Here is a 105,994-nt window from a genome sequence, read left to right on the forward strand (position 1 = left end):
TTAAATTAATAATTAAGGCATATAAATAAATTGAAAGTGAGGGAGTATCAAATATAAAGCTCGACATTTTTCAAATCTTTTGTTTTACGATATATCTGCTTATGATGTGCATCCCTATTTATTTGTCATTGGAAAGTCAAACAAAAAGGTTTTTAAAAAAAAAAAAAAAACTGAGAGAAAAGAAAAAATAAGGTAAATATTTGAGTCTTTCTTTTGCTCCATACGTTACCTTTTCAAAAGGGGAAATAACCAAAACTTAAACAAAAACCAATCGCTTGTGTTATTGTTGCCGCAAAACCTAGTCCAAATTATTGGGAGCTTTATACTAGCACCTTTTATATATTCTCAAACAAATTAAATATTACCTTCTGCCACAACTAAGTTATACATGGAGGAGAAAAAGGTATTTGCTATAAGACCAAAAAATAGACCAAAGGTTGTTGCTACTGGTAATTCACATATTCCCCACGAGATTCTGTTTGATATTCTCATGAGGGTTCCATCAGCCAAGTCTTTATTGCGATTTAGGTGCGTTTCTAAATCCTTTTGCTCATTAATATCAGAACCCTCATTTATTGAAGCGCATCAAAAACGTTCTGTGAATCATTTACTTGTCAATTTGCCAGGCCATGACACTCATAATGCCTTTATTAATTTAGACAAGAAAGAAACATATAAATACAACCAATTAGCTTTTTCTATGTTCCAATACTTGAGCTAGCCATGTTTTCTTAAACTTAACTATCTTGAATCTATCAATGGCCTAATTTGCCTGTGGAACGACAATGAGGATTTTGCTATTTGCAATCCTTTCACAAAGCAAGCAACATGTTTTTCTCCCAAAACTCATGACCAAAAAAGTTGACTTGACTTGTTGCTCCTTGGGTTTTGATCCCACCACCAAGAAACACAAAGTTGTGCTGGCACAACGGGTTTCTGATAGAACCCCACACTGGAATATTTTCACTCTCGGGATGGACAAGTCATGGAGAGAAATTCACTGTTATGCTCGATTCTTCCCTATGATTAACAATTGTGTTCATATCGACGGGTTCATTTATTGCGTAAACTTTTATGACTTTTTTGTACATGATAATCACATAGCTGCATTCAATGTTGGACAAGAAAATTTTAGAATGATCTCGTTTCCTCGCGGGGTAAAATTGTCCCTTTCACTTTTTCACCAACAATAGTGGAGATAAAAGGTGAAGTTGCACTTCTAGATCACAAGAGTTTTAAACGCGATGGCAAGATATTTGTGTATATTTTAAGTAATAGTTCGTGTGAAACTGATGGAACCGAATGGGTGAAGAAGCAAACATTTGAGCTACCATCAGAATTCAAGCAAAATGTAAAGACAGTTTTTCACTATCGATTTACTTCCACTACGAAAGGAGAGATTGTATTGGTTCCATCCTTCAAGATCAATTCAAGTTGTTTGGAGTATATGTACTCATTCTTGTTCTTCTATGACACTAGAAGGAAGGAATGGATAAAATTTGAGTTACGTGGAGTTGGTCAACAAAACTTCGGAGAGATGCAGAATAGCGTCTGGCGTAATCTCGTGGAGACTATTTGGTCCTTGAAATAATCTTGATTTAGTTTATTGGTTTGATCGGATTTGATAGGATTTAATTTTGTTGCTAGATTTGGGCAACATCTTATTGATTGTGTAAGAGTCAGCACAACTCCCCTGTGTTATATTTTTAATAATATCGCTCTCTCCTTTGCCTTCTCCAATTATACAGAGATTTATGCATTGTTCTATACGGGATAGAATGTGAAATAAATAATACATATATTAATAATGATACGTGGACATGAGTATGTAAAAACTAAAATTCCCTTATAAACCTTGTTTTCCGCATAACAATCCTTTTGTTATTTATTCTCCGCATAACCATCTCTGTTCGGTAGCAATTAATTGAAAGACCCTATACTAGTATCTAAAGACGAAAATTCCCTTACAAACCTTATTCTCCGCGTAACAATCCTTGTATTATTTATTCTCCACATAATCAGTGTTCGATAGCCATTAATTGAGTTGAGCTACTAGTTGAATCAATTTGTCAGATTTTCATTTAGCCGGCCACAATTTTAAATTTTCAATATGATCCATTTTAACAAATGCAAGGCTAGCTACGTAAATGAAATGTTAAAATGTTTACAATAGTTAAATCCTCAAGATCTGTGAGATTATAGAGGTCACTCTTTACACTTATGTTGGTGAAATATAGCTGCTCTCAAGTTCAAAAAAGGAGAAAGATCACAATAAATTGATAGTTAGCGACATAATGTCTGTCATATTATTCCGAGGCCTCATTTATTTTTATTAAGATTAGAACGTCTGAATCTGAATATATATATGAATACTAAGATGTGGATTATGAATATTCAGATATGTGTTCAGGTTTAGATGTCTAAGTCTGAATACACCTCCTATTTGTTTTTCAACATCTGAATTTATAAAATGGATATTTCTTTAAAAAGTAAAAAAAAAAATTAATAAAATAATAAATTATTCCAATGCTATATCAACATAATATTTTTTTTAAAAAAATTATATGACGGGTTGGTAGTGGTGATAGCAAGTGATGGTGATTGTGGATGTCGATTGGGGTTTGTTGGCTAATGATGTTGTTGTGGGTAGTAGCTAGTTGTGATGGTGGTTGGTTGTAGTGGTTGATGGTGATAGTTGGTGGTGGCGACTGATAGTTATGGTGGATGATAGTGATAGCTAATGGTGGCGGTGAATGATGACGGTGATTGGCGATATATATAGGTGGTGGATGTTAGTGACCATCGGTATTGATTGTGGTTGGTGTGCTAATGGTGGCTAGTGGTGGTGGCGGTTGATTGCAGCGATTTCGATCGTGGTTGTGACTAAGGATAATGATTGTGGCTAGTGATAGTTAATAATGAGAGACAACGGCGACAGCAATGAATCTATAGAATTGGTCAGCTGCTATCACAATGGTGATAGCAGTGAATCTATAGAATCGGTCAACCGCTAGCTTTGTACAAAAAATAAAATTAATAGACATTTTAATAAGATTTTGTTACAGATCTTAGTCGTTACATGAAAAAACGAACATACTTTATGATTGAAATTTGAATAATTAAGATCCGGACCTAAAAACCAAACATATTTAATAATTAAAATCCGAATAATTAAGATTAAAACCTTCATTAACTTCGAATGTAATTATAATAGTCGATCTGAATAGAGTATAATGAATAAAGAGAGTTCATGTTGGTTTGCTTCAGTTTCTTTGGGCTTGAAGTGTACTAGTTGTTTGATTAATCGATTTAAAAATGCACAACATAAAGACGATACACGGCACAACATGCATTTCACTTTCTCTAGGTTTTGACACCTAACGAAAAAAAGAAAGTGATGATATGCCTTATTAAAAGAAGTTCAGGGTTAAGTTATGTACACCGAAAATCTATGTACTTTTGAAATCCCCAGCTAAAATTAGCCTTTTATAACAAGAAACTTATTTTCTCTAACCTGATAGTAATATACAAATAGCATGGGAAAATATGGTGGAAACTTACTTGTTATAACCAATTAATTACATTAGTAATATCTACGCCATCTGTATACATGCATAACCTAATAGTAAATTAAAAGATGATCGAAATAAAAATTAAATTTGACCACATTTATTTATTACGTACGCAACTAGTGCTATTTAATACTTAAATCCGTGTCAATTTAACTGTCGTTTTAGTTCTTTTTCATGTCCATTAAGAAAAATAAAAAATATAAAGTTTAGTTTACTAAGTTACTCCTATTTAATAAAGGTTGACTGATTTTTCCTCTTAAATATTGTGCATATTTCTTTAATGTTAAGGGGTAGTTGAAACAATTGTCAATTTTAATCTTGAATTCTTAAGTGACAACTATTTATTTTTTGAGTTAAAACGACAATTAAAATAGAACGGAGGGGATATTCAACTCAAAACTCATAAATTTCTCCTCTTTATATTTCATCACAACCCACATCATCTCTTTTTACATTGAACTCATGACCAGGTGTTGGATTCATCTTCTAAGTAAAGAAGGGGGAAGGGGACATTGAACAAAAAAACCTCCACGAAAAATTAGGCAAGGTCACTGTACGGTTAGGAGTCCGTTGCTAGTTGAAGTTATGAAGATATTAGTATTATAGGAATTAGTTACGCATAAATTAATCATGCATGAATTGTTTCCTTAGATGTTTCGTTAGTTGTATTAAAAATTAATATAAATTATATAATTTTTTTTAAAAAAAAAAAAAAAATTTCTATTATATATAAGTGCAAAACAGCATTAACAAATTGTACAAGAGCATTTCATGTTGTACTCATCTACTTCTTATTATATATAAGTGTCAAAGTAGCATTAACAAATTGTACATAGAGCATTCGATGTTGTACCCATCTATTTCTATTATATCTAAGTGCCAAAGGAGGACCAACATAGCATTAATAAATTGTACATAGAGCATTCCATGTTGTACCGATCTATTTATATAAAATTTCTATTATATATAAGTGTCAAAGGAGGACCACCAAAGGAGGACCAACGAGCATCAACTTGTACATAGAGCATTCCATGTTGTACTCTCTATTATATATAAGTACCAAAAGGAGGACCAAAATTAACAAATTTTACGTTCCATGTTGTACCTATCGCATTATATTCTATCCATTATATATATTTCTATTATATGTAAGAATAACAACTTGTACATAGAGCATTCCATGTTGTACCCATCTATTTATATAAAATTTCTATTATATATAAGTGCCAAAGGAGGACCAACAGAGTATTAACAAATTGTACATAGAGCATTCCATGTTGTACCCATTTATTTATATAAAATTTCTATTATATATAAGTGCCAAAGGAGGACCAACATAGCATTAACAAATTGTACATAGAGCATTCCATGTTGTACCCATCTATTTCTGTTATATTCTATTATATATGTTTCTATTATATATAAGTGCCTAATTAAGGAGGTACAAACAGTTATTTGAGTTGTACAATAAATTTGGCTTATTTTTCTATTATATATAAGTGTGGAAGAGGGACCAACACAGCATTGACTGCTTGTACCAAAAGTTTTATAAATTGTACACCTAATGAATGCTTGTACCAAAAGCTATATAACTTGTACACTTTAATCAACTTTTTTTATCAACATATGTCATAGTACTTAATATTTATTCCTTTCTCATGTATAAACGTATGCACTTCAATTTTAATTTTTTATTTCCTCCGTGCACTTTTACTTGTTCACTTTTGACTTTTCACGTTCTTCTTTGATATTTATTCTCTTCTCATGTATAGATGTATGCAGTTCAAGTTTAATTCTCCTACACAAATTTATTTCCTCCGTGCCCTTTAACTTGTTCACTTTTGACCTTTCACGTTCTTTAAGAATTAATAAATCTCATGTGGACATATGTCATAGTACTGAATATTTATTCTCTTCTCATGTATACACGTATGCACTTTAATTTTAATTATCAGACACATATTTATTTCCTCCGTGCACTTTTACTTGTTCACTTTTGATTTTTCACATTCTTCTTGGATTGTCATATACATGTATGCGGCTTCATTTTAATTCTCAGACCATATTTATTTCCTCCGTGCACTCTTACTTGTTCACTTTTGACTTTTCACGTTCTTTAATAAATGAAGTACTCCCTCCGTCCCATATTACTTGACCACATTACTTGACTTTTCACGTTCTTTAAGAAGTAATAAATAAAGCACTCCCTTCGTCCCATATTACTTGGCCACATTACTAAAAATATATGTCTATTTTCCTATTCTATATTTTTCTTATCTTATATATAAACGTCCGGCGGACGAACACAACGGCATTATAAGTTGTACAAAAAGCAATGAAATTGTACTCTAAACCGGACAGTAATACGTGTGTACATTTGAAGTTGAACATTTATCTTCTCTCTTGTGTGTTTACTTTTTTAAGTAGGTATCTTAATTATCCTTTCATTTTCTTCATTTGGCATATACTCCCTCTTGTCTCAATTTAAGTGTCCACGAGTTTAAAAATAAAGATAGACTTTTGAATCTTGTGATTCTAAATTAAAAATGTGTATAATATAATAAATATCCTTTGAATCTTGTGATTATAAACTGGACATGTAGGATATATATATAAAAAAAAAATAACCAAAATAAGACTAATTTTAACAACAATTGAGAAATTAAGGGGAAAAATAAGAGGAAAGAAAAAAATATGGAGACTATTCAAATGCATAATACAAACCATAAAAATTAACTAAATTGAGTAACTAAATTAATCGTGTTTGGCCCTTATATAGGCGAGTTTGTTAGTTTCAAGAGAAATATATTTCAGTTTATTGACGTTGTCCGTAATAGATTGAGAAGAGGAAGAGCCTAACCGTGACCAGTATCAACATCTCCATTATTGCTCTCTATAGGGTAAATTTTTTTGTCATTTCTGCATTTTTATCCACGTATTATGAATTTCTGTATTAGTTATTTCATCCTTTATTCCACATAAAATAATATATAAATTAACTCATAGTGTATATAAAGGCGTATTCAGGATTTAATTCTATAATTTCAACATTTAGGATTCTTAGCACCAACTCATTTTATTTTAAATTTATGGCTTCATATCACTATTATTTGTTGTATTTATACTTAATTTTTACACAAATTTATACTCCGCATCGAGAGTTTTCGATCATAATCTTTGGATCCGCCCACCATATGCATATTTGATTTATGTGGGATTATAAAATAATACCAAACATTATACTTGGTGTAAGCTACCAAGCACAGTATTTGTTGTGCTAGTTTTAATACATAAATAACTCACTATGCGGGTAGCAGGTTGTAGGTATCTCATTGTACTTAATCAAAGTTCGTTTAAATTGGCTCGTACACCACGATTATATATAAAAAAACACAAGAAATTTATATATTCAAATGCATAAAATGTTACTCCAGCCCTTATACTAATTACAAGAGTTATAATTATAACCGTTAAGTCCGCGACGTACATATATAGAGGTTTTAAGCCTCTTCAAGCTTTTACAAACAAGAAAGAAAACCACATCCTGTCCATCTCTTTTCTTATTTCAAGAACCCCCCATTGATCATCTTTCCTTCATTTATTTCTTCAAAATTAATCTTCATTTTGGTTCTAACTGGAGGCTACTAGTTTAGCGAAGTTTTATGATTTGTTAGTGGAAGAGAAATGTCCCATATGTAAAGAGACTTTCATAATGCACAAATTTCCTCAGATTGACGTGGACAATTCCTTAATCTTTTATAAGGGATGCTACACCAACCCAGCACATGTCTAATGCTCTCTTACTTACTATGAATTTATTGACCAAAATACTCAAAGAACATGTATCAACTGCTGTGGCGTTCTACATGAAATTGATGGGGTTCTTATGAACTCTATGTTTCTCAATCACATGTGATATATAAAACACAAGAAGGCTCGAATGGAACATAAACTTGTTTAGTTGTATTTTTTTCACAGTCTAGGAGCTTCACAACGTTCTCTCAAGGGTGGCTCAATAAATTTAATGTCCTAAAGACAATTTTTAATAAGAGGCTACATTCTATTTCTCATACATGTTGTTTAGAGTAGTAAATCCTTAAAAGGCATAAAGTCTAATATTGCTATTATTTATATTAATGTGGATTAATTGAAGTTAATAAGATGTTAACCATGTGTTTGCAATACAGTTTGTTAGATGTTGTTGTATAAAATTTTATTTACTTATATGAAGATGTGAATAGTTTAATTCAAAATTTTAAAATATTTCTTCTATAAAAAATAAGCAATTCTTTCTTTCCCTTTTTTATAAATATTATTTATTTTTGCAATAATCCATAATATTATCTAAGCTAAACTAAAATCATAAAATTCAATTAATTAAAAAATTTGGGGCCTCAAATTTTTGGGGCCATAAAGCAAAAACTTCACTAGCCTCCTCCCTCAGCCACCCTGATCGTCTTTAATTAGTAGTAATTTGGAAGTTATATGACAATTTCTTATAGTCGAATGCCAAATGTATCGGGCTAAACCTAGTAAAGCAACCAGCCATGCGTTATATATGCATTAATACAAGAGAACAAGTGTTTAGCTAGAGACACAAATCCTAGCTAAAGTGACAAATTCCCTAGCTAACATCAATTTAGCTAGGAGCGGGCCTAGGAAACGTCCGTAGCTGAGAAGCTCTTAGCTAAATTTTAGCTAGAAGAATTTGTTTTCCGTACCTAATTTAGCTAGGATATCTCTGCTAGGCACTACTCCTAGCAAAACATTTGCGACGGCTTGTGCTAGCTAAATTCCTAGCAAAGTTTGTTTGGTCAATGTTGACTTTACAAAACTTAGCTTGGAGTGGCCCTAGCTAAATGACTAGCAAACAGCAAGGAATATTATGTCATGGTCATTCTATAGCTAATTTGATAAATATCCTAGCGTTTATTTATGTTTGGATTGTGATATTTTCCTAGCTAGGTATAATTTCTAGCTTGCATATGATGAATACATATAACTTGATATAAGATGAAATAAATAATTGAATACATTCAAATGACCAAATGATCTTGCATAATCATTTCAAAGAATATCATTAATACTTGAATAATGAAGTATACGTCTAGTGGTAAAATAAAATGTCTTAAATCTAAAATTCAATATATAACACAAACTCAATTATTCTACGGTTATGTTTGGGGAGAACTACAGAGATAGCGGTTTTGGATAGAAACCAAGCCCCGATCAATTGATCGAAGGTATTCTCTTGTAGTGATCGAAATGAAATGCATAGAAAGACTTTCATTTATTAGCTCAACAACAAAGCCAACAAAATAATATAAAGAGTAACACATGATTGTCACCCAAATAGCAAAATATTTAAAACTCAATGCCAATTCCTGGATTAATTATTGCAAGAAGACTATAATTTTCAAAATCGCCACCTCCAGGTTTGGACAGAGTAGTAAATATTAATATGCCTTTGAAAGGTGTTCAGAAGTTGGATATTATATAATAACAAAAAAAAAGTACTGTAATTGTTAGTAGTAAATATCAATATGCCTTTGAAAGGTGTTCAGAAGTTGGATATTATATAATAACAAAAAAAGTACTGTAATTGTTAGTAATATGATATACAAAAATAGAGGCGGACTCAGGATTTTAAGACGGCGGGGGCATCATTATCTTAACATAAATGTCAATAAAAAATTTAATGATGACTGAGGGATAATAGTATAATACTATGTCGGACGGTCATTAATAGTGTAGCAGTGGCAAAAATACAAGTATATAGGTCAAATAAAGGTAATAAATAAAATTTAATAGAGTGAAGCAAATGAAAGAGATAGCTCAGGGACTAAGGCTGTGCAACATTGGTGACAGTGCAGTTTCGAATGCGGCGAGCTCATTTAATGCTTATTGTTTTCCTAAAAATAGGCTAAAAAAATAATTATTAAAAGTGGCATTCGGGTTCAATCAGGGGTGACATGTAAAGGAAGCAACAGTTGGAACCAACGTACTCTACAGAAACTTTCGTTTGCTAGAGTGCATAATTAAATATATATTATTTTCTCAAAATATATACACATATATATATACATATTTTTTTCCGAGGGGTAGGAGTGCACCACCCTTCCATGCGGGTCCGCACACAAACAAAGTTTCCGTACTTTCTTATACTTGTTGAGAAGACGTGGGCGCCGGTGAGTGATATCTGCATTATTGAACTTTTGCATCCAAATCAAAAACAGTGAACTTTACGTAGTTACCCAACAAAAGACTATATAAAATAAATAGTTTTGGCATGTATTCCATATAAGATATATCTTCAATTGTGCTGAAGCCTAATCTAGGCAAATTCTACACATGTTATCACAATCCCAAAAAAAAAAAAAAAGTTATACACATAATTTTTCTTTGAGGGTGTTCAAAAGTTAATATATGAACATAAATACGGAAAATTTACATATATTTGTTTTTCGGGAACACCCTCTTATATCCCCCTCGGTTGTCACAATCCCAAGTTCATGACACATGTTGTTTGCTTCGGTCTAGGCCCATACAAATTTGTCTTTCGGGTGCTATATCGAGCTCAAAAGCTTACATACCATGTGAACTTGAGTTGTATGCTTTATAAAGCTCTTAACTTTCTTCTCCTATTCAGATGTGAGATTCGTCTAAAATGTCATGTGTACCTCATATTCAGAAGTCTATCAGTCCTGCTTGAACCGTCCTCATCAACCAACCCTCTGTCAGGGGCATCACCAATCTTAAAAGAAGTATCCATATGCATTATTGTTTATTCAATCAATTTATTATCCGATAGATGGACTTTACAAACCAATAAAGGTGAAACACTCCTTAACTTTTGAGGGGTCAATTGTCGCTTAAGGTCCATTAAAGATGAAAACGCTCTTTTTCAAGATTTTTTTATATTAAGAACTCGGATTCAAGATCTCTGATTAAAGGTGGAGGAATCTTATCCGTTCATCACAGCCTTGGGTGACTTTCTTTCTAACAGTGTTAAATGAAGAAATTTTAATGTTAAATATGTTGGGGTGGAAGTAATATAATAGGGAAATGTGGGTTCAATCGCCCCCCCCCCCCCGGGCCGCACCACCAACCCAACCCTCCCGAAAAAAAATAAAAAATAGTGAGAGAATAAATTCGTACACAAGCAAGCAATATCATGGGATTAAAGAAACTCACACTCTCTTTTTTTCTGACAATATATATCTGCAACGTCTAACGCTGGAATATTGAAGGCAAAGGGATCGACAGTAATTAATTAGAGAAAAATGTGGTGGCTATACAATTATATTCAATCTCAGAGTTTTAAATTTATGTGACTGACAGTGACAGCTTCCTTAACAAATGCATACAAGTAGCTTCCATATTTCCTTATTTATATCGGGCTGAATATATACAGGGAGTCCAGGACACCTCAACTGGCAAAAGTTTTCATTTAGACACCTAAATTAGAGATGATACCTATTAAATACCGAACTTGACTTAATTATATCTATTAAACACAATTTGTACATTCTCATAATCAACTTAAGTGTATTTTGCCAACCGCTTCCAACGTAGAAAAATAAACGAATGGGAATTTTAATTATTTTAGAAAAGAAAACCTCTCATTAAAAGTTCTCTCCTTTTTATTAATTCTTATATTTTATACCAAATTGTGCTGTTTTTTAACTGTTAATTTGAGTGCTAGCTCCCAAGTCCACTCCTCATAAGAGCGCATTTTAGACCTTAGCGTAAGACGTTGAACTTTTTTGTATTACTAATTAAGAGTAGCTGATAAACCCAAATTATTATTAAGAGCTCGTTTGAGTTAGCTAATTGAAAGTAAATAATAAATATTAAGTGATGAAGATATTTTAGGTGATGAAGTTGAATTTATAAATAAGCAGTTATGTATTTGGATAGAAATGTTTGAAATTGATAATAAGTAATCAGTTTGTTTAGTATAACCATATAGACAAACACTCTTTCCATTAAAATAATTAAAATGTCCTTAAAACTATTTACAGAAATTATAAATTAAAATTATTTTTACATCAAAAAAGACAAATGACGAATAACGAAAATAAAATGGAGAGAATTAGCAATTCTGATTTGGAGAGGATGTTTTGAGGATTATAAACGATATTCAGATAAAATCATAAAAAACAATTATTAAACCAAAAGTATTTATAAGTTGGGGTGATCAGATTCTCAAGCCTTAACAAATGAAAGCAATTACAGATCCAAACACGGCTTTAGAGAAGCAAATGAAGCTGCTGATTTGCTAGGCAATTGGGGGTCTTTATTAAACGAAGACTTCTCCTTTCTTCATAAATGCTACTTACTGCTTTATCACTAACCACTTTCGGGATTAGAACTAGAGGGAATAATTTTGAAGTAGATTTTTTTGATACAGGGTATATACACTAACCTTTGTTTTCTGTTTATTACCTCTTACATCTACTATAGGATTGCAATGTTGTAATTGTGACAAGTTATGCACAGGAATTAGTTATGCAGATATTAATTATACAAGAATTGTGATGCAAGGATTATTTTTTGTTAGGTGTTTTGTTTTGTGACATTAAATTGGTGTATGGAATATAATTTGTTTGGTTTTAAATTGCATAAAACTTTCTTCACAATTATGCCCTGGGCATTCGTAATAACATTGCGCTCTCTCTCTCTCTCTCTATCTGAAGTTCTTCTAATCCAAAGCATTGAATAAGTGAAAATTTCGTTGGATGCTCAAAAGTAATGAAATCATCTACCATGGCCGGCTGAAATTGACTCAAGAAAAATTGCCTATTCTACAACAGGAACAAAAGCTTTTCTTGTGATGCTTGTTCGCTGATGTAAGCTATAATTTGATGGTTTTTGGTCAGAGGAAAATGACGAGTTCAAGAACTGATTGTTAGTTCTTCATTTTATCTCAGATAGTGGAATATATTTGAAGGGTTAGAGAAGAAGAATAATGGGCAAAGAAGAATAATGGGCATTATTGTCCTTTCAAGTATTTTATACATGTATAACTAGTATGGTTTTGTTATTCCACTCTAAACTAGGGACAAAGTTATACTGGAATTGTGGTATAAATCAATACATTTTAACTAATACGGAGTTGAAAAAAATTATCAAACATGAGATAAAATTATACCAGATTTTATATATAGATTATTTTTCTTAGACCTTATACCAGACGATGTAAATGCCCTACTCAAACAGTCAAGCTATTTACCAGGATAGGATAGAAGTGTTGTGCTAATCCCATATGCTAGAAAAAATCATGTCAAGTAAGGTGGAAAAGGGCCAAAAAAAAAAAATTGGGGTCATTTCAGTAATTTAGAAGTATATCCTGGTAGTCATATCTGTCACAGATGGAAAAAAACTACTACTGCAGACCTCAAGCAGACAAATCCATAAAGGCAATGATGAGAGAGAACAAAACAATGGAATTCTTTAAGGTTTCTTTTCTTTTTTTTATTTTGAAAAAAAAAAAAATCAGAAGCAGCACAAAGAGAGACAAGGCACCAAAGAAGTCTTAGTATCACCAGCACTTTGCTTTGGTATTTTCACTATGACCAAAAGGTTCTTGTACCACAAGCAATGCACATAAGCATATTCAATTGAGAGAATTTCCATATTCCTACAAGAAAAAAAAAGTAACAAAAACCCAAAAGAATACAGAGACTCTGATGAGTGATGATAACATATAGAATTCATCCTTCTCTTCTACTATACTCTACTCCTACCCCTACACTAGTTGGTCCCTCCCCCCCCAACTAATTTTTCAGATTGCTTGTGAAAGTTTCAAAGCAATGTATGTTACAAGTTAACAACTACTAAACTACTACCCCAAAACAAGAGAAGCTACAATGGGACTAAACTAGATCATTACTTTTTATAAAAAATAAGCAAACTCCATTTAACAAAAACTACTAAAAGACATGAAAAAGATTGAAAATTTACTAAAGGGCAAATTTTTTAACCTCTCATGCAACTTCCTGTTCTTGTTGAAATTCCACTGCTGAAAAATCTGGTTGGCTAAAATCATTGTCTTCAAGTGGTGCTGGCATGTTAAGATCTATGAACCCATTTGGTAAATTAGCTGAATTTGAGTACTCCATTAAACTATCACCACCAAGTTTTGTTGATGAAGAAGAACCTGTAGTTGATGAACTCATAATAACAAAATGTGATCTTTTGTGCCCACCTAATGCTTGACCTGACTGAAAAAACTTCCCACAAAATGGACATTCATGCAATTTTTTATCCACAATATTCTTCACACTAACAAATTTTTTCTTTGATGATTTTTCTTGTAACTCTTCCTCATAGTTTTTGTTCTTGTGAATGGTTTTATGACTACCTAAACCTTGAGAAGTTTTGAACATTTTGTAACAAATCCCACATTGGTAGCATTTCTTCCCATTTTGATTTGACTTTCTCCAAACATCTCTTGAAAGCATCATTAAACACAAAGCAATATCTTCTTCACTAGAACTATCTGAAAACAAACTCAATGACCCAACTTTTTCTTCATTATTTTCAAACATTTTTCTACTTCTTTTAGATCTTCTTGATTGGTTTTTTTCCCACTCAGTTTCACTTTCACTATCCAAAAACTCAGGATCTATTATTCTGAAGCTTTTTTTAGGATTTTCTCTCAACCCATAGTAAAAATCTTTCTGTTCCAATATTTGCTCTTCTTGTTCTTGATTTTCCGATGAACAGAGTGACAGAGTTGACTTGCTCCGGTCGCCGGAATCTTGATTTAACTGTGGAGTCTTAGGTGGAAGTGGGAGAGGTATTAAATGAGACCTCATGTGACCACCTAAAGCTTTTCCACTCAAGAATTTCTTTGAACATAGCTTGCATTTATGCTTCTCCATACTCATAGAACATTCAACAACAACAACCACAAAAAAACAGATTAGATCAAAGATTAGTTACTAATCAACATGAAGATATATAGATACATATGTGTGTATGTATAGGTTTCTCTCTCTCTCTAGGACAGAGTTGAGGAAGAGTAGAGTGGGAATGGGAACTTATTAAGGCTATAAGAGGAGCAGGTGACAAGCATTCTGCAACCAAATAGGGATAGTTTGATTCCAAAACTGCTCGAATAAAATTATCTGATTTAGAATTTACTTATTTCTCCCCGTTTCAATTTATGTGATATTTTTTATTTTTTTGTATTTAAATTATGTATATTTTGACTAATACTTTAAAAAAAAATCATATTGACGAGAAATGAAATGTAACTTTTTGTATAATTTTTAAATATCTAAATTTTAATTTTAAAATATTGAATTGATTCAATCCAATCCAATCCAACTTAACTTCAATATTAGCCAAATTAACTCTCGAAAACAAAAAATACCATAAAATTTGAAATAGAAGAAATACTCCAATGGTTGTGATGTGGTACTGATCAGTAAATAAGAAATTTCAGGTTCGAACCATAAGAATGAAACCTTTAATAGAGAACGTTTTATTTTTAAAGTAAGACTTTCCAATGAGAATAGATATTATAACCTATTTGGCTAAGAATCGGTGAATACCAAGAGTGCTCATTTTCTTTTAAAATGTGCTTTTTGGAGTGTTGGCGTATTTGACCAAGTGATTTTGAATAGCAACCAAAATTGTTTTAGTTGAAAAAAGTTATTTTTCTTCTAATATTAACAAAAGTATTTTTTAATTAATTAATCAAACAAATTTGTAATATTTAAAAGTACTTAATCAAAAAACATTCTAACATAAAATATTTTTCATAATAAGCAGATTTTAGAAATTTAATCAAATAAGTTATTCGTCGAGCGAGGCGCAAGTGAAAAATAAGAAAGAATTTATTTATATAATTTTAGATAGTTTTTCATCTTTATTTTAATAATAGAGGTAAATGACACTGCTAATTTGTGATTTGAATATTTTCATGGGACGGCAAAATGGAGTAATTTAATACTCCAATTTTGAGCAAAGCATGATCATAAGTGGATAAAGAAGGACAACTAACATGCACATGCTGCCTTCTCAGTAGAAACCTTTCCCTTTTATTTTCATTAATTATTACTACTTTTTATCTTTATGTTTTTCAGAATGTTGTACGAATCATAAGATATTTGTTGCTTTTTCATTTTTGTTAGGCTTATATCTTTTTTGTACTTGAAATTGTTAATTACTGGCATATTACTATTAGTTTGTTAGTAACTACAAATGATTAATGTCTAACTACAAATGATTAATGTCTTTGTTTTAACCTTTTTCCAAAGATTTTGTTGCAAAATTTGGATCTTTCTCACTTTTGCCTTTTCCTACTTCCTGAGAAAAGGGAACATGATCACCCGTTTCAGATCTAATTTTTGTCAAATTAATTCTAGAAATTATTTTTTCTTTTCATATTTATATATGGCTCTGAACGTATGTGTATAGACGTATCACACATAGTGCAAGTTGAAGACAAATGTTCCAAAGAAAAAAATCAATTAATCAAAAGATTATATATAATCTAACCGTGATAGAATAAAATATTAGTAACTATTTTGTCTAGTTAAATATTTTCTATTCCCTGATACTATGTAAAATTATTTTAAGGCATACTATTCACCACAAGATTGGGAGTTAATCTTGCAAATCGTAAGTATTATAACACGAATTTCGAGAACTTTGTTTGGTCATAATAGAAATAAATACATTGTGGATATGGCTGGCTTATGCCATACTAGAAGTCAAATAAACAGTTGGGGTTTGTTGTAACCAAATCAGAAGTCACTGATAATCCTCTTCTTCTCTGTTCCACCTTGCTTTATTTTCGTGTAGAGCAAAAATTCAAATTCAATAACAACAAACCCAGTGTAATCCCAACAAATTTGGTCTGGAGAGGGTAGAATGTATACAAACTTTATTTCTACTTTTGTGAGGAGAAAAAAATAAATCAAATATAAAACTGAAAATCACTCTTAACTAAAGGTTTGGATTCGAGTTCAGCGTATAGAATTTTTTTAAAAGTAGTGTTTCCCTCTTTAATGAATTTTATGCAAAAATACATTTTAATTGAGATATACGAATACCGAACACCAAACACAAAACAAGAAAATATATGAAACTAACAAAAGAAAGGTTGTTGTGTTCTCTGCTTCCTGATGACTAATTTCATATATGATTACTCGATTTTCATTGTACAAATATCACTGTATTATGGTTTATAACATAAAATACTAGATAGCTTTTTTTATAATAAGAAAGTCACATAATTTTATTTAAGTATCATAAAAAAAAAAAAAACAGATTTATTCCCTCTTAGTGATTTATAACTGTGATATTTATGCAAGGTGTAGTTCCTTTTTGGTTACAACAAATATAATTTACTGAATTAGTGAAATTACATCTATATCGCCAAAAAGAGCTGCTCTAGCTTTAGTGCGCGCTCGGAACTTGAAAATAAAATATTCAAAACAAAAGAACTAGGTGCAAAAACATAAATGGTGGTATAATCCTCTGAACTGAAAGAAAGAACTTAGATGTCTGCTGGTTTCCCATAGTATTAGACTATTAGTAGATGGAGAATTTGAACTACCTAAGTTTATTGTCCGTGATACAAATTAATGTGTTCTAATCCTTGAGTTTTATTTATCGTGCATCACAGAATCACATGGTTGATTTTGCTTTATCACAATATTCTACAAATAATCCTTTTTTTTTTTTTCTCTTTCCACATGCAAATGTTTCTCAAAAGATTAATGTGACGGCCAATTTACTTTTACCACAAGGTATTGCATTTGCTCCTCTTCATTTTCGTCAAGTTCAATCTTAGATTAGGGACACATGACATGGATTAGAATTAATAACTAAGATTTAATTGACCAAAATAAAGACCTAATCATGATTTACATAATTAATAACTTATCCATAAATATATTATAATATTATCTCTCTCTTACTATTTTAATTTTCCTACACAACAAAAATATTTTACTGTTAGGAAAATTAAAATAGAAAGAGAGAGAAAGTACTTTAATATATTTATGAATAAGTTATTAACTATGTAAATGATGGTTAGGGGGTTATTTTAGTCAATTAAATCTTAGCAAATAATTGTAACCCATGCCATGTACCGCTAATCTAAGGCAGAACTTGAGAAAAATGGAGAGACGAAAAATGAAGAGCCCCATCCCATTTTTTCAGTTGCCGTAGGGGAGATCCATATATAATGGAAGGGGAAAAAAGGTTTAAGGCACCAATTTACGGGTGAGTTGTTGTTATTGTTATTATTATTATTATTATTATTATTATTATTATTATTATTATTGTTGTTGTTGTTGTTGTTGTTGAATTTTCAATGACTTATTAGCTTCCAACCATTGCTACGAGTTGGAAATTTTAACTCCACCATCCTATTGCACCTTCAAACGACCATAAGTAGTCATTGCATATAAGGAGGAATGGATTCACATAAATTTAGTAATTTTTGTTCAAATTTTTATTTGTATTAAATATTTATTAAATATTAGTTAATATTTAATTGTAAGTATTCAGTAATTAAAAAAGCAAAAGAGAAACAAAAGTACATAAAACAAGAAAGAATAAAAGACATGAGATCACTATGAAAAAATGTGGCGGATGCGGCTGCTCCTCCGTTAATTAGAGGTCTCGAGTTTAAGTTCTGAGTATGAAATAATTTTTGGTAGGTTACGCTTCCCTAAATGTGCCCTATGTGGTGCGAATTCAAATGAATCGTCTTGTACGAAATTTTAAATCCGAATAGAAAATAAAGAAGACATAAGAGCAAATAACAACAAACGTTGCGATGCCATTACGTTTAGCCACGCCGACTGTCACGAAAAAACGTTAAAATCACATAGGTGGTGCTTTTGCTGCATGCCATTTGGCATCTGACTCTGCCTACAGACATCCATTTTATTATATATACATATAAAATAGGAACTTTGTTTACTTACGTAATATTTCTTCCGTTTTAATTTATGTGAGCATATTTAATCGGCACGGAATTTAAAATAAACAAGAAGAACTTGTGATGTAAAATAAGATACATATTTTATGTGGCTATAAATCATTACATAAAGATAAATTGTTTCAACTATGAAAAGAAGACATTCTTTTTAACACGGACCTAAAAAAAAAATAGATTCACATTAATTGAAATTGAGGGAGTATAAATTTTCAGCAAACGGATTTTAATTGATATTCTTTGAACAAGAGACAACGATGAAATCAGTCACAAGCCAATTAATATATTTAAATCAACATTAATAAATGCTTTGAGTAAATAAAGATAACTTTAGCTCCACTACTGATAATAAGTGGTACAAAAGTGTATATATATAAGTTGGTTGTTAATTTTCCAAAACATATTCATGATGGATGTAACTTAGAACCATTGATTATTCTGTGTCATGATAGTAATGTCTTTCCGAGAATTATAGTGGTGTTAAAGTTCATCCAAATCCTCAAACTAGTTTTCTATTTTTAATTTTTTTTAATTTTTTTTTGTTTTTGTTTTGAACACTGTCTATACTAGTTGGTCTACCGTGAGTATTGTGAAATACCAAACTTTACTAATTGAACTTCTAAGTTAACTACTATTAAAATATTTGAATGTTACATTTTAATTGAAATACTGATATTCGCAAGCAATATTTTACTTCCCCGAATCTTATTCTAGGTAAAATTCACGTTCAAACATAAGTTTCTTTGGATTCAATATTTCAAATTTTAACTTATTGTGAGATTCTTTCATGACTATAGTACGCTGTAGCGGTGTACATGGATCGGATTGATTTGAATTTTTCAAATACCAAACCAAACTAATTGCGTCGGGTTTTTAAATTTATAAACCAAACCAAACCAATTAAATTCGTGTTTTTCAACTTCGGGTTTTCTCGGGTTATTCCGTTTTTTCGAGTTTTTCGGGCTTTTTTTCAAAAAAGTCTTCATACAAAGCATATGACTTTTACTTCAAATATTTCTTTAGTTCTAGTAAGATACAACTACAAAACTAAGGTGTTTCTTAAGAAAATAACACAAAATGTGAGATGGGTGATGACTTCGTATTAAAATATTCAACAAAAAAGATAATAAAATCGATTAAAATAAGTATTACTAATTAATAAGCCATAAAGAAAATGACTTTAATCTAAATACTAAGTTATGCTAAAATAAGTACGGCTAATAAGTATTAATTACATGACAAAGAAAATATATTAAGTATGTATTTTTACACTCTAAACTAATTATGCAAAACTACAGAATAGATATCCAACATTATTGTCATTCCTAGTGTTAGAATTGAATTTCTTTTGTTAGCATTAGTGTTGAGTTGGTTTTGATTTGGACTTTATTTGAGTTACCAACATCTATGGAATATAAAACTTATTGGCATTTAAAATTCTAAGTTCAAGTTTAAAATAATATTATAAAAGACAAAAAACTATGAAAAAATTTAAGCAATATTTACAAATTACATTACAAATAAATAATTTTATGTATATAATATTTTTAAAATCCAATACACGTAATGTCGCAAGGTTCAATATTTTACTAAAATCAAACCAAACCAATTATGGTCGGTTTTTTTTTTTTCAACACCAAACACGTCAAACCAAACCATTCTTTGGATTTTTTTCTCGAATTTTAACTTTGTCGATTTCTTTCATGACTATAGTACGCTGAATGATTAGATCTGCAAAGTCAATCTTAGTAGGACAAGTTCATAGAAGCCCGCCTCAATTAAACAATTTTAATTATCGTAACCATTAAATGAGGATATCAAATTAATGGATATATTCGTTTGTGTGCAAGTGGCTCGTTAGAGTTGATGATTTCTTATATAATCAAGATTTGATCCTAATTAAAAGAATCTATGTATTCGTGCAAGTGTCTTAGACTTGGCTAGTCTTACGGTCACCCCACAATGTACATCAAAAATAACCGAGTCAAAAATTTTACTCCCTCCGTCACAAAATAGTACTCCCTCCGTTTCATTTTAAGTGTATTAATTTGATTAGGCATGAAGTTTAAGAAATAAATAGAGATTTTTGAATCTTGTGGTCCTAAATTGAAGATGTGTGTAATGTACTAAAATGTCATTTGAATCTTGTGGTTATAAATTTATCATGTAGGATGTTTGAATTGTCAAATTACTAAATACAGAAAGAGACACTCTTTTTGGGACAGACCGAAAAAGAAAGTAAGACACTTAAATTGGGACGGATGGAGTGTCACGTTTCGCTTCTTGATGGTCAATTTGACTAATCTTCAAAGCTAAATCGGATTAATTAATTCAATATTTTAAGATTAAAAATATAGATATTTAAAAAATATTCAAAAAGTACTATAAGTTGCAATTCTTCTCATATCAATATGATGAAAAAAAAATCTTAAAATGTTAGTTAAATTCATATAATTTGATTTTCGGAAGCAAACAAGTATTTGAGATGGATGGAGTACAATTACCCTTGCAATACTGATCGTGCCAATATGTATAACTTAATTCAACAATTTAATCTTAAGAGTCACAAATTAAAGTGCAAATCTAGGCACTTGATTGTGGTTAGGTGAATCAGTTCATAAATATACGTGTCTTGTATATATTGACTTGGATATGAACATCAAATGCACTTCAAGTTTGGTGGAGAAAAGGCCATAAATAGTCCTTATCTGTTTGTCTTTATACACTTAACCTTTAACTATTCAAAAACTTATCAAATTTGGTCTCCGTCTATTTTTTATATAAACAAACATAAACCCATAAACCTCCGTGAGATTAATGTTAAACCATTCCTCAAACTCCGTCTCTCTCTCTCTCTCCCGCTTCTTTTCCCTCATTCATTCTTTAACCTCAACTTTTTTCCTCAAGTTCTCTCTCGCTTTTCGTAACCGAAGAAAAACCGACGGAGTCCATCGGTTTTGTAAAAAAAAAAAAAAAAAAAAAAAAAATTAAAAAAACCGATGGACTCCCGTCGGGTATTTTTTTTTTTGAAAATTAAAGAATGAAATGTAGGAACTTGGAATAGAACCCGGGTATGTTCCTTGGCATTAAAAGGCTTTACCACTACAATTCTTTGTTCATATACTTACATTGATTTAATTTATCATTTATAAAAAAATTTAAAAAAAAAAAAAAAAGCGACGGATTTATTTTAGAAAATAATTATATTTTTTCTCGTTTTTAAAAATAACTATTTTTGCCAGTAGTGTTTGAGAAGAATTTTTTAAGTTTGTCTTTTTGAATTTCGGAGACTCGAGAATGACACCGATTGCCAAAATGCTCTTTTTTTTTTTTTTTTTTTTAACAAGAGGAACTCGAGGAAAAAGAAGGAGAGAGAGAGAGACGACTTTAACATAAATCTCACGGAGGTTTATGCGTTTGTATAAAAAATAGACGGAGATCAAATTTGATAAGTTTTGAATAGTTAAGGGACTAAAACCGTAAGGTGTGACCGACTATTTATGGCCTTTTCTCAAGTTTGGTGTTTGTCTTTATGGAACTCCGTCCGTCACTCTTTATGTGGCACGATTTATCAAAATATAAAGTTTAAGAAACAAGGAATATTTTTTTATTTAAAATAAATCTTAAATATTTGTGCGACATTGAATTATTTCATTTAAAGTAAAATGATATTTTGAAGTTAAATTATTTTTAAATATAGATTTTTTTTTTTTAACAAACTAAACCTGTCAAATGGGCCGGTTGAACCGCTTGTAATCGGTGACCGTTGGCAAAACCGGATTCCCTATTCCAGGTTGACGGGCACCCATTTGAGAACGGCCGGTCACGGGTTGGCAAAATTGGAACCGTTGGACGATCAACCGCCCGAATAGGTTGGACAACCGATAACTAATTTTTTTTTTTTTTTTTAAATCAACAAAAATAGTTGTTACTGGGTTATTAGAAAGTTATAAATCTATATATTTATAAATATACAATCTTGAATTTTATAATACTCATGAGTTATTAGTAAATATAAAATTTAAGTTATAATACATATAACTTAAACATATATACCTACAATATACTTATAATATACATATACTTAAGTTATAAAATAGAAAGTTATATACTTAGAAAAAAAAAACAATCTTGAATTTTATAATACTCATAAGTTGTTATAAATATATAAACTTAAGTTATAATATGTATATACACACACACACACACACTTAAATATATAATATATATATAATATACTTAAGTTAAAAATATGCTTGAAAATAAAAAGTATACAATCTATATTACATATACTACGCTTATAATATACAATCTTGAGTTTCTTAATACTTATAACCATAGGTATATATATATATATATATATATATATATATATATATATAATTTATTACAAATCCGGATTTAAGTAAAAAATTTTAAAAAAAAATTACACTGTGGAGCAACAGTTTAATAATAATAATAAAAATAATAATAATAATATAGCCGTTGAACCAACTAACCGATTTTTTGAAATCAAACCGGGCCAGTTACGGATTATAAAAACCCAACCGCTAACCGGACCCGATTAACCGATAACCGTTGGCCATAGACGATTTTTTACATGGCAATCGGCCGGTTGGGCAAACCGGTGCCGGTTCTGGGCCGGTTCAACCCGTTTGACACCTCTATTTAAACAGACTAAAAAATAAGTGTGTCATTTGGGATCTGTCGACTCTTCAGCAAAGCCTCGGGTTCAAATTTTAGGTACAAAAGTCTTTTTAATAATAATGTTTTTTTTTTCCTTTAATAGACTTACACAGCGTGACTTAGGATTAATCGATGGTGGAATACGGATATAAGAGAGTAGTATTTGATATTTTGTCTGTATGCAAGTTTCAATGCAAAAGCAATGCGTCTTTCACCTTTTTCAGAGCAGAGGGGCAGTGCAGTAATAGTACTAAAGACACTATTCATTTATTCAGTTCAAATTCGGCTGTTTATGCTTTCTTGTTTTCTTTTCTTTTAGGTAGAAAGAGGCTGATATCGTTGCAGATGCTGTACCACTGCTTTTTTTTTTTTTTTTTACTAACCTCTCCAGTCTGCATTATATCCTACTCTCTCATGTACTCCCATCATTTTTAAGTTAAAAAAAAAAAAGGTTAATATATATTTTACTACACTAATTTGAATGAAAAATATTGTCCATCATAATGTAAGTTCTCATTTCTGCAATTAAGATCTCCCAGTCTTGGAAGTACATGACACGCATCACCACCACCAGGGGCGGAACCACCTTAGGTACGCGGTGTCACTCGACACTGCTTGGTCGGTAAATTTTACTAGTACTACTATATATGATACACAAAAACAAAATATAATACCTACGTATAACGAATTGACTCTACCAGACAATATATACTTCTTCGTCTAACTGGTCAAACACATTAATAGGTTGAGGGTTCGAGGTCCTGCTTGAAGTTGTATGTTTTAAATTTTTGAGCCTTATTAATTGAATTAGGGAAAAGGGTTGAAAATACCCCCCTCAACTATGGGAAATAGAGCAAAATTGCCCTTATTTTAACTTTGGTCTCAAATATACCCTTATCATTGATGAATTGGTTCAGATTTGCCCCTCAACTATGAGAAATAGAACAAATTTGCCCCTGTTTGAATTTAGTCCCAAATTACATATCATAAATAGACTAGCTCATGTATTTGCTATATTTCCCATAGTTAAAATAAGGGCAATTTTGCTCTATTTCCCATAAGGGCTATTATGATCACTAAATGACCAGTCAACAGAAGGAAAATTTGATTGTGTTAGGTGTGGTGTGTGTCCATCAACCACCTATATAAAAGGACTGATTGTTAACTTAAATAGTATTGTAGAGTTTGGTATTTAAATTTGGGACCTTACACTAAACAAGTTGATGAAAGTATTATTTAAATGTTAGAGCAGAAAATTCAACTTGAGGTTATAGTTTCATCAACCTTTAGACTGAGCTCTTCTTTTTCTTTTCTTTTTTTGACTGAGCTCTTCAAGTTTCTACTTTTGCGCTATTCTCAATAAGTATAATTGCACCAAACCACCATCCCCACCTGTCACCATTGCACCCCTACCAAACCCCCCCCCCCCCCCCCCCCAAACAAAAAAAAAAAAAAAAAAAAAAAGAATCAAAATTTATTTCCACCATCATTTAGAAGGGGAAAAAACATACTGAGCCAGTTAGCCGCTCATATTATCTAAGTTTCAGTCAGTTAGCCTAAAATACTCTGTTTACCACAATACCAACAACAACAACAATAACAATCCAGTGTAATTACACAAATGGAATTTTGAAAGAATAGAATGTACCCAAATTTTATCCCTACATTTGTGTGATAGAGAGATTTTTTCCATAGACTCTTGGCTCAAAAGAAGTGTAATAAAAAATCATGCAACAAAGACGTTCCCCAACCGAATCAACATACAGATTTTCTATAAAAATCATGCTTATACAATAACTTCATAGATGATCAGGAATTTTTTGTATGACTTCAATGGATTCAAATTCGTTTTCTTGATTTCTTGGCTTCCACTTTTTCATCCTCTTTTTTCATTTTGTCATTGAAAGCATTTTTAACAGAAGCTTCCTCGCGGTCTCTTGTAGCATCTAGTAGAACACCACGTGACTGTGAGCGGGTTTTTCTACCAGCCGTAGTATTTCCGCCAGGGATGATAAAATTAGTTCATGAAAATATGACCCGTCTAATCAGCAAATGTGTCCCAAGTTTGGGCGAATTGTTGACCCTCACAATGATTAGTTCAGCTCATTTTAGCCCAACTATTTCAGCTCATTTAAATATTGGGATGATATATAGTCCAAATTAACCTATGAAAAATTCTATCAAATTATTTTTGTTTGATATGTTTTATACATAGTCATAATGAAGAAAAAGAAGTGTTATTAGGTATTTGCAAATTATAAAAGAATAAACAAAAAAATTAAAGCTTAGTAAAAATCGGACAATCCATTTTAGCCTAACTCATTTCAGCCCAAATTCAATCCAACTTTTGAGTGAAAATAGATATTTTATGTAAGCCAACTCCGATCCCCATAAGCATTTTTTTCGTGCGGAATGCCCTTCAAAGGCACTGGTCTTTAATTTTACCCTTCGCTAAAAACGCCTTGGTTCCGGGTTCGAACCCCTGCTCAGTCAAAAAAAAATTAAAAAAATCGCAAGGTAGAGTTTGAATTCGCAAGGCATAAGTTGGATTTCAAAATCTAAGGCAAAAAAATTTTTTATTTAGTTGAAATTTTGCAAACCTCTGCTTTAAGGCTTAACTTTTGCTTGAATAGGCCTAATTTTGCTACAACCTCTGCCTTGCGTTTTTTTTTTTTTTTTTGACTGAGCCTGGATTCAAACCCAAAAACTCGGGATATGAAGCGAAGGACAAAAATTAAAGACCACCAGTTTGAGAGAAAAAAATTAAAGACCAGTGCCTTTAAAAGGCAATCGTGCAAATGACCCACCTGTAAAAGGGCTTGGATTTCAGAATGAGGGGCTGACTGAGCGTCAATACGAGTGGCAAAGCCTTCAACCCCATGTCCTGTATGGTCGCGTATTAATCCACCTGCACCTTCTTCCTTTGTGATTGAGTTGTAAGCTCCATCCGTATTCAATTTATACCAGTTTGCCGGAGGTTTAACCTCTGTATTTATGCGAGTACTCCTAGCATTAATGCTTTTGTTGGCCCTATGTGCATAAACTCTAGCGCTTGATTGCTGATTTTGGTGTCCTTAAAGGAACAACCTAAATTAAGTCATACAACTTGTCTTAGAATTATAACAAGAGTTTCATACAACCTGTATTACAAATCTAATTAGTTTAGTTCGTGGATATTATATTAATTTCTGCATTAAATTTTCGCAATTTGACTATACTTTCTTTTCAGATCTCTGAAACTCTGCCTTGAAAGATGGAATTTAGCTACATCCCTTTCTTTATTATATGCTTATTTCATATATGCTATCTTTAAAATGAAGACAAGCTTAAAAGTCAAAATTACTTTAACTTTCAATTTTATAATTTATTAGAAAATTTATTTCACCACCATATCATTACAATGTTTTAAACAGTAATCGTCAGTCTCTCTATATACCCTTTATTTTATACAACATAAATTGCGATCTAAATATTACTAGTTTTTAAGAATTTGTGAGGCATAACGATCACCTTTCAGTTCACGGGGATCGATACACGTATAACGTATCTGTCAAGAAAATAGAAGGTAAACAAAAACAAAAACATACTATTAAAGTAATCAGTAAATTATAAATACCAGAGTTATTTAATGAAATGAGCCCATATGAGTTAATGATAGGGCAAGTGGAGTTACTTTCCGTTTTTTAATTGCTTTGGGTGGAAAAGGTAACGTATGGAAAATTAAAAAATTTAACCTCTAATGAGAATTAAAGCTTTTTTCTCAAACAAGTGCTTTACGTAATCCTCACTTTTTTCTCCTTCGGAAATATTTGCTTCTTTAATTTTCTATTTTATCCTTTTATCTTTGACTATCCAAAGATAAACCAAATATAACAGTATCATCATTAAACTCTTTGTAACAAACAAAATCCTAGAGTTGACAAGAATTTTAAAAGAAAATCCAATCACAACAATAGTCTAAATTGAGGTTATTCCAAGGAGCGAATAGTCTCCACAAGATTACGCCAAACGCTATTCCGCACCTCTCGGAGATTTCGTTGACCAATTCCACATAACTTAGATTTTGTCCATTCCTCCTTTCTAGTATCATAGAAGAACACGAACGAGTACATAAACTCCATCCAACTCCAATTGGTCTTGAAGGATGGAATCAATACAATCTCTCCGTTATGTGTGGTGGTAAATCGACAGTGCATAAATGTCTCTTTTATATTGTAGAACTCTGATGGTAGTTCAATTGTTTGCATCTTCACCCATGTTGTTTCACATGAGCCATTACTAATTAAAACATACACAATAATCTTGCCATCGTCGCGAAAGCTCTTGTGATCTAAAAGTGCAACTTCTTCCTTTATCTCCACTATAGTTGGTGGCATAAGTCCATCGCTTAATTTCACCCGGCAAGGAAACGAGGTCATGCTAAAATTTTCTTCTCCAACATTGAAAGCAACTAAGAATTCATAAAAGTCTGCAGAATAAATGACCCCGTTGATATGAACCCAATTGTTCTTTATAGGAAAAACTTTGGCATAAAAGTGAATCTCTCTCCACGACGTGTCCATCCCAAGAGTGAAGATACTCCAGCGCGGAGTTCCACCAAAAGTGGCCAGTTCTTCTCCCCTGAGAACTTTATGTTTTTTGATCGTGGGATCAAAACCCAAGTAGCAACAAGTTAATCTCCGGTGAACTTTTTCAATTGGTCTAGGAAGAAAAACATGTTGTCTTGTGAAAGGATTGCAAATAGCAACATCTTTATTCTCATTCCATAGGCAAACTAGGCCATTGAGAGATTCCATACGGTCAAGTTGAAGAAAACATGGCTCATTCAAGTACTGGAATGAGGAAAAAGCTAGTTGGACTTTTTTATGTTCTAAGTCACAACTAATAAAAGTCCTACGGGAGTAATATGGGAAACTGACAAGTAGATGATCTGATGAACCTTTTTGAAGATGTGCTTCAACGAATGAGGGTTGTGATATAAGAGAGCAAAACGATTTAGAAACGCACCTAAATCGCAATAGAGACTTGGCTGATGGAACCCTTGTGAGAATATCAAACATAATTTCCTGGGGAATATGTGAAGAATTACCAGTGGCAACAACCTTGTTCCCCTCCATGTATACTTGGTTGTGGCAGAAGACAATAATTAATTGTTTGAGAAAAGAGAGAACCCAGAATATATTATTTACATATGAAAAGTGCTAGTATAAAGGTCACCTTTTGAGCTCCGACTAGGGTTTTCGGCAACCGTAATATACTAGGGTTTTGTGTTCTTTTTTATGTTATTTTCCCCCTTTTTCCTTTTTTGATTTCTTTAACTTCAGAAAATAAATTTCCCTTATAAATAACTGAATTTAAGGAAATTATATAATTAAAGTGTTCCTTTTATAGCAAAAAAAATATTTTTGATCTATCTAATTTGTTTTTTCTTTTCTTTAAGTAAGGTGTCTTTAGTTTGGGGTGCCAAAATAATGTAACCCATCATTATGTAACCCGTACAATCTCTCTCGCCTACTGCTGCTGCTGCATTGAAAGATTACATTTTTTTGCGCGGAGTGCCCTTCTTTTGGGGTGGTCTTTAAATTTTGTCCCTCATATTTGAAATGTTTAAATTTTGCCCTTCGGCTAACACTCATAGGTCCCGAGTTCGAACCCGCGCGATCGAAATTTTAAAAAAAAATCGCAAGGCGATTTAAATTTCGCTATCCGCCAACGTACACTTGTTAAGGAATTACACATTTTATCACGGACCGGCATACTCGTACCTTATGGGCGGACTTGGCATAAGTATGCGTTAGATCAACTTTGATAATTCCTTCACAAAGTTATGCGGTGGGGGCATACTTTTAATGGGCAAACTTTTATGGGACCGGCATAACTTTGTGAAGGAATTATCAAAGTTATGCGGACCGGCATACTTATCTAAGTCGCCCATAAGGCATAAGTATGCGGATCACCGCATAACTTTGGTAATTCCTTCACAAAGTTATGCGGTGGGGGCATACTTTTAATGGGCAAACTTTTATGCGGATCCGGCATAAACTTTTGAATGAATTATCAAAGTTATCTGGGACCGGCATACTTATGCCAAGTCTGCCTAAGGCATAAGTATGCGGGTCGGCATAACTTTTTGGTAATTCCTTCACAGTGTATCTTATTGGGGGCATAGCGAAATTTAAACTTGCCTTGCGAATTTTTTTTAAAATTTTGATTGCGCGTGGGTTCGAACACGAACTATGGGTTTATGCGAAGGGCAAAATTTAAAGATTTCAAATATGAGGGCAAAATTTAAAGACCACCCCAACGAAGCATCTACTGCAAATTGCCGAAAGATTATGTACTCGAGAAAAAGCCCTAGTCAGCTACAACACAGACGAGTTATGGATGTCATTAGAAAATTGGCTGATGCTAGATCTTCCCCAGATGCTCACATGGTTGTTGCTTTCGTTAGCGGTGCATCCATTGCTTATTTTGTCAATCGTTGGTGGTTGACACCATATGTGGAAGAGTACAAGAAGACTCTTAAAGAAACCGAGGAGAGTGCTAAAACTCTTAAAGAAACCGAGGAGAGTGCTGCTAGGACTGCTGCACTTAGGAAGTCCAAGTGATTATTCGAATTCTAATTTTCTCGAGAGTTCTTTGAAGCAATGTATTATTTCTTGTACGAATCTATCTGTTTGTATTTGAACTCATGACACATTCCAGCTTATGTATAGCTGGAAATTAAAATTATTAATGGGTGGATGAACAATTTAAGAATTAATTCGGAATTAGAGTGTGTCTTTATCTTTGCTTAGGAAAAAAAAAATATAACATGTACAACCCGCTCAAACTAAAATGGGTTGGTTATGACTCATTAATTTACACATTTTGACCTAATCCATATATATTGTCCAAATAAATTTGAAAGTTTGGACAAGTTAGGTTATGATTCGTTTATTGATTTTGACTTATTTTGACTCGTCTAATTTAACACGACACTCCTGTTTAACATATTTGAATATCTTCAAGAAGTAATGTTGAAGTGTTCGGTGGGCCATTGATTTTAGACGAGTGTACAATGAAGCTTACAAAAATATAACATACTTTAAAGTTTCGACAAGTAGATTACGTTTTCTCTAAGATATAGTACGTACAATGATATTAAAGGTATCTCAAAGTCAAATTAATTGCAAATTAAAAAGAATTGTTTGAAGCTCCAAATTGATCTAAACTTATAAAGCTCCAAATTGCTGAAGTTCCTAAAAATAAAAATAATAAATCGTATAGATATGATCATTTAAATCATGAACGTGTCATAGTGCGTGATTAATTAAATCATGGAAAGCTAGAATAAACAAGAAGTTCTTCTTCATCTAATAATTCGAGCTTTCGATATGGACTATGAAGCAATAACTGATAATAGTGTTGTGTGACTAAATTAATACACAAGTTATACTCCATATTTTCCTAATAAATCAGCGGGTTATTAACCTGCTCAAAGGTACTTGGTCTGAAATTAATTAGAATTAAAGAAAAATTAAGCTGAGTGTTTATTTGGAGATCTAATTTGTCAATTTTGACCCAACTATCCACTCCTTATACTAATTATCCGTCCGCCTATTTAGAGCCTGTTTGGATGGGCTTATGCCTATAAAATTTGTTTGACTTATAAGCTAAAAAAATAAGTTGGGGTAGTCTAACTTATTTTTTTTGGCTTATAAAAATTTGTTTTCAACATATAAAGGATTTCTTTTAGATAAGTTAAGTCAAATGGGCCCAATTATTTTTTTGAGCTTATTTTAAGCACAAAATGACTTTAAGTTTGGCTTGACCAAACACTCAAAAAATTATAAGCAACTTATAAGCAACTTATAAGCCAATCCAAACGGGCTCTTAATTTGCAAGATGCTCTGCTTTTTGAATCTCTGTCTCCCATGGCTTCGCCATCTCTTTCTACATTTTTCCTAAGCTCCCCAACTCAACTAACATTTTTCCCTTCTCCCCATATTCCTCTTTCTCCGCTCCTTGAGTCTTGGATCTTAAGTTCCTTTTGGGGTTTCTTTCTTGTCTTCTACTTTTTCTCTTCCATCCCTAAAATGTCAACATCAATTTATATATTCTTGTTCTTTGAATTTCTCAAAAAAAGAACCTTAAAATTGATTGAGTGAGTATTTCAGTCAAAGGATATTGTTGGGTTGTCTCAATTTTTATGTGTGAATCTTCAAAAAAGGCAGAAATTAGGGTTTCTTTCATCTGGTCCATTCTATATTTTTTTAATCAATTCTTTTGGATATAAGTATTTGGTCTTTGTGTTTGTACATTTTTGTTAAAGCAAATGCTTTGGAACTTTCCCTCCTTAAGTGATTTCGGTATCTCTTCCTCTACAAGAGCATCGCACTTGGTCTGCCTTCGATTGTAGAATAATTCTATCAGAAGAACGAAGAGAAAAAAAGAGAAACTTTTGAATTGTTATAAATTTCTGCAATGTCGTTGTTTCCACATCAAAGGCCATTAGGCGTTTAGTTGCACATCAAAACGTGTTCAAACAATAGTTGGGGATTGATAAGACCAGTTAGAGATTAGGAAATCATGTTCAAGTTCAATGCTTGAGTATAAGAATGTATATGTAATACATATATATAGATGTAATGTATAATAGTGTATAATGATGTATACATAACGTTACAAAGGAAGTTAAGCAACTTACATATAGCTATACAGAACATATACATTATCTATACATTGCAATTTAGTTGGTTTCATGTGTTTATGAAAAACATATGCATATATACAAAGTATATGTAATGTATATATAAAGCTATATAGAACAAATACTTTATCTATACGCTGATGAACAGTGGGCTACATCAGCTGCAAACTAGATGCGTGGACCGTATATATGGGTTATTTCCCCTAGAATTAATGGGTTAAATAGTAGGTCATAGCCCAATCCACTCAACTTTTACTAAGTTCTAATTTCTTTGTTTGTTTTCTTTTCTTATTATATATATATATATATATATATATATATATATATATATATCATACCAAAAAGGAGGTCTTTTTTCAAAATATCTTGATAAGAGTTTCTCATGAATTAACCCGACTTTTCGATGAAGAAATTGCACGATTTGCCCTTCAAATAGGCTTGTCTTGAATTTGGTCCTTTAAATGGGTTGGTCTTTAATTTTTGCCTTTCAAAATCGAACTTATGCATAGCGGGGCACAAGTTCCCTTAGGGCGTAGATATAACTTGTGGATATTATGTTATGATGCAAAAATATAAGAGATAATTACACCCTATGTTAATTAGGGCAACAATGCTACCAAAATTGACCCATTTTTTTAAATCTTACAAAAATGACCCACTCCTCCCCCTCTCTCCACCCACTCCCTCTCTCTCCACCCACTCCCTCTTTCTCCCTATCTCTTCTTCCACCACACAAATTACTATCGTTTTAAGCTCTTAGTACTAATTAACGTAAATTCAAATTCCAATATTAAAATGGACGAGCCAGTGCAGAGCATTGAAGAGCTAATCTACATTTCTCTCTTACTGCATTCAACTATTAAGTCGATCACTATTCTTTCAATATTATGTGGGCATCGTACAATAATTATAATTCACAACATCAAAGTTTATAATTAGAGATACAATTTATTTCAATAATTACTTTCTAATGAAATACACAAATATTAGCAACAATACTTGGAGTAATTCATTTTTTTAAATACAAGCCAAGTACATGACAAAGCTCAATTTTGACATTTATATAGTTTAAACTTCGAAGTTGTCTTTAATTTGATTCAAGGAGTTTCAATTTTTTGAATAGAATCTGTTGTTTGAAGCTAAAAATGTGATTATCCATTGATTTAACATGAACAAGAAGCAGAAACTCCATTAGCGTCCATTGTTGAAGCTCGAAGCTTCAAAGTTTGAAATCGGGTTTCCACAAATAAGCTCCATTTTAAGTGAGTATTGTTGCAAACGATCGGGTACGTATTGAGGAACCTAAATCTGAAATTTAGGGTGATGTGGTGTAGCTTTTGAGGCGTTTTGGATGGATTTGGTGCTTGGCTTCAAGGAAGAAGACGAAGTTAGTTTTTGTATAATAGTGTATAATTATGTATATGGATATATGGGTTATAATATTGTATAATATTGTATATGGGTGTATATGGGTTATAATATTGTATATGGGTAGTTTATGTATATACATGTACAAATATGTATACACCTTCAAACACTTATATACATAATGTACTTGTCTTTTGTATATAAGTGTATAGTACTGTATAAAAGTGTTTTTAGATTAAAGCTTTGCAATGTTAGTTTCAGGCTATTTTTTGCCAATATAAGTGAGCAAATTGTATATTTATGAAATTTCCCCAAAATATAAACTTATGCCATGTGGAAAGCTATTTGTCTTGAAGGGTAAAAATTAATGACCAACACAAATAGAGACTAAAGTGCAAATGACCCTTTTAGATGAGCCGAATTGGGCGAATCAATATGTGGGCTGAGTTGATAAAGGAGCGGACCATTAACTCCTCCAAACTTGGACGGGTCATGATAACAAAGATTTATTTCTTGCCAATATTCTTCGGTTTTCTCCCTTCACCTCATAGATATCTATAATAGTAAAGGTGTACTAATTCGATGAAGGTCATTATATTTTTCCTACATTGTATCATTGCATGAATTGATATTTCACGTATTAAGACGATTGGTACAATTTTCTTATTCCAACTAACTGGTACAGAGATGATTGAAATATTTTAGAACTTCAATGGCATGTTCTCTAAGTAATTGAAGAGCACACCATATATATAAAACATTGGCAGAAATCATGGGACAACATTTATGCGTCATGAAATCTAAATACTTGATTTCTTGACCATGCATTGTTTCAAAATTACAAGCAGCTTGTTATATATATATATATATATATATATATATGCGCGCGCTCTCTTAATGTTCTACATAAGATTGAGATATTTTTGCGTGGAAGCTTTGTTGCTCAGTCAGCTGTACAGATCGAGGGAGTCCACGACTTCAAGATATCCATTCAAAGCTTAATTTAATTCCCATACTAATACTAATAATTTTTCAGAATTTATTATTAAGTGACAGAGTTTTCCTAATTTCTAGGACTCGTGCATGCAAAAGATTGTAATTGAACTATTTACTCATTCCTTCCAAAAGAGAGGAATCATTTAATAGAAAAATAAGGGGGGTAAAGAGAAGCAAAAGGATGAATAGACCTACCACAAGGAAATATAGTACAACAGCTATCCATGTCCATGAATTCTTCAAGTTATCTTGTAATGTGTTACTTAAGCCGAGGTCTTTCTGAAACAACCTCTCTATCTCCATGAGGTACGAATAAAGTCTGCGTACAATCTACCCTCTCTAAACCTCACCTGTGAAAATACACTAGGTATGTTATTGTTGTATTATTTACAACACTTTGTCTCTCGCCATTAAGCTCAACACTTGTCTCTCGCCCACCAATATGGGACAATTCAATACCACTCGAACTCTCAAGCCTGTTAACTCGAGCATGGATAAGATAATGTAGAGGCCAAAGGTGGAACAGGAATTGGGTGAGCCTGAATCTGATATTACTATAAGAAAGTGAATTTTGAGTCTAACTCAATTTCAAAAACTAGTTCAAAAGGTGTAAACCATCTAAAAAGATAAATTTACCTCCTACTCACCGACCTGATACAATTCAACATGGGAGTGTGATTCGAACTCATGATCTTTGTTTGCTCTTATACTATGTTGAGATACATGACTATCTCTCTTCTAAAAGCTTAAGTTGTTAAAGGAAGCACATTTTATTTATGTAATTATATCTTCTTCAATAGTCAGATGAAATCCTACTTGCACCTAGGCCTTTAAAGCCTTTTAATATCTTAAAACTTTTTTTCATAACTTTTACCGACTAATTTTAATTCGTTCGGTTAAGGCCACAAAACGTAATTTAAAAATCTTAAATAATCAAATCGACTCTACTTAATTTTATGCATAGTTATTGATCATCCTATCGCGATAATGGTAAGTTGGCAACTAGCAACGCGTTTCCTAACTTTGAGACATGGCATAACCCCAAAGCTAAACAATTGTGCTTCTCAAGAGTAAAGTGAAACCTCAACCAAAGCTAACTTGCTGAGAATTTCAGCAAGTAACATGTACTTTCCATGACCTGTACAACTTGAATTAAAGAATGCAGACTATTGTGGATCGCTGTCACCACTTGCCAAAACCCATGCTGAATTTTTTGAATGACATAGTTCCTTCATAACCTGGGGAGCATAGAAAAATATTTAGCATTCAGGTAGTCAAAAAAGTATTTTCTTTACTTATTCTATCAGGAAATTAGACAAAAGCAATGAATCAATTTTAGAAAGATCATGCAATGTGATGGACCGACAACATTTCACACTGGAGCTCATTCACAGTACAAGATGAAGGATTCTAGACCACAATGATGCCGAGTATAGAATCAGATAACATGGAATTTTGGAACTGTTACATTTCATATTCAATCAAAAAATTCCATGCGAGATTTAGAGAACCACAATTTTTAGAGACCCGTACATATGCCTTCAAAGACAAATTACTTGCAAGTATTTAAATAACCCGAAGTAGGCGTATTGACTAATTGAATCACTGCATCAACTATAATAATAACCAATTACGTGAGAATCCATACAATAATGTCAAAGAAGATATTCCTAGATTCTCATGACAAGTAAAGAAGCACTACTCACCTTTTGAAACTCAACACTAGTAATATCCCTTTTCAGTTGCAACTTGGCAGCTTCAAATATAGATGCTTTCTTTAGCTTTGCACTAGGCCCTTCAGCCATAAAAAGATCAATTACAACTTTCCTGATAACCAAAACTATGTATTAGTCAGGTGTTCATCAATTAGTTTTAGTTATAATAGCAATAGTTACTAACCTCAATGCGTCATACTGTGGATTATCTGGCGATGACTTCAAAACATAGACACCATGGATGTTTACAGCAACCTGATTAAGCGCTGCCTGTATCTCCTCTTGAGGTGCATCAGAAACACCAACGGCTGCAGTGATAGCTTTCTTTGGAGCTCCCTTTTGAGGAGATGACGTAGAATCTGCCGGTGTTTGCAGAACTTGGCAGATCTGTTGGAAACTGGCAAAAAGTAAAAAGTGGATTGTCAATCTGTTAGGGGTCACAAATTTAGATGGAGGAAATCATGTTAAATGAAATAAGTCATGCACAGTTTTTTCTTGAACAACAAAAATACTCTGTTCCTTCTAAATCTCAGGAAAAAGACAATGTAATATATTCTAAGTTATGATCCATTCCCATTCTAGAAAAGTAAAGTAGATACTCCCTCCGTTTCAATTTGTTTGTCTAGTTTTGACTTGGCACGAAGTTTGAAAAAGTAAAGAATACTTTTGAATCTTGTGGTCTTAAATTAAAGATATGTAAAATGTACCTAAATGTCCTTTAATCTTGTGATCTTAAACATGTCATGTGGAAAGTTGAGTTGCCAAAAAAGGAAAGATGCATTCTTCTTCAAACGGACTAAAAAGGGAAGTAAGACAAACAAATTGAAACCGAGAGAGTATATAACATACCAGAAAGACAAAGCATAAATCTTGTGATGGACAATTTCGACCTAAATACTCAGCACAAGTTACCTCAACTGACAAGTCAACATAAACAAGACTTTTGAGGGGCAATGGATTACCACTACTCAAAGGTATTAAAATATTCCAAAGAAAAGAAAAATGTCCTATAACTAGACCACCTCATCCTTTTAGAAGACTGGTCATACTCAGGATGAAACAATCAAATAGAGGCAGGGTGAAATCAGGAAGAATTGTGTAAAGAGCTAATTGACTCGCAGGCTAAGTTGCGTGGACTCTTCACTGTCAATGCTGCACCCGTGTCGGATTCTCCAAAAATACACTACTTTTGGAGAATACGACACGCACCCGTTGACATTTTTGAACAGTCCGAGCAACATAGCCTGCAGGGGAGAAAAATAACCACCTATTTACGCATTCCATAAGGATCCAAAGGATAATATCAAAAACCATAAAAAGATGATGTGATTAGTGAGACAAGATTATGAAGGACGGAGAGAAGGGTGGTGGGGGAGTTTCTTGAACCAAACACAAAGGGGCGACAACAGGTGGCAGAAGTTGGAGGGAGCATAAGCAATTTAAAAAAGCTCGGACGTGATTGTAAAATTACAGGACCCATTTGGCCATGAGAATTATTCACTTTCTTCCGGAATAATTTTTCACTTTATTTCAAAATCAGTGTTTGATAATAAAATTTTCAGATCCAACTTAAAGTTGGATGTCCAAATTTGGATAAGTGCTCCAAACTGTTTTCCAATTCCATCTTCATTACTTTCAATAAAGTGTTCTATTCTCTCCTTTGCAAAAAGTATAACCAAACACAACTCCAACTTCATAAATTCCGAATAAAGTAAAAAATATTTGAAATCTATGGCCAAACGCCTACTTATTCTCAGACTCTAACAATTTGCGTGACTAAGATGATGAATATCCAAAATCACTATTCACTAGATGCTAAACAACAAAGGCAGCAAGTTCATAAGTCGTTTTCAGAGATCTCACCTGCAAACCTTATAAGTTCTAAATACATTTTGAAGCGCCTTTGGTAAAGCTTCTCGAATTTCTTCAGACATGGATGTTCTCAAAAGTGAGCTAGAAGTGGGTTTATCACCACTTGGCAATGTAGGAATTTTGGCATTTGGGTTTAAGGGATTCTTCACAGCAGTCCTGTTTCTTCCTCCAGGCAAAACCTCATTGATCTTTTTCCCCAAGCACTCCCAGGTAGCTTGCTGCTCCCTCACAACATCACCATAAAGGTTTTCAAATTTCTTGTCAGGATGCTCTTTGAGCTTCCAATCATTCAGGTCAGTCCTCTCAACAGCTAATGCTTTTAGTGCTGGTGTCGCAGCTTTAAGGAATTCAGGCCTCCTACCAAAAACTGACTTCTTAATAAAGATACTCTTGGTAAACTCATAAAGAACAAAATTCCTCGCTAAAACTTCAATTCCACTATTCGTTCCATAGACTAATGAACTTTTTGGAACCCACAATCCTTGAACTAATTGAGCGTATATTTGGAGGACTCTCATAATCTCGTCAACAGGATTATCTGGCGCTAGGTGCTTTAGAGCATCAAAACGATGAATTGGAGGCCCCTGTCAGATTTAGAAATGTACTGCCTTTATGAGTTATAAGGACCACGGGGCCATGTAAATGAACTTTGTTGCAGGCATAAGAAGATACATGCAAGCACACAATCCAAATAGTGGGTACAAACCTCAAGAAGCCAAGTTCTAACCCGTTCTTCAAGAGGTAATTGAGACAACCTGAAAACCATCCATTAAACAATTTACATGTTAGGAGTAGCATATAATGACTGGGAAAGAATGTTAATTTAAGATAGTTGAGAAACATGGCATATCAAGAACTGCTATCTATTCACACGGCTGAGATATTAAAGATAAGAAACAGCAAATTTCTGGCTAGAGAAAGACAATAGAAGAATCACAAACAGAAGCAATTCAAGTCAGAGGCAGCATATTTATGTCAAACTATATCAGCACACCCACAACAAATATTAGTAACATCAGTCAATAATAATTAATTACAAGGGATCAACTTCAACTGATGGCTATTAAGGATAAAGTTTTTTTTTTACGATATATGAAAATAAATCAATTTGATAGATGACAAAGGTAGAACATCAAGGATCAGATGACCAGTGATGAAAATGTGTCCAACTGCAAATTCTGGAACAACAGTCCACTCCCGTCCTTGGCCTCAAGGAGTGATGAAAAAAGAAACGAAATTAAGATTATCACATAACTGCTCCGTAGAGTTTTGTAGATCTGCCAATTATTTCTAAACTAGAAAGAAGCAAAGACCACGTTTTCTTTTTTATTTCATTGCTAAAAAATCAAGTACAAAAACCACTTTTTGGCAGACTAGGCTCTCTGCAAAAACGAAGCAATGTATCCTTGCATTTCGTACTGCTCATATTTACTATAATGGCAAACCAAGAGAGCAACAAAGCTTTAACCTTTAACCTTACCCCCCAACAAACACCACAATTGACTTTGAAATACATTTTTTAGAAAAGTGGGGATAACAATGCTTCCTTCCTTCCATAAACAAAGAATATATGTTGAAGTGAGGGAACATCTCACATAAAAGTTTAAGCTATTTTAGAGAGCGCGAGCACGGGGAAAATTCTATTTGATAATAGTGGCGGTGAAACTCAAAGCCACGACCTCTGTCTGCTTTGATTTGTCCATATAGTTGTTTGTGTTTATTGTTATTTTATCTCTACAACTTACATATAATGTTTTTAAATTTTATTGTCTTGAGTCACTTTTCTTTCTAAATGCAGCTTTAATTGTGCCTTGCAATTAAAGTCAGAGTACTCTCATTTTCCTGCTTGGCCTACCGCTTCACGGTGTTAGTATCTAAACCTTCATAGTCCCAGTAGACCCAGGGGCAAAACTAATGCTTCGGTTACAGGTTCGGCCGAATCCAGTAGCTTTGGTTCAAACTCTGTATTTATTTTTAAAAAAATTATTGAATAAGTATAAACTATTAATTTAGAACCCAATAACTTCAGACTAGAATCCTGAACCCATAAGCTTCAGACCTTGGCTCCGCCTCTAAGTAGACCGGAGATTTTTTTTCGCTTTTTGCCTCTGATGGCACGAGAAAATTTAGGGGTTAGACTGTTTCTAAAGCGTCCCTTAGAGGGAAGACCAATATGTACTTGACCTAATTATAGACAAAGTTCAACCATCAAAATCAGGGGGAAAAAAGAATGGACTTGCTAATAATAGATCCATGGCACACCATTTGCCAAAGATTAGCTAGACCTTAGTGTTTGAGCGACTAATAGCTTCCACTCTTTTCTTGTGTTTACATTCTCTCCTAATTTTCCCCCAAATATTATTTGCTCCAACTTGACACATCACCAAAGATTAGCTAAACCTCCCAATGCTGCATTCTTAGAAATCCCCTGCACAATATTTTGTTAAACTTGATTCTGTTAGTGAAATTCTCCGTTCTCCCCAAGTCCAAGCCAGAGCAATCCTGTGCCCCCTCCTTTTTAACTAAAAAGAATTTTCCCCAGCTCAGAAAAATGTTTCTTTTCCATTTTGATCTACAAAGTTAGTCGGTGAGAATTACATTCATTGACGCAACGACTAGGCTAAGCTACTATGTGAATCCAATCCCGGTCATTGTAGGAAATTACCAGTCCATCAACCAAAGACAACTCAATTGCTAACTAAAAACTAGATTATGAACAAGAAATCAAAGATCATCACAACTCTACTCAACATTGTACAGAAAGCAAAAAGTGAATAAATAAATAAAAAGAAAAGCAGGAAATAAGGAAATACATTACAGTAATTTGCAATTTCCATGAAAAAATAATAATTTGCAGTAGTGAAATGGTGCAGCGATAGTGCAATACTAGAGGACGATAACACCCCACAACAAAGAAGAAGACAGCTATATGATCATAGATGTAAATAAAAAAATTGTTGTTGTCGTTAGCAACACCTCCAAACCTTTCAATGTCAAAAAAAAATCGATGTGAACGACCAATTAGAGCAGTTGCAGTACCTTATTCGAAGCTTTTCGAATTTGTCAGTGTCGGCTGGTCTTCCAGGACAAAAGGCGTTCAGATAATCACTCCTGCGTATCAAATTAGCAATAAAGAAAACTGGTATTAGAATAAGAATGAGAGTAGTTAAATTTACGCTCCAAGGCAGGAAAAATGCTTCTTTTAGTTGTCCTGAACAGCAGCAATTTGCAAAAATCATATCGCTCAAGAAAAGAAAAATCAACCATATTAGCACACATACGGGTTCATTGAAAATGGTACTGGAGAACCTTCCTCCACAGCCATTTTCTGCAGATGTCTGGCTGAAATGTCACTCCTGGCCCCATGGTATTTTAGATGTAACCAATGCTAAACAGGAAATAAAACAGATATCAATAACTTCACAAGGATCTGCATTAATGAAACTGTTTGAAATGATATTTGCAACTGCATGGAGAAAGCTAACTGCTCTTGAGCAAATATAAATAGAAACACTTGCAACAGAAACGTCAATCCAAACCATAGTAGATGAAAAATCAGCAGCCACTCAAGCTAAAGAACAATATGGAGAGTTGTTGCTAATATTGAAAAGCGGAAAATTTGTCGGTACATGTTCAGAGGTGTCATACCTCTCCAATATCCTTGCCGTTCCCAGGTGGTTTGTTCTGCACAAAAGGTATATGTTTCAAGAATAAATCAAAGAAAAGGTAAAGCACTTATACAAAAAGTTTGAACATCATCACGGAAGGTATAGGCTAGTTGCAAAAGATCCTCCACCTCCAACAATAAGGTTGGGGTTGACTCAGAGTCACCAAGTGAGGCAAAGTGGAAAGGCGGGTACTGAGCTCCTGGGTAGTGGGGTTTGAGTGTGGAGTTTACCATATTAGAAAAAAAAAAGTCTTGAAAGTAGCAAAGTGCTTAACCACAGAAGACCAATCTTTATCATTAATTTTCCAAAAATGTGGCAAACCTGGTAAATCAGGAACCGGAAAGTCCTTGACGTATGATATTTTAAGTGCTAGCCACTGATCTATACCATAATATCGCATGAAAAGCAATCATATACATAGTCCATGTAAGTTGGGTTTAGAAGCTGGCATCATGGAGCAAATCATGAAATGAACCTGTTTCTTTGATGGAGCCACAGGCTTTTTCTCCTTGACGTCTTCATTTTCAACATTTTTTTCGTCATTGCTGGAGGTAATGTTCTTCTTCAACTCACTTTCCTTAAGATGCTGATGTGATGGTCGGAGCTGTACAACTGCATGAACAGGGTTGAGGTGGAACTGCATAACAAACAGGAAGCAAGAGCATGACTATGGGGAACATAAACAAGCTTTGATATTTTTTTTCTTTTGATATAAAATTGACTTTGTTGGACTTGAAGTTGAGAGAGTAGCCACCCGACATTTTTATGGTCCTAATTAGTTTTTGAAAAAGAGAAGGACAAAAGCTGAACATGCATAAGCACATACAAAACCTGCGGAAGACTAACTTTTAGTCAATCAGATCTCCACGAGGCTAGAAGTTAAACATGCATTTAAGCCATCAACAACAAATTGTTTACCTTATCACCAATGAGGACCCCAACAGCATATCCAGAGGCGCAACTTGGTAATGGCACCCATGTTGTAGAAAGAGTCTGGAAAAAGAGAAATAATCAGATTCTGGCTAAAACAATTAGAACTATATTTCCTTCTAAGGGAACAAATATCAAGTGCAGAGTTTCCAGAATCTAAATGTCAAAGTTCGCAAAATACAATTTTTTTTTTTTAAAAGGGAGAAAAACTGATCTTAGCAGCCAATTGCTAGCAGCATTAAGCCTATCTCTCATAATTTTATGCTCGGACACTAGGGAAAGGAGAGAATATATATAGAATGTGTGTGCGCGCGCGTGTGGTGTAGCTTTTTTATAAACACCTGGACTATTACACCGGGCATGTGCTACCTCCCACCCGCTACCAACAAATGTACCGGGTAAATCTGCCCACCAAGGCTTACACAGTATGGAAAGAAATAACCTAATTTCTTTTGTCTCTATTGCGGTTTAAGAAGAGAAAATATATTAAAAGTCATTTCCATAAATCTCAAAGATTCTCTTTAAATTTAAAGGATAAATCAAATGAACCTGCTTTTTCATCGTTGCTGCATGAACAGAGTCTCTATCAAAATTTTTAGAATCAAAATCTATCGCCAAATCAACCTCCATTTCTGCAGTTGAAGGTCTCAACCTAACCTGCAAATATAAAAAAATAAAAATAAAAAAAATCTGAATTCAGACGTCCAAGCTGGTCATCTAAAACCAGCCAGTTCATTCTTGTCTTTAGCATCACATTTTCAATTTACTCTTTGATGCTATTCATTATCTCACATAATAAAAAAATGACCAATTTGTTCACCAAACAAAAAACATTGAAAGCAATTGTAACTCACCTCTTGGCATCTTTCCTCCAATTCATAGGGACGCCATACGGGCCTTAATGGATATTGAAACACATATAGCTGACAAAGAAGAGAAAATTATTCTTAACAAACTGAAAATTTTGGAAAATTCAACAAATAAACAACCATTTCTTGAATCTAGAAAAATCAACCTGAGTGATGGGATCGAAGGAAGGGGTAAAACACACATCAACTTCACGAATAACTTCATCTTGATCGCTGTCAGTTTCCATCGCAACTTGTTCTTCCGCCACGTCGATTCCCGTAGTCTCCTGGTCCAATGGAATGTTGTCCTTACCCGTTGCCGCTCCGTTTTTCTCTAGATGATCTGTTAGTGCGGGTTGTGAACCTAATTCTTCCTTTTTCGTCGAAACAGCCGAATCAGATGAAGGCAGTGTTTCACTTTTGGGTTTGGTTTCTGGTTGGGGCTTTAATTTAGAGAATTTGGGAGCAAAACGGGCTTGCCTAGTCGGAACTTTACTTGGACTGTCGAAATCCAAATCCATCTCCGCCATTTTCTTGATGTACTCTGCCAAAAAGTGAAACTTCAATCCAAGTAATAATGGTGGAGGAAGGATTTAAGGTTTATTAATTGGAGCTGACTGTGAGAAACTAATCATAATCTCTTTTTTCTGATTTTTTGCCGTTGGTTTTAGTTGGAGCTTCAAGGACATGCCATGCTACATCTTTAGGGAAGCTAATCCAAAAAAAATCATTCACATCATTTACAGAATTAAGTCTACCTGTCCACACTAAAAGCCAATGATGATTAAAAAAAATGCTCCAGGCGTGAATTAAACTCTCTGTTCTTGTACTTTGTGTTCTGGTTCTTTTATTTTAGAGATAATGGTCAAAAACACACCTGAACTATCATTTTTCCTCAAGTTTCACACCCCAATATCACCTATTCGCTTTTCCTACCTAAACTATCATCATCTATGTATTAAAACACACCTCAACTATTAGTTGTTCCTTTTCCTACCTTTTCCTACCTGAAGAATTGGTGATAGTTCAGGTAGGAAAAAGGAAACAACTGATTGTGTTTTAATACATAGATGGCAATAGTTCAGGTGGGGCAAGCTAACAGGTGATGGTTGGGCTGTAAACTCGCGGAAAAACAATAGTTTAGGTGTGGTTTTGATCATTAACTCTTTATTTTATAAAGCCTAATAAAGATCACCATGTGAATTAAATCTAAACTCTAATCACGGTCAGCAATCCTTCAAGATTTCTTCACTACATTATGCTTCTTAACTTATTCACTTTCTTCTGGCTAGATACTCAACAGCAACAACATACCCAGTGTAATCACACAAGTGGGGGTACGGGAGCAGTGGCGGAGCCAGAATTTTCACTAAAGGGTTTCAAAATATGACAAAGTAAACACACGAAAAAGCCAAAGGGGGTTCAATGTCTACTATACATACCTAAAAATAAATTTAACCATGTATAAACAGTGTAATTTTCCGCCGAAGGGGATTTGGATGAACCTCCTTGGCCCTTCCTCCCTCCGCCTCTGCTAGGGAGGGTAGAGTGTACGCAGACCTTACCCCTACTTTGACAGATAGAGAGGTTGTTTCCGATAGACCCTCGGCTCAAGTAAAGCAGAAATATAGCAATTATGAAAACATATGCAGTAACGACTTAAACATAAAATGTAATATAGGATGTCCAGACTTAAAAGTTTCCCCAATCAATACAATTAACAGCACAAAGACAATATGGTTCAAACATTAAACAACACAAACCACAACAGAGTGCAACCATGTTTCCAATCAAATACAGCAAAACGAGACAAATGGGTGTAGCAACATTAACAAAATACAGCAAATAACAACGAAGCAAACTGAAAAACTACCTGAATATAACAGTCAATATTCACCGAATGATTAGTTATGTGTTTTCGAAAAGAAAAGGGTTAATTAGCAGTAGCAATAACTTTGTTCTCCTCCATGTAGACTAGTGATTGTTTAAGTGGCAGACCATAATATTTAATTTTAATTTGTTTGAGAAAAGTGAGAATATATTATATTTATATGCTAAAAAGAAAAAAGGTGCCTTTAGAGTTCGAATTAGGTTTTGCGGCAACAATAACATACAACTATACAAGGGTTTTAGTTTGTGTTTAAAGTTGCATTTTTATTTGCATTTAGATTTTATTTTTTCTCATAAACATAAGAATTTGACAATTTGTGAGAACCATCCACCTTGCTTGATTCTTACAATTTTAGCAAATTAGTAAATCATAACAGAATATCTACATGTTCCTTTTATAATTAAATGCTTGCGATTAAAACATAATTTTTACAAAGATTTACTGGTCCAGTAAATCAATAACAATAGTAGGAACTAGTTATTTTTTAATATAATCCTCACAAACAATCTCTTCACGTTGAGAATGGATCTATTTTTTTATTTTTTATTTGTAAAATTTAAAGTTATAGGTCTTTTTTATAAAATATAAACTTATGAGTTAATTTAAATTTTTTAAATTAAAATCACAAACTTGAAATTGAAATCCTATCTCTTAGTGGGATTTGGGATTTGAAATCAAATTTTCAAATTGAAATTGAAGTTTTTTTCAAATGTCATAAACAACCATTGATTTCAAATTAAACCTTTAAATTTGAACTTCAAATTGCAAGGTGAAACGGCTACTAACTAACATACAAGGATTCGAACCCTCACCAACAAGGTAAAAGTCCATGTAGTCAACCAACTGAGCTACTAGATCCCTATAAAAGAAATGTTGTTGGCCGGGTTCGAACCTAGGCGGGCAAGGACTTCCCTTCTTCTTTTTCTTTAGCTTCAGAAAATAAATTTCCCTTATAAATAACTGAATCTTTATAAAATAAAATAAAAAATGCACATCTTCCTTTTATAGCAAAAAAATCCTTTATAACTTAATTCATTATTATGTAACCCACCGAACTCGCTTAAGCTAGAATAAGTTAAGTTATGACCCGTTAGCCTACACATTTTGACCCAAACCCATATTGACCCAAGTAGCTTGTGGGGTTTGGACAGGTTAGATTATGACTCGTTTGTTGACTTGATTTACTTTTGACCCGTCTAAATTTGAACCAACTCGTGATCAAATTGCACAATTTCCCATCAAATTGGCTGGTCCAATTTTTTTTTTATTTTTATTTTTTTGGTCAAATGAAAATTTTCATTAACCTAGTAAGCATATTTACACAGACTAGCCCTTTGACTCAAGGACCAGTACACGAAAACGAGACCACTTTAGAACTATTCACTAAGCTAACCTACACTAACTGATAAGCCGCTAATTACAGACTCAAGGTCAAGCTTTGTAAAATATTGCTCCATCTGAACTGCTTTTGTCCGACTATATGCAATTGAAGTATGTCCTTGAGGATAACTGCACTGCCTCGACTCTTCTGCTCTAATCTGTGCCTGTTCCGTTCCACCCAAATTTGATAAACTGTAGCAGCATAAAGGAACCCCAGAATGGTCCAAACTCTGTTAGGACATAATTGTAGTTCTAATGTTACTTGGTTTGTGCCGAAAACTAAGGCACAAGTACAATATTAGTCAAGTCAAAGCATCGATGACAATACTTTTCTGGAGTGCGAAACAGAGGCCAGTGTATCTAGTGAGTGCACAAAAAAACCATTAGAATCATCTTTTTATTTTATGAATAAATGAACGCCTTACATGAACTAAGATTAGAGAACCATGAAAATGAAACAATTTCTTTTTTACAACCAGTTATATCAAGACTAACTTGTGTGCACCTCAGCATGCAAATGAAACAGTCCAAGCAAGTGAAAATCTTAAGAAAAGCAACCAGATTGCTGTAATTTAGTCATAAAGAAGCAGATGAGGCGGCATTATGATTTAATTTGATTTGCTAACATAACAAATATAACGATTAAATGCCAAAGGGAACCAGGGGTAGGGGGCAGGATGTATCCACCAGTTTGCGACGAAGAGAACATTACTCTCTAAAATCACCAGCATTATGAAAATTATATCACTCATCATTTGATGAAAAGCTTCTCAAAGCATCTGCGCTATTGAAAGAACGGAAAAGTAGGCAACTATACCATGATATTCAGAATTTCCAAATCTCATGCCAGAGCTCAAACTTCACTAGTCTAGATAATATACCGCCATAATCCCAAATAAGAACCCTGATTCAATTGTCTTTACGAACGGTACCATACTCGGCATCTCTCATGATCTTTCTATATATCCAAACAGAACTTGCTCAGACTGATTCATCGCAGTGAACCCTCAGACTCCACCAACTTGCATCCTGAAAATTTTGAAGTCCTAATTAATTAAATGCATCTAAGTAAAGAGAAGCTACAAAATCTTATATAAAAATCAAACATCCGTCACCCTATCCAACAAAAGCAGCAAGAGAATTCAAAGATCCAATATTTACAAAATACTTTCAAATAATACCTTAAAGAACACATTTTATGACGAACAGGGCCCACACACCTAAAAATGCCAGAGCCAATTCTTTAGTTGAAACGTAAAATGAAATTTAGAGCTCTCAGCTTACCAAAAGGGTAAGACAACTCACCACAAAAAACTCCAATCTACCCATTTAGTATCGATTATAGGCTTTCCCAAAATCATCACGCCTCTGACGCTGAAAGTCCCCATAACTGTCATGTGGCCTCGATGGATGGTAGTTATCCATAGGGTTTGGATACCTTTCCCGTGGTTCCATTGGTATGTTCGGTCCAGAATAATGTGGATTACCTGCAGAGTTCTCATATTCTTGATAACTGTGTTGATTGTAACCCCCAAACCCGGAGGCTGGCATATGTTGTCCTGCCCGTTGTTGCCTCCTTTGTGCATCATGTTGAAGAAACTCTTCCCATTGCTTTGCATGTTCAACTCTAAGGACGGCCAATTTCTTTATGTAGTTCTCTCTTACTTCCCTGATGGCCTAGAATTTGACAAACCAAAACAAAGTGATGATTAGAGTCCTCACATAAAAGCACAGGCTGATTGGAAATTGATTATCACATCAGCACTACGGGCTTCAGAGAAGATCCCCTTCTTCAAAGCCAAAAACATGTCTGAAATAAAATAATAATCCAAATGGAAAAAAGCAAAAGGAAAAATGAAATTTGAAGTAAATCTTCATACCTCTCTATGCTTGTGATTTTCTTCATCTTCTTCCTTGTCCCGAATTCTTCCTAGATCTATGGCATCCTTTTGGTATTCCAATTCAACATTCTCTAAGGATTGTGGAATGGAGGGACGGTCAAAAGTATGGTTAGTTTTCATATCAGAACCACGTCTACTCGCATCCCAACCATCAGACCTGTAGACACCCCTGCCCTGACCATGACCATCATATGAATTATACGAGTTACTCATATAAGCGGGGCGTGCCGGAGACTTTGACAGGCTTGATCGACCTCTGGCTCCATCATTACCATAAGCTTCATCAAATGAAGAGTGGGTTAAGCACTTCCAGTGAAGAACTCTAACAATGATGGCAGCTTTAACATGGCAAACTATCTTAAAATCTCATAGTCAACCCATCTGAAGCAAACGAGTGTCTACATACTTTCAGTGAAAATTTTCATTGTGGGACACAATCCGTTCATTTGAGACCACCAGGAATGTTACATCAGAATCGAACAGAATGCTTGAAAAGAACTTACCTCTTGCTGCCACAAAAGGAAAAAGAAAGATAAACTGAGCAACATACATTATGAAAGAAAACAAATCAACATCAGAACAAGCCCTGCTTAGTTCATACTCACAAAATTTAATTCCCAAAGTTGCATGTAGAAGGGAAAATAAGAAACCAAAAGCAGGCTAAAAGTCTAAAGTGTGATCTACATGTAAAAGAGATAGTGGACTATTTGCTTTCCTACCTTGTGAACTACCCCTTGCAATTTTGTGAAAATCATCGTGACCGCGATCATCAACAACCTTTTCTTGTCTTCCGTACCTATGGTGTAACTGTGGTGCACTCTGAGGGCTGTGATTGGATCTCTGAGAATCAGAACGTGCCATGCGAGAGCTAACAGGACTTCGGCGCTCAGGTGACCTTGATCTGGACACCTGAGAACTAGAAGGACCCTTCTTGTCGGCCTCTTCTTTAATTTTATGTACAGCATCCACTCCTTTTCTTAAGATCAATCTGTCCTTACCGCTGACTATAATAAACTTCTCCTCCATTTTGATTTTGCAGCCAACATCCTTCTCAATTTGATTTATAACTTTCTCAGTGAATAAAGCTTTCACGTGGCTTTCCCTTGCAGGCACTCTCTCAAAGAAATCTTGAGACTTACGACTCGCTCCGAGAGTAGATGGACATCCCTAAACATGGTTTGTTTAGCACACAACATAAACTTTGGCCATTTGATGAGAAAAAAACCTTTGACAGATATGGAGGGACACACCCTTTTGTTTTTTGGATAGACAGCCTCCTTTATATTAGTTAAACAGTAATCACATATCTTGTGTGAAACAAGATTTGTTAATAAAGCCATCATCTGTTCGCCCAAAACCTTATCAGAATCCTACTTGGGCTGATAGAAACGGCATACAGAAAAACTTGTCATAAAAGAAAAGGATTACAGGGACTATCAAAGGGGTCATCCCAGTCAGAGTTAATGCTCTTATATCAGTCAGCGCCAGTTCTAGTTATCAAGTGAGATACTAGTATATGCAAGAAAGATATACTTTTGAGAAGAGAAACCAGTATGTGCAAGAAAGATTTGTCATGGATAGATTTTCAGTTTTCCTATTTACCCAAGCCCAAAAGAATGATTTTAAAATTCGTTAGTTAGAAGGGGAAATAGCAAGGAGTATGAGTGTAATGACCAGTTTATATTATGCCAGCTGACCCACTATATCAACAAACAAAAGGAGATGTTGCTCTGCAAACATCTGATAATTGTATTGAACCGGACATTGCCTTCACCAGAATAGAAAGGAGAATACTAAGGAGTAAGACTGTGATAACAAACAAAAAAACAACCAACTAAAGTTCTCTCACCAATTTTTCTCAGGAAAAAGATGAATCTACATCCTAGAGAGCAAGTGTGAGGAACGCAAGAGATTATATAGTAAATGGATTGACTAAAATGTAAATATTTCCTATCAGTCTTGTGAATCTCTCTCCCTACTGTGTCACCCAAATAGTAGAAACAAAGAATGCTAATAAGAACCCCAATACAAAGCAGTACCTGAGTAAAGTGGCCTGACTCTCCACATATTTTACAAATCATTTCTTCCTCCTTCCGTTTCTTCCAGTTTCTCTCAGTAGCTTTGGATTTAGCTTCCCAAACCTTCGCTTCCCTGCTAGTAAAATCCGTCGGAACAGCATTGGGGTCGCGGGCATCCTCTTCTTCCTCATCTGAACCAACATGAGGCCTTTTTTCTGTCACTGCTTTATCTTGTTCCTTAGATGTGTTGGATCTAACAGGGCCAGTATATTCCTTGTAAAGTTCACTGAAATCATCATCAATATCTGAATCTTGCCTACTAGACATATCAAAGAACACCCTGTTTTGGCAACAGCGAAAAGAACAAGGAAAGCCGGAAAACGTGTTAGTAACACAGACAAGAACAACTTACAACAAACAGAATTCACTTGGAGAGTCTATGGTAACATATCCAATAACAACTTAGCAACCTTAAGGATATGATTTTTGTACTATAAGCAGCCTAATTTTTTAGATAAGGTGCATAATTGAGAATGAGGGGTAAGGTCTATCGGAAGCAACTTCTCTACATTAACAAGGTAGGCGTAAGGTCTGCATACACTCTACCTCCCCAAAGCCCACCTGGTGGGATTATACTGGGTATGTTGTTATTGTTTTAAGGTACATAATTGAGAATAAGGGATTAATCCATATAGGAGGTGAATAGAAAAAGATCTTAAAGGTTTCAGTTCCTATATATAGATTCTAGCTAATCATTTATTCACTACAAATGCTTAATGAGTTCCACATGTACATATAAAACACATTGAATTCCTATAGATGTGTCGTAAAGAGATTTCTTTAGCTCAAAGGCTCGTAAAGAGATTTCTTTAGCTCAAAGGCTCTCCTATATCTCTCTCTCTCTCTCTCAACATGTCAACATGAGTTCCTGAGGAGAACTTTTTAGGCTTCTCCATTTCTTCTATCTCTCAGCTACATGACCATTACATCACCCACAGTCCAAGCATAAACCTTAAAACATCAGGGTGTTGGACATGACATTTATTTGGCACTGGAATACTTGGGAACAGAGACAAAGGCAGTAGATCAATCTGTGTTTGGTTCCAAAATGGAGGTTGGACTGCTATATCAAGGATAATGCCAAAGTTGCGATCAAATTCACCCGAAGTTAGCAATTCAAGTACTTCTCCACCCCATTTTATTTATGAAGGTAACTATTAGTATTATTAACAAAACAGCTCTAAAAAGAGCTGGACTGTACAAAAGTTTCAAGGACATGCATGCTACATCTGTAGGGTAGCTAATCCAAAACAACACACACAATGAAGTCTACCCGTCTACAGTAAAAGTTAGTGATGATAAACAAATGCTCCAGGCCTGAATTAAACTCTCTATAATTGTACTTCGTGTTGTCGTTCTTTAATTATCTAAAGCCTGACAAAGATTTCCACGTGAATTCAATTTAAACTACAATTATGTTCCCCACCCATTAAGCAAATACAGTATAAAATTTATTATTTCCCATCAACAATCCTAAGATTTCTTCACCACCTTATACTTCTGGCTAGCCACTCAACATAAAACGGAATACAGGATATCCAACCTTAAAGTTTCCCCTAATATAAAAGTTGACAATCTAATTCCTGCACCGAGAACACTTTAGGCACTAAGAGAATATTTTAGCTCTTTTTATCCTTTTTTGGGGCGGTCCTGGGATGGGACCTTTAGTTATACATAGATTGAGATAGAAATATTTCCTGAATTTACCAAAGTCATATTGCTTCTTTGCAGATGCATGAAATACATTTTTAAGGAAAACCAAAAAGAATAAACCCACAAATTAACAACAAAACGACGTAATGACGATGGATTAAGAAACTAGTAGAAATAAATCAACAGAAGAACAATCAACACCAATAAACAAAGTACTGACATAAAAATATTAGAGATAACCAAAGTAAAATAAACAACAATAAGATAATGCTAGCATAATAAACAGAAAAAATTTCAAAAATACAGCCCAACATAAATTATTACGCCACATAGCCCAATATACAATATTATACAACATTATACATAATGTATAAACCTTGGATAAAAGTCTATAATAATGTACAACAAGAACAACAACATACCCAGTGTAATCCCACAAAGTGGGGTCTGGGGAGGGTAGAATGTTCGCAGACCTTACCCCTACCTTGGGAGGTAGAGAGGATGTTTCCGGTAGACCCTCGGCACATGGACATGCAATTCAAAGTTGGTTATAATAATGTACAAAAGGTGTTTATATACGAATATGGGCTAAACCGGGTAACAAACTCAAAATATGGGCTACGTCGTAGAGCATAATTTTCCCTAATAATATTAATACTGATAACCGAGGTTCAAATTTTAAATAATACAAACCACAATAGAATGCAACCTTGTTTCCGACAATAAGGCATTACTTTAATGGATTGAATTAAAATACAGTATCTGACTATTATCATCAAATATAAATGCTAAATAAAGGGGATAAACAGCAAAATGTGACAAACGGGTGTAGCAACATTAACAAAATACGGCAAATAAAAACGAAGCAAAGTGAAAAACTACCTGAATTGAGCAGTCAAAATTCACCGATTGATTTGATGAAAGGATTAGATATGTGTTTTTTCTAAAAGAAAAGGGGTTAAACATACTTACAACCTTGTGTGTGTGTTATTCTAAAAGAAAAGGGGTTAAAACATACTTACCGGAATTGGAGAGGGGCTAGGGTTTGCTCTGTGTGTGTGAAGGGGAAAAGGCAGTGTGATAGCGGCGTTAGTATGAGGGGATTTGGGGAAAATAAGCAAATTTGTTTTTTTACAACACTTGGCTGTATCTGGCCGTTGATCTTTTAAATCGTACGGTTCTGATTTTGTGCTTGATTCTTTTATGATCTTTTTTTTATCCCAACCTTTTTGTGTGTTATGGATTTGGTCCCCTTTCTTTTTCTCCTACTTCTTTTAGTTCGTTTGTGCAAAAATAGATGCAGACGTATATGGATTATGAATATTAGTTCTTTTATAAAGATTATAAATTTATATTTTATAAAGATTCTTGATGTATGAGTTTTGTGTGTACATGTTATAAATACAATTGAGTGGGTCGACTCAAAATTATACTAAGTTAAACGAACCAGATTTGATAAATAAGACATGACTCAACAGTCCAAGAATCTGCTTAGATCAAAATAGATTGTGTAAAATTGGTCAAATAATAGGTTCATCTGATCCAATCAGTATCCCTTCTTTTTTAAAATTGACTTCTTTTTTTAATATAAAATTAATGTATTTCCTTCGATTATTAACTTATATTTTCCAAACTTACATACTTTTGATTCCTATTTTTCAAATTGTATGTTTGGGTTTGGATTGCATTTTGATCCATTAGGTTACTCTATTTAATTTGTTTTGACTTGATAGATTAGTGGTCGTTTCAAGATCAATTACGGAATGATATGTGTATTTTTTCTTTAAAAAATTGGAGTAATAATTTACTAACATCAAAATTAGCAGGTATATATTTGACAAGTCTTTTTAGTTTATATTTGATTGATGTCCAATTTCATGTATTTCTATAATAATTTTTTTTTAAACTGCAGGATTTAAGTTTATTTATCAGAGCTTTCATCACACTTTTCGAAACTGCACATTGAAGAGCTCTTCTCAAGAAGTATTGTGAAATGTGTAAAAATAAATGAAATTGTCAGTTTGAGTAAATCTCATGCATCAACAAAGTATGTTTTTCCATGAATTTTATTTTTATATGCTATTTCATAAAGATTACTTATTATTTGTAATTTGTGATTTTATTTTTATTGGAGATTATTTTTATCCATAATATAAGGGGAGTTTCTTTGCACTTACTTTTTGAAATTTGTGTAGAGTGGCTGAGTGGGGTTGGGGAACGACCAGTTGCACTTATATGGAAGACTCCTACCGATACTTTTTTTTTTTTTTTTTCTTTTTTCCTTTCGTTTTCGTTATTGTTGTTTTCCTTTACTTCCCCTTTTTATATGTTTTAAACAAGGAGAATTTTAAAACACTTAAATTTTATTTCTCTAATGAAAGAACAAAAGTACTTACCATCTACATATATTAAATACGAAGACAAAAATCACGTTTTAAAATTTTGTTGAATGTTTTTTTGAATTTTTTGCTTTCCTTATATGGTTTTTAAGAAAATGATTTTCACCTATTAAGGTTATGCGAAAACCAAGTATCTCTAAAAGACTAAAAACTCTTAGGGATAAATATTAGAGAAAATGAAAATCAATTGTCAGTAATAAAATAGGTCAAACTTTGAAAGATTATATATTTTGATATGAATTCTAAAAAGAACTTTTATGACATTTAAATGAAAATTTATTAAATTGAATCTGCCTCGAAGTGTGCATGATTTCACTAGTTGATTCCTAAAGAGAATTTGTATAGCTTGTGCAACGGAATCGTTATAACCTCTTTAATATTATGAGGATGTAGATTTTATTGTTCTAAAAGTTACATTATTTCTATATCAAAGTTAACCTAATGATAAGAAGTTTATAAAATATGTTATAATCTTACACGAAAGTTATCACATAGCTACAACCAAATCAAAATCTTGAAGTCAACTCTGTTGTTGTAGATGTGTTAAAAACTAAAAATGTATTTGCTATGAGTTACTTTAGATATCACATCACAAATCCTTTATTTGTGTTTACCACTCCTCAGTCTCTTCTTGCATAACTAGATAGCACATCACAAATCACACACAGTAAGATACACAAATCTTCTCTAAGTTCTCTTATTTTCTTCATCTCACTCCCGGCACATTGTTTTGTCGGAATGGTAGCCTCCATTTTATAATTATATCAAACGTTATTCTTTTTTGTCACTAGAAACATTCAAATGGCGAAATACATTGTTTATGAAGTCTTCAAAAATATAACAATCAGTAAGACTAACAAATAAAATTAGAATAAGAAAATTAATTATTATAAGAAGAAAACACATTTCAAACAATTATCAACTTCAAGAGCTAGAAAAGTTGAAGGACAAATTTTATACCCTATATATTCATTTAAAGGACAATTGTTAAATTGGGCTCAGTACTAGTTCATGGGTTTGTGGAGGGTTTTCTTGAGGGTTTAGTTGAGCACCGGAAAAGTTGCAAAAAACAACCAATCTACAAAACAACTACTTTAATTCTAAATTAGATTAGCGTTAATTTAATTACTTTATTTGGACATTTCTCTCACTAGAATATCTCTTCTAAATTTTTTCGTAATTATTACTCTTTTCCTCCAGTTTTTTGTAGATCAATAGTGAAGTACCTGGTAGTGTTATTCGGTGGCTTTTATGGGATTTCTTTAATTACTTTTATTTTATGTGATTTTTTGTTCCAAATTTGACGATCTTTACTCTTTAGGTAATTTATCTACAGCATAGCCATAGTTATAGTTTAGCCTAAATTTTGATTATTAGGAAATCAATTAAGTTTATTTGATTGAGGTCTTTAACAACGAAATTAACCCAAGTTAGTTATGAATTTTTTTGATGTGAGGTTTGAAACAATGACAAATAAATAATGTTAAGCAAAACAAGTATGATGATGGAAATAATGAGATAAAAAAAAAGATAAGAAGTTTATTCAATTTTCAAATGATGGAATTGAACATCTGCGAAAACCACAATCGAATGCATAGAAACAGTAAGCCGATTGTAATGAGAGTAAAAACAAGTAGAAGTGTATTGCTCAGAGTTTTTCGATCAGGTATAAATCAGAGATTGAGGAGGTAAATATAGGTTTGACCTAGATAACTAACTCCCTTAACTGTAAGCACGTCGAAACCGTTGTTACATGAGGATTGTGAATTATGAAAATGAGGTATGTCATGATTCCTCGAATATCAGGCTGTAAGGCTATCCCCAATTGTCGATCTCTGGGCGCATAGGCTGACCATCTGGTCCTCTACGTGAGTTGTGTGTCTAGAATGAAAGCCAAAGCTAGAAAGATCGAGAGCTCCTCCGCATATCACTTCAGTTTTCCAGGCGTTGTCTCTGGACCCCTATGGAACTTATCCTGCATATTTTATTGAAGCACAATAAAAAATGTTGCTCTGTTTAGAACATGATAATAAACTTTCTTTGATATGTCTTGTGAATTTTAATCTTTTCAAATATTGTTATCACTAGTTAGCTCATTGATCATGTAGCCTTTCGTTTGGTAGCCGTATTTTTGCTTTGATCCTTTTATTGAATTCTTGGTTCTTTGCATCCTGCTTCCTTGAGCATTATAGGTTAGTGTGTGATATAATTGATAAATCTTTGAACACATTGTTTTCATGTCTTTCAAAAAATTTTGAATTATTAATTTTTGTGACTTATAGAAATTTATATAGTTTCTAAATATTTAAAATCTTGTTTTAAAAACTTGATATTTATAGGCTTGAATTCATGCTGAAAATTAAATATCGCTTCGTTCCGAAAAGATTGTCTTAGTTACTATTTGGATAGTCAAAGGATATTTTTTTTACCATAATTTTTTCAGGTACTTTCTAAATATTTTAAATCGTTAACTATTGTGACTTATAGTACTCCATCCCTCCCATTTTATATGAAGGTGTTTGACTTGACACAGAGTTTATAAAGAAAGAAAGAATGACTTTTCAAATTTGTGGTCTAAAATGAGTCATAGATATTTGTGTAGATGTAAATTATTTTATTAAGGGTAAAATGTGTATTATAAAGTTAAATTGTTACCAAATATAGAAATGTGTCATTCTTTTTGGGACTGACTAAAAAAAAAGAGCGTCAAATAAATTGAGACAGCGTGATTACTTTTTATGCAGTTTCTAAATATATAATTTTATTTTAAAATATTTAAAAACTCTGTATCCGAATTCAAGATATTAATTAGTTTGACCCTAGTATTTTTATAATCCGAATCAGAATAATCTTCTTGGAGGGAGTAGTTTATTCACAGATGAAGACTGAAGTGGGACGAAAAAAAGAAAAGACCAAAAAGGATTTTGTTACACCCTCAACCCTCCCCCCCCCCCCCCCCCCCCCCCCCCCCCACCCCACCAAGGTTAGACTATTTATTAGATTGCGCGTTTCTCTTCTTGTTTGGCAAAACAGAATTTAGTCAAGGAAAAAGATCGCTCCCAATCCTACTCAACATAGGCAAACTCCATATAAACTCTACATTATTTAACCGCTATATCTCTTTCCAATATCACAAAATTACACCAAAATCCCAATTCAAGAATCTCACCAGTCACCATACGCTTAATTAATTTACCCTCTTCTCACAAATCACCATGGCTGAAATCTTAAGAACCCAAACTCAAACCTTATTCTGCACTGTCCCATTCTACGAAGACCAAATCAAAGTAACAGTTACAAAAAAAGCTTCCATAGTTGATCAATGGATCGGCCAAACAATTCACATTCACCGTAAAAGACTCCATAAACTCCTTATTGGTTTAGACATTGAGTGGTTAGCGGCGCGTACTAACCACGACAACCAAAATCCTGTTGCGCTTCTCCAGCTTTGCGTTGGTCGTCGTTGCCTTTTATTCCAACTCCTCCATGCAGACTACATACCGAACTCTCTTTATGCTTTTCTTGGAAACCCTAATTTTACGTACGTAGGTGTTGGTGTGCATGGGGATGTTTTGAAGTTGTTTAATGATTATGGGTTGGTTGTAGCGAACCCAGTTGATTTGAACAGGTTAGCAGTTGTTGTTAGGGAAGTTGAGGAGTATGGGAGGATAGGGTTGAAGAGAATGGGGTTTGAAGTTCTTGGTAAAGTTATGGAGAAGCGTTTTAGTGTTACTATGAGTCAATGGGATGCTGAAGATTTGGTGTATGAACAAGTTGAATATGCTTGTATTGATGCTTTTGTGTCTTTTGAAATTGGGATGAATTTGTTTTCTGAGATGTTGAACACAGTGGTGTATTGATTGTTTGGTATCTTGTACTGCTATTGATTAATTCCAATGAATGTGTATAAATTTGTGTTCTAATTTCTCCTTTAAAGAATTTTTGATTTGTGGCTTTTTTGACAATACATAGAATCTGTATAATTTGTGCAGATTTTCTGAGGCGCTATAACATATCTATTGTGTAAACTATGAGGATGCTAGTCTTACTATTCTAAAAGTTACTCCATATGTTATATCGTCAATCAAACATAATATAAATTTAATCTCAAACTTAATTGTGAATATCTCACCTTATCCTATCAAACATGAATTATAATGCCGGCATAATTTAGTCCACGAAATGATAACAATGCTAGTTGCAATTAGGAGTGTTCACGCAAAATTGGAAAATTGAATCAAACCGAAGAAAAAAAGGCCTAGATGGTTTGATTATTCCGTCATTGCCTTTTATTCCAACTCCTTCACTCAGATTACATCCCGCATTATAACCTCTCTACTGTGTACATTATGAGAATCTTATGGTTCTAAAAGTTGCTACATTATTTCTCCAAAAGTTATCTTTATGATATAAAAAGTTTATAGAATGTTGTGACAGAGTTTGGTAGATGCATTGATGTGCTTTGAAGTACAGCCTCAACATGCTGCACATTGGATGTACGACTAGCTAACAGCTGCAGCTACTATGTTCTAGTTGGTAAACTAATGGTATTTGTACTGCAGTTAGTTAGGTGATTAATTGCCATTGTTAGTTAGAGTTAGCACTCAGTTAGCAGTCAGTTAGTCAGTTCAATGTAGGTTAAGTAAGTCGATTAGTGAGGTGAGCTAGCATAGTGTGTATGTTCTTTAGCTTCTACATTGTTCCATTTTATGCAAGATAGTTTCCCCAAAAGTGTGGCACTTCTCTTCTTCTCTGCTGCATTATTTTTTCTTCTCAGAATTCAAATCTTGCATCTCATTCTAATAGTTGCCGGGATTCAGCAACTCTACATGATATCAGAGTTTCGCGAGTACAGATCGGGGGGAATTACTTTAGAATATAGTGAAGAATTCAAGAAACTTGTAGCTTGATCTATAAACTGTGAATTCGATTTGCATGGAACCTCAGGAGCTTCAATGTAGAGTCCAATAGCAACAGTGGCGACTAAGAAGGTGGATCATCATTATCCTTTGTACCTGTATATATCCATCAGACGCACCAGGATCATTCTCTGTTGGAATTATGTTGGCAGGATCGGACATTTACACTTTATGGTAGGGGTGCTTATCGGGTGATTTGGTTCGGTCTTGAATGTTATTAGTTATCAATTTGTAGATATGCTAAATCGTTACAGTACTATTAAGATATCCGTTATTGGTTTATCAATTATTGGTCGTTAACTGTTCGATTGTTACAGGTGAGATATTAAATGACACAAACTTCAAAACTTCAAATTCATTTTTATCAAATATGTTATCAGAGGAAAATGTCACTGCCCCCGCAATTTGGCATTGGCTTAACTAATAAGGAACTTTTGGTTCCTCTATCGTTTCTTCTCCAAATATTTAATTTATACCACGCAAGGCTCAAACAAATGCACACATTTCATGTTCCTAATAGTGGCTCATGCAGTCAACTTTTGCCAGCCCACTCAAATGCTAAAGTACAAAAACAGAGAAGAGGCAAAGCTAAATATAAGCTGATAAGTAACAGCTGAACAAGTGAAAATTGTAATTTAATATTATTATCGGGTTATCGTTTAACCCTTTAAGAAAAAAATTTAAAACCGTTACAGATCGAACTGATAACCTTATAAAAAAATCTAAATTCTTACGGAATCGTTATCGGTTTTGAACAACCCTACCTTATGGAGCATAGCTATGAAATTAGCCTTGCTAGGGAAGAACAGATTGGGATTCATGGAAGGATTTGAGAAGATAGATGATTATACAGGAGATTTGGGGCGCCTCTGGAGTCGTTACAATGCAATCGTGGCCTCGTGGCTAATTTGTAATGTAAGTAAGGATTTATTTGGTGGAGTGCTTTTTGTTCAAATACTCATTTAATCTTGGAAATTTTAAAGGAAAGGTTCGACAAAATTTGCAGTTCTCGAGCTTTTAAACTGCATAAGGAAATTTCCACTTCACTTCAGGGTGTTTCTTCATTATATGTATACTAGCATACATGCCCGTGCATTGCACGGGCCGAATATGTCTATTCACTTTTATTAACCAGTCTTTAAGGTTTGTATTTTAAAAATAACTTTTAAAAACATTCTAATTGTTATTATATATAGCAAGATATACAAAATGTATTTTATGTACCATCACTTTAGTTATAATTAAAAAATGGAGTTTAAAATTTAAAAACATATGATGGAATTAAGTCTTTGAGATGGAAAAAGTCGAACTTTTTTCTCATTGTTATGATAATGAAAGTTGTTCATCAATGTGAAAAAGAAAATTAGTAAGAATATGAGGGAAAATTAATATTTTGATTCTAGATTTTTTCTTTTAAATTTTTTAATATCTTATATGTATATCGACAGGTTGATATTCATTTCAATTAATTAACTGTTCAGATCCAAACATAAGAACCATTGTTGTATATATTGGATTTTTTAAAAGCAAAACTAATAAAATATTTTATTAAATTAATTAAAAAATATATTATAATTTTTTATATTAACAATTATAGATAAAAAGAATTGTTACAGAGAAATAAAAATTAGAAAGATATATGTTATATCGCAAATCACCAAATACATTTTATAATGTAAAGAAACAATAATGAGAGAATGCAAAGGAGAGTAAAATAAGTAAAGTATTGACAAAGAAGGAAAACGGGGATAAAATTCATTCTCTCCTTTCACTTTTACTTGTCGACGTTAAAAAAAGAAATTTTTGTTCTTCTTATTTTATCCTTCACATTAATTACTTTTTTTCAAATCATTTTCTGAGGCTATTGAGACTATACACCAATAAATATGGATATTATGATAAAATATATACTTCATTTATTAATTCTTAAAGAACGTAAAAAGTCAAAAGTGAACAAGTGAAAGTCCATGGAGGGAATAAATACGTGTAGGAGAATTAAAATTGAAGTGCATACATGTATACATGAGAAGAGAATAAATACTCAGTACTATGACATATGTCCAAGTGGGATAAAAAAGTAGTTGGTTAAACTGTACAATTTATATAACTTTTGGTATAAATTTTCATTGCTATTGTTCGTCCTCTCTTCACGTTTAAAGTATTGACAAAGAAGAAAACTGGGGATAAAAGTCACTCCCTCTGTTTACTTTTACTTGTCCACGATCAAGAGAAAGAAATTTTTGTTCTTATTATTAATTTTATCCTTCACATTAATTACTCATTTTCAAAGGCTATTGACACTTACACCAACAAATATAAATATTATGGTAAAATATATACTCCCTCTATCTCATATTTCTTTTGCACGCCTCTTAAGAAATTATAAATAAAAGATGTATTTTACTACCGCACGCCTATCTCTCTCCAATAAATACATTCTAATTAAAATTGACTATTTTCAAGAATAGTTATTACTAAGGATAATATGAGAAAGATTTAATTAATTTTATCTTGGTTTTGTAAATGAACAAGTAATATGGACATATATTTTTAGTAATGTGGCCAAGTAATATGGGACGGAAAGGTTAAGATGGGAAAGATTTAATTAATTTTATCTTGATTTTGTAAATGAACAAGAAATTTGGACATATATATATTTTAGTAATGTTAAGTACTTCATTTATGAACAAGTAAAAGTGCACGGATGAAATAAATATGTGTCAGAGAATTAAAATTGAAGTGCATATGTGTATACATGAGGAGAGAATAAATATTTAAAAAGTAATGTTGAGTACTTCATTTATGAAATAAATATGTATCGGAGAATTAAATTTGAAGTGCATACGTGTATACATGAGGATAGAATAAATATTCAGTACTATGACATATGTCCACATGGATTAAAAAGTAGTTGGTTAAAGTGTACAATTTATATAGCTTTTGGTGCAAGCATTCATTGCGTGTACAATTTTTATGTTAAGTACTTTATTTATGAACAAGTAAAAATGCACGGAGGAAACACATATGTGTCAGAGAATTAAAATTGAAGTGGCATATGTGTATACATGAGGAGAGAATGAATATTAAAAAAGTAATGTTGAGTACTTCATTTACGAACAAGTAAAAGTGCACGGAGGAAATAAATATGTCGGAGAATTAAATTTGAGGTGCATACGTGTATACATGAGGATAGAATAAATATTCAGCACATATATATGTCAAAAAAGTAATGTTAAGTACTTCATTTACGAACAAGTAAAAGTGCACGGAGGAAATAAATGTGTCGGAGAATTAAATTTGAGGTGCATACGTGTATACATGAGGATAGAATAAATATTCAAATGACATATGCCCATTAAAAAAGTAGCTAGTTAAACTGTTCAATTTATATAACTTATGGTACAAGTATTCACTGCGTGTACAATTTTTAAAGCCTATGGTACAACCATGGGAAGCTGTGTTCGTCCCTTTACCACATTTATATATAATAGAAATTGTTTTAGGCTTTAGGCTTCAGGGCCTATGGGATGAACTAGTTATGTGAGGCCCGGGCTTAAACTCAAGATATAAAAGCAGATATTTTAACGGGCAAAAAACATATATGTACATGGTATGAACATGACGATATTTTTCGGTTTACAAAATATATCGATAAAGTTACAAAATCTATACGAATTAGGTAAATTAAAAAAAAGCAAATAAAACACATTAAATAAGGTAAGGAGAGATATAGTTCATTTTCTCCACTTTTGCTTCCTTACTTCATCCACTTTTCTCTCCCCATTCAAAATTAAGAGATATTATTACCTAATTTTTCTCCAACTTTTACTCAAAAAGTTCATTATAATAGTACAAAGTTCATACACCAAAAACATATATGTATAGTTTTCGTATTCAATATGTAAAAATAGATTCTTAGTTTTTACATATTGTTGATTATTATAAAGTACATATAAATTGTATAAAATCTAATCAAAGTATGTATAAATTTTGAAAAAATATGTATAATAAAATTGTAATTGATAGAAACCGATTCCATACAAAGTTCATACACCGAAAAATAGTATTAATTTTTTGTATGAATATGTATAAATGTATAAATTAGCAATTTCTACGTATGAAATATGTGTAAAAGTTGTATGTATATTGTGATTATGATAAAGTACATATAAATTGTATAAAATTTGATCAAAGTATGTATAGATTATGAGAAAGTATATATATATATATAATAAGTTTTACGAGGTACAAACCAAATTCCATCCATTTCATACACATATCGCAACATTTTTAAGACTAATTCATATTAAATTTGTTCGCATTTCATACACATTGTCATAGATTTAAAAAATGACATATATTCCACATTTCATACATATACTAGTTTTCAAAAAAACTATAGTTTATATAGTTAAGTAAAACACGCAATTCATATATATCTCAAAATGAATATACAATTAATACACAAGTTAGTAATTAAAAATACTTTGTAATAGTGGTTTGAAAATTTATACTAGGAGAGAAGATGAATTTTATAAATATGTCGGAGAGAGAGAGAGAATTAAATTTGAATGGTAACTATCGTGTATACATGAAGTCCACATTTAAATATCAGATTTTCTTCCTTAAAAAATGTCTAAAATCGTGGGCATCTCATTAAGTCTTATATACTTTGTAATTTTATTGGCATGTTTTGTAAATAAGAAAAAGTATTCTTATGTTTCGTAATATAGAGTCTTAAATAGGTATTATTAGGTCATTTTCCCTATTTTAACTAAAGAAATATAATTTGTGTTAGTACAAGTGTACAACAACAACAACAACAACCATATAAAAAATAGTTATATAAAAGCAAAATTTTCATTCCACTCCTTTAATATTTTAACTTCCATTTTGATGAAATTATTTAATTCAAATCAAATTTGGAACCAGAATTTATTATAACTTATGTATCCTAATTTTACAAACATCTATACATAGTCAATGAACTTTTAAGATAAATACATAATTTAACTTGTGCGGCGGATTCTCTTAATTAGGGATTAGGGGTTCGAACATGGATATGGAAAAAAATCTTTGGAGGAAGCGCTCCCCGAATAGCGCGATGCGGTGCGAATTATCGATTAATTGGGTACCAAATGTATCCAATCGGAAAATCAAAGAACGTGAAAAAATGAGGTAGGAGGTTCGATAGCTTTTGAAAAGTAGACTTTAAAAAACAAAAACAAAAAAATTGACATAAATAAATATATATAATTAATTAAAAGAAATTGTTTTAAAAGGCTTTAAAAAACAAAAAACAAAAAAATTGACTTAAATAAATAAAATTAGGACATAAAAGTAATTAATTAAAAGTTTTTAAAAAATTGAGAAATTATTGGGACTACAAAAGTCCTCACATTCCCTCTTATATATAATAGTAATATGCTCAATTGTGCCCCCTCCTTCCTGTGATTGTCCTAGATTCAGAGAGTTTGTTGAGTCTAGAAAGATTGTTGCAATTTTTAATGATGATGCATACATCTAGTTCCAACAAGTTCCTAGTGTGAATCAGGCCTATGCAATGATTAAATCAAGATGAGAGCCAAAAGACTGTCAGGAACAAGTCAGATGATGAATGAACACATGAATCCAACTGCTATATTTACAACAAGAGGTGGAAATCATAAACAAAAGAGGAACTAAAACTATAAGTATACTTTTAAGAATGTAAATCTCTCTTCATAGTTTTGAAAAAAAGCGCACCCTTCATGTTGCAAAAGAGATTTAAGAGTAAAAAAATGCAGGTATTATGTTTGTTTGTTTGGTTTGTTTAGTTGGTGTTAAAAAAAATAAAAATAAAATAAAAAAACCATTCAAACATATAAATATATTTATCTCCGGAGATAAATTTAAAATGTTACACAAAATTTTCTTTCAAAATAAATCTTGACACATTTGTGATCCTTGCTTAAAACATAATATGAATATCACAGATGATTCATTTTTGCTTATTTAAATGTTTGATTCTAACCTATATATCACTTAATTCTTAGCAACTACGAGTATTGTTTACCCTAAAAAGAATGCAACAATTGAATTTGTACGTGGTTTAAAGGATCTGTGACCAACCTTAGTAACGAAACTAAAATTAACGAGCTAACAGTATAGAATCAACGGAAAATAAAATGGGATAGCCTGTGTGGAACGGCGGGTCCAACGGGGAGAAGCTCCTTGTTCGGACGGTGTCTAATGGGTCCGATTTGGAGCAATTCCTTCCTCGGACCGTTAAAACGAACAGCAACGGGATGATAAAAAGCTTGAACGAAGATTAAACTTAAATAGTAAACTAGCTTAAATGGCTTAAAAACGAAGATGAGCTTTTCTCTTAGCAAGTAATATATTTGATAAAGATTCTGATGCCCTCTAATGGGGCGGATACATGCGTTTATATAGTGTTAGTGCCCTACTAGAACTAGGAGACACGAACCCCCACGTGGGTGGAATGGTTTCGATTTTGTCGGACACGTCTGTTGATGGCGTGATCCTCGGCGAAGAATCAGTGAAAGATAACCTTCAGTTGATTTGGACTTATCCCTCAAAGATACCTCGGGAGCAACGTCACGGACTAACTAAAACGGACACTATCTAAGGTTCTCTTTTACGAATCGCTACCGACAAGTATTGTTTAACTATCTTAATCTTGATTTTCGTCAAAATTTGTTAAGCTCATATATATATTTTAGAATATATTTTCGACTCTCAAATACTATTTTATTGATAATTCTAATTAGAGAACTTTTCATCGTTCTCGAGTTTGTGGAGAAAACGCCATAAATAGTCACGAGCGTAGGGAGTAGGTCTAAAATGGTCCGAACTATACACTTACCGTTTTTTTTTTTAAAATTTGTAAAGCTCATATATATATTTTAGATATATTTTTCGACTCTCAAATACTATTTTATTGATAATTCTAATTAGTAAAAGAAACACATTTTCATCTGAAAATTTTATTGAGTTTTGTGTCTATATTTAAAATTTGTAGGAGTCATCTGCTTAATACTTTTAACTTTTTTAATTATTAATGCTTCGGATAAAATTTGTTATTTGATGGGCCAAGTGGATAACCCGAAATAAACACCCAGAGCTTCAAGTGTTAAACCCTAAACCCTAACTCTCTCACTGGCGAGTAAATTGACCTGCGAATCATACGCACAATAGGTGTGTTTCTCTTCTGATTATTTGTCAGTTTTTAATTCCTTAATAAGCCTAAGTTCTTTAATTCAGTTCAAATTTATAGCATGTATTTGTGGTTGTTACTTAAATGCATTAAAAACTCTGATTGTTGCTGGTTTACTGAAGAAATGAAAGTTCATTTGGTGTCTAAAAATAAAAATCATGTTTTTATTGATTACAAGGGCAAATCGGCGATAATCCAGAAAAAAAGAAGAAGAAGGGAATTGGTGTATTTTTTCTGGAAGAGAAATGCTTAGAATAAGGAAAAATGTTAACACAGTTTGCTTTTTGTGTTTAAGCTGGGATCATTGGGAAATGTGTAGCTAAATTGAGAAAGAGTGGTTAAGGTCATGGATTTTAGTGTTAAAAATTTAAATTGAAAGGGATCAATATAAGGTGTGTAAGTACATTTACTATTATTCCGGGCTGTTGTTTTAGACTATGAGGTGAAGTACATTTAAGTGGGAGGAGAATCATAAGGTCTCAGGTTCAAAATCCAGCAAAACAAATAACACTAGGTGATTGCTTCCCATTTGCCTAAGCCTTGGTGGACAAAGTTACTGGGTACCGGCCTGTGAAATAGTCGAAGTGCAAGCAAGTTAGCTTGTATAAAAAACAAAAATGGGTGAAGTACATTTGATGTGTAATTTGTTGTTACAAAGACTGTTAGACTCAAATATCTGAAAATGATGTTTTCTAGATGAGCCTTGTTTTGATATCTGTCTTTTTATGGCTATCTCATGTCGGATCTTTTTTTTTTAAAGCAGGCAGTACGAAGTGTGTCCGTGCTAAGAATAAAAATGTTGCTCCGTTTGGTTCGGAGATCTTATGCTGCTGTTCGCCCTTTATCGACTGAAGCTGCAACGGCAGTGAAGCCCACAAGGTCAGGAGGTGGCACTAGCACTACCACTAATTTAGAAGGCGGCACTAGTACTGTCACACGTACTGGTGGCAGAGACACGCTAGGGAAGAGGCTTTTGAGCTTGGTCTATGCAAAGCGTAGTGCTGTCATTGCTATACGCCAGTGGAAGGAACAAGGACACCCTGTACGCAAGTATGAGCTCAATCGCATTGTCCGGGAGTTGCGAAGACACAAACGATACAAACATGCCCTTGAGGTTTCTCTTCCTTCTCATTAACTGTTTCATGATTTACTTTTTAGGCTTATAGTGGTAGGATATTACAGCACTGGAATACTTTTTTGCTGACTGTTTTCTGGGCAACAACAACATACCCAGTGTGTTCTCACAAGTGGTATCTGGGGAGGGTGGGGTGTATGCAGACCTTACCCCTACCTTTGTGGGGTAGAGAGGCTGTGTCCGATAGACCCTTGGCACAAGAAAAGTGACTGTTTTGTCGGCATGCTTCTGTATTTTGCCATGAAAATGTCTAAGGATGAATGGGGTAGGGTAAGAACTGTAAAGTGTCTATTTCTTTTATTGAATACTCAAGTGAAATATTGTATGTGGTTAAATTGCTGGATTCAAACTCCAATTCGTTGTACACGGTGCCACATTGGATTCTGAACAAGGGGGTTACTAATCCAAGAAATGGTGTTATATGATTTAGAAGTTAACTGCTTTTTACAGCATTCCCAATTGCTACCGAGTCTTCACTTGTAAAGAGAATTGCGACAGTCTTCAAGCTTGCTGGAATTTCTTGGATTATTGCTAATAGAAACTGTGGCCACTGACTGATGTTAAGAATGGCAAGCATGCTGTAAAAGCGTAATACAAATGTGCAATTTCTTTCTTCTAATTTTTGTTCTTGCTTTGTTAGAATTAATTATTGTCCTTGCTCCGATTAAGTGTCTTTTAGTATTCTAAAAAGCCCTTGTGAGAAAATCACAGTTTTCTGAAAAGCTAGGAGACATTTTCCACATTTAATAGCATAGGAATCTCCAGTATTGATGGGGTTATGTTTACAGGTTTGTGAATGGATGAGGGTACAAGATGATATCCAACTAGTATCTGGTGACTATGCAGTTCACTTGGACTTGATTGCAAAAGTTCGTGGTATGAACAGCGCGGAGAAGTTTTTTGAAGACCTACCTGATAAACTGAAGGTCCAGACCACCTGTACTGCCCTTCTCCACACCTATGTCCAGCATAAGGACACTGTTAAAGCTGAGTCTTTGATGGAAAAAATGTCCGAATGCGGTTTCTTGAATTGCCCTCTTCCTTATAATCATATGCTTACCTTATACATATCCCAAGGGCAACTAGAGAAGGTTCCAGACCTGATTGAGGAATTGAAGAAAAATACCTCTCCTGATATTGTCACATACAATCTGGAGTTGGCAATTTTTGCATCGCAGAATAATGTTGAAGCTGCCGAGAAAGCATTCGTTGAGCTAAAGAAGGCAAAATTGGACCCTGACTGGATAACATTTAGCACATTAACCAACATCTACATTAAAAACTCACTTCAGGATAAGGCAAAGTCAACTTTGAGAGAAATGGAGAAAAGGATTTCCAGAAAGGTTCGATTTGCATATGCTTCTCTCATTAGTTTGCATACAAATATAGAGAGCAAGGATGAAGTTTTCCGAATATGGAAGGAGATGAAGTCAATGTTCCGTAAATTGAACGATACAGAATATACTTGTATGATATCTTCTTTACTGAAACTGGATGAATTTGGAGAAGCAATGAAACTGTACACTGAATGGGAATCTATTTCTGTGACGAAGGATACTAGGATTTCAAATTTACTTCTTGCTGCATACATTAACAAAAATGAGATGGAAAAGGCTGTCGAGTTTCACAACAGAATGCTGCAGAAAGGCATATCTCCTAGCTACACCACTTGGGAGCTTCTTACATGGGGTTATTTGAAGCAAAAGGAAATGGATAAAGTTCTCGGATTTTTCAAAAAAGCTGTTACTAGTGTTTCAAAATGGGATCCTGATAAAAAGATGGTTCAAGAGATGTTTCATATAGTTGGAGAGCAGGGCAACATTCAAGTGGCAGAACAGTTGCTAGTTGCCCTTCGGCATGCTAAATATGTGAATACAGAGATATATAATGCACTTCTCCGAACTTATCTGAATGCGGGTAAGATGCCAATGATAGTTGCAGAGAGGATGAAAAAGGATAATGTGAAGATGAATGAGGAGACTCAAAAGCTAATTGGATTAACTAGCAAGATGACTGTAACTGAGGTTCCAGATGGTGTTGCTTAAGAACAAGGCTGGACTTACAACTTTGTAAAATATTCAGATCTATGCACAAGAACTTGTATGGCATCTACAAGCAAGATTAATGGATCTATTTTTGAGCTACTCTTCTAGCAATTACAGTTGTCTTCTTAGATAGTTTTACTTTGTTATGCCTCCCATAATAGTTGTATTTTCTATTTATCTCTTTGAAATACAAATTGAACTGGAAATTTTGTCCATTCAAAATTTTCGAACCATGATAAGCTCTTCAAGAAATAATTAAATCTCTTTTAGTTATTCTTCTTGACTTGGATAACATATTTCAAGAACGATCTCAGTAAAAAGATTTGAACTGTCATAATACATTTCCTTTTCCTCTTTCTCATTTTTGAATTATTCTACTTAGTGATCTTGTCCTCTTCTCAATTCTTCTGCCATCAGTATACGCTGAGACAAAGTTGAGCAGACAGATAACTTGTGAGTGCGAAGTCGATCTCTACAACTTGGCATGGCATAAGACATATGGTCTGGGATTGTATTGATTTAATTCTAGAGAATTTAAAGTCTGGTGAAATCATCAACCAGAACAAGGATTCGTGTTGATAAATCCCTAAATTGAACAGCATGATAGAATGCAAAATACATAAAGATTAACAAAAGAGCATTCCTGTATTGAGTTACGAGACAACTATCACACTGTCTCTCTCTCAAACAATTGTGTAGAAAGAAGACAAAGTATATAAGAATGCAGTACAATGGAGCTTGACACACTTCTTTAAAGGGCAAAATTTCTATCATCACTGAAATAATAAAGTTGGAATGTACAAAATAAACAACTCATTACATGGACAAGTCACACATCCTCTCAAAAGAAAAAAAATCCATCAGACACAAGCAGTCATTCTTTTTTTTGATAACCGTAATGTCCAGCCAACTTGTGCGCACCTTTGACTAATTTCTATCACACAGAAGCAGACATCTTAAACACAACCATAGTAAAACAATCAGGAAAGGACAGACTGTCGCCAACAAAGAGATGATCCCGCAGAATGCAGAAGATTTCTGATAGTAAAAGAATCTCTCCTCAGTTGTTTAAACTAGATTTTCTCATGTTCTCATCTTGTGAGGCTGTAGGCGATAACGAGGAAGATGAGATTGCAGCATGGTAAGAAGAAGATGCTAGCTGTGCAAATGCTGGAACAGCACCACCTGTATGGTTTCAACCATGGCAAAGAATGTCAAATGGAACAAAATAAGGAAATACATTCAAGGTATTCTCGTGTCAAGAGCACACAATCTAGAAATGATAATAGGTAAAAGAAAAACAAGTTTTTGTTACAGAATAGACAATTTAAAGTTTTGAAAGAAGCAAGTTCGAACCTGCTAGCCCGGCACATGCAGATGAGAAAACAATCACAGGAGGGGCCTGCATAAACCCAAAATAAAATGTGACTGAACAGCATTTAAACCACCAATAAAAAAGAAAACTAGGAAATGGAGATAGAGAAAACAACCAGAGAATTGGAACGAGTGAGACATTTCTATTTTTACTTTTCAATAAGCACTAAAGAGAGAAAAAACAACCAGAGAATAGGAATGAGTGAGACAATTCTATTTTTACTTTTCAATAAGCACTACAAGTTGTATCCTTTTGTCATGTATGTTGATATGCTTTACTATTGCGTAAATTATTTATGACTCAAAGGTAGTGTTGACAATAGAGTTTACAAAACGGACACATTAGCACTCCAAAACAAAAGCCTAGTGCTTTAGAATTTTGTAATTCCACTTAATGGTAGCATCTATAAGCTGTATTCAGAATTTATTACAAATTTCTTTGTAGCCTGCTTATAGGGTATCCCTTGTATCTCACAGCATAAGGAAATAGGAAAAAATAAACTTACACCGACAAGGAAATGCAACCACATAGGCCCTTTAATCCACCTTTTAACAATCGGCATCACTGCAAGTAGGAACAAGAGGAATAAGTTAGAGACAGGACATGTTGGTTAACGTTAATATGATTGTCATTCAGACAACATTTTCACATTACCAGGTCCATATAACATAAGCACAGTATTTGTACATAAATGAATCATCTCAGATTCGACATATCTTTTTTTGAGAAACAGTAACTTTGTCTCAGATTTTTTTTTTTTTTTTTTTTTTGACAATGTAACATGACTTTGTCTCAGATTTAAAATGTGCAAAATTGCAAGTGACTATTAAAAAACCAAATTCCACCATGTAAAGTAGGATTAAGATAGTATTTAGGCTCCAGTACAGACACGAACTTGATGAAAAAGGCTCAATGACTCAACAAGACACTTCCATGACAGGAATGCATAATCCCGAGAGTATTATAGAAATCAGAAATGCATCTTCTGTTACGTAGGAAGAATGATTTAGAAAGAAAGAGCATACTATCTAGATCTTTTTTTTTTTTTTTTGACAAGGGCATACTATCTAGATCTTTGCTCATCTTTTACACATTTTTAGTGCATGTGGTGCGGTTCGTCAGCAATTCGTTGATAAGTACACTGTAAACAGTTCTTAACATTAAGAAGATTAGAACATCAACAGTAAAAGAAATTTAACAGCAAATTTTCAAAAAGCTTTGATCGACATGCTAAATCATGATTAACAGGCAAGGATTAGAAAGTTGCCACAACTTAGGAGGGATTTATATGAAGCTAAAAGATGTGAGCTTCTTTAAATACTTCTTAAAGAGGACAGCACCAGGAGAATGTCGACACTCCATCAATTTGCAGTTTTTCAATAAGGAAAAATTGATGAGATAATTATCCTAAAATCACGAAAGATGGCCAACCAGCTGCTAAAATCTAAGTTAAAGTCCAAGCCTTAGAATTTGGAAATGGAGCTTAGGATATGCCAAAGGCAATTTCTAAAAGAGAGAACAGAACTTGGAAATTTCCAGTTTCTTGGATTATCATTAAAAGAATAAGACAATTACAAGTTTTTTCCAAAATAACAATATGGATTTCCTTAGACATGTAATTTATAGGTCGTCAAACTCTGAATTTTTTTTTTTTGGCATATTTCACAAAAGGTAAGGAGATATTTGCAACTTAGATTGAACGTTTAGGTGATCTAGAATAAATCTTTGGCATCTTTCATTAGATAGTTTAGGTAAACAAAACGAGATGTTGTAATTATAGTATTGTGAACCCTAAGAGAGAAATGTATTAGGTGATGATCTCACAAATCTCCGGAGAGAAATGTATTAGGTGATGATCTCACAAATCTCCGGAACCAGTGTGTGAATAACATGGAATTCTCCCCATTTTATTTTCATAGAGATTGTTTTGTCATGTTACAGCATGGTTGGATTGTTAAATGAAGCAAATTATACAACAACTAAGTCTTAATCCCAAACTAATTGAACTCAGCTATATGAATCATCAATATCCGTTTTGCTCCATATAAAGCAGATCATAATCAATAAACAATATTTCACCTCCCAAAAGGGATGTAAATACATAGAGCATGTTAACAACAAGAATTTGAATACAGAAAGCAACTAAGGAAGAAGGTTAAAACGCTGTTATGTACCATGGTTGAAGCCATAGAATGCACTTGTCGTACCACCAACTGCAGAACCAATCTGAAATATTACGGAAGTAGTTAAGCAAGGGAGTTAGGGTGGGGGGTGTTTTGGGCGGGGGGATGAATAAGGAGAATCAGATTTAGTAAAAACAGGAATGTAATAAAAAACATACTGCTAAGGCATAAATTTTAGAACTCTGTCTCAATTTATATTATACATTTTCTACTGGCAATTTCATTAAACACTTTTTAGATGGGAGTGGCATTCAGATAACATTTACTAACACATTTCTAGAATCATAGGTAATTTTGTTTTATATAACTCTCATATGTTTCAATGTTCAAGAATTAAAATTTATTTACAATTCAACTTCAAATACCAATGTTTCCTATAACCAACTTTCATATATGAATACCTCAAATTTTCTTTTTACTGCTAGTGCTACAATACGCATGTGCACTTTAATTTGTCAAATTAAGTGGTCTACTCAAATTGTGTCCCATAAAATAAAGGAGAACCTGAATTTATCATTCAAGAATGGAAAAACAAAGTAGTGTTAACATAAATCATCAATATCAAACCATAGAAAAGCTGTCTCGGATTAGAGGTGGAACCGTCCACTCGCTTGTCTCCTGCAACGGAATGAGAGAGACACTCATAATACATTGTATTAACACTCAGAAGTACAACAAAACCACATCCAAAAAGTATAAGAATCAGTTGTTTACCATCTCCTTAGAAAGAGGACCGGCGCAATGTGGACATCTCATACTACTATAGCTATTTTTGTTTATCTTGTTGTAATTTTCTTTCTCTCTTCTAGGAGTTGGTTCCTTCATCATAACCATTCACCAATTCGACAGAATCTCTGCTTTATACAGTAGAGTCACAGGGCCACAGAGGTCAGCAAATCCTTGTGTTTTGGGAAAGAAGATCACCAAGCTTTTCTTCCAGGTATCACTTCTCCTTATAATATCAACTAAGCATTCAAATAGACTGTCTACAATTACTTAATCAAGTTAGACTTAAGTTTGAGTATTAAAAGTATGAAGCAAATGTGGTATTCAAGTAGACTTTCAAAATATCCAAAATGCAAGCACATAGGCAAATACAAAATGCATAAACATATAAAAAACTAATCATTCACTTTCCCCTTTTCCTCCACCATGACGACAGCCTTTTTCCTTTTCCCTTTTGACTCACATCCGGTTTTATCACTCTTTGTTACATTTTCTGATGCAAGTAAAATAGTTACCCCCTCCATCCCAATTTATGTGATACTTTTCGCTTTTCAAGAGTCAAGTTGACTAAACTTTGAAGCTAAATTGGATTAGATGAACACAATATTTTAGGATTAAAATTTTTCTATTTAAAAACTACATGAAAAGTACTATAAGTTGCATATCAATTTGGTGAAAAAATATATTACGTATCAAATATTGGTCAAAGTTTATATAGCTAGAATCTCGGCAAGCGAAAAATATCACATAGATTGGGACAGAGAGAGTATTAAAGTGAAATTGTAGGAGTTAGTCAAGCTACATGGATGCATGAACTGGCAAGAATAACTAATTAGAGTATCAGTAGCTAAGTCTAGTAGCCTCCAAGACTTATTTCGAGAGGCAAAAGGTTGAGGGACCTATGATTTAGGTCATATGTTCAAGCCATGCAACATGCAAACTAAGCTTGGTATTTAACTGGAGAAGGGCAGATGGGCGGGCGCATTATCCCCGACTTTCAAAAATTGTAGTTGGTCCTAAGGGTTGGCCCCAAACAAATCTCTAGTTCATTAAATAAAAAACTAGCATATTAGCATTAGAATTGAAGAACCATTTAATCAGACTGTGTCATCAAAAGAGCAAAAAAGCTCTAAGGTTTGTTGGGGGCACAAATAAAGTGTGGGCTTTAATGAAGAAAGGTTCAAATGGAAAAAAGATAGTACAAATACAAATAATCACCTCTTCAGGATTATGCTCATTGGCAAGGAAAGTATGCCTTAGAGCCTTTATGACGACACTGAAGCGTCTTAAGCGAGGTGAAGTGCTCAACATGGTTTGCGCCTCACTTCAGGGCTTAAGTGCGCCTTTGACAACACTTTTATTTAAACAAAAATATAGTTATAATAAGTTTAACATATGCCGGACTTCTCTGTAATAGAATAGCTTCAGAAAAAATGTTAAGAAAACAATTCATCACTTAAAATAATTATTGTTGATTATTTAGAACAGAAAAGAACAATTACACAGTATGCACATCATCATAATCTCATATAAACACAATACATCTAGCAGTAGATACAAAACACTACTAATTTTTTTTTTTTTTAAAAAAAAAAAAAATCGCACATGCAGGCCAAAGGAAGAAAAGCAATTAAAAAAATAAAAGGGTAAAAAATAAAAGGGGGGTAAAAAATAAAAGGAATTTTCTTCCAATCTTACAGAGATGAAGGAAACTGAGAAATAGAGACAACTTCTCAAATTTTACGTAAGGAACGCAGATTGTTGAATTTAAGAGACTAATTTTAGGTTTAGAATTAGGGGGGGGGGGGGGGGGGGGATTTTCCAGAAAGGAAGGACATGAAAGGAATTAGGTAAAAAGAGAGAGGGTGTTTTTGGTAGGAGACGGAAAGAAATAGGTGCTAGTTTTTGGCCAAATACATCCCTGAACTAACTGTAAATTTAAATTACATCCTCATACTAGCACAGTGAACAAATATCATCACTGAACTATTTTAGAAGTTACAGGATTCATCCTTACCATTATTAAACTAATGCATAACAACAACAACAACAACAAAAAATTCAGTGTAATCTCACAAGCGAGGCGGGTTTGGAGAGGATAGTATGTACGAATAACTTTATCTTTATGAAGTAGAGTGTTTGCTTCAGACAAGAAACTAATGCACATAGAGAAAAATTTCATTGCTCGAGAAAAATCATGAAATGTCACGCCATGGTGAGTCTCGAAAAATGCAACACATCATAATCTTTTGGAACAAAATGAAATTGGGTCTTACGTACTTGCATGTACTCCGTCACAATTATTTGTTGTTTTTCTGTTTTATATGTTCCTTAAAAAACATTAATTAGGAGAGATTTTTGACTATTTTACCCTTAATTATATTATAAGATACATCTTTCTTCACAATATTTACTCCATTTACATGTCAACTTCATCAACTGAGGTGTTTGTAATCTTAAAAAATAATTACTACTACGAGTAAAATGAGAAAAAAAAATTAATTCTGTCATAAACTTCTAAAGCGACAAATCATTCGAGACAACTACTTTTAAAAATTACCTAGATAATCTGAGATGGGGGAACACAATCCAATAGAAAGTTTTTTTTTTTTCCCCTTTGATAATAAACCATAATGAAACGGTTGTTAACCACCTAATTAGGCTCGGGAAAGTAAAACCCAAGGTCGGTTGTTAAGCCCCAAAACGTCATCGTACAGTCCCTTTGAACACAACCTTTTATGTAGCCCTTTTACATCTTCTCTTCAAAAAAAGATTCATAAAGGTTGGATTTTTATAGATATTTTTAGTGAATAGACTAAAACCAAGAACATACACAATCTTTATCCAACCAGAGAATCTAAAAGGAATCCATGGCTACTGAACACTCTGATGATTTAGACCAACTCCTTGACAGTAAGTATCATCACCCTTTTACCAATTTATCAATTTGTTACTGAATTGCATACCTTAGAAAATTACATGTTACTGAATTGAATTGGGTCATTCAAAGTTACCCTTTTCCCCATTTATCTAAAAGTTTCTATCTTTAACTGTTTATAGGTTGTATACATCAGAAATATATGTGTTGAATTGAATTGGGCTCTTCAAAGTTACCCTTTTTTCCATTTATCTAAAAGTGTCTATCTTTAACTGTTTCTTGGTTATATACATCAGAAATATATTTAGCTGAATTGAATTGGGCTCTTCAAAGTTTCCCTTTTTTCCATTTATCTAGAAGTGTCTATCTTTAACTGTTTATAGGTTATATACATCAGAAATATATGTAGCTGAATTGGATTGGGCTCTTCAAAGTTACCCTTTTTTCCATTTATCTAAAAGTGTCTATCTTTAACTGTTTATAGGTTATATACGTCAGAAATATATTTATGGAATTGGATTACCCAAAGTTACCTTTTTCTTGATTTTCAATTTTAGGTGCTTTGGATGATTTTCAGAGTCTCAATCTCACTTCTGGTGCTCAAAGGTTTCTGCTTTCTCTTGTGGCATATATATCTTTATACTTGTGTTTTAAGCTAATGGGGTTTAATCTGGAGCTGTGAATTTCAAAGGACAAGTTACACGTTTGGCCGGTCGGCCAAAGATAATTACATTTGTTAGCTAAATAAACTAAAAAATATACACTATTATGTATCAAAAATGTATATTTCATGTGTATTATACAGTAATATACAAAAAATATACACTATGTATAAAAATGTATATTTTATGTGTATTATACATTAATATACCAAATGTACATTTGCTGACTATTATTTTGGTGGGCGGCTATTTATGTCTATTTCTCAATTTATAAAGGGTTACTTTCTGATTGTAGAAGTGAAGATGGAGAAGAGAAGAAAGATAGTTCTTCTATGCCTGGTGGGGTTCAAGGTCTAGGGATGACGTTGCCCGATAGGAATGCTAAGAAAAAGGGGAAGCAAAAGGCTTCTGGTGAGTCGAAAGACTCGCACGTAGCTGAAGCTCTTGATAAGCTTAGAGAGCAGACAAGGGAGGCTGTTAAAGGATTGGAATCAGTGGCTGGGCCGAGACCTGGTGTAGAGACCATGGGGAATGATGCAATGATGGAGGAGTGGGTGAAGCAATTTGAAGAGCTTTCTGGGTCTCAGGTATCTTGTCTTCATGTTTCTTCAATGTTAATGGTGTGTGGTTTACTGCATTTAGTTCTTTGCTTTCTATGTTGAACATGGAGACTGCAAAATATGTTTCTTTATGAAGATCGGTCCATTTTTGCAAGTTCCTTTTTCATGATTTCGCAAGGAGGCTAAGGAATTACTTTTCCTGATGGTGGATTTTTTGTATGTTTTTTTTTTTTTTTTTACTCCGTCCCCTTTTAGCTATCGCTTTAACTCAAATAAATTGTCCCATAATAATTGTCACTTTAGGAATTCAAGACTAAAGTTGACAATTGTTTCCAATTGCTCAATTCTCAAAAAAGCAACAACAACATACCAAGTGTATTCCCACAAGTGGGGTGCGGGAGGGTAGGATGTACTCAGACCTTACCCCCACCTTTGTGGGGTAGGGAAGTTGTTTCCGATAGACCCTCGGTTCGGGAGAAAAAAGGATTTGAAGCTTGATATCAAGAAAAATATGGCAACAAAGTAGCAAGATAAAAAGCAAAAGAAGAAACAGATAGTAGTACACCTCGAAGAGAAGAATCTACGCGACTACTAATTATTGCTGCTAGTTAGGAGAATGTTCGGCTACCTACTAGCCTCCTATCCTAATCCTCGACCTCTTATCCCAATTCTCAAAAAAGCATCTAATAAATAGGGGTAACTTAGTAAATTACACTTTCTATTTATTGTTTTTCTTAATGAACGTGAAAAAAGCTAAAACAACAGTTAAAATGGGACGGAGGGAGTATCTCGTTATTTAGTTTCACTAGAGTGGGTGTGGTTTGATAGATTGTTAGAGAAATTATTTTGCTTTATTTTCATTGTCTTTCTTGTTGGTCATACTTAGCTTCTTCTTTTTTTGTGCTCATCAAATGATTGCTTTGGTGCATTAAAGTAATTTGATCGCTGTTCTGTTTACTAAACATCCTAAGCACCAAAGAACATCCACCCTTTTAAAGACTCATCAGGTGAATCCCTAAACGTGACGCTTTAATAGACTTTATAATATAGGTTCCACTTCCTTTTGCTTTAAAATCTCTATGCTTAGCTGGATTGCCATTGATCTTTTATCCTATCTTAAACCAATTGTAGCTTTGAATGTTGAGCTTAGTTTGCATGGCTGCTTTACGTCATTTAGTTCCTTCCTCCTGCTAAAATGCCAACATAGCACACATGTATTAAAGTTTAGGACTGGTCGGATGCTTGAAACAGCATGCTGGGACATTTTTCTCATAGTTCAATTTGGGGATTAAGTTGTGCTAGTCTGGATGAAGTTGGATGTTCTGAAAGCTGCATTGAAGGATCAAGTATATCTTTCTCTCGTAGCATTTAATTGTTTTCACAGCTTTGGAATTGCATTTGAATTTCTGCTCTAGTGTCACTTGGAAGACATTGCTGAGGCTTTCTTTACCTTCACATGTCTCATCATGCATCATATCTTATACTGTAGCTTTTCACTTGTTTGAAGTGAATATATAATTATTTTGTCTCTGATTCACAGGACATGGAGTCTATAGTAGAGACCATGATGCAGCAGCTTTTGTCAAAGGAAATTCTTCACGAACCCATGAAAGAAATTGAAGAAAGATATCCTAAATGGCTGGAGGACAACAAAGTCAAGTTGAGCACTGAAGAGTATGAACGTTACAAGAACCAGTATGAACTTATAAGAGATCTGAACAAAGTTTATGAGAGTGAACCTAGCAACTTCAACAAAATTGTAGAGCTTATGCAGAAAATGCAAGAATGTGGCCAACCGCCAAATGATATTGTTCATGAGCTTGCTCCAGACTTTGATATATCATCTCTTGGACAGCTGTAAGTCCTTTTATATTTTCAATATTTTGTTCATATCAAGTAAACTTCATACTGATAACTCAAAGGCTGTGAAAGTTTGGAGTATCATGTCATTTTTCCTGATTTCACTTGTAGAGATAAGTCTGTTAGCGGTTGTTTGGTATGATGGATAAGGAAAAATAGTCTTGGGATAAGAATTTAGTACCATCATATTTGTTTGGTCACTAATCCTGGGATAAGTTATCCCAGGAATAAAAATAGTACTGGGATAAGTTATCCCTGGACTAGTTATCCCAAGAAAAATAATAAAAATGACAAAAATAGCCCTGAGGTCTCTCAAACCCCTTTTCTACTAAATAAGGCGGAGGGTATTTTTATATCAAACTACTTTTGCTTAAAAATTAGGATAACTAATTCCAACATAAATAATTCCAGTATAACTAATCCCAACATAACTAAGCCCATCATAACTTGTCTTCAAACCAAATGACCCCTTAAGGTTTTCGGCATCTGCATGGTTTGCGCAAAGTTTTGGTCTGTGGTTTAAAATTCAACTCAAGTTTGCTTTAACACCGAGCTAGTTTGAGTCAGCTTATGAATCCCCAGTATATGTTCGTTCTAATCATTTAGTATTCAGAGAATGTCACAGTTTGACTGTGTTTACGCTAGTCATCAATTTATTGCAGCCTGCTTTCCTTTGTTAGGTTGAGGACTTGTGGTTTGGAAGTATGAAAGTATTTTTCTCTGAACTTTTAAGTTTTAACTTGTGATATCAGTAAGTTGATGTTTGTACCATTTTGATCATTTTTTTAAAAATGGACACGGATCAAGATTAGTGCGGCTCGGGGATACATATATTAAGACTTTTTCAATGCAAAAACAAAAGGATATTGAAATCCCATCTACATAAATCTGATATGCCAAACTACTTTAACCAAATCCTTATGCGGAAAATGCATTTTACAATGATGTATACAACAATAATGGTAGGGAAACTGTGATGGACCACTTCTCCTATGAAGAACCTACAAATTGTTAAAATATCTGCAGACGCTATTCTCTGTGCAGCACCGCAGTGTTGTTTTTTAATTAGTTACCCCCTCCCCCTTTTGTGTGTGTGTGGGGTGAGGACAAAACGGAGGAGATAAGTTGCATGGTGGTTCAGTTAGACTGTTTACTGTTGTCCAGCATATGTGTGAATCAACTGAAGATCTAGTGTTTGAAAATGCAATGTGAGAACTGTTTGATGTTTAGAATTTCGAACCTTACCCCACTGGCATTCAGGGATTTCTCGGTTATTAAGAAAAATGACCATTTTATTCTGTATTTTTTGGTATTTAGCTATCTTTCTTCTTGTCTTGCAGATCCCCAGAGATGTTGGAGGGCCAACAGAACTGCTGTATCATGTAAAAGATACCATCTCTCAATACCCTGCTGGCTCCTTAATTTTCTTTTATCACAATTTGCATAGAACCACATTTGATTTTGCCTGGATTTTACTTGTAATGTTATTACTCATCTCATCTTTTAATATCTCTTTGCCATATTCCTTTTATTTGGCTGTTCATATGCCCTGTTAGACCACAAAATTGTTGTATTTCTTAAAATGGTGGAATAAGAACCACACATATACTGCCAGCCTGTGCTTTAATTTAAGACAGTAGTAGATGATGACCAACGCGTTGAAAGGGTCCCTACTGGAGCCATAAAGGACTATCTAAATTGATTCATCTGAGTCGATAAATAAACCTGCAACTGGAATTAGACACAAAGGGTTTTTTCGTATACTTACAGTGACCATTGTCACTTCTTTCACATATCTTGACAATTTCTGTGATTACATAAATTATATCTATTCGCTAGTTAATGGATAGAGTCCAACATGCTTGCGAGTTAATACATAGAGTCTAATAAACATATCTTGCGTTGATACAAATATGGGATTTCCAAGTAGGCGGAGACATAAGATTCATCATGTAATAAAATAAGTAAACGGGAACTGCTTGAATCTCCAAGAATAAAAATATAGATAGATTACCATCATTTCTTCTATAACTGTCATGGCAATCATTTTCTTAGTATATGAACAAAATGAATAGAATTAAAGAATTGACAACAGAAAAAGATTTGAAAGAATTAATTGTCTTCTGTGCAAAAAAAAAAAAAAATGTTTTAAGCGTCTGATGGGGCAATCCAGTGGCGTCCATTGACAAAGCTCTTGGCTAGAAACTTGTGGGCCGTATCGTAATCCAGCTCACGGGCCCATGATGCACCCTTCACAGCTGCTGCTCCTGGGCCTGAGCATTTGTACATTCCAAAAAATGCAGTCCTGGAATAGTCATACAACCCAAACCAGTTTAGGATAAACTGATATTTTGAAGCCCAAACAACAAGGGCAATTTGCTTGAAAAGGGGAAATTGCACTTGGGATCACCAATGAAGCCATGTAAGAAATTGCAAATTCAGCCACATCAAAACCAAATTCAAGCATATACGATTGAAGTTGTAAAAATTCATGTATGAAGTTTGGTGGTAAACTTCCTACATTTTTGTCTGAAGTTTGGCTTGCTAAGGCCAAACTTCGACATTCTTGTCAGAAATTTGAAACATAAAGTAATTTTTGTTAAGTTTAAACTACTAATCTTTTATCCTACCAATATTCCCAAGCTTTTCCGACAACACCGCTTGGTTTAAACTCAATTTTCCATTTCTTCAAATGTGCAAAAATGGTAATTCTAGTGCTGAAAACTCCTATCTAGCTAAGGATGCAAAAAAATTACAAAAATGACAGCGTCCTAAGTGACAAATAGGTTACGGGGCGAAATTACTACTATGAAGAAGGTCTTACTTGTTCTTGTTGCTAAGGTGGTCCCAGTCATCCCAGCCACCATGGGCCACAATATCATCAAAATAGGTGTAAGAATAGACAATTCTGGAGTATTGGCCCATTGCACGGCCCACATACAGTGGGCCACTCCCTGTGACCCTGCAGCCTATGAAGGCAAATCCAGTCTTGTCATCTGGGGATCTTCTATCTTGGGCTGCAATGGACCCAAATCTTGTGGCTATTGAATGTAGCTCACAGTCCTGCTCCAACAGAAACATATTTAGCATCTTAATTTGATCTTGACAGTTATTAAGAATAAATTTAATATATGAAATATAGCGGTATATATGGACCGGGTTGATTCGAGTTTTTCAAATACTAAACCAAACCATGTGTCGGATTTTTAAATCTATAAACCAAATCAAACCAAAGAAAAAGTGAGATTTTTTAATGTTGGCTTTTCTCAGGTTTTCGGATTTGCCTATTTTTTCGATTTTCTTATGGTTTGAGTGCTAAGCATCTTACAATAGCAATCGAAAATAAGTTTTTTTGGACCTTTTCTTCTGGAGTGAGATGATACCCATATCTTACCTTCATCGATTAAGGAGAGAGATGGTTTTTTTCAATTCTGGTTGTAATATATGCATTGGGATATAATATGATACTAATATCATAAGTATTAATTTTTGTGAAAAAAGTTATTTTAAAAGAGAAATCATACAGTAATTACTGAGGTATTAAACCAATTTTGAAATAATTTTAGTTTATACTCCTATTAATTTGAGTTGAATTTATTAACTAGACAGTGTCTTTTGGTAGTATATAACACAGTTCAGTACTGGGACAATCTTTTCTATATATTTATTGTTGACATTTGTCAAAGTTTTACTGTTTACCGCCTTTGTGTTAGAAAGAATGTCATGTTCATTATTGGATGAACTAATCAATCCCTTAACGACATTTTAAAATATATCTACGGTGACTTAGTGCATTTTATGTACTTTCTAAATTTGTATTTTTTTTTTTTTTGGGGGGAAAATGCTTACAATTGTGAACCCATAAATTTTGATCTGTTGACATTTGCACCCTACTATAGCTAATACAGTAGTATTATTTTTTACGTAAATAGTACCTCTAGAGTACTAGTTTCATAGTTTACTCCAGAAGCACTCATTGCGTATATACTTACTATATTCTCATACATTTGATTTATGTGAATCTATTTGATTGGGCACGACAATTAAGAAAGAGTGAAAACTTTTGAAACTTGTGGTTCAAAATAAGTCTTGAATATTTGTGTGGCATTTCATAAAGTGAATTTGTTTCCAAATTAGGAAAGAGGTCATTCATTTTGACACGGACTAAAAAGAAAATAGGTTTACATAAATTGAAACAGAGGGAGTACTAGTTATTACTCCCTCCGGATCAAAAAAAGAGTCCACTTAGCCATTTGCACTCCCCTTAAGAAAATACTAACTTCTAGGCAAAAATAGATAATTTGACTCAACTATCCCTAATTAAATAAGCATTGGGATTTGATTATATAACACTTAATAGGAGCAAATATGGAAAAATAAAGTTAATTTTTTCTTGATTTGCTAAGTGAACTCTTTTTTTTATCCAAAAAATAAAAGGCTAAGTGAACTTTTTTTTTTTTTATTTTATCCTGAGGGAGTACTAATCAGGCGTGAATGTTCAAATAATGGAAAAAGTAATCCTCCTTTTATTCTAGCTACAGACATCAAGAACAGACAAGGATTCCAGCTTTTAGCAAATCTGAGCAATTATCTCACCTTTTTGAAAAATTTAATTTCTTGTACTATTAGTACTATTATCTTCATCTTTTTCAATGCAATCAAATATTTTAAAACAAATTGTCTTACTTTGTGCTTATACTTTCAAGATATTTTTTTAGGCCTAATAATTGGCTAATTAAGGATTGTCCAAAACTATATAGGACGTTTTCGATGTACCTTATACATAGAGCGACCATTGCCAAAAATGAAGTCAATAGAACCCTCAATGTAACACTCTTTGAAGTAATGGCGGCCTGCGTCGTCACAAAGTGTGTCTTGTGCGCCGTAAAATCCACAGCCGGAGAAGTAAGCCTTGTCGCCGGATATCCGAAATGCAACTGCTTGCCATCCTTGCATCCCTGGCAATGGTGCTGGTGCTGTGTTCTACCAAAAGAAAAAAAAAAGATTTTTAGTTTTGTGACAATTTTTATATCCTGATGGCATTGTAACTTCTATGCACCGACTGTGCAAAAGAATTTGTACACTATCAAATTACTTAAAATATATATAATTACAAGCAGTAGAATTAGTTATCTGAAACATAAGAAAGAATTAACCTACTATTACACATGTTAAATTACACTTACAACAATAACATACCTAGTGAAATCCCAAATAAGTGTAACACATGTTAAATTACACTTATTTTGTAAAAAATATTTGCCATGTCAGTCTATAAAAGTGGAGTAACTTTTTGTATCAAAGCTAGATACACCATTAGTCTAAAGATTTTTTACATTGTCAACTCACTTTTACCTATTGAAATAAGCAACCTATCTTATTTTAAGAATTACATATTCCACATTTTAAAAGACTTACCTATAAATATTTTTTTAACGACGTAATAGGGATAAAAATTATTTATGCGGACACTATATATAACTTAAACTCTAATTCTTTATATATGGTAACTCAGGTCCCAACAGTTGAAAACGAGTAAAGATGGGACAAAAAAATTGGCTAAGATGACACTTATTGTGGGATAAATTTTTTTGGCTAAGATGACACTTGTTATGGGACGGAAAAAGTATATGACAATAGACTACTACTCATATGGAGTCAGGTTTATATTACAGGTTGGGTTTTTCCATATATTCTCCAATTTATCAAGAAACCCACTGCAAATAATTATCTACAGCATTACCTAAAAAGACAGTAAATAACATATTATAATCAGTAAAACTACAATTATAAGTGTAAAACCCAAATCCATTCTCCCATTGGTGCAAACTCAAAAAGTGTCTTAAATCCATTCTCCCATTGGTGCAAACTCAAAAAGTGTTTCTGACAACATTCTACCATGCATTATCTAGTCCTGTATTTTTCTAACTTTGGCCACACATAGTGATATGGAAATTCTTATCTTTAACGGACAAACCCTCCTGTACACACAAAGTTACAATAAGATCTAAAAGTGACAACATCGAAATTCAAAAGTTTACCAGAAACAAAGAAACAAAAAAGCACAGAGAAGAAAATGACATATCATAAACGCATACTTACCTTGAAGCTAATATTTCTGGCTGAAAAATAAGAAGCATAAACTGTAACAGAAGCAGTTTGGTATGTACGAAGCTGTTGTCCATCAGCACCTTTGTCACTTGCTCTATCATGCCATTCTATCACCGTCACGTCCCTCCCTGCTCCTTGAAACGTTATGTACGGTTTTGTGTCTGGCACCACCACTTTCTCACTGCATCCACAACAACAACACACATTAATTCATTAAAATAATAAATAAATATTTTCTTGTTTCAATTTATATATGTAGCAAATTTTCCTATTTAATCTATTCGTAAAAGAATATTTATTTATTATATAATAAAAAGATTTATAGCTATACAAATGTCTACTATTTATTTTAGATCACATGTTTTAAAAGTCTTTTTTTTTTACTTAAACTTCCTGATCAGATCGTGCCACATAAATTAGGATCACACACAAAGTAAGAGACATCTATATAACTAGAAATTATCTACAACAAAGAAAGATCACAAACTTTAATGAGATGATTTATAACTACACAAATGTATAAGAATTATTTTAAATCACTAATTTCAAAAATCTTCACTTTACAATAGAAATGGGGATGCAAGGAGTAAAGACACCCGTGAACTATAGAAAGATGGGCCTATAAATGAAAATGTACGAAACATGTTCACGTACTTGGACGAATAAAAATAAATGTCACTCCATATATACTACGGTATATATAACATATACTTGCATGGTATATAATTAAGATAAGGAATATAATTATACTATCTGATTTCGAGAAGGATTTTTTTTTTAATTAAGTGTCTGCATTGTTCAAGAAAGGTTTAAAATCATTTAATACACATCTTGTATTCCATTTTAAAACTCTCTCTTTAAAGAAAGAACAATTAACTTCTATACATGACAATGACATTGCAAATAATTTTATAATATCGAATTGCATGCTACAACAAGCTAAAAACATTTTACACACGGCCAACCAGCTAGCGTATATAAATTGAATTAAAAAAGAATTTATGTTTTAGAATTTATTATATACGAATGTGTTTGAGAAAAGGATTAAAGATAGACATAAAATATTTTTACACTCTCACTGCAACCTAATCTGTATTAGTCATAAAACCAGTAACTACTAACTATTACACTACTGTTAGTGTATAGAGCTTAAACGCAACAAAAAGAACTCTTTTAACAAGTGAGAGTGGTGATATACAAGAAGAGTATGGCTTAGGGAAAATATAATTACATGTAATAACCGGGGCAAATGTCAATAATGACATTCATCCTGTTGTTTTGCGGAATAGAGTCAACTGCCTCTTGAACTGACTGATAATCTCCAAAACCGTGAACGTTAACAGAGATATGACGGGTGCCTGACGGCCCAATCCATTTATGGCGGCGGTTCTTGACAGAATTTGAAGCTGGCACAGTACTGCTAGCTGAATCTGCATGGAAGAAGAAAGAAAAAAACAAGTAATTAACTAAGAAAATGGAGAAATTAAAATAAGAATTAATGAAAACTGCCATTAAATTAAACTAGTATTTAAATGATTCTGAAAGAATTTGAGCTGAGACAGAATGTTGTGGAACTGAAACTAAGGAGGAATGTTATTAAGTGGTTGAAGTATATATATGATGTGGGGAATTTGGTACCTGCAACGGTCATATTTTTTGTGTTCCCTCGCGTTTAGGATTATGGGTTTGATGTGTAAATAATTACCCCAGCTTGTAATGTGTGACCATTTTGCTCAAAAGTCAAGAACTTGGACTCTTATGTTTGTTTCCATCATTTGTAACTTAGATTTCTGTGCGGATTAGCAGTAAAAGGCATGATATATAATTAATCATACACTATTTAAAAAGCAAACGAGAAAAGGAGACTTTAGGGGTTCTTTTCCTTTGGTGTTAGGGAATAAGGTAATGATCAATCATTACCTTTGGGTTCTTTACCTTTGGTATTTACTAATTAGAACAACATAGCTTTGTCCATCAAGATTTGGATAGATAGAAAAAAAATCTCTTAATTGTTTTTGCCTCCGCTAGACTTGAACTTGAAAGGCCTCATATATTGTTCTCAACTCACTTTATTGATCACTAGGTCACACCTTTGGTACTCGACCGTTCTGTAATCTGACTCCTCTATCTCTATGTATATGACACAATTGAACGACATGAAATTTAAAGGAATTATTTTCTTGAAATTTGTAATCTTAACCATATCATAACATTTGTGTGATTATAAGACTTTAAAATTTGTAGTCTTAAATATAATATTTGTGTGATTATAAGACTGAAACGGGATGTAGTATTATAAGTAGTAAGTTGGACAAATTTCTTAGACTACATAAATTGGAAGTAGTAAGTTTTGAATTTTAATTTTATACACTTTAAAATTTTCGTACATTTGATAACTATCTTATAAATTTAGCCTCCAAAATGATAATGGAAATATTGAAATTAATTGTCAATACATATAGGTGCACAGGTATTATTACATCCTGAATGATGAATAATGAATCATTTTCCAGTATGGGCAGTGCTGATACTAGTCTTTTTCTGTTATAAAGTCATAGAAATGGCTGCTATCTACCAGTCAGAGACTCAGAATCATCTAAATCAGATATGTCGTCAATCCTGCAACTCTTGAGTATAAAAGTTTTACTTTTGAGTGAAATAATCATAAATGTATAAGCAACTCACCATTAAAAACTAAAAAGGTTTAAACTCAAGATAATTAAAATCAAAGACCATAACGAATTAAGTTAGCTAGCGCGCAAGCTGCTTTGAAGAAAAATTATGAACGAAATATTGTATACCTTTGTCCAAAATTATGAACGATATCTAAATCAAAAATCCTTTATAGTTAAAGACACACAAAAATTACTGAACAAAACAAAATATTACTAGACTATAAATTATTGAATCGCCTTGATAGTCAAGTATATTCAGTCGATGTGCACATTTGCATTTTTTGAATTCTTTTGTCAAAATTTCTAATCAGCCGAGTATCATTTTTTTGGCTACAGAAGAAACACTAGTAGTAATTAAGAAATAACGACAAAAATGAGGGGAGACACAACTCATATAGAAAAGAAACATGATATTAAATAAACGTCGAGCACAAAGTCATGGTTCAAATGTTTAGCTATTAATCTCTCTTAATTTACGTATAAATAAAATGGTGAAACGGTCATTTTTATTAGCCTGCATGTGTGGAATATACATAGGTTTAATAGCAATGTTGGTGTGCATGAAGGGGAAAAAAATAGGGATATGGTCCTAGCATGGCCTATACAATTTTGTAATACTAGTTGCTGTCACTCTTCTTCCCTTGGTCACTATGTGGAGACCCACTATGAGATTTCTCTTTTTGTTATTTTTAGGAAAAATAGCACTTTTGGTCCCTCAAGTCTTGATAAATCTTTATTTTAGTCCCTATAATATTCGACAAGGCACATTTAACCTCCAATTAATTGAAATATGTAGCTTGGGTCCCTTTATGTAGGAGATATGCTCTATTTGCACTATTTTTAGAATTATAAAAGCTTACTACTTCCAAATATAAAAGCAATAGTATACGTGTAAGTCGTAACATAACACATGAGTAATTTAGTGGTGGGATAATTGGCAATCATGAAAATTTGAGAATATTAACAAGTAAAGGGATTAAAAGAGCACAGTTTAATTAATTAAAGATCATATATGCTTAGCCAGATATTATAAGGACTAAGATTAACATTTATCAATAATTAAGGGACCAAAAGAGTTATTATCCTTTTTCATGGAGGTGGGCCCCGCCAATTTAGAAGTCAGTTTTTTATTTTTTTATTTTTTATTTTTTCCGAACGTTGGAAGAGGGGGGCACTTTTGCACACATAGGGGCATTGAGACAAAAATTCCAAACTTGTATAAAGATTTAACTTTTTAAAAGAAACAAAAAAGCTATTTATGATGGGATGTTGATTTTGCTTGATTATTGGACGTAGGCCCTCATATCATTGAATAAACAGTAGTACTCACTAAAAATGATGAAATCCGGTTTAGCCATTGAGCAACAAAAAGTAATTAGTGTGTAGTATGAATGAAAAAGAATTTCTCTTCCACTTTTCCAGTTGGGTGTTTTGCATTAATTTCCCTGATTGCATTTTTCGTTTAATCATTTGGTATTTAAAATCACTACTAAAAGATGCTAATTTTTGTGAAAATATCCAATCGGCCGTCATGTTCGAAATTGGCTGGACGAAATGTTTCCTATGGACTTTTCGTCAAATCCCTTCCCAACGAGCCACTTCCGACACGACGTCCATAAAAATTCACATTTTATAGTAGTTAACCAACTGATCCAAAAAAATTGAATTCGCATCAAATAGATTTACTAATATAGATTAAACACTCACAATATAAATGCAAAATCCAATACTTATAGATAAAGGTGGAAGGACTTCAACTATTCTACCATATAGCTTGATGGTGCATTTTGAAGGAAATCCAAATTTGTCTAGCTGGAAATGCTTTTTTGAGAAAACTTATCCCATATGATTCAATGTCCAACTTAGATATTGGTCTTTGTCTTATCAATGATAAATGGTTATTTTTTGTCAACTGATTAGATTACCAAAGTCCACAGTCCAAACAAAACATACTTTTTAAAAATAAAAAAAAATAAAAAAAAATATTTTTTTTTATTTAAAAAAAAAAATTACATACATTTTTTTTTAGCATTTTTTGTATGCGGATTACCCTTTCAAATGCACTTTAGTGTATAATTGAAATGTGTATATCTCATTCAAGGCTTTTAAAATCCCTCAAATTGTGTGTATGAAAACAGTATGAAATTTGTATCTCTTTAATTTTTGTGTATAAAGTTCATGTTAGATTTACGCCTAATACAACTACAACAACATTGTATACAACTTTGATACAACATTCAAGACTTAAAATAATCGCTCAAATTTTTGTGTATGAAATGTGTATATCTTGCTCAAGGAAAAAAGTTCGCTCAAATTTTATGTTGTGTATGTCTCGATCAAGAACTTAAACATTACACTCAAAATTTTATGCATGAGAATGATATAAAATGTGTATATCTCGCCAAGTTAATTCACAAATAATAATGTTCATATTAGATTTACTTTAATACAACTAAACCAACTTTCATACAATATTCAAGGCTTAAAGTTTTCGCTCAGTGTATGTTATATTAAAAATTTTGCTCATACATACACATTTCATACACAAAAATTTGAGGTAATTTTTTAAGCCTTTGAGCAAAAAAAAAAAAAATTAAAATAAATATATTTTCTGGAAAAAAAAACGAAAAATATATGAAAATCCGGCATGTTTTGTAATATATCGTTATGTTTTGTAAATAAGGAAAACTATCGTCACGTATCGTAAATATTTCTCCTTAACATGTATATATATATATATATATATATATATTAATTTTGAGGCGTGACTTAGAATATAAAAGTAGATATTTTAACTAAAGAAATATAATTTGTGTTAATACAAGTGTACAACAACAACAACAACAATCATATACCCGCATTTGTAGTCCCAAAGTTATATAAAGAAAATTTCACCAATATTTTAACTTCCATTTTGATGAAATTATTTAATTCAAATCAAATTTGGAACCAATGATATAACTTATGTATCCTAATTTTCGGATTTAGTTCTAAATAAATAATCTATACATAGTTAATGAACTTTTAAGACAAATAAAATTTAACTTGCAAGACTCAATTCTTAATCGAGGATTAGGGGTTCGAACATGGATATGGAAAAAAATCTTTGGAGGTATGTTAAATTATACTGGATTAATTGGGCCTATCGAATCAATCCAAAGAACGTGAAAAATGAGGTAGGAGGTTCGATAGCTTTTGAAAAGTAACTTTAAAAACAAAAACAAAAATTGATAAATAAATAAGATTAGGACCTAAAAGTAATTAATTAAAAAGTTTTAAAAAAATTTGAAAATTATGTAGAAAATCAAGGACAAGATAGCTTAGATTTAAAAACAAAAAAATAAAAAAATTGACTTAAATAAATAAAATTAGGACATAAAAGTAATTAATTAAAAAGTTTTTAAAAAATTGAAAATTATTGTAGAAAAAAGTCTATCCCTCTATATAATAGTAATATGTAGTTTTGCCTAAATATTAAGCTTTATAGAGAACAGCAGTCAAGTAGAAGTGCTGCTTCTTCTGGGTCACTGTTAGATTACCAAAGTCCAAAGTCCAAAGTCCAAACCCATCATACACCATTTTTTTTGTGCGGATTACCCTTTCAAATGCACTGGTCGTAAATTTTTGTCCTCAAATTGGTGGTCTTTAATTTTTGTCCTTCGCCTAATACTATGAGGTTTGGGATTCAAATCCCGGCTCAGTTAAAAAAAAAAAATCGCAAGGCAGAATTTTATAGCAAAGTTAGGCCTTAAGGTAAAATTTTGCAAAATTCCAATTGAGTAAAAAAAAAAAAAAAAAAAAACTTTTTGCTTTAATGCAAACCTCTACCTTAAACTAAAAAGTTTGTAGAGTTCCAAACTTATTAAAAAATACGCGAGTTTTGCGGGCAAATCTCTTGCGAATCCAAACTCTACCTTGCGATTTTTTTTATTTTTTTTAAATTTTTGAGCGTTCGAGCACTCAATTCAAGGATTACAGCGAAGGATAAAAATTAAAGACCACCAATTTGAGGGACAAAAATTAAAGACCACCCAATGATAAGATTCCTAATGGAAACTCTGGAAATTCAAAAAGGAATTAAAAAGTAAGGAATTAAGATAAAAGCAAGACTCAATTAGTAAAGGAATTATAGGCAAATCTAGGTATGTTAAACCTAAATCCTCTCGCACATTAATGAACCTATACTAATTGATAATCGCAAGGAAGACTCAATGAATCCACAAATGAGCAATTCAATGTAGAAAATCAAGGACCCAACCAACCAATAGTCTAATCCTAAAACTAACTAAACAAACTATCACTCATTCATATGAGTATCTCTCAAAATATTCATCAAAATCTAAGTAATGAAATATCTAAGTCTAGTATTTATACTCTAGACTAAAGAAGACTAAGTTATTACAAAAATGATCATTAATGAGGCAAGGGCCTTGTTTGGCTAGTCTTGCGTGTAGTCTTCGGTTCAATTCGAGACCTTCAATGAAAACACGTCCTCCTTTGCATAGATGACCTACTAATCAACTTTGCGTGCATGGCCTTCTTGCAAGCATAACCGCTAATTCACCACTTGCCTTGAAATAGCTCTTTTTTGCCCCACCGATCTCTCGAAGGATTCCACCTTTGCAAAGCTCGTAGAGACTTGGCTCTCATCAATGATCATCATCAAGTGTGTAGTGTGGAAATACACACTTGAGACCCTTTGAAACGCTCCAAATGTGGTGAATAAGCTCCAATGAATATCATAGACTCTAACCCCCTGTTTGGATGGTGGTTTCCTGTGGTTCATTAATGTATGATTTTCTATGAAACCATGTTTATTTTCATTGTTCTTAAAATTATGTGGTATGGTGTTGTAAACTCGTGGTTCATTCCATGGTTATATAACCATGAAAAGTTCCAATTTTTGTAACCACGGATTTGGTGATTTTTCCGTGGTTACGTATTTCATTTCTCCATTATATCCCACCCCACCCCACCACTCAACCCCACCCCACCCTCCACCATCCATCCCACCCCATCACCCCCCGCCCCCACCCTCCACCATCCATCTCACACTACCCCCACCCTACCCACCACCCCATCCCCGCCCCCTACCACCCACCCCCCCCCCCAACTATCCCACCCCTATTTTATTCTTTACACGAGTTTTATTAATATATATAAATTAATTTCTAATTACGAGTCATCTTACCAGTTGTTATACCACCATCCAAACCAAACAATACAAATGTTATTAAACACCACCGCCGACACCCCTACCCCATAACAATATAACACCCGCACCCACTAATGAACCACGGGAAACAACCATCTACCCCTACCCTCATAGGCTTGCAACCACCGAGCCAATGAGAATCATATCACCCGAATAAGGACAACCGTGCAAATTGCCCATCATACACTAGGTATTTGTACAAGGCTAGGCCATGGTAACTAAGGCCCAAATTCAGGAATATTTTTTGTCTTCTTTGGTTATATCCTTACTTTAATATATTAACCACTTACTTGGACAAGGCCGGCCCAAGTGATCCAGCAAGAGAGAATTTAAAAAATAACCTCCACACACATTATCTAATTTGCTTTACTACTATATAATGCATCTGTTTCTACAATTGCAATGGAGAAAAAGTTAATAGAATATGTAACAAAATCCAATTTCCAAATATAATACACACTAGTTCATCCCATCTTTACATTGTGTAGTTCATATCAGAATTTGGAACACATCAAAGAATTACTTCAGCTTGTGTAAGAGCGCATAATCTTAAGATCAAGGGAATTTTACATAAATGACTACACTTTGGGGGTTTAAAATTTGCCATAACAATATTTACATTGCGTAGCTATCCAAACAAAATGGCTGTTTGTATTCATAAAACGGCCTATTCATGAATACGACAATAAAATTTCAAAAAATTCTTTTCTTTGTATTCATATTCGGCACCATACTCTACAAATGTATTCCATATTCATCTATAGTACATTAATGATCGTATTTAAAAATCGGTGGTATTCAAATAACATATACAAAAAATATTGTATTCAACTTGTTGCATACAATTTTTTTTTTTTTAGTGAAAGGCGACGAGTAATACATGAAAACATAGATACATAAAAATTAACAAAAACACTCAAAAAAAGCCAATAATAAAATGAATACATCTAAAAAATTAACCCAAAAATAATGAATATAAATGGACAATCGTGCAAAAAAGGGAGAGAGAGTGCCCATATTTACCAACCTCAAAAATTTGATAAAAAGATAACATCGGCTAAGAAAGATTCAAACTTTTTTGTATTTTTCAACAAAAAAAAAAAAAAGAAAAATTAAAAAAGATATTTTTTTCAGGAATATTTTTTTTTTTTTTTTTTCACAAAAAACATAAAAGTTATATCTAAATACACAATAGGGGGTCAAAAATGTGTATATATGAAAATTTAGTAAAAAATAAAATAAAATAAAATAAAATAAAGAGATCGGATGAATGAGTTTCCATTTATGGGGTTCTTGAAAATTTCAAAAAAAAAAAAAAAGTAGATTTATGTAATTTTTACCTTATCTACACACACATTATCTAATAGTATGTGCTTTGATAGTACTATATAATGCAATGTTGATTTTCTTGCTAATTGATAATGGGAAGAAAAAAAAAGTTAATAGAGAGAGAGAAAATGAAGGAAAATGGGAGCAATTGTGAGAAAATAGAAATACAATAGTTCATCCCATCTTATAATTTTACATTGTGTAGTTAATATCAGATGCATTTTGGAACACATCAAATGTAAATAAGGCTTCAGCTTGTGTAAGTAGATTTCCCTAAGATCAATTCAAGCAAACTTCCATAATTTCTCCATTGGATAATTCAATAATTCAAGTCCTTTTTTTTTTTTTTTTTTTTTTTTTTTGAAAAATTTCCCTATTTGATATCTTCAACTTTCATATTTTCAAATTCAATACAGCTTATTGAAACCAGCAGGTGCAGCAGATTCACTCAACCTAGGCAAGAATCCTTCCCTCTCAAGTGAAACATTAAGACAAGACATTATTTTTACTAATGCTGTCCATGCCACGGGGGACGCGCAAAACGCATACGCAAATACAGCTAGTGCTCTTACAACACCATCAGAATACCAAGGATAAGCCATGACCAAAAGTGCCCCGAATATTCCTAGCCATGGCACGAGAACAGGCAGCATTGGCAACAAGAATGTGTTCATTGCTACACACGATAGTGCGAAAGAGCCTAGTAAGTAGAGGCCCCACCCGATTAGTGGATGAACCGTGCGAGGAATCAAGAAGAACGGAACAATGTAGGCTGCAAGAATGGACCATATCGCGATAGACTTCAGGCCAGTACGCATTAAGAAGATGCTCTTGGTGTCTTCACGTCGATAGCACAACTTAGATAAATTAGGACGTGCTAGGCGTGTCATTACAATTATTCCAAGGTAAAGTACAGTTTGAATCAGCACTAGTGGCATCTCTGCATCATACCTGCCAAATACCAAACAGATTAAATTTTCAATTAAGAAGAATTATCCTAAATAGCCGCCTATGCAACCGCTCAAAGTAAAAGTATATGTAATATATATATATGTAAAAGTAAACAATGAGTCTGTCCGGCTATTTGTGTAAAGATCCTGATTAAGAATGCATTTCAGCAAGCTCGAGGGTTGTTACTTAAAAGGGTAATTTCAGGTTAGAACAGTGAGAACAAGAAGGATGTGCGGAAAAAACAGGACATTGCTAATCGATTTTCTAAAATGTGCAATGGTCAATGTAGGAAAATCTTTGATGTATAGACCAGACAGAGCTTAAATGGAGCGCCATGGACAGTGAGAGATTCATATGACCGACCCCAACTTGCTTAGAATTGAGGAGTAGTTGCTTATAGTCCAAACATATTAAAAGAAAGGATTTTAGTCTAACCCGAGAGTTTGACGTCGCTGTTCATGCCACTGGATGCCCAAAGGAAGAACAGGCCATGACCACCAATACCAAGGCTTTAACCATGGTGCACCAGGGAAAGTAATGACACTATTAGGTCCACATGGTACCGACCAATGGAGTCTGAGATCTAAAAGAACAAAAGGCAAAAATCATTATAATTTTGTCGCCGCTTCAAAAGTCTGCATTGGTGAGATATAACAAACGTAGTCTAACAAAAACATGCGGCTCGAACTTACAATAATAAGAGGCATCCATTTGGTAACCCAGAGGCAGTCGATAATTCCCCTGGAGCTTTGTACCGTTAAGGGAAGGATGGAACATTGGCTGATCTAGTAAATTGGGGAAGTAGCCTCCGATAAAACCTTGGTCCGCGCCATCTGGATTGTCCTTTCCAACCTTTAACTGATGAAGCATGTCTTTGAATACAATTTTTGATGGCTGCAATTTAACTTTTATAAGTAACTTTGTTCAATTTACCTAATACTTCACTTGGAAACTAGTAAAATAACTACTTGGCATACCATCTATTCATACGTTTATTCTCAGAGACAACTAAAAAGAATCTAAATCCCAACTAACAATTATTAAAAAAATTGTTCGCGGAGAAAAGCTGTTACCTGCAATACAAAGAGACCGGTATGGAATATGCAGGGATTGATGAAGACAGCACAAAATTGACCACATTGGAACAATTCATCTGTATTCTGGAGGAAAAGGTTGTCAGAATCAAGCATGACGACCCGTTCATAATCTGTTAGGCTCCACGCGTAAAGTTTGTTCAGCGTTAACTTGAATCTCCAATTAAAATTGGATTGCCCTTTGTATGGATTGTTCAAATTTTCAACTCTGACCACCTTTGCACCATCTTCCTGTTCTCTGCACATCCAGTACATAAAGGTATCTTTTAGTTTCAAGATCCATGTAACAATAATTATTTTCTCCTAAGAATATTGACATTTTTTGCTACTTAAGGAATAGCATACTAGTTCTAGCATAAAGGATGCAATATTAACCAACGATATAAAGAAATGCTTTTAGTTTAACCTTCAAACTTACAATGACTTCCTCAATGAAGTTTAGATTTCTATTTTATTGTGATCCAATTCCATGCTGATAAAATACTAACTGGATTGAAATACAGTACTGGAGATGGGCATATCATTTATGCAGTTGTGAAATGAATGCTAGAGCTATGACATGTAACTGTCACACATACTTACAGTACATAGGAATGTTACTTTGATATGAGAGCATATTTTTTTCAACACTTAGGTAACAACATGGAAATTTACAAGACTCTTAATTAGGTTTCTCAAGTCAAATGGTTTTTGGCTTTGAAATGTATCAGATGATCAATCACATATCAGAAGGTCCGCACATTTTTACAATTTTTAATCTATTTGACAAATGACAACATAGGCAGCTGCAAAGGCAACCGGTAATGATAAGAGAGCAATATGTGATGTGTAGGTTAGACGCATGTCACAAGTTCGAATCTTGTAGCAGATAAGTAAAAAGACGGAACCATCATCCAATAGATTTTGAACCATGCGTCACTGCTCCTCAAGATTTCTCGATTATAAAAAAAGTAAAAAGAAAGACGGAACAAGGTTTAGGAACCAATCAATTCCTGAACACGTTTCTTTTAGTCTGTTCACTTTTTTAGCACACGTGATCCATACAATTCATAGACTGAGAAAACTGTTTTTAACTACTTGGTGACAGTTTCAAATGAAACTGTTTTGTCATTTTCTGAGTTGGGTAGCAAAAACAGGAGAATCATCATAGCTTCTTATTAGGTGGACATATTTCCTTGTTTTTATCCCCAAAACCATCACCTTGCTTTATAAAAAGATAGTATACTTTTTCTTTGTGCTATTGGCCGGTGGATAATGTTTTTTATCACTTAGAATATGCTTGTGTTTGGTATGTACCACGGAAAAGCACTAATATTATGTTTCCCTAAGCTTTTGGAATCTACTTATTTGAAAAGTACTTTTCGTTAGAATTGTTTTTCGAAAAAGTATTTTTAAAGAAAGAACAATTTGTGTTTGACTAATCAATTTGAAAAGTACTTTTGTCGATATTTGAGTGGCAATTAGTGCTTGGTCAAAGTTCAAAAAGTATTTCTAGAAAAAGGTATTTTTTTTCAGCTTCTGAAGCTACTACTCAAAACCACTTTTTTTCTTCTAATAGTTTGGCCAAACACTCAACTCACTGAAATAATTATTTTTAAAAACAAATAAATACTTTTGACGTTTCAAAAGTTTGGTCAAATAAACTATAAATATTACACCTGAATGATAGGAGTTTAGCCTATGCGATGATATATCTTAAATTATTTTTGTTTGAACGTTGGAGCACTTAACAAGAAGAATATACATGTCTAAAGTAATAAACTATTTTGGGTCTCCACCAAGTTAGGACACTTGAACATGATGTCTTAAACAACTAGTATAGGCAATATTATATAAGTTAGACACATATACCTCAAAAGAAATATTTTTGCCCTTGTGATAATAACTTTAAGAAACACAAAGTGGGAGAAGGTGACATATGGAAATCTACTTTAAACCAAATTAAGCAACTGTATCATAAAGTGTATGACCCAATTAGTCAGCTTAGTGATAAACCATCTCCAAACGGATCAAAAAGGGGTATCCTTTTTCAATGTCTATGAAATGATCCCTCTCAAAAAACTGCTAATATTTAACTTGTATAATAAATTGTCTGTCTTATTTTTAGTTATATCTGTAATTATCTTAGGTGATTTAACAGTGTATTTTTTTTTTTTATAGACTATTACTAATAGAATTTAATTAATCGGACCAACACCAACAATTCAACTACCATTGTCGATGAAACTAGATCATCTTCATCATTATACCTCTCAAGTTATATTATATTAGACCAAAAATAAGTACACCGATCATTATTCATCGAATTACGGATCATATATAATAATTAACCCAAAGAGATTTTTTGGTTATTAAAGAACACAATAATCAGGCCATAAAAGTGATATTTGAAGAAGTGGCCACGAAATGATGTGAAAAGAGCAAAGGAAAAGAAGGAGCACTTCCTAGAAACAACCAATACATGCAAGTTCCTGTGCCAAAACAAAAACTTTGCCATATTCCACAAAGGAATTGTCACCACCAAAGTCTCTCTTTCTGATAATTATATCTTTGAAATCAAACATTAGTGCACGTCTTTCTACATTTTCTAGACAAAGTAGTGTGACCTAATCTCTTGATCTTTTATTAAGGGTTAAATTAGAATTTTGAGTTTATGGATTCTGAATTTAAAAAGATATTTATTTGGTTCTAGATAAATTATTTATACAAATTAAGCCGATCTTTTAGAGCAGATCAGAATCTGAGCTAAAGCTACTGGCTTCTTTCAAATCTACAAGTAGAATTGTAGCTCCGCCCGTGCACATTGGTCGAAACTCAGTGTGGTTGGCTCGCTCCTTTACCTTTCCTAAATTCAAGTCTTTATCTATAATGAAATTCTAACTCGTGACATACGTTTAACTCATACATCACGTATTAGTTTTGACCTAATTTCTATCTTATTAGGAGTACTTTATATCCAAATGGTTTTCTTTGATTGTCGTGTCCGTTAACACGGCACGATGACTTACCAGAAGTCATATGATAATTAAATCTATACACGCCTAATATTAGTTCTGGATTCTGTTAATTTAGAAAATCTATTTGCATAAACGCGTATGTGCTGGCAAAATCAAGAGTGACATTGCTTACTAATTCCCTAATTAATATGCAAACCCCTCCTTTCACAGCCGTTAAAGCCATTTATTAGCAGAAAAATTAGATAAAACAAGAATTGACCCATTCCAACTATTGTATTATATTATTTTAGTGTCTTTCTATTGTCATTAAAATTCCTTTGCCGTTTGACACATGTTTGAAATTTAATTGTGATATAAACAGATCCTATTAAAAATCTCCTCCGATTTGACAACCTGGTCGACATGACCATTTTTATGTGGGCCTTCATTGCACCCCCCATTTGCAAGCTCACTACCCATCTGGATAATTGATGCTTAAAAATCAAATAAAAAAGAAACAAATAAAAGGAAAAATAATAAAATGCAAACAAGATTGTACTCAAGGACTCCGTCCACACCAAATTATGTGTCGTTACTTTGATCAATATTTTAGAATGTATTTTCATCATATTAATATAAAAAAATGCAGTTTATAATGTTTTTTTATAATTTTTATTATCTAAATTTGCATATCCCGTAACGTTAAAACACGCGTTTTTAACTTTTTTCCCTTGAATATAACTTATCTTTAATTTTCCAACGACTAACTTTTATTATAATGCCTACTTATGAAACTACACTAGTTATATTGTTGTAAATTTTGTTACTATAATCGAGAAATTTTGAGGGCCAACAAAATAAAGTTTGAAATTCGATAGACAATAAATCCGTCCCTCTACAATTACCAGACATCAGGCTTTATGGACGTAATATCATTCAAACCCCTTATATCATACCCTATGCCTTTACTCCTCTGTTTCTTTTAGATTTTTTTTAGGTTTTTCATTTTGTTTCAAATTAAGTTGTGCTTTAGGATTTTAAAAAAAAAAAATTGATATTATTTTTTTAAAAATACTCTTATTTGCATAATCAAGAATCATTAAGTAACTTTTCTAAGAAAGTAACTTAGAAAACTCAAGTAAGTTAATAAAAACACTCATAATTTTTTAAAAATACCAATAAAACAGGGGTGTACCACTAAAATGCGATTTTATTTTTGGTGAATTTATGTAGAGAGGAGAGAATGGGGAGAAATAGAAACTTACAGAGTTTGGACCCAATGAAGAGGAACATCAAGAGAAGCAATAACGACGAGATCAGCGTCAACCCCAAGCCGAGAAAGTGATCGTAGCATGACACGTGTCGCAACATAGAACTCATAGTCTCTTGGTGTACCCATATACATCATGGTAGCATAGGCATTTCTGTGCACCCCACTGGCCGGAACTCCGGCAACCACCGTTTTTGAAGCTAAAATCGAAATCGAAAAAGCCCATAAAAATAGTAACTTCAACCCCCCTATCATTTTCCCTATAAGAAAACCAACCTTTTTTCTTTTTCTTTTTTCCCTTTCTAGTCCTTGAAGAAACTCAACAAAAAAAACTAATAAATCTTCATAAAAGGAATCTCATTTATAAGGCATTGGTCTTATCCTTTAAGGGTTGTTAAAGAGTTCACCGGCAAATCAAGATTCCGGCGAAAAATGGCTAAACCAGAGATATCAAGATTCCGCCTTTGTGTGTTTAAATCTTTGTCTTTGTTTGGTGTTTAGCTTGTGTACAGGCTAGGGAAAAAGAGTAAGGAAATATAGGCTAGGGAAAAAGAGTAGGAAATTTGAGGGTTTAAGCAGAGTATTGAAGGAAGGTATCCTATAAAAGGCGGAGCACTATATGTCTATATATAGAGAGAGATGAAAGCCGAAATCAACCGGCTTTTATAATGTTTATATTTTTTCGAGCGGCTTTTAATACTCCCTCCGTTCACTTTTACTTATCCATTATATTAAATATAAATTTTCACTTTTATTTTTCACTTTAGCATATTAAGGTTGGGGTGGACATGATATGATAAATATCGATTACCATACCGAAATTGAAATTCTTTATATCGTGATTTCGGTATTATGATATTTGGTATGTAGTTTTAAAAAGTTTGGTATTCGGTACGGTATTCGGTATTTATAAAGAAAATACCGAAATACCGAATACCATATCGAAGTATATAATTACAAATACAATTCATATATCTTAGTATTATAATACTATCAAATATATAAATCAGTATTATTAGAAAACTAATTGTTTAAACGTTCGAACTTTGACTACTCTATCTTGATTTAAATGTCTTTTTTGTGTAATTGATTTATGAAGGGGATTGGTTGTACTTTCTTTTGAATATTTTTACATGTGTAAGGTGTTTAGTACATAATAATTGAGATGTTTCTTAAGTACCAGAAGTCATAATTCTTCACGATATGAGTATATGTAAGTCGAAGTCGGACAAACTATGATATTGATTTACCGTACCGTAAAATAGAGAGAGATGAACTTTAAAAATACCGAAACATACCGAACTAATTTGGTACGATAATGGTATAGTATTTTTAGAAACCAAAAATCAAAATTATCATACCGAACTTTCAAATACCGAACCATGCCCATCGCTATATTAAGGAAAGATAAATTTTTTTTCTTATTTTACCCTTAACATTAATTACTCATTTGTAAATTATTCTTCAAGTTCAATGAGATTATACATCAATTAATATGGGTATTATAATAAAATGTGTACTTTATTTATTAAATTTTAAAGGGTGTGTAAAGTAAAAAATGAATAAGTAAAAGTAAACGGCGGGAATATTTTAAAATTTTCTTCCGGTTTAATTATCTCCGACCAACAACTTTTTCTAATTTTAAAGATATTTATTACTGTACAAGTTATTATACTACTACAATAATTCTACCTAGTTAAGGATGTAGAATAGACATCGCACCAAACTCAAGTAAAGAAAGAAAAAGTTTTAGTTACATTTGGATTTTTTTTCCTTATTTGGTGTTCGGTATTCATTAAGGCGCGAGTTTCGAGGGCTTGGTTATCGGTTCCCGTGAGCCAAATAGCTTTTGTCCAGATTCTGCATCAGTGGCGGATCTAGAATTTTCACTGAGGGAGTTCGAAAAATAAAAATGCAGTGCCTGAGATTTGGACTTGAAACCTTTAGGTGAATTTTGAACCGCGGAACCAACTCCAACTTTTGTGTTTAGGGTATTCAAAATCTTTATACACATAAAACATATAAAAATACCTTATATATACAACGTAATGTTTTGCCGAGGGTGTTCGAACACCCTCACTAGTCTGTAGATTCGCCCCTGTGTGCATATATACTAAGAATTCTACCAAATATTTATAAATATTTGATTGGATATTCAGTTATTATTATATCATCGTATTAACTTGAGGTTATTGTAGGAACTCATAAATTTCAAATTCTAGATCCGTATATGCATTTATTTAATGGGTTCAACTAATTGAAATTTCTCATTGAAAAGCCCCACTTTTGAGGTAAAGTTTTTATCTACCAAAAGCTCTTTTATTTCAACCCTCGAACCCGAGATCTCTAATTAAGAGTTGTGGGTAATTACCACTCCACGCATTTTTGACAGCTACGTTAGGATGTCTGGTTTAATCCTGATGTTCCTTAGGAGTCTTTAGCTTATTTGGCTAGGCTTTTAAAAGTCTTTAGCTTGTTTGGCCAGACTTTTAAAATCAACATATTTTGAGAAGTATTTTCTCCAAAGTGTTTTTCAAAAAAGTACTTTTGGTGAAAAGCTATTTGTGTTTGGCCAATTAATTTAAAACACACTTTTGAGCAGTAATTAGTGTTTGATCAAGCTTTTAAAAGTGCTTCTAAGTATATTTTCTCAAAAATACTTTTCAAAAAAGTGTTTTTCGGGATAAGCTACTTTTTAGCTTCTTAAAAACTATTTCTGCGACTCCCCAGAAGCACTTCTTTTCTTTTAAAAACTTGGTCAAACACCTCACTTTTTTAGGATAAACACTTTTTGAAAAAGAAAAAAAAAACACTTTTGGCCTCCCAAAAGCTTAGCCAAACAGGCTAGTTTTATTAGGTCAAATGCACATTAGGAGTCTTTTTTATTTTATTAACTCTGTTTACCCTCTTAAAATTAGGTAATAAGTTGAATTTGTAAGTGAGGTATAGGATATGTGGACAAACTTTAATCTATTTTGATTTTTGGGGGAATGTATATGTGGATTCGTGTATAATGACTTATATATATAAATATATGTGTTAATAACTTGGACGAATATGTTATATATTGTGGCACTATATCGCATTGGATGGATGAATCAAGCCAAAGTATACTACAAATCCGGACAAAATTAGAGAGAGAGAGAGAGCTTCAATATAATTTCTATTACAATGTTAGATGCGAAAAAGTAACCCTTAAAAGTAGGGAAGTGCCTCCTATTTATAGTTTTTGTCCTGTGAGTCTTTCATACAACATAAAGCCCTTTTAGAACAAAGGAAGCCCTAAAAAGGATAAGGTTGGGTCGTACGGTCTGACACCCGTACGATTGGTAGCATTATATGGCAAAACGGTCTTGACACGTGGCAATTGAATAACTGATCAACCGGACTAACGGCCACGATCAACTCAGCCATGAAGAAACCGGACTAACGGCCACGATCAACTCAACCATGGAGAAATCGGACTAACTGTGATGAGGAGTTTGTCCCGGATAAATCGGACCTTACGGTTTTCCTCACTTCCCATCAACCACGATGCAATACCCCCGATCTGAGCGCTCGTGCTTGTTTCTCCCTTCCTTTGATCCCCGGTCTCACCGGTCCGGCATTAGTCCAAATTTTATCGTATACAGATAGTCCCCACACTTTCCGGATCGAAGTTTTGCCGGGTAACGGAAGTGGATGATCACGGCTTAAGTGGTTCCATAAGCCCGTTCTTATCTTTTCATTTTGGCGGGAACAGTTACGTCACATTTTTCTGCCATCTGCAGCGTGTCACGCCCCAAACGGCCAATTTTGATAACTGTCATAACGCACGTCATTTCAAATTACATCTCATTAATTGTGGGACACGTGGCATCTCCCGGTTGGTTAGGATCTGTAACCGACTCGGTTCCCATGCTTATGTAAGGCCTTTGATGCCTTCACCTCTTCATTTTACTTCTCTCTTCACTTTCAAATCATCTTCATCTTCACTTCCCAATCGCCTGCATCTCACATTTCTCGTTGATTCAACCGTTCTCATCCCCAAATTCGTTGCATACATTGATTGTAAGAACCTCGTCAACCTCTCATCTGCTATTTTTCGATTATTTCTTCTCACTGTCATTTTCAATTTTCCTTTCAATCACTGCTTCTCTTTTCTTAACTCGGAACTTCTCTCTTATCAAATTTACACTCTCCTTTTCCATTTCTTAGAATGTACGCATGCAGGAAACTGACTCACGGGATGTTC

General features: G+C 33.3%; 10 protein-coding genes across 20 annotated transcripts; 3 read left to right on the forward strand and 7 right to left on the reverse strand.

Moving 5' to 3' along the window:
- Window positions 1–13,352: 13,352 nt before the first annotated feature.
- Window positions 13,353–14,643, reverse strand: LOC132069435 (zinc finger protein ZAT1-like). Its single transcript, XM_059462779.1, has one exon. The coding sequence runs from the start codon at window positions 14,465–14,467 to the stop codon at window positions 13,562–13,564; it is 906 nt and encodes a 301-aa protein (XP_059318762.1). The 5' UTR covers window positions 14,468–14,643; the 3' UTR covers window positions 13,353–13,561.
- Window positions 14,644–27,194: 12,551 nt separating this feature from the next.
- LOC132031829 (F-box protein At5g62510-like) lies at window positions 27,195–28,343 on the reverse strand. Its single transcript, XM_059421723.1, has one exon. The coding sequence runs from the start codon at window positions 28,341–28,343 to the stop codon at window positions 27,195–27,197; it is 1,149 nt and encodes a 382-aa protein (XP_059277706.1).
- Window positions 28,344–35,212: 6,869 nt separating this feature from the next.
- Window positions 35,213–45,394, reverse strand: LOC132030361 (uncharacterized). Of its 2 annotated transcripts, none has more exons than XM_059419965.1 (14): window positions 45,189–45,394; window positions 43,483–43,859; window positions 43,322–43,390; window positions 43,017–43,124; window positions 42,456–42,530; window positions 42,013–42,174; window positions 41,518–41,553; window positions 41,151–41,257; window positions 40,909–40,980; window positions 38,576–38,624; window positions 37,861–38,453; window positions 36,182–36,394; window positions 35,989–36,109; window positions 35,213–35,520 (listed from the first exon to the last, which is right to left on the reverse strand). In XM_059419965.1, the coding sequence occupies exons 2-14, from the start codon at window positions 43,843–43,845 to the stop codon at window positions 35,449–35,451; spliced, it is 2,040 nt and encodes a 679-aa protein (XP_059275948.1). In that variant the 5' UTR covers window positions 43,846–43,859; window positions 45,189–45,394; the 3' UTR covers window positions 35,213–35,448. The 2 variants fall into 2 exon arrangements, with proteins under 2 accessions (XP_059275948.1, XP_059275947.1); XM_059419964.1 differs by lacking the exon at window positions 45,189–45,394 and adding an exon at window positions 45,079–45,112.
- A 1,900-nt stretch (window positions 45,395–47,294) lies between these two features.
- On the reverse strand, window positions 47,295–53,369 carry LOC132030362 (uncharacterized). 6 transcript variants are annotated; one of them, XM_059419966.1, is made up of 8 exons: window positions 53,209–53,304; window positions 53,101–53,159; window positions 50,527–50,845; window positions 49,207–49,654; window positions 48,467–48,765; window positions 47,892–48,263; window positions 47,768–47,806; window positions 47,295–47,615 (listed from the first exon to the last, which is right to left on the reverse strand). In XM_059419966.1, the coding sequence occupies exons 3-6, from the start codon at window positions 50,830–50,832 to the stop codon at window positions 47,916–47,918; spliced, it is 1,401 nt and encodes a 466-aa protein (XP_059275949.1). In that variant the 5' UTR covers window positions 50,833–50,845; window positions 53,101–53,159; window positions 53,209–53,304; the 3' UTR covers window positions 47,295–47,615; window positions 47,768–47,806; window positions 47,892–47,915. The 6 variants fall into 6 exon arrangements, with proteins under 6 accessions (XP_059275949.1, XP_059275951.1, XP_059275952.1 ...); XM_059419968.1 differs by having other exon boundaries at window positions 47,768–47,801; window positions 47,889–48,263; XM_059419969.1 differs by lacking the exon at window positions 53,101–53,159 and having other exon boundaries at window positions 53,241–53,369.
- A 4,286-nt stretch (window positions 53,370–57,655) lies between these two features.
- On the forward strand, window positions 57,656–58,563 carry LOC132030364 (uncharacterized). Its single transcript, XM_059419972.1, has one exon. It carries the CDS (start codon window positions 57,833–57,835, stop codon window positions 58,475–58,477), a length of 645 nt encoding a protein of 214 aa, XP_059275955.1. The 5' UTR covers window positions 57,656–57,832; the 3' UTR covers window positions 58,478–58,563.
- Window positions 58,564–66,517: 7,954 nt separating this feature from the next.
- LOC132030365 (pentatricopeptide repeat-containing protein At4g02820, mitochondrial) lies at window positions 66,518–70,208 on the forward strand. 2 transcript variants are annotated; one of them, XM_059419973.1, is made up of 3 exons: window positions 66,518–66,736; window positions 67,519–67,869; window positions 68,679–70,208. In XM_059419973.1, exons 2-3 carry the CDS (start codon window positions 67,552–67,554, stop codon window positions 69,933–69,935), a joined length of 1,575 nt encoding a protein of 524 aa, XP_059275956.1. In that variant the 5' UTR covers window positions 66,518–66,736; window positions 67,519–67,551; the 3' UTR covers window positions 69,936–70,208. The 2 variants fall into 2 exon arrangements, with proteins under 2 accessions (XP_059275956.1, XP_059275957.1); XM_059419974.1 differs by lacking the exon at window positions 66,518–66,736 and adding an exon at window positions 66,804–67,376.
- A 474-nt stretch (window positions 70,209–70,682) lies between these two features.
- On the reverse strand, window positions 70,683–76,024 carry LOC132030366 (uncharacterized). 4 transcript variants are annotated; one of them, XM_059419979.1, is made up of 7 exons: window positions 75,918–76,024; window positions 74,208–74,347; window positions 74,061–74,111; window positions 73,485–73,536; window positions 71,816–71,874; window positions 71,292–71,337; window positions 70,683–71,120 (listed from the first exon to the last, which is right to left on the reverse strand). In XM_059419979.1, exons 2-7 carry the CDS (start codon window positions 74,325–74,327, stop codon window positions 70,996–70,998), a joined length of 453 nt encoding a protein of 150 aa, XP_059275962.1. In that variant the 5' UTR covers window positions 74,328–74,347; window positions 75,918–76,024; the 3' UTR covers window positions 70,683–70,995. The 4 variants fall into 4 exon arrangements, with proteins under 4 accessions (XP_059275962.1, XP_059275958.1, XP_059275961.1 ...); XM_059419975.1 differs by having other exon boundaries at window positions 74,208–74,479; XM_059419978.1 differs by having other exon boundaries at window positions 74,208–74,458; window positions 75,918–76,010.
- Window positions 76,025–76,878: 854 nt separating this feature from the next.
- Window positions 76,879–81,791, forward strand: LOC132030368 (peroxisome biogenesis protein 19-2-like). Its single transcript, XM_059419982.1, has 5 exons — window positions 76,879–77,132; window positions 77,655–77,703; window positions 78,055–78,346; window positions 79,860–80,176; window positions 81,520–81,791. Exons 1-5 carry the CDS (start codon window positions 77,090–77,092, stop codon window positions 81,563–81,565), a joined length of 747 nt encoding a protein of 248 aa, XP_059275965.1. The 5' UTR covers window positions 76,879–77,089; the 3' UTR covers window positions 81,566–81,791.
- A 250-nt stretch (window positions 81,792–82,041) lies between these two features.
- On the reverse strand, window positions 82,042–87,890 carry LOC132030367 (probable pectinesterase 68). Its single transcript, XM_059419980.1, has 5 exons — window positions 87,522–87,890; window positions 86,282–86,471; window positions 84,956–85,162; window positions 83,004–83,242; window positions 82,042–82,484 (listed from the first exon to the last, which is right to left on the reverse strand). The coding sequence occupies exons 1-5, from the start codon at window positions 87,800–87,802 to the stop codon at window positions 82,328–82,330; spliced, it is 1,074 nt and encodes a 357-aa protein (XP_059275963.1). The 5' UTR covers window positions 87,803–87,890; the 3' UTR covers window positions 82,042–82,327.
- Window positions 87,891–95,769: 7,879 nt separating this feature from the next.
- LOC132030369 (putative glucuronosyltransferase PGSIP8) lies at window positions 95,770–102,350 on the reverse strand. Its single transcript, XM_059419983.1, has 5 exons — window positions 101,756–102,350; window positions 97,534–97,792; window positions 97,153–97,354; window positions 96,896–97,043; window positions 95,770–96,460 (listed from the first exon to the last, which is right to left on the reverse strand). Exons 1-5 carry the CDS (start codon window positions 102,013–102,015, stop codon window positions 95,917–95,919), a joined length of 1,413 nt encoding a protein of 470 aa, XP_059275966.1. The 5' UTR covers window positions 102,016–102,350; the 3' UTR covers window positions 95,770–95,916.
- Window positions 102,351–105,994: the final 3,644 nt, after the last annotated feature.

The sequence above is a fragment of the Lycium ferocissimum genome, chromosome 9, assembly GCF_029784015.1.
Source record: "Lycium ferocissimum isolate CSIRO_LF1 chromosome 9, AGI_CSIRO_Lferr_CH_V1, whole genome shotgun sequence".
NCBI classification, from domain to species: Eukaryota; Viridiplantae; Streptophyta; class Magnoliopsida; order Solanales; family Solanaceae; genus Lycium; species Lycium ferocissimum.

Excerpts from the sequence above, each read along its gene's own strand:
- LOC132069435 (XM_059462779.1), bottom strand. The coding sequence starts at position 14,467 with ATGAGTATGGAGAAGCATAAATGCAAGCTATGTTCAAAGAAATTCTTG.
- LOC132031829 (XM_059421723.1), bottom strand. The coding sequence starts at position 28,343 with ATGGAGGGGAACAAGGTTGTTGCCACTGGTAATTCTTCACATATTCCC.
- LOC132030361 (XM_059419964.1), bottom strand. Across the intron at positions 43,391-43,482 it reads CCTTCGATCCCATCACTCAG|CTATATGTGTTTCAATATCC; the intron begins GTTGATTTTTCT and ends CTTCTTTGTCAG. Across the intron at positions 40,981-41,150 it reads GTACCATTTTCAATGAACCC|GAGTGATTATCTGAACGCCT; the intron begins GTATGTGTGCTA and ends TTTGATACGCAG.
- LOC132030362 (XM_059419969.1), bottom strand. The coding sequence starts at position 50,832 with ATGTCTAGTAGGCAAGATTCAGATATTGATGATGATTTCAGTGAACTT. Across the intron at positions 49,655-50,526 it reads AGTCAGGCCACTTTACTCAG|GGATGTCCATCTACTCTCGG; the intron begins GTACTGCTTTGT and ends AACCATGTTTAG. Across the intron at positions 48,264-48,466 it reads AAAATCACAAGCATAGAGAG|GCCATCAGGGAAGTAAGAGA; the intron begins GTATGAAGATTT and ends GTCAAATTCTAG.
- LOC132030364 (XM_059419972.1), top strand. The coding sequence starts at position 57,833 with ATGGCTGAAATCTTAAGAACCCAAACTCAAACCTTATTCTGCACTGTC.
- LOC132030365 (XM_059419973.1), top strand. The coding sequence starts at position 67,552 with ATGTTGCTCCGTTTGGTTCGGAGATCTTATGCTGCTGTTCGCCCTTTA. Across the intron at positions 67,870-68,678 it reads GATACAAACATGCCCTTGAG|GTTTGTGAATGGATGAGGGT; the intron begins GTTTCTCTTCCT and ends TTATGTTTACAG.
- LOC132030366 (XM_059419979.1), bottom strand. The coding sequence starts at position 74,327 with ATGGTTATGATGAAGGAACCAACTCCTAGAAGAGAGAAAGAAAATTAC. Across the intron at positions 74,112-74,207 it reads GTCCTCTTTCTAAGGAGATG|GAGACAAGCGAGTGGACGGT; the intron begins GTAAACAACTGA and ends ATTCCGTTGCAG. Across the intron at positions 71,121-71,291 it reads TGCATGTGCCGGGCTAGCAG|GTGGTGCTGTTCCAGCATTT; the intron begins GTTCGAACTTGC and ends GAAACCATACAG.
- LOC132030368 (XM_059419982.1), top strand. The coding sequence starts at position 77,090 with ATGGCTACTGAACACTCTGATGATTTAGACCAACTCCTTGACA. Across the intron at positions 77,133-77,654 it reads TTTAGACCAACTCCTTGACA|GTGCTTTGGATGATTTTCAG; the intron begins GTAAGTATCATC and ends TTTCAATTTTAG. Across the intron at positions 77,704-78,054 it reads CTCACTTCTGGTGCTCAAAG|AAGTGAAGATGGAGAAGAGA; the intron begins GTTTCTGCTTTC and ends TTCTGATTGTAG.
- LOC132030367 (XM_059419980.1), bottom strand. The coding sequence starts at position 87,802 with ATGGCAGTTTTCATTAATTCTTATTTTAATTTCTCCATTTTCTTAGTT. Across the intron at positions 86,472-87,521 it reads ATTTGCCCCGGTTATTACAT|TGAGAAAGTGGTGGTGCCAG; the intron begins GTAATTATATTT and ends TTGTGGATGCAG. Across the intron at positions 85,163-86,281 it reads CCAGAAATATTAGCTTCAAG|AACACAGCACCAGCACCATT; the intron begins GTAAGTATGCGT and ends TTCTTTTGGTAG.
- LOC132030369 (XM_059419983.1), bottom strand. The coding sequence starts at position 102,015 with ATGATAGGGGGGTTGAAGTTACTATTTTTATGGGCTTTTTCGATTTCG. Across the intron at positions 97,044-97,152 it reads AATGGATGCCTCTTATTATT|ATCTCAGACTCCATTGGTCG; the intron begins GTAAGTTCGAGC and ends TTGTTCTTTTAG. Across the intron at positions 96,461-96,895 it reads CAGCGACGTCAAACTCTCGG|GTATGATGCAGAGATGCCAC; the intron begins GTTAGACTAAAA and ends GGTATTTGGCAG.